A 141,145-nucleotide genomic window follows, 5' to 3' on the forward strand; every position below is an offset into this window, starting at 1 on the left:
TGAGGGTAGGCTGGGTTTGGCCCCAGCACTACAGCACCTTTGGAAGAGGCCACTCACTCACAGGGAGACAGGGAGAGGGCATAACACACCACTGCTGTGTCTGACTACCTGGTCTAGGTCACTGGGCCAGCTCCCAGCTGAGTGAAAAAAACCCTTTTGCATTCCCAGGAGAAGGATTTGCATGGGAACAAGTAGACCCTTTGGAAACTTTTGGTATGGAAGCACTCAGCCCCATTTTGCTCCCACTAAAGTCAGTATTTTATCAGAAGGCATCAATAGCTACCACACCAGGTCTCAACATGTTCCACTGTAAGAAGCAACTGCCTTGTATACAATGATGACGTTTGTTTCCTTTTTGCCTTTTAAACAGTACCTTTCTCTGCCTACTTCATGTCAGTCTTCATGTTCCGCGCTACTGATACTATGTCACCTGATCCTCCTTGAGTTCTCAGTGTTCATAGAATCACAAAGATTGGAAGGGGCCTTTAGAGATCACCTAGTCCAACCCCTGCACACGCAGGGTCACCTAGAGCATGTGGCACTGGATTGCCCCCAAGCGGGTTTTGAAGATCTCCATAGAAGGAGACTCCATAACCTCTCTGGGCAGCCTGTTCTAGTGCTCTGTCACTCTCACTGTTAATAAATTTTATCTTAAGTTCCTGTGGAACTTTTGGTGCTTCAGTTTGTGGCTATTTCCTCTTGTCCTATCACAGGCTGAAAAGAGGCTGGTCCCATCCTCCTCACTGCCTCCCTTGAGGTACTTATATACACTGATCAGATCCCCTCTCAGCCTTCTCTTCTCCAGGCTGAACAGGCCCAGCTCCCTCAGCCTCTCCTCATAGGGCAGATGTTCCAGGCCCCTGATCATCCTTGTAGCCCTGTGCTGGACTCTCTCCAGCAGCTCCACATCCCTCTTGTACTGGGAGGCCGAGAACTGGACACAATACTCCAGATGCAGCCTCACCAGGGCCGTGGGGGAGGATCACCTTCCTCAACCTGCTGGAGACTTTCTTCTTAACAAGCCCCAGGATGCCATTGGCCTTCTTGGCCACGAGGGCACACTGCTGCCTCATGATCAACTTGTTATCTACTATGACACCCAGGTCCTTCTCTGCAGAGCTGCTCTCCAGAACCTCGCTCACCAGTATGATGTTAATAATACCTTTAATTGCTCCCTGTTCCCTCCTGCTGGCATATCTAGTTAAACTGGTTCAGCTTACAAGTACAAATACGATGAACATTTTTATATTGCTTTCTAATGGCAAGCTGTACTAGTCCCTACAGCAAAAGCTATATTCTACGCTCAGTGTGTTCTACCAACACTAGTATCCTCAGTGTAAGTAAAGTCACACCATTTCATTGACTATACGGAAACTCCATGAATCATAAAAACTAAGCTAGACATATTTTACATTTAACTTACAAGCAAGAAATTATTCCCTTTTCATCAGGCTGTTCTTCACAAGAATAAACATGGCTCAGATGGGCTTTAGTAATAGTACAATATTTTGGTAAATTAGGTACAAATATCATAGAATCATAGAATGCTTAGGGTTGGAAGGGAGCTCTAGAGATCATCTAGTCCAACCCCCCTGCACACGCAGGGTCACCTAGAACATGTGGCACAGGACTGCGTCCAAGCGGGTTTGGAAGATCTCCAGAGAAGGAGACTCCACAACCTCTCTGGGCAGCCTGTTCCAGTGCTCTGTCACCCTCATATTTAACACGTTAAAAAACTCTTGTGTGACTTGGGTACAGTTTACCAAAAGTATGCTGCACTCCCAGGGTTTGAAGCCAGTATGATTCATAATTCTCTTTAAAAAATCTTCTTTTCACATATTTACTGAATGAATTCACCATAATGAAATACATTAGAAATATTTCTAGCAGAGCTTTGCTAATAATTCTAATTCTAACATTTCAATGTATAATTCCAAATTTTGCATGACTGTGTATTATGTGCATGCAGACAGTTATATATACCTTTTAAAAATTGAAGTTATCTGAAGTTATCTAAATGAGTTCCAGATTTTTACACAAACTTGTTTCTTCTAAACAAGATCTACCATACTGATACCTAATCCCAGTCTGGTCAGGGCTAACATAAATCAGGACAAAAACTAAAGCCAACAGGATGTCATGGGGTCAAATCAGTTTGAAATCTGAATGAAGACCACACACTTTTCATCCTTTAGAAACACTCACACCATTTTGTTGTTCCTTATTTTGGCAAATGAAATCAGACAAATCACTTTTACTCGCTGCTTCTAGCTAGACTTCACTCTATTGTTTTCATGACTAACACACAAACATTCATGCGTTAAACTGAAGTGAAAGAAAATTAAATTGAATAATTCTCTTCAAGGAAAATTCAGACAAGTTATAAACCTTCCGGTGCCATTTCCTTTGATGTTATGGAGGATTATCAAATAGCAGTTTTGAGGTACCCTTCAAACTACACATTGGTATCATTCCTGTTTTGGTTCTCTATTCACTGTATGGTGAACCCAGATATCTTTCTCAGTTTGATCAATGAATCAGGGGAGCACTTTTTCAGCCTGTGGACAGCAAAACAATATAGTCAACTGTCTCAATAGAAGAGGCCCCATCTGAGAACACACAGAACTCAGTGAACTAGTGATAGTTTGCATCTGGGGTGCATAGAAAAATTGAGAGTAATTCAAGCAATATCCCAGAGTCATTCGAGAAAAGGAAAAAAAAAAAAAAACTCAGGGAAAAAACTTCTCCATTCTGTATTCACTGGGATATAAGAATCATTAGACAATATTGTATCCCAAAGTCACAAGGCAGTACATACAATATTATATATCTAAATAAAACTCACGTGTTTTAATGTATATTTTGCTGCAGTGAGTTTTTTTTTAACTTTTTTTTTGACTTTTTTAGGCACCAGTCTATTTATATATTTTCCCTTTGGTGTTTAAATTTAGGTGAAAAATCCTTACAGAACACAGTCATTGTCATGAAATGTTTTTCCCTGTTTTGTTCAAACTGCTATAGAGAACTTTATTTGGATTTTCTCCTGGCAATATTTTTGAGTTTTGACTAATTAGCTTTTTTTCATTTTTTTTCCTTTTTGTTTTAAACATTAGGATTCATAATTTACTCTGTAAGTGACACTCAGATACCTTCCACAGCTTCATATGGATGTTCATCATGCCCTTCAACCGCTCACAGTCCATTTTAAATAGTTGCTTTGTCCTCTTCATCTTAAAATAAAATCTTTAAAATCAAAGGCTGATAGTTAGGAGCCAGGATATTTGAACTGCATTGAAGTCCTGAGTTTTCCTTTTATTTCTGTGGACTTTGGATTAGTTTCTACAATTGTCTTTGTTCATGTATAACTGCAAAGAAGAGATCATCTTTCATTTACCAAAACCATAACCACTCAGATAAAAAAAAAATCTTAAGTAATGTTATACATGTTATATAAAGTTATACATGTTCTATGATATTATAAGCTAAAGACTCATTATGTTTCTCCTTTTAGATCCCCGCTAAAGCTCTGAGTGGGTCTAGTCAATACACAGGAAATGTGCGGGTTTAACTAGGCTGAATCAATGCCTGCAGAAAACGCTGTCAGAGACCACTCTTGTTGGAGCGTGTTGTTACAGGCCCACAACGCCAAGCCAAGCACGAGCCTGGGGTAATTCTGCCAACGCTGGAGGGCTAAATCAGGAGGCAAATTTGGCCCCTTATGTTTTGGAATCTGAGCTGTCACTGCCACATGGAGCCTGGATTGACTTATTAAGAGTTTGACGAGAGGCACTTGGTATTCTGCAAGGAAGATGGCATTTGCGTATGTGTTGGGGATGAAGGAGTTATGGCGTTTCTATGGGTCCTGTGAGCCTTTTATTTCATTCAGATCCCCACTGCTGCACAGCATGAACTGACTGAGCCTCAGAAGAGGTTAACTAGCACAACAGCCATCATTTGTGAGGAGTGGGAAAGAGCCATGTGCTGCACCAGCTTCTTTTCAAGATGCCTGATTTTTTTTTGTCTTCGTACTGGCACAAGGGCAAGCACCCAACATAGCTTGTCTTGAGGAGCTTGGCAGCACTCTCCTGTCCTGGCAAATTTGATGAAGCCAAATAAGTAATCTGCACATTGTCTGTTCCTTCGCCTGAGTGACTTAAGTTTGAGAGGAAAACCAGAGAGGGGGAAGGGAAGGGAGAGCATAAGATTTTTGGATTTGGAGGCCTGATACCGTTTATATCATAGGCATCTTGCTTTGGACAAACAAAGTGAAATTATCTATTGAAATATCACCTATTAAGCAGAAATTATTTTTGAAATAGCTCCCTCTTCCCCCATCCTCCTCCCCTCCTTTTTGAAGTCATCATTGCATAGATTTATTCTATTCAGCACTCACATTAGCAGATGTGAATGAAGGAATCTGACTGAGCCTGTCAAGGCAAAGAAAGCCATGAAAGAAGAGAGAGAAGAAACATTACACAACTATAATGGCAGCCACAATGGAAATATGCTGGCGTGAAAACAATTAATGCAATCAGTGCTCTAAGTTCACGGCTTCCCCTTAAACCAAGCAGCTCCTGGAAGCTGATCGAAACGTAAGGAAAACCCTGAGGAAAGCACCAGTAAAAAGGCTCTGGCATGCATACAAAGCTGTTCAAGGAAGGGGCTTCAGCCACTGTTTTCCCTTCTTCACCTGCGGTTGCTGACATGTGCTCAAGGCTTGCTCAGAGACTGCCAGAGTTTGCCTCCATGATCAACCCTGGCCACTACACTGCTGTGTACAAAATCGGACAAAATTCCAAATATTGAAATGAGCAGATCTGAGGATTTAAAAACATCCTCTAGAATCTCTTTTCAGACTGGTAAATTTTTCAGAGGCAGTCCCTTCCTGAAAACAGACACTGATGGGGTTAAATACCAGCTCCCAGGAAAGAGGAAAGACCATTTGTAGAGGTTTCTAACTAGCTCAGTTGCAAGTACATCTACCTACAGCTGAATTAAAATGTCCCTCAGAGGAAACACTTGGATCTGGAGTCACACAGGAGTAGTCGGTACAACATAATATCTGCACACTTCTACTGTGCAGATATTCTACTGTGCCACTAGTGACTCGTGGTAACAATAAACAATAACTGGACCAAAAAAGTAACATAGTGCAAGCAACTCCTTACTAGCCTACATGACAACAGGTGTAAAGCAGGATTAAAATCCATGACTTAATGTAGGTATTTCTGTCTTCCAGGATTAATATAAACAAGACGAAGACAAGAGGGAAAGTGGAAGTTCTCGTCTCTGAGGTGTTGTGATGTAGAAATAAATGTAATTGACAGTTGCCTGATGGTGTAAAGCAGTAACCATTCCTTGTGCCTTGAGGGCAGAGATCAGGCCTGCCAGGGGAAGGAGTTGCTAAGCATCCCTTTTGGACACTGCTAAACATTTAGCCCATTCATCTCCTCCATTTGCAGGAACACCTTGGAGAAGGCAGGGAGTTTTACCCTTTGCAGCAACCTGATTCAAACGTCTTCTCCACAGCCTCAAATTCAGGGGATCTCTTCTGCCCGCTATGCAGTCACTACTCTCTTCTGCCTGCTGTGCAGCCGCAACAGCACTTTGATCCACTTGTCACTAAATCTCAAATTAGGTGTGTATACATGCATAGTCATTCAACTGGGCATCTATAGAACTTAGCCAGCTCCTGTTCCCTTTGTTCATCTCCAGACTTTAAAATAAATTAATAATACGAATGATAGGTTAAATAGATTTTTTAAAAGATTTTTTCATGCAATATTTTTTACAAAGGATCTCATTCTATTTTATATAATATATGTACATGCACTCTGATATGTTTCTAGCTTCTTGCATTTTAGCATTTCATCTGCATCTTGTTTCCTTTTGTTGCAGCAATAAAAGCACGATAGGAATACTGTGATTCTATTTATAACCTATCTTCTTGTACAAACAGAAATGACCCCTCAAAACGCTAGGAGATTCATCAGGACCTTATTTTTCTTTTTTTTTTTCTTTCTTTTTAAAATCACCTCATTCTTTTGAAGTTATAAATAAGGCTTCTCTTTTTCCCTTTTGTGAAGTCTAGGGTGGCTATCAGTCATTGCTGTAGGTTGCAAACTTGCTACACACTAAGGTGGTAAATCACTGTCAGAAGACAGCTACTGTATAGCAAAATGGGGCTATACATCAATGCAACAAAACATAAAGTGGACCTATAATATCCCACTTCACCCAAAAATCCAAAAATGCACAGTTGAGGGCTGGTATTTTCAAGAAGCAAGAGTCCCCAGTGCATCTTTTGTCCATTACACTTTTCCAAGGGATCTGTGTATGTCTCCATGGATTTTTATGAGAGCCCTGGGGCCCCAGGTCAGCCACCATCATAGCAATGATTGCTCAGGGTTGCTGCTTTGTCATCCCAGGTTTGGCCCAAGAAACAATCCAGAAACAGAGGGAAGGAGAAAGAAAAGGAGGGTAGTGGTTGTTGACACAGAAAATCTAGCTCTAAAAAACAAGGGCTGAACAACAGTTTTATTGTTGCAGAAAATAAAGGAGTTGCAAGTCAGCACAAACATTCAACACTACCTAAAATTCAGCTTGTTAAAAGATCTGCTGAGAGCCAAAAAGTAAATCAGGTATCAAGTGTGCACATCAGCGTTCGAATTTCAGTCCTAGCCTTAGACTTCGTATACAACGGAATTTGTTTTCAAATTTTAATTTCAAAATGAAAAAAAAGTATATACTTCATTCAGTTACTTTCCCCCTTTCCCCCCCCCACCTCTGGTTCTTTTTTGCTCTGGTTCATATGCAAACCCTAAGGAAGTACTTAAAATAGGAGCACATTTCTTTCTCCTAGTTCAAATCAGAGTAGACAACATAAACAAGATGATATAAACATGCCATGCTAATTAGGTTATTATTAGAACATGAAACTTGTAACTATTTGACAAAAAAAGCAGAGAAAATTAGGAGAGCTGCAGCAAGCTGTGGTGTTTGCCAGCTCCCTATTATGACAGGGTGTAAATAGAGGTTAGACTCATGCTTCAGTCTGCAAGGAGGTCACATCAAACTGCTCTCACCCCACAGGCAAGGTGAAAACAAGACCACACATAAAAAGAGGAATTGAGCTTCAGCTGGCATGACTGGAACCAATGCCAGTCAAAGAGTTCATTGAACAGTTCAATCATTTATCCTGACAGGATATGATTCTTTTCAGGCTCCTGCTAGCACTCAAGCACAGTCAGCTCCTTAAACACTGACACAGTATTTAATAGCTCTAATGATCCAAATGAATATTTAGTCTAGAAAATGAACTTTTGATAACAGTGGCTGATATACCCTCTTATGGCATACTGTGTTTATCAAATGTTATGTTAATTTATTACTGTGGAAAACAGAATGCTAGCTTTTATGGGAAGACTTACAGTGGTCTACCACAAGGTTGCTGGAGTATGAATTTGACAATTTTAATGACAAAATGTATACCTCTATCACTTAAGAGGAAGTAATAATGCCATTGGATCTCCCATTCAGCAGGGTGCAAATCATGTATTATGCATTCATCCTGCTTTGTTTGCATTTCAAACATTATAATACTGACATGTTTTCCCTTTATATCATACATGAGAAAAAAAAAAAAAAACTTTAGTATGGAAGATTTAGCCAAAGCTGAAATTAGAACACAGCAGGTCCCTGACTTTCATCTGGCTGAACATGTCTCCCACAGAGGAATTTTCAGGTTTCATCCTTTAAGTTTCTTATAGGATTTATTTTCAGGTCTATGCCATATTACCTTTGTGAAGTTGCTAAAACCTTGAATGCCTTTCCAAAGCTACATCACAACACTGTGCAGCTTTATGTGCTTTACCATAGATTTTAAGAAGAATGTGGTCCCCCCTAGGATATTTCTAGGCCAAATGGACAGAAATCCAATAACATATTCTTCCTTTTTACCCTATTTTTTGATAAATCTGCCCTACTCTTAAAGTTGAAAACCAACTGGCTCTTTTTCTAGCTGCTGCTAGAAGGGTTTCAGAGATGACTCATCACAGGCTTTCTCCCCTTGTTTTGAAAACATTTTGCTTATATTTAGGGACAATTTCTCTCCTATCTGCTGGCACCAAACCACTCTTCATGGCCTGCATTTGGACTCTCTGATAAATTCAGCTTTGGCATCCTTAACATGTCTCTGATAACAACCTAACTTACTTAAGTTAAATATGCCATCTTGTTCAGTCACATTTCGAACTTGCACGAAAGTCTGAGTTGCAGAATGGCTAAAGCCCCAAGTAAGACTTGGGCAGAAGAGCAGGAACTCATACAAGCCTCTCACTACATAAACAATTACAGAGATATGATTTTAAGAATCCACTTTTTTCAGCTATGAAATAACCAAATATTGAATAAATAACAAAATATGAATAAATAACCAAAGAAAACTCAAATTTCCCATTTTTTGGACGACTGCTCTAACAAGTAGGCTGTTCAGGAAAAGTTAAGTGACATGTAATAACTGCTCCACACCCAGCATGATCAAAGAAAAGTATCTACGACATATATATGCAAACCATGAATGTCCTGAATTTGGCACAGACCGTACTCAGTGACGGCTATCCCTGACTATCACAGCAGGCTGGGGAGAGTTGTCATACTCCTTGGAGGCAGACAAGAACTCCAATTCAAGGCACATCACTAGCACTACACCTTAACAACACAACACGCACACTCATACAGGCATTGCAAGCACTTCTGAGGGGCAGTGTGGTCTATTTGCCACTCCTGGTTGTTCACTCCAATTAAGTGCAACTGGTGCATCAAAAGGGGCTTTACCCCTCTCCAGGGTTAGCCCTGCTCTTACCAGGATGGTGGTGTTCCCAGGCATCCACAGCCCAAGAGAGCAAAGGGCTCCTCAGTCTTCTGGATAAAACGTCTGTACACAGAGCAACTGAGAGACCCATGCATGGATAGTGTTTCTGTGGCTTCTGTCATTCTATTACACATAGGGAGCACAGCAAAGAGGCACCCAGATCTTTCATGATCCTGGGCATTAATGTTTAAAGCTTCATGAAGTTGAGTTTTTAATTGGTATGGCAGTATGCCCAACTACTTCTGAGTACTGAGTGTTAACTCAGTAGAGAGAACAAAATCCAAATCCCTTCTGAAGTCAGCAATAACCAGAATTAGAGATTTCTGAATACTTCTACAAAGTATTCTGTCTAAGAGACAGAATAAGCTAGGTGCATCTATCACATGAAAGGCAATTACAGAAAAGCTATCTGTAGCAGTTGCTGACAAATAATATTTTAGGAAATAGAGAATAAAATACACCCTACCTGGTACCATAAACTGTAGTTTCATCAAGGGATTTTCGTGGTGCTATTAAGTTTGAGAGACAAGCTCAAGTGGTTTAAATAATAGAAAGAAGAAAATACAAATGTGTCTCAAATCACACTTTTTTGTATATAATATTGGGAGCAACCTCACTCCAAATACGTCTGAGATTTTCTATTTCACATTCTGCAGATAATGTTTGTAGCTTGGTGCAAGTATCTAATTTCCAGCCAATCTAAGACTTTACACTGGGGGCACCATGAGGTTATAGCAACAAGCCAGTCAAAAAACAAATTATTCAAAGACTGCTCAAAATAATAATGTAATTCTATCTATTGTGTGACCTTTGCTTTCAGAGGATACAGCAATAAACTGTGCACAGAACAGAGTTTATAGAGAAACACAATAAAACACATTTTCTAAAGACATACCCAACTTTAAATTTGAGTAATAAAGATTTACCATTACAAGATTGCTACTATATTTTCCGTATTTCTGCATGAGTCCCAAATGATCAAATACTTTTAATTTATTTGTAGGAAGTCATACATGAATCATTAGGAGAATGGAGAATGAAACAGAAGAAAAAATACTGTTATTTAGCCTTACAAATCTGTGATGCACAGGCATCTTGAATGCTGTAGGCAGCTTGTTCTATCCATTTCAAAAGCAGCAGAGGTAAGCTCCTGTATTTTCATATTCATTAACAGTTACATTCGGAATTCTGTCCTCACCCAGAACTTTTTCCAAGAATGCAAATTTGGGCATTTTGCCTCTAAAGACTGTGACAGGAATTAATTAAATCCAACTTTGTAACAGACATACTTCTTAAAACTTTTCCTGCTGTTCTTAGTACTATTATCCTTTGGTACAAGGCTGTCAACATCACAATCTCTTTCCTAACTTACTCTTCAGTGTTGTAGTATAACATTAACTGGTGAATCTCCCCTGAAGAATTCACACTTACTCTTCTATCATATCTTTTCTCTTTATCCACTAGCAAATCTGGAAAACCTGCTCAGTGATAGCACTGAAGCTTTCACACGGTGTATCCATCATTGGAAAAGACTGTGCTTTATTGATCTTGAATTAACAGTAGATCGAAGGACAAACTATAGTTGCTAGTCTATTTTTGTAAGATTTGTATCAAAAACAACTCAAAGGCTGAGAACATAAAAAGGCAAATCACATACAGTAAAAGCGAAAAAATAAGTTTGATAACATGCATTGCTTTGTTCCGAGAATTTCCAGAAAGAGTCGGCCTTTACAACTCAACTCTGATGCTATTTACACATCTAAACAATTATTAGGAGTTTTCAAAAGGGGCTCAGCACTCAGTGTGCTGAAATCTTTTGAAAACCTGGTCATAATAGTCACAATGGGAACTGAGCTCCTTTGAAAAACTACTCGGAGTTGAGAGCGCCAAGACAGTGAGAGCTGGATCTCAGACAGAAAACTTGCATCATAACATTTCTTGAAATACTCAACAGTATCAGATCAGGACAGACTAGAATCTAGTCTACCCTGTGATTACAGCCTGCATCAGATGAACAGCCAGTTCATCCAGCGATTTTTCCATTATATTGATTTCCCAACAGGAACCTTCAGTTCCATAAAACATTTTCTGAGAGAAAGTATTGATTTTGAGACAACAGTTTGATTTTCCCTCAGAACATCATTCCTGCTCTGCAACTCTCAGAACCTCTACACAGCCAGTGCCTCCTGGTCTGTGGATTCACAGAAGACAAACTACTTAGCAGAAAGGAAATCCATGTCTTAAAAAGTTATAGCTCTTGTAGGGCTTTGTCCAGGAGGAACTTGGAAAGGAGAGACCTATGGTCTTCGTAGGGCTCAGTAGTCTCATAAACTGTGCAGCTCCTTAGGCTTTCAGGCTTTGAGCTCATCGGGGTCCTTACCCCCACATGGTGTCTTGTATTCACCTAGGACCATTTTATAAGCTTCCCTCTGCTGCTCCAGAAGGCAAGAACGCTCATTAGTCTTGAACATCCTAAGGCACCTAAAATGGCATTAAATACTTTGCTTAGCCACCCAAATTGCACTGAGGCTTTGGTCTTCTCAGAAAATATTCAGGCTAGATCTCTGCAGAGCCGAGGAGACATTGTACCCAGCAGAAAGGGAGAAAATGAACGTTTTAATTTTCCTTTCTCTCTCCCTAAGAAGTCTGTGAAACAGTTTTCTGTCTAGATTTTTCCAGCCATATATAGTTAAGAGATATAAAGTGTTTGTACCTAGAAATGGAAAACAGAAAAAGTCACACTAGTACATAAGACTAAACATTTTTAACCTCTTATTCATCATTTTTAAGGGTAATTAGTTTCAATTCTTTCAAGCATTCTCTTATTGTAGAATTACAAAAAAAAATAAAAAAGGAAATACAAGAGCTTCCAATTTACCTTCTCTACGCATTTCATAATACCTCTAATCACTTGATTTTTTTTAAGTCTTCTATCCACTCCACATAGGCGTTTATCACTTCTTGTTTTTCTAATCATTTTCATTTTCATTCTCTGGAGCTTTCCAAATCCTGTTCCCTTCATGGGATAGATATACTGACAACATATCACACCATTACAAATTCAGGATTTCAGTCATTAAAATATTCTTCATTTACTTGTTTGGTCTTCTCAGATGCCTCATCTAAGAAGGTCAAATCAGAAGCTAACATTTAGTTCACATTAACATATTAATATTACTGAGTGGGATGAGGTCCATGAAGTTGACTCATAACATTCTTCCATCTTCCATGTTAATACAATTTCCTTAATTGATGCTAGAGCAGAAAATTTGCCCTGAAGTTTTCATGTAATTTCATATCTGCAGACCAGATTTTTTTTTTTTGAAAACTTTGCATTGGATTGTCCTACAGTGCTATTTCTATTATCTCTAATTAACTGCACAGAGCTGGTCAGTATTTGTCAGACAAATCCGCACTGCCAGAACCACAGGGCACTACCTGCCGGGGCTGCAGGAATCCCCAGATTCTGGCAGATTTTATGACCCTGGTAAAGTAGAAGGAGGATGTGATAAAGGTAATCAAAATGCAAAAGATTCTGTCTTTGCATTACTAGAATGTGGTTCATGCTAAATGACATAAAAATATATCCTGCCATCTTCTTGGGAGAGACAAAAGTTATGGCAGACCACCTGACAGGTTCGGGACAACAAATATCTGCAAAGAGAAGTAATGTTAGCAGAGTTAGCTTTGTTCCTGCTTAGAGTTTCTTATCATCACACCTTGTTTCTGTTGCTTAAAACCTTAGTGGATTTGAAGTAACCTGATTATAGCTCCTTATGTTGGGCACCTGCCTTTTATTGGTCCCATTTGCTAGGCAAATGAGCCAGTTGTTTCTGAAAATAGGATGAACTGCTTTCTCTATTTTACAAAAATGTTAACCACTAATTCCTTTAGAAGACCTAGCATGTGATTGCTTGCTGGATAGCACAGGGTCTGCCCTTGCCGTACTCAAGCCCTTTTTGGCATGTGTGTGCTAAGCCTGATCTCATCACCAGTTATGCTAACTGTCCACCTTTATTCTTGTTTAGACTTTCCAGTATTTTTAACACAAAGTGTAGCCATTTTAGTACCTTTTGTACAAAGTTATAGCTAGGGAATCAGGGGAAAGAATCCTTGCATCTTTTTATCATCACAGTAAGGTGATCAGCTTTCCAACAGGATTTAGTCTTCAACTTAAAAGATAACACAGACTCTTTTACACAGAGCTTCAGCAACAGATCCTGCATATTTGAAGTTACTTTTATTTTTCAAAGTATATTCATCTTCTGTGTGCAATACTTGCATAGGCAGTGGGAGTCTGCGAGAGGGAATCATTCCCTGGGGGCTCGGCTCTTGAAATGAGATGAATGTTTGGGTAGGTATCTGCTATCCGTCTTTCCACTCCAGCACCATGTGCGCTCACTAGAACTAAATTAACACTTGCAAACTTGGCCATCCTAGAAAACGCATGGCTTCATTTTCATATTGCTGTCATCGTTAATTTCTGTTCCTGCTCCCTGGGCACCTATATTCTTCAAAAATACCTCAGAAAAATCAGTATCATCTCCACACAAAAGTCTTTTGACTTTCAGGGCCTGGTGTGGTTCCTTCAGGGTATGAACAGCCCCAACATGCAAACACTGAGTCAAAACCCACCAAGCAGCAGAGGAGCTGCCTCCTGCACTGCAGAGCCACAGGTAACTCAGGAGCAACAGCGGGTCAGGGCGCTGCTGCTTTGGCCGCTGTTCAGTACTCTTAGATGTCAGTACAGAGCGGGGGTCCCACAGGGAAGTGGGAAGGGAAGAGGTACAGAGCACTGGAGAAAAGCTGGTACCAGACAGCAGCTCAGAAGCAGTGGAGGGTGGCTGGCAGATAACGCGCCACCAACATTTCGTTGACGTTTTATTAAAGCAGGGACGAGCAGGGGTGGAGGGGGGGCTCCCCGCTGAACTCGTCGCAAGCAGGAGCCACGCAACACTGGGGAAGGAGGGTGGCAGCCGATGGGGGGCGAGGAGAGGCCCAAGCGCCACTCGCCAACCGCCCCCGACCGCGGGTGTCCATGGCCTGGGCTCTGCTGCCCCCCGGCGGTGCCCGCCCGCGCGCGCCGCGCGCCGACCAACGGCTCCCGCGGGTACCGGCCCGCCCGGTACCGGCCCCTCGGCTGCCGTTGTCAGCCCGCTTTGTAGCCTTGGCCATGAAAGGCGCTGCAAAACGCGTGTGCTGAACGGAACGGGGGTGCTGGACGTGAGCGAAGAAAACGCGTTTTCTTGAAACACGTTTCTGAAACAGTTGGCAACAGAGCTGCATCCTAGGCGAGGGTCTCCACGGTGGAGACGCACAGGCGGCAGCAGAGGGAGGCAGCCCCCATCCCAGCAAACTCCAGTTTGAACAGCTGAGGCCAAAAGAGAGGGAGAGACGGTGAACCTAAGGCTGAAGGATGGGTGGCTTGCCCACCTCCCTACACAACAAAGCCAAAAACGCAGCATGAGCCTCCTTATTCCACGTCCAGCCCTATCCCGTAAGTTTACAGCCTTGGCTGGTGACACCACACTTGGCTATTACAAGAAGTATCAGATGTCTGTGGGCAACTTGTGGCCCATGAGCATTGGGGCAGGGATTACTGAGCAAACTGTGCTGCATGCACATACTACACTACCATGTTTTTTTTTTCCAACTCCCCCCCCCCAAAAAAAAAATTGAGATAGCTTTTCCTAGATGAGATAATTGTCTGCAATAAATTCTCTGCATCCACAAACATGCAGATTTGGATACTGTTACAATGATTGCATCTAAAAGGAAGAAATAAACTAAGCAAAGGTTGATTGTTCCACATCGTTATCTTCACTTTGGTACTATTACTAGTAAATTATTAACTATCTTAAGTTCGCTTTGTTTAAGTTCACTCTTCAAAACAAAAGCATTGCTGTGAAAACATGAAAGATACATGTAGGCCAAAACTGCAGTGAACTCTGCACTGTGAAGAGCAAGGAAGGAAGCCAGCAGGTGGTAACACCGCAGTAGTAACACGACCTCTTCTACTTCCCCAGACTGCAGTAACTCCCTTATCTTGTGGTGCCTGGGATTTTGAAGCACACCCAGCTCCACCACATCTGCTTGTTAAGATCTTAAACTCTGGTGCCACTCTCCATTCTACTATTCTACTATGCAGTTGTAGAAACTCTTGTAGTGTTACAGCACTAGAAATTCATGTTCTGCATCCCTCCAGTCACCACAAATATGAGAATCTCAGGAGTCTCCTGGTATTTTGGCCTTATGCTCTGCAACACGAACAAAACTCAAATACAAGGCACATTTACAAACAGTCCTAGTCTCCTTCCTGACTGGATATTTAAAAAGTATGAAATACATTTGCTTGATAATTACCCCCAAGATCCTTGTAAATCACCTTCTCATTTTGTGAAACCCCAATGTTTTGTCCCTAGTTTCATGCCTTGATCACATCTTAGAGCCAAAGCATCTTACATGCTGACATTGCAAGAACAGGAAGATGTTTTATCAAACTACAAATTTGTTTTGGTGCATTTATTCAATAACTCATCATTTTGGTAAGTATATGTGTTATATTTATGCTCCATTAAATACTAGCTTTAATTATTCTAAAGAGTGTTATATGGCCTGTGACAAAGAGTCCCCATGTTCAAAAAGTCAAGATTTTATAAAATATGTGTAATATTTTATGCACTTACCATGCTGTTAGGTGGCTGCGATGTGTCTGTGCATGGTCTGTTGAAAACTGGAATGCAAAAGGTGCAAACATTTTAACATAAGGATAGTTTTATTAATCTTTTATGACATCTACACTTCTAGCTGCAGCTTACTAATAGTGTCTCTCTCCACTCTCATGACCTTGCCACCCAGGATCACTGAGGCTACAGCCTGCTAAACATCCAGGCCTGGAGAGAGAATTATCTCCAGAAATCTGGGATACATTTACATGTCCTATGCCCTGACAGACCTGCCAAGCATAGGGTGTTACATTTGGCTGAGGCTGGACTTTTTCTTAAGCAACATGCCATTGTAGTATGAAAGGGTAACATGGATACCCCAGAGCATGATTTTGTGGTCATTCTCTTCAGAGTATGGTGCTGATTATAGTCCCAGCCATACAGCTCACCCACTAACACCACCCTAAAAGTTGGAGTAAATAACATTGAGTTTGTGCTGTATACACTACTTTCAACATGTCTGCCTAGCAAAGCTCTCTGTGCTATTGCCTCAGATAGAATGCCTTTTGTTTACAATTTCACCAGCTGAAAGACTCTTTTGAGAACAAAAAAAAAAGAGGGTAAAGAAAGAAAGCTGAAGAGGCCACTATGAGGATCTAATCTATGGCTAAGACCACCCCTTGACTAGCAGTCTGCATTGCCATCAGCTGTATGCATCATGCACACATTCTGGTTTAGATCAGCTGTCTGTGCCTTCTCCCTCATTAACATTGATAAAAGCGGTGGCCTCTGTCAGACGTGCAGCATTCCTCAGCATACCAGCTGCAGCTGTATCTTTAATGCATCCTATGGGCTTGGAGAATTAATTAGTTCTGATAGTCACCATGTTTCAAAATGATGGCTGTCATAATCCAACAGATAAAATTACACACCCCTAAATTTTTCCACATCACATATCCAGACTCTTCATAGGCCTACCACTGCCTGCCTTAGGTGTATGACACTGGAAAAAAAATTGAACTTGCCAAACTTTTTTTTTTTTTAATCTCTTTGTTATGTTCCAGTTATTTGTGTATTAATCTAAAGCAGTATTTCTCAAATACTCACCCTCACCTTTTCCCAGGCCTTCTTCTAGGAAGTCTGGTGATTTCTACCCCCCTTTCTTCCCACCTATGATCAATATTCTAACATTTTTCTTGGCAGAATCAAAATTTCCCTGCCCCTTCTTCCCCTGAACAAGTTTATATCTTCTTGCTGCTCTACAAAGTATGCCACCTAGTTTCAAAACAAAGAAAAAAGCGACTTCCCTAGGACATGCTGCTGAACCTGAAAACGTAATTATTAAGTCCCCAGGGACAGTTTTCCTACTGTGATCAGTTCTCAAAGAGAATCAACATACTGTAAAATCAATTATTCATTTATTTTCTGATGCTTACTTAGAAATTACTAAGAATAAGGATATTAAATTTAGTTCAAGACTGCGCTCACCTTTGAACCCTGCTGCTCAGGTAACTCCCTGAGATCTCACTGGAAAGTCTGTTCACACAAGAGAGGAGCAGAGTTGCTCAGCGGCAGAGGCCTTATTTGCAGGCACGATGTGATGTAGAAAGAAAGAAGAAAAAGGTACCAGCTTTTATTACACAGTGTGCATGAGTGATCAGGCTATAGACTGCTGTGTCAAATTGTTCATATTTCTTTTTGTTTCATTTGAAATGGTGATTTGGTCAAAAATTGTGAAGAGGCTGAGCTTTGTATGGGTTTCTCAGAGTCAATGCTGTTCAACTATCTCCAGTAGAGAAAGCTTCATATTGGGAAATTTCAGGTGAACAAGATACAATTTGAGTCATGTAGTCAATAACCAGTTAAAACTTTAAAAATGCAAGGAATTTAGTTGTTATCAAAACTGCAACTAAGGTATCTGTGATCATCATTTTCAATTTACTTTTAAACTGATCTCATGCTCCAGATGCTTGGCTCCGAGAAAGAAAAAGTACTTTGTCCTTACAGTGGAATAAGTTATAACACTAAATATTGTTTTCAAAAACACCTATATAAATTAAGAGGCTAAATGAGCTACTGACTTTCTCCAGTTGGTTGACATTTCCAGCATACAGAAATAGAAGAGCTTGGAGAGAGACCGTAGACAGATGATGAAATCAAAAAGGCAACAAGCTCATGTCTGCTTAAAGTAGTAGCATCCAGTCCAGGAACGCAACAGTAGTGGGGGAAGAAGGCTGTGATAGTCTGCCCTGCACAAATGTATGCCATAGCATACAAATGTATGATATTTGCAGTATTACAGCACACACAGTGAGTCTAACTAATCTTTTCCACGAGGCTGCTTGCAGCCTGAATGTTTTCAGAGATACAAGGGTGACCAGTAGCTGAGACAGAAAGTGCCCAAGTGGCCAGGATATCCCCAGGGATCCTTGGCTGGACCCTGTTGCATCAAGCTGATCCTAGCTTTAAGGTGTCTTTGAGCCTGCTCCATTCCCACATTTCTTGCTCTCAATTCCCTCTCCCAAGTCAGCATTATCTGAAAAAAAACTCCAAGGGGACCAAACTCACAGATACATTTGTATTTTGATATTTGCAGTTTCAGGCTTGCAAAATATTTGTCTTTCTCTAGGAACCAAAGCGATCCAAGACCACTCCACACTCCTACTAGACACAGAAAGAGGCTCAGCACAGAGCTAAAATAAACTTTCCTACTGAAGCCAGGAGAGTTTGAGAGAGGAAGTGCAAGAGCACAAAGGTTTTGGCCCAGCTCTATGATCAGCGAGAAAACAAGAACGTGATAGCTTGCCACCACGACCCTGGAGGATGACAGTCCCAGAAATAAATGGGCTGGATGCAGGACAGGATACAAGTGAGGTGAAGGCAGGAGCTGGAAGATGACCAAGGCAGCCCAGATGCAGCAACGTAGAGCAACATTCTGAGAAATGAAATTCCTGCTGCTTCTAACCAGAGCACGAACTCCTTGGCACTTTCCCAAGCAAATGTCCATTATGGCCTGCGGTCAGAAGTGGAAAAAGAACGTGGGTTCGGAAATATTTAGAAACATTATGATCACAGGTCTCCGCAGGCTGAGACCCACAACGCTAACAGGTCTAAAATGAAAAGTCGAAACGCAGGAGACAAGGCCCCTTCCCTAGGCCAACAGTGTGCACCCACCGACAGGGGCTCCAGCCCGAGGCGGCCTTGCACAGCCGCAGCGCAACCCAGGCCCTGCCAAGGCAGCCTGTCCTCTTTGCTACGTGACATGCTAGCCTGTAATTTTGCCCAGGCTGGGACAGAGGCTCACCGAGCAGAGTGATAGAGTCACCTACTAGCTTGCTAACACAGCCTGGCACAGCCTGCATGTATTCCCTGCAAATTAGGAAAATCCCCGTTACCAATAACAGGAAACAGTGCCCAGGCTCTCTTTGGAGCAGGGAAAGCAGTCGTTAGTGTTTAGCAAAGAGACCATACTCTGAAAAGACGGAGAGGAAGGAAAAAGAGTTTACTTCAGACAAATGTGTGTATGGGAGGCAGAAAAAAAAAAAAAAAAGAGCTGATGCCTGTTGCTTTTTATCTAGATCTACAGAACAGGAAGAACAGGAAAGGACCATGCTTGATTTACAGCTCCTTTCACCACTGCACTGTCTGAGCTGGCAGCAGGCAAGAAAGGAACTCTGCTGCTTTCAAGCTGCCATAGAAGCTGTTGGCTCATGACATGAGACATGCAGGCTTGGAGGCAAACATGTTTGCACGCAGGTAACATGGACCCTGCCCAGATGGCTATCCTGCCCAAACTCAAGCAAGAGGCAAGCTGCCCCAGTTGTTGCTGGTTGTACAGCAGAGGGAGGATAACTTTTACTCCCAAACTTCACATTTATTCAAATTCTGTGAGATTCCTCCTACCTTTAGTTCAAACCAGATTGTATGCAAAACTGAAGCCACGTGAGAGACCTTGACATCAGAAGACAGAAATGGTAATTCTTAAGGCCATATATACCATTAGAATTACATAGTGACCATTGGCTGCTATCCTGTCTGCATAAGCAAGAAATAATTTATTTTCCTCATCATATATCAGAAAGGAACAGGATCTGATGAGTGCACAGGAAACATCTTGCCTTGCCATCTTCTATCAGCATTTTTGCAGTATTCAGTTAATTATATTATAAAATTTGATGCATTTTTATAATACATATATGTCACAACAGAGTTCTTTAAAAAAACAATATGGAGATTATAGGTTATAACATTTCATTTATAGTATAGAATGAATGCATGTAGCTGCGGCTACAAATAGGAATTTGGGAGAAAGGAAGAGAAAGTGATAGGTTTCTAGCCACCATATTTATGTGGACTGCTTAACCAGCAATGTAACTAGCTTTAAAACAAAACTTTGTATTAACACACACTTACGGAGTGCCTTCAGTGACTGAAAAATGATAACATCAAGGGCACAAACTGAAGATGTTAAGCTGGAGGCAGCCTAATCAGCAGCTATTTAAGAAATGAGAGATGTTGCTCTTATAAACCTGGGCAGAGCAGCAGTGAAAGACTAAAAAGAAGCTGTGGAACTATGAGGGGGAACAGTTTTCAGCTACTCAGAATGTCCTTCTACTAACCCTCTTAATCATTTACACGCAACATAGCTGAGTGAATTTTCTACTGCATATTTTGAGGAAATTAATCAAAATAAGGCAACCTAAAAAAAAAAAAAAGTTAAAAAGAAAAGAATCTCCTTCTTTTTCCAGCTAGCCAAAGTCGGAAGATGTTGTTTTGTTCTCCTGAGATAAATTCAGTAGTATTTCTTCCAGAACTGACTGGGGGCACCCACCCTTACGGTAATAGAGCAAATAAGCCCACTTCCAGAGTGTCTTTACTCTACCTAATATCAGTTGAACAAATGTAATGATAACAAGAAAAGCAATTGCTCCAATCCTCAGTTCTTGACTGCTTAAAAGGAAAAAAAAAATACTTCTGTCATAACAGTTGAGTGACTTTTTGTTTTTGCACTGTCAACAGCTTCAGAGAGAAGGATAAATGAACAGAGCCCTGTCAGGATATCCTGTCATTCAGTTAGGAAGGGTTTAGCAGTGAAAATTTTCAGCAAAGACCCTGCATTTTGGAATTTCTCTTACCTAAAATTCATATGCCATATCGTTCACTCATTTGCCTTCAGGAAGAGAAGAGTAATTTTAAATTGTTTGCTTAAAAATGCAGAAAAAAGTAGTATAATGCTAAAAACATTCATTTTATGTCATAATTTTATTATTCCTGTTGCATGGCTCTGAAGAAAAACAAGTTCTTCACAATGGAGAAAAAGATGGTTGCTTTATTCCTTATGATTTCTTTGGTTGCAGTGAATTTGGTTTCAGCATTACAAGTCCCAGATCAGGTAAGAAAAAGCTCTTTATCCAAAAAAATATTTTTATATGTTTTTATTACATCATGGAGTATGTGTGGGGGGGGGTGTTTTTCAGTATTAGAGAATAGTTATCAGATAATCTATCTTATAGGTGAAAGAAAGCCCACTGAAACAGTGACTAATATTATAGAATGCTGAATCATAAACCAACAGTTGTATAATTCAGTCCTCTGAAATCAACAGAACTGCATCTATTTAGTCCAGATAAGAATCTGGCTTAAAAGTTGTGCCATGAGTATGTTGAAAAATTCTCCAAAAACTGATGAGTGTGGCAATAAGTTGTAGCAGACGTGTTCATCAGAAGCAACAACAAATAAAAGTCGTTAGATTTTCTGCTAGAACAGCTATTTTGGCAGGCAGAAAAATATGGAATTTAGCTACTGATAATAATTGTATAAAGTTATAAATTTTAAATATGAGATTCATAGATTTCAGGAGAATGTGTGCCACAAAAGCATATGCCATGTACAAATCTCTCACATCTGTGCAATTTCACAAATTGCAGTTTCACCTTAGCTGTAGTGAGGAAGAAAACACGTTGCAAGTCTGACCAAGGAATTACACATGCAGACATTTACCCATTTAAACTATTGAACAACAAGAGGCTTTAAAATACCGTTTACTGGAGAAAAAAAAAATCCTCATTCTTGGGGTTTCTTTTTAAATGGAAAAATATTTTGAAAAATCCAAGCAAGTCCTGGGAAATATGTTACCTGATTCTGTCTTTTAAAAAGGAACATTTAGAAATGACCTTTCCTCCATTTTTTCCCAATGGCAAAAAGGGAAATGACAGAATATGACAAAGTGGAAATAATCCCACTATTATTGATTTTAAATCAAACACTTTTGAATGCTGTGAGGGAGAGGAAGGTATAATCTGTTTAGATTTTGTCTTTCAATAATCTCTTTGAAATTTTCCAGAGGGGGAATATTATTGACAGGAGTGCCTTTTTGATGAATAATACTGTAATGAAGTAATTTCAGCCATCCCTAGCCAGCAGCTTTTTATTTTTCAGTATCCTACAAGTCCAGGAGTTTTTGCAGCCTCAAACTCTTAGTGATTTACCCAGTGCCAGTTTAAGTAGCATACTCAGATAAAGACTCAGGTAAAGCAGCAACCACTCTGCATTTATGATGAGCCTTTAGCATTAATCACACAGCCTGGGCTCAGTGGAAATATTCATAGGAGTGAAGGTGTCCAGACTGCGCCGCTTATGTTGTGTTGGTTCTAACTCTGGTGCCTGAGGAGCCTTATGTTAAGCATGGGTTGCCTAATCGGGCCACTAGTGCTAGGAGCAGGGTTTGGGAAGGCAATGTGCTTTAAAGGAGATATGGGCTGCAAGTGTTGAAGCTGGCTCATGCTGACACCTTGCGAGGCACTTTGGAAGAGGAAGCGAAGTGCAGTGATGCTCTGCCTGCAGCCATCCAAGACCTGAAACCCAAGGAGCTGGAGCTGCTGGATCCTGTCAAGACGGCAGGTAGGCCACGTGGCCCAGCACCACTCGCCACTGCTTTGCCAAGTGCTCTGATGAGCACTATCCACATTTTATCCAAATCTGAAAAAAGGTCTCATTTTCATTTCAAAGATCTCTGAAACACATCTGCACAACAGTAGGAAATTTTACAACCAAGATGTAACTCTGCCTCATTTGAAAGTTGCCCAGATCGGACTTCAACAATATAAAATTAAAAATGAACAAGTAAATAGACCTCAGAAAATACTTATAATTGGGTGATCGTTATCAATTGGCATCCCTCAGAACACATGCCATTTCATCTTATCACTTATCTGTGATGCACCCTCACAGTCTTTATTACTGAAATGTGCTGCTATCACAAATACTGAATTAATGACAGCTGAAAAAGGGGATAAATCCAGAATTCTTAGGCGGCTGTACACCTAGAAATCCTGCCCAAAGCATTAGTGTACCTGCCCAGGTCAACTGTGAGCTTCTGCAGTGAGGTTGCGGTACCCCACATGAGCACAGTCGTCTAGTACTGCCTGCATAGCACACTGGTTGCACGTGCACACACTTTTGTGTGGGAATCACAGGATAAAATTATTGGAACTTATCCATCTCACAACAAACAACGTAACCACTCTAGCCTCATGACAAATGATGACTCCAAACAGACCCTTGATATCAAACCAGCCAAAGATCCTGCTGTGACATTGGTTCACAAAGTGTTAATGGCTGATTTGACGACACAAGGGACAGATTTGGGATCTGCAATTCATTATGCACTGGAATTGCTCAGAGGGGCTAGTTGTGACACTTCTGGTTCAGGAAGGCTATAGGCAAAGTGGTCAGGCTCCAGAGGAGTGGTTGGGGATTGAGTCAAGAACTAGGAATTCACAGCAAGGAATTCAAGAAACTGTATTTACTTAGTTGCACAAAGAAGACGTACTTTGATCTCAGGCTGCAAGGATTCATAGGAAGTGAGAAGTAAATCTGGTAATAGAGCAGTTTCTTGTCTATCATAGAAAATATACAAGAGAAGTGGCTATAAATTGAAGTGAAGCAGCAACAGCAGACAAATTATTACACAAATAACATACCAGGCTTTGTGTGAATTCTCCATAACTGACAATTTTCAAAGCAAATAGATGCTTGGTATGAATAAATTTTATGTAAGGAACCCCAATACTCTGTGTTATTTTCAAGTATAATTGTCCTTCTGGCTTTATAATCGTTGAAACTCGTTATAATCTCCACAGACTATTATTGTCATATGTAGATATTTTTAAATGCATGCTGCCACAACTAGTTCCTGCATACATGCTCACATCTACCTATACACATACACACACACGCACACAGAGGGCCGTTAGAGGTATTAAAGATAAGCATTCAACTTTTCCTCCTCTTGGCCTGGCAATTATTCAGACATGTTTGCCAGTGTCTTAACTGACTAGTTAATTAACATCCTAGTCAGTGAATTAACTTAAATTGTATTGTATGAGGTAGGGAAGTCTGTTGTGGTCAATGTTGCCCGAGTGAATTAAGACCACCTATGTGGATCCATATTTAGAAAACAATGGGTAAATGGTTATTTTTGAACAGCATCCAACGTTTCTTCTCCAAAACTGATAATTTCATTTAGTATTTTTGTTGGATTTTTAAAATAGTATTTTGCTTTGGATCATTTCTCATCATTTCAGCATTATTAACTTATTTCTACAAATACTTAACAGGAAGACAGAAGAGGAAACCACATAAGTTGGAGTTCAGCAAAAAAACATTTTACTTCAAAATAGATTGAGTGATAGGTTGAGTAGCAGAAAGCAGAGATCATTTTTAGTATATGGACATTTTCCAAACACTCATTTTTACACCCACAAAATGCAACGCTTCCTCTGTGACAATACTCTGATTGCTTTCTCTTTTTAGTTCATTCACTACTTATTCACCCTTTAAGATACAGCCATGCCGATAATAGGAAACCCACCTTTTGAGAGGAACAAAGCATCATGGATTACTCTATGCTCAGAGAGCAAAGAGCAACTTCCTGAACCTAATGTTCAATTTTACCTTTGAATGAAGAAGCTGGCACTTGTTTTTCTCTATCCCACATCATGATCGTAAACCACTTTCAGAATTAATGCTAAATAGGCTGACGCTGTCTTTAGAACTCAGTGCTTTAAGTAGGCTGAATTTAGCATTTGCTGATAAAAGCATTCTTAGCAGAAATATAACACTTACAAAGGCTTATCCTACAGTGTTTGAAAGTATTTTGTGCTGAGAAGACAACTGAAAGCAGTCTATTTAGCCCCAGAGCAAGGGTTTGTAGTTGTTGAATAAGAGATGATGCCTGAGAGTGAGAATAAAACTGAGTTAAGCTTGGTATTTTCTTGGCAATGCCACTGGGGGCAGAGTTAGGCCAACTTTGAAAGCGTTTTCTTTCTTTCTAATTAATCTTTTCCTATTACAGATGAAGAAGCAATGTGATCAAAAGCTGCTCATTCGAATGAAAACAGAATGTCTGCCTTGTTCTTTAAACCTCGAAACCCAGTGTCCTGCTGGGTACACCAAAATTACCAATGGGACTGGTATACCAGACTGCAGGTAATTAATTTCTCATGAATTAGAAAATGTGAATTTCTATTAACATTTGTATTAAGGATCTATTCTATGCATTTTTCTTAATAAATACTTACCTTTGACTTCACCAGCTCCAGAATTCACGTTTCACTTGGAGTCTTTTATGCTCAGGTCAATCATAGAATCATAGCATCCTTAAGGTTGGAAAGGACCTTTAGAAATCATCTAGTCCAACCCCTCTGCACAAGCAGGCTCACCTAGAGCGTGTGGCACTAGATTGCCTCGAAGCAGGTTTTGAAGATCTCCAGAGAAAGAGACTCCATAACATCTCTGGGCAACCTGTTCCAGGGGACTGTCACCCTCACTGTTAAGAATTTTTTCCTTAAGTTCCTGTGGAACTTTTGGTGCTTCAGTTTGTGGCCCTTTCCTCTAGTCCTATCAGTGGCCACCACTGAAAAGAGGCCAGCTAATGATACAAAGAAGAAAATGAAAACTGGTACTATTTGCCTAGGAAATTTACTTTTTGAAGGATATTATAAAATGGTTTTCATACTTATTCTGCAGTTACTCAGTATGAATGATATAAATGTACAAATTGTAGATTGGTGGCAGAAAGGACAGGAACATAGTAAATATCAAGAATTTTTAAAATCTAAGTAAGCTCAAAATAGATAATTGCATTTACTCCAAAACACCCAACACGCAACAAGTATTTACATTAGCTCAATTTTTTGATCTGTAAATCAGACAAGATTTTAGTTTTGTTTTGAGAAATATGTTCCTGTTTTTTAAACTTTTTAAAAGTTTTAAAACTTTTTAAAATGCAATTTCAAATAAAAACATACAGAAAATTGTTGTTTATAGATTGCAGAAAATAAATAGGATAAATATATTATGTAAAGAAATGATTGCAATGATCTTTTAGACCTTGCTGTATAATTTATGTTTTAATCTAGAAAAAGTCAGATCAATAAAGTTATATTTAAAGTGCTCTTCTCTGATACTGATAGAAGAAGCAACAGTTAAAAAAATCATTTATTTTAAGCACTTTAAAGTAACTCCCAACTTCTTTCACTTAGGTATTATCTAGAAATTAAAACACATACTCTTTCTTTTCCTGGATGTCGGCATCTTTGTATGAAGGAATTTGAACAACCTGAGTGCTGCCAGGGTCACTGGGGTCCCGACTGTATGGGTAAGATCCTTTTTGACAGAGTTTGAATGAAGTGCAGTGGTGAATCAGTTTTATTTCTTTATTTTTTGACTTACCTTGGTCTTTTCATTCTCTTTCTCAAAGGAGTTTTTTCCTCCAAATTTTTTAAACATCCAGAAAACACTAAAGGCCATTTCTCAAGCAGCAAGAATCAGGAGTGCCTTTCCTCCAGTTGCCCTTTCCTCAGGAAAAGCCTTTCAATATCTCCTTATGTACTGCTGCTGAAGTGGGCTACAAAATAGTGATGAGGTTTCTCTGCCAAGGCAGAGCATTTCCTTCTTTAGTTAAAGGAGTCAAGGCCCGGGTCAGTACCTGTGGAGTCCTACCTAGAAAATAGTTAAATATAATTCTATCTTGGCCCAAACTACGATTTAACTAGCACTCATTTATTTACTAAAGCAAAATCATGGAAATCCAACTTAGCACTACTTCCGTAGTAAAAGAGCTGAGTCGGTAGTGCTCCTCCACAGACCACTGCTCTTGGGATTATTCACCATTTTCCCACCAAACTGCAGGCCTGGTGCCAGGAGTAGAGAGACAGGGCTACACCTGGTTATCCCTGCCATCTTCAGGGTGCTCCCCGAGGCCAACCGCGGCGCTCTGAATGGCTCTAGAGAGCAAAGAGTTCACCACCCAGCCAGACCCCAGCCTTGCCTGTGTCCTTGCTTAAGGCTGCGCAAACCAGGAGGCCCTCTTTTCCTCCAAATAAACTTCCTGGCCCCAAAAAACAAAGCCCCTGAGAATCAAGGTCTCAGCATTGTTCCTGCTGTCACTTAGAGGAAGATAACAGCTCTTTTCCTTATCTCAGTCTCCCTAAGAGCATACAGCACGCCTTGAAATGCTCAGAGGAAAAGCCAGTCCTTCCTGAGACTAGAGGAAAAATCCCTGACTTGGGGTGCACTTCGCTTAAGCATCTGATGGCAAGGACAGAATAAGGTCTTAAATAGCACTCCAACTTCCTTAAATGATAGCATGTGCTGAAATACGTGTGCAAAGGACAGAGGTGTCCTTCCCTTCCCTTCCCCTGCCTCCGCTCCCTGTGAGACTCCCAAGCTGCCCTCATCGCCCTGGGAGGGAGGTGCACAGCCCAGGCTGGAGCACACAGGGCATCTCCATGCGCTTCTCTTGGCCATTCCCAGAGTATGCACCCCCTCGCTCTTCCTGCACCCAGATCTGAATACACCGAGTTATAGCAAATCGTACCATTCAAAATATCTCGTTTTTAAAAAATCTGCCCACTATTTCAGACTACACCTGCCGGGAGTGAGGTGAAGATAAGTAATCTCCCCCAAAAGCTGCAGTTTGAAAAATACTTGTGGAATAAACTCTGTGAGGCAAAGAAACTGATGCACTTAAACTCTTTTATGCAAAGTATAAAGATTTGTCCTTCAAACTACAAGGACGAAGCAAAAAATCTGTTGCTTTTTTTGCTCTTTTTTTTTGTGAAAAACCTCCCAAACAAAAACAAAGAGCTTGAATCTTCTGAATACTGGTATTATGCCCTGATGATTATGCCAGCACTACTCTAGTGTCCTACTGACAGCCAGAGGCAGAGTCCCAAGCACTGCCTCCTGCAGAGTGACCAAGAGCTTTACCTGCCACCTAAGCTTGTGAAACAATATGGTAACTTGCTAAATTTCTGATAGACATAAAGCTGTCCCTCAGCAGTTCTACCAAAACAAGTAACAAGACACAGGGAAGCATGACGAACATCAAAAGCAAAAAAAAAAAATTGTCAACAATTTTTGCAGTATCTTTCTTCATATTTATACTGTCAGCTGAATTTTCTCATGTTTTCCCTGTTTTTATATATTTAGTAAAAGCATCATATCACTGAACGAACTTCTTTTCATCCATAGCAATAATTGAGTAGTTTGTGTCTTAGTCCCAAGAATGAAACAGAACTCTCATATTCTTCAGATAATAAGATTCATTGAAACCTACTGACTAAATCAGAAATACCTATTGATTACTTTATGTCATTCTTAACTATTTCATCTCAAATCTTAATAAATCTTTTTCAGCATGCATGAGGTAAACTAAAATTTTCACTGTATAAATATTTTGATATTTACAGAAGAAAATTACTCAGATCCAGCAGACCTCACAGATACATAACTAAAGGATAAATTGAGAAATATTGATAGATTGGTTTAAAGCCAAATTCTTGCTAAAGTTAGGGGTGTGTGTGTGTATATAACCATATATATATATACACATATCCACATATTTGCTCATCACTCTACCCAAATGATATTCATTTTCATGAAAACTCCTGTATCACTTAAAAACTCAGAACCTGGATTAAGTTACTCAATAGGACCATAAATCTATGCTGTTCCTCTCAAAAAGAGGAAGAATTTCCACCCACACAGTACAAATCAAGATTCTTCATAAGCAATAAATCTACTAGTAAAGTACAGTGGAGGAGCTATGAGAGCAGTAGGAATTTGCTACATTCACATACCACCTGCGTCAGGATTTTGCTACGTAGATACTTCAGTTAGACTGATAGCCTGCAGGAAGAAAGAGCTTATGTGAGAGATTTAATAATTTCCACGGAGAAGCTGCAAAGCTACAAGGAAAACCAAGGATAATTCTACAACATTTGACAGAACAATTTGTCTAATAATTACTGTAATATGCATTTTCTATACATAATCTTTTAGTAAAAAAATGAATATTGGAAAATTTCAGCCAAAAAATTAAGTTGTTTTGATTTGAAAATGTAGTCATTGCTTCTTATTCTCTCGTGCTGTTTGGGATTTGAGATCAGATGGTCTCACATGCTGGTACAACATAGCTGGTATTCAATCTCCAAGAGGATTTGAAACAGATATCAAATATTACGGTCTTATGGGGGTCACCATGGACCAAGCCAAACTTTTCCATAAAGAGAGTGTAATTTGTGAGGAAATTTTATTTAAATTCTAACTTTGCATTAGATAAAACTTTGACAGCAGATTTTCAATCAGTTATAGCCATATTCATGTACAGAATGAATGGTCAGGCAAACTCCACTTCTATCAAAAAACATATTTTTTTTAAAGCACATGCAGAAAGAAGTGGATCAATGTGGAAAATCAATACAGACTGGAAAAAGCAATTCAGAAAAAAAGAAAATGCAATCCTTTGATTATAGTAACTATGTTAAGCTGAAATACAAGAGAGGTGATTGCTTCAGCGAAGCCAATATATTGCAATGCAAAGATATTCAGGCAGTTCCAAAATAGTAGTCACCATTTGAGCTCCTTCTCTGACCCAAGTCTCTATAGCCTCTGAGATCTTCACCACTGCTGAACAAGAGCAATCTTAAGTATCAGAGTGAACTGGCTAATTGCTTAAATATTATTTCTAGAGTGTCCAGGAGGAGCTGCGTCACCATGCAACAAAAGAGGAGTCTGCTCTCAGGGTATAAATGGGGATGGAACATGCACCTGTCAGGTATGTTCTTCCTTCTTTAAGAAAAGAAAAAAACAAAACAACTCCCCCAAAAGGCAAATAATCTCTGCTAAGAAACAATAGGTGTGATTTGAAGATTTGCTAAAAATTGAAAAAAAATCTCAGAGGGAAAACATAATTCAAATACTTAATGTTTTCTGTTATTGCAGTAGTCATTTATGATTAACTAACTGATCCTTTCACATTATAAGATTTTTTTTTAGAGCAAAATATGTTGTTTTCAGGCTGCTGTCTGTGTATCTATCCATATAGGCATAGATGAAAGATTTAAGATTTGATTTCTTTTCTGTAATTCACAGAAAGGATTTAGTGGAACAGCCTGTGAAAAGTGTGCTGAAGATCATTTATTTGGCCCTCACTGTACATCTGGTAAGGTCTGAGATTTCTTTATTGAAGTGGGGGAAAACAGGGTAAATGAAAATTGTTTTGGTATACTATGAGGTTATAGTGGAATAGGTGGAGGATCTGAGTTTCCTAGTAAAAGCTGATATCTGCTTCTAGCAACGCAAAAGGAAAAATACATAGCTGCTCAATTCTTCATTCCCAAAGTGGCTGGATTAAGCTCAAAATTGTACAAACACTCTAACGGAAATATTACAAAAACATCTTGATCTTATCTTCAGTATCTTTGTTTTAGCCAACAGTCTAATAAATTAGATATTTGAATCATTTTTGCCACCTTAGGAAATTTCCAAGTATGCCTTCATCGAGCATAATTAAATTATCTCCTTAGTCTCTGAATCCAGCTCTCTTTCTAGTCTCCATAACATTTTCTGTGAGTAGTTCCATAATTCATGTGAAAAAAAAATGTCTTGGCTTAGTTGTTTTACTTAATTTTATTTAAATTTATTTATTTATTTTTGACTGGATGATTATTTCATTGGTTGCTCCTACTTCAATTGGGAGAAAGGGAATGTAGTTTGAGGAAGGGAATTGGAACTATTTGAAGCATTCAAGATAATCCAAATAGCATAATACTTAATGTCTCGTCCATTTCTTAATTTTTTTTGTATTTTACTTTCATTCCAGACTATTTCTGAGCATTAAACAGACAAATCCACATTTTTTCCCCAAAATATTAAGTATATTACCTCTTTCTTAAATGGTAATAACTCTGTGTACAAGCAAATCTCTTCATTTCCTCAAGGCCCACGGAAAGAGTTATATGTAACTCCTTAAAAGAGTTATGAAAGGCCCTACCTTAAATAATCTGTGCTGGCTTTTCAACACTAATCCTACACCACTGCTGATTCAAAGAGCCTTTTTTTTCCATCAGCTGTCCACTGGATGCCAGTGTTGATACACATAAATGCAACTGAGCCAACTGGGCTATTTTTGTTAATCAATTCAATATTGTTAATGTAATAACTTTCGGCACATTTTCTGAAGGATTCAACTGCATATTAATTTAAGGACCATTTTAGACTTCAATCCTCAGATATTTAATGTATTCCAAGTTCTTTACATATCTGTAAAGACTGTGCATTTTTAAAAAATTGTTTTTTAGCAATGCTTTTGGCATTGCCAATGCTTAAACTAGGACTACTGACATAAGTAAAATATTACTAATAATTTTAATGTAGGTGGTTTGTATGAACACAGCATATGTTTGTAAAGGTAAATGGATAAACTATATAACTGCAGTTTGAACAGGAAGTCACCAACATAACAGTGCACCCATCACAGGCTTTTCCTAGTGTAACCGTTCAGGACCTTTATAAAAAACATCATTACCTTAATTGAAATGGTTCTATTAAAAAGTTTTTAAGTATACATAAGGGCTTGAAAATCATTTATAAGAGTCTCATAGTTGCCTGAACTCTGAACACAGAGTCACAACATTTGTATGCAGAAATGAACAGAATATAGGAACTAAGAGGACCAAATAAAACCTGCTTCAGTGACTATCCTTTAATTAAATTCTGTGTTAACAAATACTTGTTAGTTTCATGTTTAAAGCATAGGTCCACATAATAAACTTGAAGATATTCAGGCCCTGAGGCTGTTATTAGCCTACAAAATCAATATCTGTTATTTATATAGATGTGTATATAGATGTGAGAATTGATCTTCATATTAATGGCAGTCATAAGTTCAGGAAATATGTCAAAGCTTGGTTTTGAAAATTGCACTTTGTAATATTTCACAAGCGTTGGCTAGGACATTATTTACCATTTGTAACCACTAAACATTTCTTTTCAAACACTGCTGTTATTTAGTAAAGCAAATCCATGTCTCCATGTAGTTTGCAACTGTGTTCATGGAGTATGCAACAGTGGAATTACAGGCGATGGAAGATGTACATGCTTGTCTGGTTACCAAGGGCTCAGCTGTGAGCAGCGTGAGTATCCTGTTTTCTATATAAGACATGTTCAGTAGCACTGACACCATTAGAACTGGTGAGGACAAACATACCATTAGTCTCACATTAGACACTCTAGAGCAACCAAACATACACCCAGCCTCAAACCCTGTATGGGATAACCATACATAACCATCTCCAGCCCTTCAGTCACCAGCATAATGACTGGAGCAATAGAACCAGCAGTCTCTACACTGGAAATTCTTTGAACTGGTAAACTGCAGAATGCAGTATATGCTTAACCTGTCACCCTCTGTCCCTCAGCAATAGCTGAATGTGAGGCCTTACAATGCCCTGCAAACTCCAGGTGCTCCACTTCTCCTGTAGATGGAACAAGGCTGGAATGTACCTGCCTGCCCAATTACCATGGGAATGGTAAACAATGTGAACGTAAGTACTTTTGATGCCCATTTTTCTCAGAATACATCTCCACTAGCATTTTTGTTCAGATCAGGAGTGCACTTTTCAAATCTCGCTGTTGTCTCGATTATCTGTTGGTTCATATCCCATAGCAGACTGAGCGTACACATGAAACTGAACTGTAGAAGGTGCTCTAAATGCTCATCAGTCCAGATGCTAACAGGCTTCAGTCCATACAACCAAAGTAACGATATTCAAATTCCCTGAAACGCATAGTGTGGATACTATGTAATTAGCACCACTTGCCCAACTGCTGTTCTTACAAAACCACTCCCATGAGGTCAATCTACTTGCCAAAGTGTGAACACCTATGTTTCAAAAAAATCAATGATAGTAACCAATGGCTTATATTTATTGAATATCTGTCATGTGATGGCTCAGCTTCACCACTAAATATAAACCCTGCAGTCAAGTAAAGTTAATTTTAGTCTTTCCTATTTTTCATGAACTACCATTAATCACCTCTCAATGTGTGATTGATCATATCCTAAACTGGACAAAAAAGCCTGAAAATGCTCCCCAAGCACTGCTGGATTCTGAACAAGGACAAAGAATGCCATTGCCTTGAAGAAAATGGTTCATTGAAATAAGTAGTGAGCTTGTAGTCTCTTCATGAAACCGTGAAGTGTGGAAGACATAGCTAAAGTACTTGCTGGCCAATTTCCTGCAGAGCTGAACAGATGACATTATATTTAATCACCGGAAAGAAAACAGTGAAGGCCTATTATATTGAGAAATATTTTCCTACTGATCTAACATGAACTTAAAACTTTCACTGACTTCATCTCACCTACCTGACCTTCTCTGTTATAATCCATTAGAAAACAGTGAAATAGTTGTGATACTTTAATAAGCACATTACATGTTTTAATTTGCTAACTCAGTTTCCCAAGTTAAGTGATCATTCCTGTATAAAAGCAAACGGTTGGTTGCTATGTTAATATAAACACATTCCTCCCTTCTGTTTTTATGCTGCCACAATACTTCGGACTTGGCTATCATGAGAAGTTTAGTCTACCCAGTTTTTGTTTGTCATTGAGATGCTCTGCTAGATGCTTGTGCTCAAATTTAGAACTTTGGGTAATAATTCATTTACTTCCTTCCCTTTTCTTTTTCTAAGCTATCAACCCATGTTCCAAAAATGTCTGTGATTCCAATGCTGACTGCATTTACCTTGGACCAAATCATCACAAATGTACCTGTAAAGAAGGTTACAGAGGTGACGGTCAAGTCTGCTTACCCATAGACCCTTGCCAAGCAGTGTATGGAAATTGCCCTCCACAGTCTACCATTTGCATATATGATGGTCCAGGAAAGGTTAGTGTTGAACTGGAGCCCAGAGCATTTTCTCTGTCAACAGCCTAATAAGATTTTCTCTCCAAAAAGGAGCCTTGCCAAAGGCACAAGAGTACTGAAACAGACCTCGGAAAGGACAAACCCTATTCCTATCTTCGGCATAAGCCCTTTGATGACCCAGAGTCCCTGCATAGACTATTCCTGCCAAAATTCATCTCTCCTAAATAGAGGCACTGAAATGAAGCTTCTCCCTCTTAAGTGGGCACCATGCAAAGGCCACATATTATTAACGCTATTGGGAAGTGTCTTTGATCTTAATGTTGTAAAAATTCTGCCACTGACAGTGTGACTTCAGAAGACTATGCCTATTTTGCCTGGCCACCCTGAAAAGTTGAAAAGGGAGCCATGGAGCGTGGTCCTGGAGTTCATAGTCACACAGTTTGCTCCACTCAGGTGTCTCCCAGTGGTCTGCATGTGGCTGGCAACCAGTTCTTGATGCATTTCAGTGGTGATGTTGTAATGCCTCTCCAGTTAATGATACATTTTCACACTTCTTTTGGGAGACAGAGGACTGTAGGGATAGAGAATAAAAAAAAAATCCGACCTATCCACACCGATCTGAAATGTTCCTAGGTCACATTGGTTCTGGCCCCAGAAGTGAATCTGCGGCTTTAATCTGAAGGAGATTTCACTGGGGAGTCAGTATTTTCTTGAGTGGGTAAAGCCTAGGAGTTGAATAAATATGGATAAGCTTTATGTTTGCATCTGAATTCACCTGGTGATAAAGTAAGCCTTTTGAAGTTTGCAGTTTTTAGGTCTTAGTTCCAAAAAAAAGAAAAAGCTGAAATCCACAATCTGAGTATATCTTTTTTTTTTTTTTTTTTTTTTTTTTCTCACCTCTCCTATCCCTCTGGTTTAGTCTCACTGTGAATGCAAAGAACATTACACAAACTTTGTACCTGGAAAAGGATGCAGCATGGAAGACATCTGTAAAACTAACAACACCTGCCATAACAAAGCTAAATGCTCAATGTCTGCACCTGGACAAATTATGTAAGTCTTTTTCCTTGTCAGTGTTCACTCAGATTCCCCCTCTTTCCTCTAGTAAACTGGCTATGAAAACAAATTCAGTGGATGAAGGCTTCCTGAAGTTTCTTCATTGGAAAATTTAATAGTTTTAGTGTCAACCAGCTAGCAGTTTTATATTTCATCAAACCGTTTGCTAATACCTATTAAATTTTATTTTTATATCTGTCAGAAATCATTTCTGCATTTGTAAATAAAAAGAGCCAAGACCTTTTTATATTCCTTAGGGCAAGCAGAACAGTCTGGCTCACAGCTGAAGTCTCTCCCTCCTTCAAAGCAGAGTAACTTCCTATTGGCAATGATCCCTGGCACACACTGTCCTTTTGGCTCTGCCTGGGCATTGTCTGGGAGAACACTAGCTGGTGGGGCCAAAAATATGCTTGGTAACATGTTAAATATTAATCAATATTAATTAATGTGGGATAGCACTCAAGCCTAGACCTTGGCCCCTTTCAGCATATTAATATAGATGTAACAAGGAATCTGACTCTCATGTTGCTGAAGGAACACTCACCTAGGCAGATGCCACAAAGCTTTGAATCAAACAGATGAGAAATAGCAAGACCTCTGGCAGAATATCTTGTCCATTACATAAATTTTCTGCATAAATCTTATAAGTCTGTTTAATGCAAAACTTAAGATTCTATTAAACCAAATATTAATATTATAACATTAATAATATTATATTAATAGTAATATTTGAAATTACATATTTCTACAGTTCAGGGATGGCTAGTACTGGATTTAAAGGGGTGCATTTCAAGTGTTAATTTTCAGGAGCTGAGGTAATGGGAATGGCAATAGAGAGCATTATTTATAATATGGAAACAAATGATTTGTCATATAGATCTATAGATAAAAAGTGTTCATTTGGGAAAGTACTGTTTTCTATTCTTGCTTCATCATGCACCTCACTTTTACAGTGGAAAAAACAATCATTTAAATCAATATGTATTGCTAACAAGTTTATCTAGAATATATCCTAGGTCATTTTTGGAGCGTGCTATAGTACTATGTCACTATGCAATTTGTGACAGCAGCATTAATAGTAGAGCCAGATGCAAAACGTTTAAGATTGATTAATATTTCTATTTGAAGTCAAGACCAAAATTCAATTTTTTTTAAGAGTTGAAAAATTAAAATACCATTCTAGATCACATCAGTCAGTACTTTTCATAATTTATCTCTTTTTCACTGTTGCAATTCAGTTTTCAACAACTGAGGATTTTTTGACAATTTCAGAATGGGAAAATTAAAACTTTATGGTTGTGGAGGGGAAAGCAATTCGAACTCCATATGTGTCATCTATTCCCTGACTTTTAAAGGGGGAATAAATAAATAAATAAATAAACACTGAAGAAAGGAGTGGGATTCTAATCAAGCTAAAAATGCCTATCTGGCAAAACTAAAACTCCAACTCTCCAATTCAGGAGAATCCCCTCATCAAAGAGGAACTTTGGAACAAGCAGCACTATTTGTTTCAGGTGGACACAGTCTTTTCAAAGCCATAGTTGCAATAGGTATGACATTGTTACTGTATTTTGGCTACATCCAAATTTTAAATGCTTTTTTTTTTTCTCCTTTTTTAACTCTTTCTGAAACAGAGAGCTATAGTAGAACCCTCAAATCTTTTTTATGTTTTTATTAAAGACACAGTTGCACTGTTAACCTTTCACATGTCATCACTTCTCCCATAATCAGATGATTTGGACAGGAATGAATCTCTTAAGTAGATGAAGAGGTTTTTAAACAGTATAATAAAGCAACCCTCCCCCCATTCTAGAAAAAATCAAGATCGTCTCTGTTTCTGTTCCTATATAGATATTTTCTGAGTGAATGCTGACACTGTCTATGACACAGTAATTACCACCACCATGGCACAGTAATTACCACCAGCCTTGCCCTGAAGCCCAAAATCTTCAGCTGGTGCAAAACTACACTGTGTATTGGACCATGTGTTCTTTGTTTTCCAAGCATAACTAGCCTTCCCTCAACTAACCTTCATTATTGCCTTTTAATATTCACTCTTACTTGTACCCTGGCTCTGCCTTCAATTTAGAAATAAACCCAACATCTTTTAAATGAGACTAAAGCAAAATAGAGACATGGAAATTTGTGATTTCTGTCTCCAGAAAGACATAATTCTCTTCCCCCTCCTAGGTAAATAGAAGTAGCAACAGTTACTTAGTCTTTTCCATTCATACATATACAATACTATATAGTTGTTAATCCCTTTAAATATTTTCATTCTGTGTGTGTTACATGTTGACAAGAATCTAGTTTAATTTTAGCCATTGAAAATGAATAAATCTCAGAGTTGACACCACCAGCCAGTCTCCCAGGCACAGCCAAGCAGCAGCAAGAAGTTCTAACAAGTGCAACATACAGAGCCACGACTGGCAAAAACAGACAGCACTGATGGCCACTCACTGCAAGACAGCTTGGAAGAGTCCAAGTTTTTAGAGAATGTTAACTGCTATTTCCTATGAATAACCAGGTTCATACAAGGTCAAGGCTCTCATAAGTTAAAGCTTTATATATATACATATATATATACCATTTGAACCAACTAACACCTAATAACATGAACAACCAATGTTTTTTTTCCACCGCTCTTGCAATACTGAGTTCTTCTAGCCATTGAATCTTAGCCATAAGATTCAACTTTTGTGAACCTTGTTTCCTCTCTCACGGGACAGAAAATGCCATATTGACACTTTAGGCTGTTCTTTCATAAATGTCTCCTGGATTTTGTCTTGGTTGTAACTAGCCACTTCAAATGCAGCCCATCTCAAGATGATGCCTGTAACTCTCACAGGCACGATGACCCAAGTAATGAGTTCAAGTGCTATGTACCCAATACAAGGCAACCAAAAAAAATCAAAGCAGCAGGGATTTAAGGACATCTTTGCTGCAGAGTGATGGAATTCCACATTAATCGCACTGCATAGTCCAGAGCAATAGAAGCCACAGAAATAGCTACATGAGCAAGGGAAATCTGCAGTTGGTCAAGAGATGAGTTAAGAGTTTTGTATCATTATTTAGTAAAGCATGGTACAACATCCATTCACCAGATGATAAAACAGATTGATAGTTCCTAAAAAATGCTTTCAGAGAAGCAACTAGTAATAGCTGGAGCAGGTACAGCAGCATACAACTGTGCTTCAGCACGCAACTGAGGTAACAGTCTCTTCACAGGTGCACTTGCCAGGGGGGCTACATTGGGAATGGCTTTATGTGCTATGGGAACATCATGGAACGACTTGGAGACTTGAATGCCGAGGTGGGCGGACGGTGGCAAGGAAAGCTGACATCTGCCTTATCTCTCATGGGTAAGTAACCAAACAGAAACAGAGTCAGTTCTTACTGAGTGGATTAATCATGCCCTGCCTGTCCCCAGCAACACTCGTAGCTGTAGGACAGTGCTGCTTAGTCCAAAGCAGATCCAAGTACTTACTGTAGTACAATTTAATACTGAAAAAAAAAAATACAACCCTTTCTTCAAGATGAAACTGCCCTTTGCAAAGCAGATGAGCTGTATAGTATTCCTGGTATTTCTGAGGTTTGGAAGCATATCATGAGAACAAGAAAAGGAAATGGCCTCTAAAGAAGTAAAGTAGAAGGAGTAGTAGAGGAAAGATGTTACAGTGGAAGGAATTGCTGATAGACAGGCAAAGACTTTGGAAATCAGGACAGACTGTGCATATGGACTACAGAACTGCTCTTGGGAAATGGAAGACAAATTATTTGTGAAAAACTTATTAGAAGGGGAAGAAGTGTGAAAAAATGGTAAAGGATTCTTTCAGTTTCCTTAAGTCGTTCTCCTGGCCAACAGTGTAAACATCAGTTTGCAATTGTACAAGGATGCCAAAAAACTGAGATGCCCAAAGAACTGAGTCCAGCTTTCAGCAGTTATTGCAGTCACTGTGTGAAGAAATCAACAGAACTGTCCCAATCAACTTCAGTTGCAATCCCACAGATCTGAGCTTTGAACAAACACCGCTAGAACTGAGTGACGTGAGTTGAGTCACTCAAACTCAACAAATTGAGTGAATTTAATTTGTAAATATAAGGGAAATTTTCATACTTAATATAATTTGCTTGCTCCTTTTTGTTAAGGCCCAGCAATTAAGTTAAATATCCTTAATTCCTGACCAGGAAAAAAAAGGGGAATTCTGCATATCTCACTGAGGACAAAATCTGACAATGACCTTAATATTTGTGGCAATCTAGGGACACAAAACAGTGAAAGCAGAAATCCGTATTTAGTGCACAATTCAGTATTGAGTACTAGGCTACACGTTCTTTATAGTCCTCCTTAAGTGTCTGAAAGTGCCTGACGTGCTGGGTGCCATATTTGCTAACAACAATCCAAATTTTCTATTGCTTCATTTTTGGACATACATGCACTGTTTGATTTATCAGTCAAAATCTACAGAGACATTAACTACAAATGTTATTTTATAATATATTCACTCTACATTAATGTCTTTCAAAAACTAAGTAGAATATATAGCAGAATAGTTCACACACTGTATTTTAAGACAGCATATTAAGCTGAATTTTAAGATATATACTCTAGTACATCATATCTACAACAACTATAAGTAATTTTAGTTCTAATTTTAAACCTGTGAAAAAGGACTGAATTTTAGAAATATTTAATGACTTCAGCTACATAATTCATTGCTGTTATACTGTTCTCTTGGAAATGGAAATATCATCTGAGTAGCAGATGAACTTTAACTATTTAGCAGTGCATCATTTTTTATTATTAGCTGTTTGCTGATCTTTGTATTACTAACAGGTTGTCATCAGCATTCCCCTCAACTGACAAAGGCTGACAATTAATTTAAAGTAGGAACCTGTTTCCTTGTAAAGACACCAATACAACTTCAAAGAAGCTGTATTTTCATTGCTATCACCCTGGTTTGCATGTTATGTAATCTGGGTTACTAAAAAAGTACACCAAATATTTTGCCTTAGTCTATAACAAGTGCAACAGCACTTAGATTATGTACCTGCCCTGCTTCTCACCTTTCACCATCAGATTTAAAAATCTTAAATTAAATTGACGTCTCCCAAAGCTTTTTAATATTCATTTGATTTTTTTTTTCTCCTTTTTAAGAAAATGCCTATGAGTGGCCACTGAGTAGTCTGGGACCATTTACTGTGCTTGTGCCAACAAACAAGGGGCTCAAAGGTACAAATGTAAGTAAGCAGAGAGAGCTGTGAATAACTGGGATTCAACTCTTTCAGCAATAAGACCTGTGTTTAAAAGGGGGTTGATTTTACAGATTCAGAAGACCCTTTTGCTCTAGCACACTTCTGGCTTACCATATACGTCCAGGAACCAGAGATTCTTTTCCTTACTTGAAAAGAAAGCAAAATTATTTTCTGAGTCAAGATAGCATGCAGTTGTGTTTCAAGTACTGTTTGAATTGTCTTACATGTGCATACACGACTTTTTTTTTTTTTTAATATAGTTGGGACAGGTTCTGAATTAAGATCTGAATTTTCATCAGGAAGGTCTATTGAATTTTTTATTGAAATTTGAATTTACTGAATTTATTGAAAATTGAATTTTTAAGTAAGGCTGTTAAAATATTTTTAGCAGAAAAAAGTCAAACATAACAATTTTAGTGATCAAACAGGGTTAAAAATGTGTTCTTATTTTGTCTCAATCTGTGCATATTCACATTCTGGGTGAGAACAACAAGGACAATCGTAGGAAAGAACACACTTTGGAAAGGGAATATTTTTCAATTATTTCACAGAGAAAAAGTAAAGTTTGCAGATGGAAATCAAAAACTTTCCAACATTTTTGCTAAGAAAAATAAAAAACAATACTTTTCCCTGCCATCTCTATTTGGGGCTTAAAAAGTGGCCTAGAGGCTGGATTTTCAGATACTACCATTCAGCATCTTCTATTGAAGTCAGGAGATATCTTGATAAACTCCCTGCTTATGCAGGGACATAAGAGTGTGATGTAACCTGAACAGAAATCAAGAGACGCCACTACTCAGTTAAAACTCTATAATGTCACTTCAGAAGAAAATTGTCATTTTGGAAAGTAACAGAGGGAGGGGGATGTCATTCACAGTGAGAGTTTTTTTTTTTTTTTTTTTTTTTTTAGATAAAACCTGTATTGAAATACATCTCTGTCCTTTCACTCTTCTAGATAATGGACTTGCTGAATAATAAGCTGAAAGCACAGTACTTTGTGAAACTCCATGTAATTGCTGGTCAGTTGAATACCAGTATTTTAAATAACACTAATGTGATATATACTTTGACTGGCAAGTCAGGGGAGATATCAAGAGGAGAAAAGGTAAGTGACCTTCCAGCCCACATTAGCAAGGTTAATTTTCCATGTTTTAAGGAAGGAGTACAAAAGTTCTTCCCACCTTTGATATTGCTTATGCAGAGAAAGCACCAGCTGCACTGCAGACTCACGTTACACTGAGTAGCCCTAGACATCCTTTGAACAGTGCAGCAAATACAAATCTTCAATATAAAAAAATACACATGCACATTATCATGAAAAAGTGGTGAGAGGTTCATTCCTGGATAGGTTTATTTAATATCAGAGAACATCAGGTCAGTTTGATCCCACAGTTTCAAAGATTTCTATGGCTATATATAGCCATATGTATGTTTTCTGTACCGTAGACTGAAATCAAGCACGCCTTATGTTTTCTACTAGATTAGCAGCATCCGAGAAAAGAGACCTATTATATGCTTTTTAAAGGATCTGCATTCCATTTATAACAGGAAAATACCATTTCAGTCCCAGGCCTGTTAGCTTCCTGCACACTTCAGTACAGTGCATAATCAGCAACATTTTGCAGTTTTAAATATACATATAATATAAGGAAATGGGTTGTAGTCCCCTAAGATAACAGGAGCTGATTGCTTTACTACAATCACATTTTAAATCATTTCCTGCAGACTTTTATTAGTAGCAATCATGAGAACCTGATTACAGATTCTTTTTTCTCTCTCTTCACCACAAGGCTAATTCTGCCTGATACCCTTGTTTCTCTTCTGCACCTTGATGTCCTGGAACAAAATAATATGGTCAAGATCCAAAGGATTTTTCTTCCATTTCCATGATAGGTGTTGGAAGCAATCCCTGGTCTTATCAGACCTAAATAGCCCAGGTGCTAGCAATGAAAATTTTTGTTAGACATTATTCAACATGCATACTCTCTGTTTTAATTCCATAAGGCAGAATTCACTATCTATTTCCTGCCTTATTTTAGGATTATCAATTAAGAATTAGGATTCAAGGAGGAAGGAGGAAAGGAAAACTTTTGCAGGGGAACATAATTGCTTCGAATGGGATTTTGCACATTATTGACAAAGCCATGGACAACATGGATCCAACATTTGAAAGCAGCAAAGAGGTGAGACTTAAGCTGTATGTATGCCAGTAAAGAAGTTAATTTTAACATGGTTTTATATGAATTTAATGTGAAGGAAGCAGCTAGACAAGCTCTACTGCCTATTTGTGCTTCAACTCAGAAAAACAGAGTTCAAAATAAAAGGTGCAGTTTCCACAGCAGACACATATCCACTCTTTTGCCAAGGTGGCTTACAGACAACTTAGTTGTACTTATAGTTTCTGAGTTGTGCCTTGGTCTTTGGAAACAGGGCAATCACAGTCAAAGCATTTCACTTGAATTCACAAGCAAATAATGACTTCTTGACAGACAGCAGGCAAGACCTGTATTCAAACCAGCAATAAAAAAAAAGAAAAAAAATGAGGCTGAATTATAAAAATTAATATTTTTAGATACCTTAGGTTTTTGGTGCTCTGCTTGATCTAATTTCTTGCGAATTCACTTCTTATATGATCTTTTTGAAAATGCTTTATTATTCTCATTCAGAATACATATATGAAAATGCTTTTCTCCCCACCTCATATTGTTAGTATGCTCTGTGACTGCATAGTATTTCAGGACAGTGTCAGGACATCGTGTCAGTCTCTACCACTGGGCAAATGGAGCCCAAGAACACAAGAAGAGGACTCAACCATCTCAGCCAGGACTTCCAGATACCAAAGCAATACAAACAATAAGGAAACCCAAATATGTTCAGATATGTAGTAACTGAGACTCACATATTAATTCAACAAATGTTTCCTAAGAATTGATATTCATTCCATCCTCCCAACTAAAATGCATCTTATATTCATCCCATTTCAGGAAACAATAATGTCAGTGCTTCAGAATAATGGAAGATACAGCCAATTTACATCCTTGATAGAGGTAAGGATCCAGAAATGCAATTCCATTAAACTATTTTTAGATGCTTTGCAAACCAACATATAATTTTATTTTTGTTTTTAAATCAAAATAGAAAACTGGCCTAGGAATGTTTTTACAACAGGAGGATAGACCTTACACAGTCTTTGTTCCAAGTAATGATGCTCTGAACAGCATGAAAGCCAGGGATCTGGACTACCTGCTTTCCACAGAGGTATAGTCTTCCTATAATTCAAACCATTCTTAATCAGTAGATAGTTTTCCAGTTTTAATGTTCATTTAAACTAATCTGCTATGACCTAAGCTTAAGGCATCTGCAACAATTTAAAGATCAGTAAGAAACCTAATGCAGAATATAGTTTATTCTGCATCTGCCAAATATGATACTTTTTACAGATTTTTCTGAAGCTTCTGTTACTGGCCATTATCTGAAGCATGGTATTGAACTAGCTGTACCTCTGCTCTGCTACCTGTTACATATTACTATACTATTGATGTCTCTAAAATGGTTTTTTTTTTAGAGTTTTTTCCTTATTTCTCAGCATAATATTTTACATAGTTAATTTGTCTAACTAACATTTTTTGGCTACAGAGATATTTTTCCTTTCAGCTGTTTTCCATTTGCCTTTGAAATCAAGAAAAAGAAAGTTCATAAAGTTCTGTCTTATAGACAAGACAGCATTATGAAATTAGTCCATTGTTCTGAATGTGTCAGAACAACTTCCATATCTCCTGAAGTCCTCCATCCGAGGAGCAGGATTTGAGATGATCTGTCTTATGAAGCAATGTCAAACCTAAACACTGGGTCTCCACTCCCCTTCTTTTCCCCTGATAGCACAGTCCATCAGCCACATGGAAAAGCCCAAACCCATTCCTGGGAGGTGTCACTGCTCAGAGGGGACGGTCACAGGGGACAGATGCCACAGGCTTCCCCATCAGTCTGGACAAGCCACTGGCAGTGCCCTGGGAGGCGTATGATGTCATCCCGACCTGTTGATGTCTTCCAAAACATAAAGGTCAAAGGGGAGACAAGAGACTGGGAACAACTGTGTTGAAATAAGATACAATTCATAGCACAGGAAGGGCCGGTGCCAAAATAGAAGGATGCATACAACAGAGATTAACACTGTTAACCCAAACCCAAACCCTGTTAACCTGTTAACCCTGTTAACCACTGTTAACCCAAAAATTTCTAGTGCTGAAATGAATGACATCATTGTCCTTATCGATACGTTCTCTCATTAGCCTGTTGGTTTCATGTTTTTCATGCTTGGCTAAAACGACATCGTTTATATTGTTGCAGGGTTCCTGGAAGCTTCTGGAGCTCATCCGATACCACATTGTTTCCAACGTTCAGGTGACCATGGATTTTTTACTCTCCTAGAGGTGTAAAAGTATTTCCAGACTTTTTGCAACTCTGAAGACAAAGGTTTCCTAACAGTGACTTTTACTCAGTGCTACACAGCACGGCTGCAAAGAAGGGCAGCTATCTCTTTGCCTTTATTAATAGTCATACCTATAGGTGACTGAAAGAGAAGTCATACTATCTACCTCAGTGTTACCACTCAGTAGAAAAACCTAAGAGGAGGCACAGAGTAGTCTCCGAACCACTGCAAATAAAAACTACCTGTGTCATGTCAAATTAATGTTACATGCAAGTAAGTAACTATTTCCACTTTAAAATACACCAAAAAAAAAAAAGAAAAATAAATACAACCCAAACCCAAAGCCACATCCAAGGTACAAAAAAGAAAAAAACATAAAAAAGCAAAAAATGCACACACACACATCAAAAAATCCTGAACCTGGTACTTGCTAAATTTAGTCTGCTGTGGAATAAGAAGTCCCATCATGGGGCACTGTCAGCTTTGCAGATCTACAGGAATAAGCAAAAGGAAGAGAAAAGCAATTGTTTTTCCTGAAATAAAGATTTATCAGCTAATTCTGCTAAAATTAACATCTGTCTTCTGTTTCTCAGGCTGGTTTTACATCAGCTAACCAACTTCCCTACTTTTCACTCCTTTTCCTATTGGGGGAAATAAAAAAAAAAAAGAGAGAGAGAGAGAGAGAAAAATTCAGCAACATCAGCAGCAACTAAGGCTACAAGAACCTTAAGTTTTATCATTGCCCCAGTCCCTGCTTCTAGCAAAGACAGATGAGAGTTTGTGTCATGGAATCATTATGATTGATTGGAACAGACCTTCAAGATCATTGAGTCCAACCGTAAACTCTTCAACACGATGCCTGACAAACCACATCCCTAAGTGCCTCATCTACACGTTTCTTGAACACTGCCAGGGATGGTGACTCCACATCCCTGGGCAGCCTGTTCCAGTGCTTCACCACTCTTTCCATGTAGAAATTCTTCCTCATGTCTAACCTGAACCTCCTCTGGCATATCCTTAGTAAAAGACCCCATATGCAGTGCCAGAAATTGAGGTCACTGGCAGATATCTGGATCACAGGCAGCAGGGGCATGAAATCCATTTATCCACTCACATGACATCAGCTGTGCTGTTTCCAAAATGTTCTAAGGATGTAAACAGGCCAGTTTCCAGGGAGATGTGATAACTTTACTTAGACTAGATCATATAGTTAGGGGAAATAAAATCTTCAGAAATGGCAACCTGCTAGTTCAAAGTTTAAAAAAATCACTCCAACTTCATTGTGCTAACAGGTTCATCATTGTAAGACTGCCCCTGTAGCTGGAAGAATGATGATTGAACTATTCACCGCACATAGGAGAAGTGTTGGTTTACTTGTGAAATCCATCTGGATTTTAAAACAACTACTGATATCTGACTTTTTTACTAATCAATTTGCATTCATTTCAGCTGGAGATTGCCAGTCTCATCTCAATGAAGCATGTGAGAAGCATGGCTAAGCAGTTCATCTACTTTAACAGGACCAGCACTGTAAGTCAAAGTCAATTTTGACCTGTGAATAACTCTGATCCAGGCAACCATCTGCAAGCCAGGGCGGAGAGACAGGGGAGGGACGAGGACACTCCTGGATCTTACAGAAGCACCATGATTTCTTCCTGTAAGAAGGGGGAAAATATAAAACAATTATTTTAGTCATTTTTAACACTCCTCAGTGCATTGGAAAGTGTTCTTACAATCCCTTTAATGGTGTTTTCTCTGATTCTGATGAATTCAGAGAATACTTAAAAAAAAAAAAAAAGTCATACCTTGTCATTCAATGTGGAATTCCTCTTTCATAGCTTTAGCCATCAGGGAAGTATTGTCCAAGACAGATGTAACAACTTCTGGAGCCACCTGTCTCCTCCCATTGACTATAGAAAAAAATCTGGATAATTAGAGCTAGTAAGACATCTAATGTATGGGCTACTAAAATGAGATGAGATGATTCCCAGGCTCTGTTTAGATGAAGTCAGTTGCATCATCTCTTTCCTTAGTCTAGCAGTGTGCATAGTATCAATTTAATTTTTAACTAGCCAGATACCTAGTCATCTTGAGTAGATATTTGCATGAGTAAGAAACAACTAAAAACTTGATAAGGATTTCACAGTTCAGCATATTAACAACAAGCATTTGGGAAACAGGATTGCTTTTCTTGCAACACTAAGTTATAGTTCTCTAATAAGGAAGCCATTTCAGTGGAAAGGAAAGAAAAAAGAAAGTCAACATAAATTCTAAAAATCTTTAATATGTTCAAAAAATCCTTTAATATGCCCAAACGATGTTAATTCAAGTTGCACCCTTTTAATAAGCAAGCTATAAATTAGCCAATTAGCCTGTAGAAAAACTCTTTTTTTTGTATGAAGGGTGTTTTCCTAGATTTTTGCTAAACCAGACTTGTATGATGCATTGAACTTCCCTATGTTCTGTTTATACTTTAGACAAATATGAATGTTCCAGAGCAAAAAAAAAGCATCCATGAAAATTATTTGTAAAGGCAGAGTTATTGCATGAGTAATTCAGAAGAGAATACTTTTTTTTTTAATGTGAACTTGATAGCTCACAGATTCTCTCTCAGTTTTCCTCCCACATCTGTCAAATAGAGTGGGACCACCAAAGAACCTAAGCCTATGACCACTGAAACCAGTAGGAAGACAACTGATGACTTCAGGACATTTTGATCAGATCAGTAATAATCAGTTCCACAGTGCAGATTAGAAAATGGTGGATACTTGTGTTACAGATGAATATCAAGAAAGAGGTGCAACATATGCATGCATCTTGCATAAAATAAACACAATAAAATATGGGTAGCTGATTAAAAATGAGAAATATGACTAAAATTTTTTGAATTGAAATGTTTAGAGGTTGCAAAAATATGACAGCTTTTTTTTCACAGGGACAAGTCTTGGTGAATGGAGAAGAAATGGAAGAAACAGATATTGTTGCAAAAAATGGTCGCATTTATACTCTTGCAGGAGTTCTTATCCCACCCACAATTGTTCCAATTCTACCGCATCGGTGCGATGAGACAAGAACTCAAGTTGCAGCGGTAAGAGAATTACTAAAAGTCAGTGGTAATATAAATCAACAGCTTTACACTTGGTAACATTCAGGTACTATTTCTGGCAAGGAGAATGTCATACAGAGCATTTAGCTTGCAGTGTTGCTCCAATGAGCTATTATTCTGTTGGATTCATGATCATATCTGGGCCGGTGACAATTCTAGCACAATAACGCAAAACAACTACCATTATAACTTACAACAGTCCAGAACCACAGCCTTGAAACAGATCCGCAGCTGAGCTGGACAGCACAAAAATTAAATGAAGAACACACAGGAGCTGGCAGTAAAGAACTATTAACTCTAGCATCAACTACAAAGAGCCAAATGTGCCTGTAAACCAGGCGGAAATCCAAGTAGAAATCCCTGATACAAAAATTGTCAATACCTAAAACACTCCAACAATTCTCATTCCTAGGCAGAAAGCTATCTAAAATCTACTTCTGGCAGTGAACAATATTTAAGATACACTGGGGAAAGTGTTTTCAAGACAAACTAAACAGCACCCTTTACAAAAAAAAAAAAAAAAAAAAATTGGTGGAACTAAAGTTTGATGCTTTTTGATTTGAAACCTTCCAGAATGTGTTTAAAATACAGTTTGTCATCACCCTCATAACAAGAGAACAATGTCAAAGATAATATTTACAAGCAAGTCTCAGTAAGAAGTGACCAATCTTGTAGAAACTGACAGGTCTGCACAGATACAAACACTGTACCTCCCCCTAATGACAAAACTATTATGCTAACACATAGATATCAGTGTTCCTGAATGCTGATTTAAAAAAAAAAAAAAGGACTCAAAATATTCAAAAATCTCATAGGGATTGAAACAGTACAGAAATGTCACTAACCAGCATTTCTGAGCATGCGGGCATGCAGGACTGTCCACAGTGTCTGCTTGATGTGGGGGCTTTAGCCACTTTTGATGACTTCTGAGACAACTGAAGGGACAACTGACTCTGACAACTGAACTGGTAGTCTCCCCCAGCAGTCTGCTTTACATCCTCCCAGAGGTCATCTCTTCCACAGCACAGCTGACAAAAGGGTATATATGTCTACACTTCAGACATTTACTTTAGATATTTCTCTGCAAATATTGTATCATACTTACTACTGAAAATGGACAGAGCTCAGAAACTAGGTACTGCACAGAAGTGCAGAGTGGGAACAGGAAAACTGGCCTGCAGTGTGGCAGAAGGGGAGAAATGGGACTCCCATCTTCAGGAAGAGGAGGTAGCAGGTACATGTTAATAATGTTAAGGCAGTCCCACATGGAGAAAGGGAGCGAAAAGGTGACACTACATGACACTGGAGGGTGGGGAGAGCAATGCCAATAGAGAGAAATGCATTCTAAAGATCTTGGCCTGATTTTAAGCTCTAAAATACTAAATAAATTCTTATAAGGATTTCCAGAAACCCAGAGAAAAGTAACCAACCTTGGCCATGATTACACAACTTAAAGAGCTTTTATAATGCCTAAACATATTTGTCAGAATGTGTCTGACCCACAAACCCTTAAAACATAGATTGATACTGGCACCTCCACTATTCAATGCCCAAATGCTTTTGTAATGCTTCTTTATTCCTTTAAGTGCTTTGCAACACAAAGGATGACTGAATCCAAATCATGTATCACTGTAGTATTGGATTCTTTCCCCATCAGCTCCAGCAATAAATATGCAGGGAAAAAGCTCTAATTCAGGTTCTTAGGCATTTGCCCAATGATTATGAAAAACACGGAAATAATATACTGGATGTCTGCTCTAATATTTATTCTAATTTAGTTAGGTCATTAAAAGCCATGAGCAACACAGCTTTGGCAAACTCCATAGCCACACACTGAAAGGCACAATCTGTCTGAAGTTATTGTATTGTATAGGTAACTTGTTGGAAGACTCACCTTTTTGACTGCCCCTGGGGCTTGTATCTCCTCAGGGCTGTAATTGCCAGTCTCTGTCACCACCACACGGTGATAAATTAGCTATTGTTGGAGGGCAATCAAAAGGGGAGGACATGAAAATTGCTATATACAATATCATAGTGAAGTACTGGACCTGCAACATGGAAGGACAATTTTTTTTTGCTTTACCACCCATAGACAGCTTTCTGTTTACACTACCTATAGCTTAATCTGTTGCATAGGAAGCAACAGGTTCTCAAAGAACCTTAAGCATACAGACTGCACCAGACTCTCAGACAACATAAATTAACATACCATATTGGCCTACCCTATTCTGTTATTTCTATGTTTGTCTTCTGCTTTGGGAGTTGCTGTTCATTAAAAGGAGGGAGTGGAGGAATGACAAATAAAAACAGAAAGGTGAATGTGGAAACAAACAGTGACCTGAGGGAAGCTGGAGCCTGGACGTACAACCCTGCCTGCTGATGATGATCCGAGATCAGCTTCCACAATCCATATTATAACAATTAAAAGTCATAGATCAGATAATGCTCAGAATTTGCAGTGGATATTACCAATAAGTTTGCTTCTCAGTAGTTCGTATATAACTTTTGAAATGACAGTCCTTCTTGTCTCCATCTAGGGTACCTGTGCAAGTTGTTTTGGGGGCACGTTGCCACCCTGTCCACCGGATTCAAAGCCCATAGTAAGTGACAGTCTCTGACAGATTCCCTGACAGTGCTGATTACTGCTTTCCCAGTACAGTGAGCAAAAGAGCTGAATATGAATATAGAAAACTGAATAAATACAAATATAGACAACAGTTAAATCTCTTTTCGGCAATGGCTGAAATATCTGGTCATTTCAGCATTATTTTGTCTGCTGTAGCAAAATTCCTTACAGATCTCGTAACAGCTCAGACTCTTTTGTCAGGTAACAAAAATCTACTTGGAACAGGTTTTGGCAGGAGACAAGACAGGCGAGAAATGAGAACTGCTATAGTTATGTTTTTAAGAGTTAGTATATGAAAAATAGAGAAGGGAGAAGTTTAAATTGGATCCAAACCTGTTCAAAATTTATTTGATCAAACCTCCTCCCAGAAGCAAAGCCGTGAAGAAGTAGCTTCAGGCTGGACCAAAAACCTCCCATTTGCTTTGTATCTAAGGGATCAGTTCTGGTTGCACATTTCTCCACATATGAAATTCAAGGCCGGCTAATGTAGGAATTTTATTTTCCATATTAAATTAATTCACTGCTAGTTAGTTCTATATGGCATTTTCAGTAATTCTAACAATGGCCTAGCCACATGTAAAAAGCAAGTAAATTCATATTAGGCAAAAAGGTATAATTTAATAAATTTTAAAATATGTAATACTATGGCAAAGTACTTTCTGTCCTTCAGTTAAATTATATTATCATAATTGTTATAATTATATTTCTTGTTTTTATATATTATATTTGTATAGATATTATAATTATAATACTGTACCACAGTGTTCTACATTATTTAGGAATACTAATGCATACATTTTATGCATGTTCTAGCCTTCCATAAGACGGAAATGCATTATTGAAGGCGCAACTTTTCCAAAAACTGGCTGTGCTAGATTCTGCAGTATAAAAATAAAGGTACAGAGTTACAGTTCTTTACATAAAATTTTTCCAGAGTATTGTCTTTTGCGTTGTGAACATTATGCTTAGACTTGAGATGCGCCTGGAGATCTCCAGGTAGTTTCTATACTGTTCTACAGAGAGTTGAGAGGAATCAAGTAATTCTTACTCGAAAGTAGCAGACACCTAGTGCCTGAAATAATTCCTCTCCACAATGCATGCACACCTCTCCCTCACCCTCTTTCTTCTTTTAACAAGACTGTTGCAGAGACAGTTCTTATTTAACACATGCTTTTCAGGTGGCAGTTACTCTTACAGGTTTTTGCCAGAGGCCAAAGCTTGATGGAGAGTTGTCTTTTGTATGCTGTCTCCACACCAAAGCTCTGGAAAAGAGGATGCTTTTCATGCATTGTATGGCAACCACTAAAGGCAGAGTTATCCCAAAATAGCAAAATCTGGCACAGACGTGTAGTCCAGACCCATTCTCAGAGATGCCACAACCAGACAGTCCAGAAATGCAATTTCCTTAATGTGATGTCTCCCTGTTTATGTTGAAGAACCCTTACTTTTTGGCATTCTTAAAAAGTTGCTGCTGTTCCCATGCCCAAGACAATAACCAGTATAATGGGCTGGTACAGAGCCCTGCGTCTTCCTTTGTGAACCACCTGGTCTCTGAATATATTGAATAACTTTGATTCGGTCTGCCGCCATAAGGAATAAGAGTTATTTCAGATGACAGGCATCAATATTTGTTTTATTCATAGGAACCAAAATGTTGCAAAGGCTTCTTTGGCCCTGACTGCAGTCCATGTCCAGGAGGTTTCTCCAAACCCTGCTCAGGAAATGGACAGGTAAGCGAAGTATCCAACAGTATCCTGTGTTCTCCTGTGGGGAAAAAAAGGACTGTTTCCCCAAAATCCACTGATACTCCTCTAATGCAGAAGTATTTAAGTTCTACAGGAGCTAAACACTCCATGTCCAAAGATGACCATGAAAATCAGATCAATTTTATAGAAGAGGGCAAATGAATCAGTCTCCTCTCAGACATCTAAACTGTAGATTCTTGTGACTCCAAAACACAGTACATAGACAAGGCTGGCATTAAAGGACTCACTCTGATATCCTATAGCATGCAAAGTAAATATAATAACCCAGTTCACTATTCTCATTTTAAAATAGCTAACAAAGGTAGAATGCACAGCAATAGAGTGCACTACAAGCACAAGGAAAGCTTTTGCTATGAAAAAATGTTTTCATTAAAGTGGAAATTATTCTCTATAGTCTATGTCACAGTCATAATACCGACAGGTCTACAGTCTCTCCTCAGAGGGGAAAGACAAAGATTTTATTTCATCCTACACATGAAAGACATCTCTCTTCTGTATTCCAGTGTGTGGATGGCATGAATGGAAATGGAACTTGTATTTGTGCTGACGCATTTCAAGGCTCACAGTGTCAGTTCTGCTCAGATCCTGGCAGATATGGAGCTCAGTGTGACAAAAGTAAGTACAGAAGTATTTCCTCAACTCAAGAGTAGGTGATTTTTCTTTTAGAACCTAGTAAAATTAAAGCAGGAGCTAACTGATAGCTATACACTGTCTGTGAAGGATGAGTAACATGTCTCTGGGGTAGGTTTTCTTATTTCATAGGGCTACATCATAAGCCCAGAGTCAGTGAAAATATTCGCTTGGACTTAACTGGGCTTTCCATCGGGTTCATAGCTTGCCTTATATTAAAATACTGTTCATTTCATTTCTATCTCCCTCACACAAGTAATTGAAAAGGAAGGGATTACTATTCATTTCTTTTCTGGTATTGCTCACAAAACTGCCTACAATCAAACACGCAATTGAAGAACAACAAAGATTATAAACTGACTGCATTTAGGATACTTAATTAACTTAAAGAGCAGTTTTTCTGTATTGTATAGTTTATACTCATAACAACTGTCATCTATATATTGAAAGATTTAATCTTGCTATGTTAAATAGTACTGTATTTGAGAAACTGCAGAATAGGCAAAAAATATATACATATTCTCCATCTACATAAGCATTTTAGTCGTTTACCAATGAAACAGCCTTTCAGTCATGAAGCACAGCTCACTCTAAGGTTCAGAGATACATGGAGAAAAGCTGAAAGACAGATTCTGTAAGAAAATGTAGCATTGTCTAAGCTCCAGTTCTGTCAGTGAAATATATGCTGGCTTAACTTGTTGACACTTCCTAGGGCTTATTATATCTTTGTGCATACTGCAGTCCTTTCCAGCAATGCTGATGAGTCCAAGCATAATAAAATGCTGATAAGTCTGTGCTGCTTTGTGTACTGGCCCAGAAATTTCTGCAGTACGCAATCTGTAAAACTGGGGTCTCGATGTTAAAGGCCTTCCCATTACACTGCACAATTTGTTTGATGTATTTTCAATGTGATAACAGCCTTTATAGCCTGATATATAGTATTTTGTTCCTTTAAAGAACTTTTCTGAAGTTCTGTAAAGTTCATTGACAGACAGGTGCACTATCTGTGTCTACAGTAGATCTTATTTATCCATAAAAAGCAGCTGAAAAGATACAGCGCTCCTAATTAAGTGAAAATTTTAAAATATACAAGGTTAGATTCTAGAATAAATAGGAAACCACTTGATAAGAAATGCCACATAATGCCGCCTTTTACCATAATGAAACATCACATAGTATTTTATCTCTGGTAGAATGCCTCTGTGTTTATGGAAAATGTGACAACCGAATAGACAGTGATGGGATCTGTCTTCCTGGCTCATGTAGAAGTGGATATACGGGGAAATTCTGTGATAAGCAAATAGTTCCATGTGAGCCCTTGTTACAATTCTGTCACACACATGCAGACTGCCAGCTTAGCAATGGTGCAGTGAGGTAAGTCAGTAACTTTTATTTAATTAGTAACTGCTGTGACACAGCATTTCACCACTTTCTTGATTAAAACAGCACCTTGAAATACTACAGGAATATCAACCACTGAAATACTGCTATACAGCAAATAAATATAAACATGCAGTATATGCACCTTATTAGAGTTCTCAGTGTTCTATCCTCAGCATTATATTTCACACTAATAAATTTAATACATATGAATTTGACCCTTATCAGAAAGCTGACTTCTTACTGCCAACTTCAAGTCTCTTAGGAACCTAACTTCTCATTTCTAACTCTCCCTAAGTGAATTAAGAATTTAAATATTACTGAAAGACAATGAAACTCCCATGCAGTCATGGGTGGAAAGCTTAATTTGGTCATCTCACAGAAGATTTGCATGTCACAGTCCTATGGGATTCTGCACAGGCTATTTAATCTTGACATCACCTACCATAAAACTCCAAAACTTCACATTTCTACATCAGCCTTGCCCCATCTTGCTCACCTTCATCTTCACCTGCAGCAAGCTTGCCTTTTACTACAGTATGTTCAAAGCGAGTCACCACAGAAAGCAAAATGTGGAATGCTACATAATGTGAGCGCTTAAGAAAATTCTCTCCAGCCTGGGTTATTCTGGGGGTAGGGGAAGAAGGGAGCTCTACTCCTGCAAGCATGTGAGGGAGAGTGGTACTTTCCGTGTCACATTAAAAAGAACTACCTCAATTCATAACTAAGTCAGCATTATCAATTTACCTTTGCAAAAGTCAAACCAGGGCAGAATTAATTTCACTCCCCATCTCATATACAGAGAACAAATTACACATTTGAAAGAAATAGCCTAATCTCAATATTTGGGGGGGAGGGGAAGGGGGAAGTACACACATGCTATTTACATCATGAATAAAATGTTACCAATTTTAATCTGCCCAAACATAGAGTGTTACAGGGGAAGAAAATAGTTTAATTTTATAGCTGTCCTGTTATGCACAGTAATTCAGCCACCTCTCATTCCTACAGCTGTGTTTGCAAACCTGGCTATGAGGGAGATGGAATAACCTGCAGCAAAGTTGATCCCTGTGCTAGCTTAAATCCAGGTGGCTGCAGTACCAATGTAAGTAAGTGCTTTTACCCCACAGCCTGACTCCATTGAAAATTAAAGGAATAATGATGGCTAGACAAGAAATATTTATAGAAGAAAGATTCAGAATTTTCAACTGTGGTTGAAGTTCTTTTCCCAGCAGTCTCATTCCTATTGCTTAGATAATTCTTATACCTAAAGGTGAATGCCATCTAAAACTGTCTTAAACAATGCTAGGGCATTCCCAAGTTAAGCTGTGAGGCAACAACACTGTTTTGCTTCATCCCACAGTGAAAATAAAGCTGTGACATAAGGAATTTTGCATCTTTTCAGAGGTGGCTATAAGAAAGACTAAGTACCGCATATCCATATTAGGAAATAAAAAATCTTTAGTTGTTAGCAGAGTTTCAAGTCAGGACTTTGGATACCTGAAGTTACTTGTTTCTTACGGGAACTATGCAGAACCCTAAGTGAATGTGTACACTTGCAGACTCATATGCTAACACCTGTTTCAAATGAGATGATTTTGTCTGACCTCTGCATTGTCTCCTCCCAGGCTGAGTGTATTCAGACAGACCCTGGCGTTTACGTATGTGCTTGCCAGGCAGGATGGACTGGTGATGGGAGAGACTGCTCAGCCATCAACAACTGCTTGCTGCCTGCCTTGGGAGGGTGCCATGAAAATGCAGCCTGCATATATGTAGGGCCTGGTCAGGTAAGTTCTCTCACATTTGTTCTCCTTTTCTACATTAGTAGAAAAGTAGGAAAACATTCTGTTTTTTCCACAAATTCTCCTTTCATTTTTAGCCAGAGGCTTATTTCTGCACATCTCTCTCCACCTAAAACAGCCCCTTTCAGTTCCCAGTGTTTGCTTCCATGCAGTCTTTTTTTTTCTCAGCAGCAAATATTCCTTAGCAAGCACATTAGCACTTTTAAAGTATGAAGGTCCTCTGGAGATACAAATCAGTGTCAGTGGAGCTACACAGATTAACACTGACTGAGACTCTAATCGACCACATCTAGAATGCATGCACTATTTTAATCATTTTAATGCATTGTATTTTTTTTTTTTGAAAAACAGAATGACTGCAAATGTAAAGATGGATTTCAAGGGAATGGAATTGAATGCACGCCAATAAACTCATGCTTAGAACAAAGTGGAAAATGTCATCATCTGGTGAGCAATTAATCATTGCCTGAACAATGTGTTCAGATTCATATCACACCTCATCTGGTCTCCTATACACACCATAGAATTTCCTTGCCATTTCAAGCCTGCAGTTTCTGTTTGAGAAGGAACAATGTTTTCCAAGCAGTAACACAACTACCTGAAATGCTGTGTGAACAGTATCAGCATGTTTCATGCACTGTACCAGGGAAGCTTCCAGTTAGCCTCCATGAAAAGGCTATCTTGAGTCTGGATTAAGTGATGCTTCTCTATTAGAAGTTTCCATTTGGATGGAATAGTCTGTGTAGTGATGTTTTCCTAAGCCATATGTCTCTATGCAGACATACATCAGCTTTATCAGTAGTCACTCTGCTGATCTCCAGGGTGCCTGCAAGAGCACTCAGACCTCTGTGCCTCAGCTGGGATACTAAGGCAGGCAATGCAGAGGATTAGCAACACTGATCTGCCTTAGGTGGGTGAAGGAACAGGACTCAGCTCCCAGTTCACGTAGGGATGAGGTAAGAAAGGGTGAAGCAAGGGTTAGACTTCTAGAGTTAGTGCATGGAGAGCAGGTGATGGAATTAGTACCCCTAGTTTGTGGAGCTGGAATGCACTACAGAGAGCCAAGCAGGTCCATGGAAGAAGGTAAGGACATTCCTTGTTAAAGGAAGGGTGTACCTGTATCTATCTACATATATATCAGGAAGAGGGTTTACAAGCCATCTACTTCTAGAGCATACACATGGTTCTAAAATATACATGATGCCACTACAAATAGCTAATTATTTATGAAGCAAAGCATTCAGATTAGCCTTGCATCTATTCCCAGTACAAATTATACCAGCTTTGACGTCTTGCAGAGCTGCATCATTGAATCTACTGCTTTAACTACTGGTAGCCATACCCAACCCAATTTAGTTGGAAACTTTTAAGTAAAAACATTCCTCCCATGTTTCAAAACAGCATTTTGTATGTATATATATATATATATATCTGTATATATGAAACTGTGTACTTATTTGACCCAAACTATTTCACTATAACTAAAGAAGATGCTTTAATGTACTACGAAGTTGTCTACATTTCTGAATTAAGACATTTTCATTTATTTAATTTAATTTTGCTAAGTTATACCAACACATGTATTTCACTGATAACAACTCTTGAGTAGTCTCCTGAGTATGTGACAATTTTTCTCTCTTTCTTTCTGGCTCAAAGGCAACTTGTCAGTTTGACTCTTCACATGGCTGGCAGTGTGTGTGTCCAAAGGGCTACGAAGGAGATGGTAGACTGTGCTATGGAAGTGCAGCAGAAGTAAGTAAGATAATCATCATTTCTGTGTATAGGGACCTACTGCACAGTTCATATACTAGATCTTAAGCAGAGGGATACCAAAGCCATTATAAACAATTAGAAAAATATGCTGCCCAACTGTGCTCTCTATAGACAGTGTACTTGCTGGAGACTCTTTAACCTATCCAGAAATGATCTGTTGTGTTTAAAAACATAGTTTGGAAAAAGACCTAACATCTACCTTTAATAAAATATGAAAAATGCTGGCTCTAGAGGCCTGAATTGCACAAGTGTGAAGTATGCACCTCCCAGCTTGGGAGCTGCAAGCACCTTGATTTTTTGAAATTCCGCCTCAAGCTATATCTTTGTCAAAACAGTCAATTTATCATATTAAAACAAACTGGTGCACAGACAAAACCAAAACAAGTTATTTAATGAAATAAATATGTATTTTATAGGGTAGGAAAAAATGAATATGTCAAGTGCTTTGACATTGCTAGTAATTATACAAGGCTCTTAGCACAGTCTCTCATCCCCTTTCATACTATCATTTATCTCCATTCTAAGTACAGTGACAGAATCAAGGCTTTTAAACAGGATTCTATTAGGATCCTATTTAGGATGCTGTACAAATATCAGTCAAAATATTATATGCTCTTTCAAGCAATTTTGCATTTAGTTAAGAAAAGATTACCAGAAAATAACAGCTTAGCCTAGGGTCAGGTAAATAATATGCCTAGTGAACAGGTAGTCTGATTTTCAAAATACCTGGTCACTGCCCATTAACTTTGCCAATATTGGACTAAATCAAAGCTACTATCTTTCTTCTTGGTGCATACTGAAAACCTGTTCCTCCTCCATGTCGCATCAGCCAGGCCAGACGCAGTAGGTTACCGCAGGCTACCACAGCAAAAGCACTTTGATAACAAACATCTATAGCTTCTGTATTCATTCCTCTCTCTTTCTAATCAGGAGTTATCTGCTCTGTCAGAAGCAGCTGCATTTAACCAATGGGTTAATGTAAGTATACTTCATGCTTGATTTTTAAGTATGTTCAAGTCTGCAGAAAAAAAAAAAAGAAGCATTTAGCCTTTAGAAATGGGAATATCAAAGGAATATTCCCACTACATGCTGGAGTCCCAATTTCTGAACAGATATCTAAGTGCACCTCCCTCCAGTCACAGCAGGGGCTGATCATATGATCCTTAATTTCTTCCTGGAAACCAATTTCTGATGTCAAATTCAAACAGGCAAGGAAGCAACACAAGCAGCTGAACTAGTTACAAGTCCACACAAGCAAAATAGGAAGGTATACCCATCTGTGTGGTATTCAACTTCATACTTGAGCAGGAATGTGATGTTTACCACTTTTCATAACCAAATATTTTTCTTGTCAGTTGGAAAGGGTGGGGACGGGATGTCTGTTGCTATTTCTGTTTTAAAATATTTGGAAGGTATAGTGATGATGTCTAGAGAGAAAGATAATATTAGCAGCTAAAATAAAATAAAATTCCCAGCTATTTAAGGGACCTGATTCCTTTCTTGACTTAAAAAGCAGTATGGGTGTTGAAAGACTATCCAAAATAAGCCAGCTTCCAGGCAGTATACCAGCTAGAGTAAGGTAGGACCGAGCTCATATTACTTCCAGAAGTTTTGCAGTATCAAAAGTGGCCAGTTGTGGAACCTGTGAAAAGTTTGGAGGAACACGTATTAAAATCTTAAGCATTCCCTTTTTTTTCCCCCACAAAAACCCACTGAACTGAAAAAAAATTCTCTCAAGTGAAGAATCTCCATAGCCTTAAGGCAGATGCATGGAGTGTGAATCAGTCCACACACACTGCAGAGCCGACATCCCCACACTAAAATTAGAGCTGTTGACAGCTAGGAAATGAGACCTCACAAACCCCCCTGCAGTTTTATCCCTTGCTAGTGGGCTCAGGTATCCCATAAACTTTTTGAAAAACCACAGGTATGTTATTTAGTTTTATTCCAAATGAGCCCCTTGTGTTTTGTGGGTTTCTTATTTCATTAATCATAATCTTTCAATCTGTTAAATAATCTGGAGTGCTCTATATGAGCAATTTAATTGCTATCTTCAAGTAAAGATTTGAATGTGACTTCAGGAAGTAGTGATTATCATGCTTTTTTAATATTCAGATATTTAAACTAGATCCTAATTGACATACTAGCACTCATGAGAGGTGACATCTCTTGTATGTTGTGTGACCAAAAAAAAAAAAAAAAGAGCCAAAGAGCCAAATGTTGCTTACAGAATCACAGAATGTTTGACGTTGCAAGTGACCTGGAGAAATATCTAGTTCAAGCTCCCTGCTCAAGCAGGATTACCTAGAGCATGTCCAGAATCCTGTCCAGCCAGCATTTGAATATCTCCAAAGATGGAGACTCTATATCCTCTCTGGGTAATTTTTTCCAGTGCTTAGTCATCCTAACAGTAGAGTTTTTTTTTCTTATGCCTATAAAATGCAGACAATCTGTTCTTTAAAATACACTTATTTACAAGTTTCATAAGGACCTAAGTGTAGTGTACTGAGCAATATTCTTCCTCCCCAGGCCAGTCACAAAACACATCTTGCTAAAAAGTCATCAGCTGCTCTTTAGATTAGTCCTTAGTTCAACCATTTTACGCTTTTCTCTTTCATGCAGGAGGCAGAGATAAACTCAGTGTTGTCCACCACCTCAAATCTAACTGTCCTCGTACCTTCACTTCAAGCGATTGAAAACATGGATGAAGATGAGAAAGCTTTTTGGATGTCAAAGAGTAACATCCCAATACTACTGAAGTACGTTAATGGTTTTTCTTTTTTTTTTTTTTATGTACTGGTTTTCAGTACAAACAGAACCTTGTTTTGAAGAGCAAGACAGCTCTTACATTTTTAAGGGAGGAACATAGGGTTCTCCTTTTAGTTACAGTGACATAAATCTCTGTAGCAACTCCTCTGAAATGAAGATATTTGTATATTTGGATTATGCTAGTGATGTTTAAAGAGCAAGCTGTGATGAGAGCAGAGCTGAAATAGGCACTGTACAAACAATTTCTGCTTTAAATTCCAATTTTAGAATGGTGCACCAAGCAAATTGAGAAAATACAAAACCTTCAAATCCAATTAATTTCCTTTAGGTATCACGTATTGACAGGAACTTACAGCTTTGCTGATTTCCAGAATTTATCATCCTCTGATATGCTGCCAACATCTCTACAGAGCAACTTCCTACACTTGTTTGAAGAAAATGGGGTAAGATGACTTGCTGTGGTATCATATACCAAATTCTGTCACTGCTGCCAGTGCTCTCATATTACAAAACCATGCAGATATTACATGCATATGTTTAAAAAGTAAAAGATCATATCATAAAAATTAAAGGCACTGATAACTATATTGGGCCCTCTTGTACCTTCTGCACCACTTTACCTAGCTGAGGTTTGTTAACAGCATTATTTATTGCTAATCTCATAGTACTGGCTGCAAACTGTAGCAATCAAAAGTGTCGTCCCTGCCTGGAATGGCCTATGGGCTAAAAAGCATGTCAAGGAAATCTAGTGATTTATTTTAGGGAACTGGAAAGTATGGAGGAAGTAGTGATGCTGTGCACATATCTGCATGTGCAACTTGATAGTCCCAAGCCACACAAACATATTTATAAATCTAAATAACTACTGCTAACTGACAGCCCCCTCCCTTCAGTCTTTTTAGTTAGTACTCCACATGCTGAGGAAGATTTTGTGGAAATACATAGGGCACATTTAAGCACCTCAGTCACTTTAAGGGAGAGGGAAAAATCTCTCTCTCCCCACAGGGAAAAAGCAGAAGCACAGGCACGCTTGAGTCAGGGCACGTGGAAATCAGAGCTCAGCCGCCCTGAGAGAGGCCGAGGATGAACCCCCCTACCCCCAAGTAACTGCCCTCACCCCAGCAGTCCCAGCATGACCAGACAGCTTTGCCAGCCTGCACGCAAGGAGCAGAGCCCCAGAGTGGCCTCTTCTGTATGCAGAAGACATCCCCAGCCTGCAACACAGCCTGCCATTAACACAAGTTGTGATGGAATCATAAGCAAGCTTTTGGGAAGGTGTGGAAATTCACAGCCCAAATGGCTGAGCAAACACTACCATTGCAATGATGAAGTAAATTATTTCTCTCGTCCTCCTTGTAGAACATCACGGTTGAAGGAGCTCACATCCTAGTTGGTGACGTCGCATCCACAAATGGGATCATACATGTTATTGATAAGGTACATGACCACACAGAGGGGATTCATTCCTCTGCGCCACAAGCAGTGGAAAATCCCAAAAGTTCCTGAAATAATTATTTATGTGGAACAGCGTTTTCTCCTACATCTGATCCTTGTAACCATGCACAGCGCAGTTGTGCACACATACTAACATGGGATATTGGCTCTGTTTTCAGGTTCTGACGCCTCCCCGAAGCACCGCAATGCCAAAGCTGCTGGCTCGCCTAGAGCAAATGCCTGATTACTCCATTTTCAGGGGCTACATTATTGTAAGCTTTCATATTCTTCTAAGAGTAGAAGCAGTTCTCCAGTTTACTTGCATTAGGAGCAGTATCAGAATATCAATGGTCTTTCTGGCTTGTTTTTGTGTTTTTTCGCAACAGCAATACAGCCTCGCAGAAGAAATAGAAGCTGCAAACACATACACGGTGTTTGCCCCAAATAATAATGCCATAGAAAATTACTTAAGGGACAAAAAGACTATTCTGGTATGTACCACTCACATAGCAAGACTTAACAAATCAATGTTTCATTTCAGTGTAAAGTGCATTGAGTAAAAGGTGACAAAAATAGACAGAGGGGTTAGTTTTCCAGAAATCGAGCAAATTTGGGTTTGTTTTTAATGTCAAAAAGTAAGGAACAGTGGATCCACCTATATTTTCCTGGCTAACTATTTGTTCTGGGTTTTGTCCTTCTCCTCCTTAAAACAATGCTAATAATATCTAAGACATTTCATCTGTAGACTTTTTTTTTTTTTAAGAAGGAAATCAGTATGGGAATAAGATTTAAACAAATTTTTTCAGTGAACAAGTCCAGTCCACTGTCACCCTGGCAACCACATCATTAATAATCTTACAAAATATTCAGACTCTTTCTTAAGACTTTCCAGATGTTTGCCCCCACCAATCCTGGCCACTGTCCCCAAGCCACTTTGCACCAAGGTTTCTAATTCCAGTGTAAAGGCACTGCTGGCCAGTTAGGAGACTGTGCTGGAGATGGCTCAGCCAGGTTTGGTAGAAAAGCAATCTCAAACAAACCCAATGCTGTTGTCCCTCTCCCACAGGGCCCCATCTCCTCCTCTTGCCTCAGCCACAGACATGGCCACAGCTACTCCCCCTTCTTGCCACAGGCTTAATTCCCAGAACCAGTTTATATTAAATTGACAACATGCTTCTGGCCAGTTTAATATCCTTTATTCTTATGCCAGCACTGTGCTTTGGCTGAAATAACTTCTCTCTTTCTCTGGCATTTATGCTTTGAAACAGTTACAAGGCCAAGGAGCCTTTTCAAGCCTGACAGTCACTTCTCAAGATAGTGTAGTCATTTCCTGAGTCATCCCAATAACTTTCTTCCAATTTGCTCCAGTCTGAAACATCTTTATTGAATGCAAATATCTAGAATCACACCCAGCAGATGAAGCTTCATCAGTAACTTGTATGATGACATATTTTCTTCCCTATCTCTTCGTATTTACCCTGCTGCACTCTGTCCTGTATCTATAAATTAGCAGGCCGTCTGAGTTTGGCTTATGGCATACAAGACTGACAGGGAATTGCTATTCATGCTTTTTGTTAGAATGTAACTCTGAATTTAATCACATGTTTGTAGGATGAGGACCAAATACTCTATCATGTTGTGCTGGATGAGAAGCTCCTGAAGAATGACCTGCACAATGGCATGCACAGGGAAACTATGCTGGGGTTCTCCTATCAAGTTGGATTCTTCCTCCACAACAGCGAGGTGCCACCGTCTGTGCTTACTCAGAAAAATGTTTCCTGCTATTTACTGATCCAAACTTCAATTTTAAACTGACACAGAGCCCCATAAAAGCTGTGCACCCCATATTAATCTCTGGACTGAAGTCACACAAAACTTGCTGAGACCTGCTTAATTCAAAGTCAGTCTGGAAGGGAGAGCCGATTTGATTTGATTTCAGTTATGCTGTTCAGATCTAGCATCACGTTTTAGAAGATATTGTGGACTTGCATATCTAGCAGCTACAAGCCTGCATTGCAAAGCAGTCATTAATCTGACTTCCAAGAGCCATTAGAAACCTGCCTTCAATTATAAAATGCTAGCTCTGTTTTCTGTGGATTTACTCTGCTTTCAATACCAAGAGCTCAGAGCGCTTGGCAAGATACATAAATTGCTCTTCAAAACCACTCATTAGAAAAAAAAGTCAAGGCATAGAAAGATTAGGTGACCCTCCCAATTCAGAGTTACAGTCAGGAAGGCAACTTAGCCCTCCTTCATCACAGAGTTCCCTCAAGGTGTAGTCAAAGGAGGACAGAAAGCTCCTCACCCAAAGGGTTTTAGCTCTGTTGCTTGCTGTGTCCTTGGCAGAGTCCTGGAAACCCATCCGCTCCAGGGGCCACCACTGAGGAGGGTACAAGGGCAGCATGAGGGGGCAGCCCTTGGTGTTAGATGACAAAGCCCTCCTTGAAGCAGCACCTGCCAGGAGGTCTCCCCTGAAGCCCTCATACACCCCACAAGAAGCACACCCTCCCCCCACTACTGGATTTCTTCAGATTCTCAGATTCTTTCTCCAATCCCTTCACCTTTACACCTCATAGTGGAAAAAGCTGCTCCTGCTGCCCCTTGACATTCCAGTTGCTAAGAAAGCTAAACTGGTTGCTTCTCATCTCATACCCTCCATCACTTCTACACCCCATCTGGGATGTAAGCTCTTAATTTTTTTATCAAGCAAGACTTGCACATTGCTCTTTCCTTGACCCATTACTGCTCTAGTAGAACTACTAAGAGCTCTGCTACTTTTTCTAACTGGTTGTCTTTCCCTTTGCAGCTGTTCATAAATGATGCACCGATAACCTATGCAAATGTTGCAACAGACAAAGGAATTATTCATGGATTGGAGAAGGTCCTGGAAATACAGAAGAATAGGTGTGATATTAATGATACTGAGATCATTGTAAGTTGGTCCTCTTTGTATAGATGCTCTAAGGAACATTGTAGATGCCTATAGCATAATATATCTAAAATATAGAGGATACAGTGTTTGCCAGTAAGAGATGCATGCATTTTCTATAAAGTCATTCCTACCAGGGTTCTGACATCCTATTAAAACTGCCTTGATCCTGCAGTTGGGATACTGACAATCTGGATAAAATATAATTAGAACAGCACAGAAATAAGCTAAGTGCTGAGGTTTTATTTTCAGAAAATAATAGCAATGCAGTATTTTAATATATCATTTTAGCCAAGCCACCTGTTTATAAAGTAAGCAAGTGAAAAAATAACTGGAAAAAAAAAACATTATTCCTTACTAAGAATATCGTCTTTTCATTCCAGGTAGATATTACTTCTGAACATACATATCAATTCCTCTTGCCCTCTGAATAAAGTATTCTCCCTCTTTCATGCCTTTTTCATATTAGAAACAAGCTATTTTTACCTTCCCCCAAAGAATAGGATGTGATTTCCTCAGAATGGCAGGGAAAGGTTGCCTTTTTTATCTTTTTTTTTTTTTTTTAAATGAGTGGGTGAAATAAGACAACAAACAGTGCACTTCCCTACCTATGGAAAATGGTAACATGTACAAGTTAGACAAAGACAATACAAGATTTGTGGTCAGTCTAAAGCAAATTTAAACAGGCAGGAACTTTTAGACTCTCATTCTTTTCTTTGAGATAGAATCCCATAATTGAATATATTTCATTCCGGAAATTTTCTCTAATTTTGCTCAGTCAGGTACTAGGCTTCTCATATAGTTTTCCAGAGGCATCATTTTCTAGGGGAAAACAAACATCTGTGTTCAGAATCAGACATAAAAATACATTTCTCCCTTGGGAGAAAACCTTTTTGGGAGGTCCCTGAAGACCTACTAGTGGGGTGTTCTTCCTTGCTAAGCAATCCAGCTACCCTGACCATCTTTACCAAATGGGTTATCTATGATATCCCATATAGATAGATAGATATCATATCTTATAGTAGTAACCACATAGTAGACTATGATAGATAGATAGATATCATATCTCCCACTGGGGGAAAAATTACAAATATACTTTGATTATTTTTTAATAGAAAACAGACAAAATCTGTCTGTAGCTCTGTACAAACTTTATTAACTACATTCCATTTGTTTTCCTAAAGGAAAAGTGCAGGCCTTGTTTGCAGCCAACAAGCTGTCCCCCAGGAACAAAAGAACTGGTAAGCATTTTGTCATTAATACTAAATTTTGGTCAAAACTAAGCAGAAAGAGACATTTAATCCTCTTAGAATACATTTTAGAATAGAATCAGAATGAAGTTTTAATTTAGAATTAGAATAAAGTTTTAGTAATAGTTATACTAGTTACTTTGGGCTGCTACATAAATTATTTACAATCAACAGAGCCAGTCCACCCTTGTTTTAAGCCACACTGAAAGCAAGGAAGCGGACCCAAGAGCAGCTCAAATACAGTTTTATCTTTGAATTCTAGTCACTAGTATGCATTGAGGACCTGAAGGTTTCTCAAACCTCTACTGTACAAAACCATAAGGGTCCTCGAGCATAGTCTGTAATATGTTTGCTACAGCTGGAATTACAGAAGAGTTTTTGTTTGTTTGTTTGTTTTTTCCCTATATGCCACAAATGTACAGAGGGGCAAACTCAGCCTGGCTCCAGCAGTGCTGTCGGTTGGAATCACAAGGCAACTTGGATACTAAGGCTTTAGATGCCCAGGTCCAACATACAAGAGCTATGGATGTTTAGTGAGTCCCTGTTAACCCTGATGAGACATAAAATCTCTGCTGTCTAAATTCCTCTAAGAAAGCCCCTCCAATGAGGCCATACATCATATTTTCCTTTTTAACTCTCTTTTAATTAGATTAATTATATCAGCAATTGGATTCCAAAGGCGATCAAGTTTCTGCCACTCCATTAAAATAATTAGTTGGCAAAGCAGTAATAAAGTGCTTGTAAGAAAAACTCAAAAACATTAACATTTTGTTTATGATGAGCAGCTGGATGCCTTATCTGAATCTCCTGACAGGTGTACAGTGAGGCTGGATATCTTCGAAATGCAGACTTTCAGAGTTGTGCCCAGACTTCAAATAAAGTGTATCAACAGCTCTTTTTGCACTATGATGGCACTCAGTTTTCCAGGTACCATTAGGTAGAATAAGACGTGTCAGAAATAAAAAAGAAACGAATTATATTCAAAAATGTAGAGAAGTTTCTGTTCAGTTCTGAGTGAAGGCAATATCAGAGGCATCTTTCAAATGCTATAAGGCACTGAGTTGAATAGACTATATATTCTTTAGTGAAAATCATTTTAACTAGTGCTTTTTTATTTCTAAGACTACCCTTAGATTTCTTTGTGAACATATGACCTGGACAAAGCATGCCAGGCATAAAGTTAACATAAAATTGTAAAACAACTTTTAGAAGAAGCTGATAGATATTACACAAAAGTGTAGCTGTTTGGGGTTTTTTTTTGTTTCTGTTCAGGCTGTGCCGCAAAAATACTGTATCCTCTCTGTAAGCAGCAGGCCATACACCGTCCAGACTGGATGCAAGCCAAAATGTGCAAAAACTACCATCGTGAGTATTTAACAACACTACTACTATTTGCATTGCAGTTAAATCCAGGGATCCCAGGACCCACCCTCTTTATACTAAGTCACTATACATGCAATAGATATAAGCCAGTACCTGACAAATATATTTATAGCCTTTTTATTGGGCCGGTTTCAGCATACACTGCAGATTAAGGCCCGCTGATCAGTGCAATAGAGGAACAGCAGGGAGCCTTGACAGTCCTGAGGGAGCAGGAGTTAAAGGAGGGCAACGCTGCCCTTCACTGTAGCACTCCCTCCACCTTTCACTGGGTCAGTGGAGGGCACCTGAGTCACTCCAAGGACTCAGCCTGGCTGTCACAGCTGCCCACAGCGACCAGTGAGACCAGGGGGAGTAGACACTGTTCTTGAAGGCCTGCAAAAAGGCAGACCCCTGGTTCCTCTGTGCTCAAGAGACCACATCTCATGCTCAAGGAATTGTTCAAGGACTTTCTGGCACACTTGGATAGACAGGGGCCTCCGCTCCTCTGATTATGACCTTCGGGATGGTGTTTCTTTGCTTTCAGACAAGGGAGTGCTGTGCGGGTTTCTTTGGGCAGCAGTGCCAGCCCTGTCCTGGGAAAGCAGGGAATGCCTGCTTCGGGAATGGCGTCTGCGTGGATGGCATCAATGGCACAGGCACGTGCGAATGCGGAGAGGGATTTGTTGGCACAGCCTGTGAAAGCTGCGTCGAAGGCAAATACGGCCGCAACTGCGATCAAGGTACGGAGCGCCGCCGAGCCACACAAACACCTGGCTAGTCTCGTCACTAGGGGTAGCTGAGGCTTTAAGGAAAATGCCCAGTATTGCAAGAGGTAAAATTAAGTTAGCATGGTTAGCAAAAGTTCTGGTTTAAAAATAAAATGATTTCCCTCAACTTTCCAGGTGACTTGGGGAAATTACTTTTTTAATACTCTGGGGGAGAAGCATAAACTTTTCCTTTAGTTCTTCTAAATTTGTCCATTCTACACCCTAGATAGCTACACCTTTCTCAGAGTAACAGGCTAGTCATTAATTCTCCACCCCAGTATGGTGTTTTCTCTAAAATCCCTTGTTCAGAGAACATCTTGTTTACATCTTGCTATTCTTGTGTATTACAGCCTTGGAACAGTATTTGATGTGAGTAGTCCTCTTTAATACTGCTCTTTTCACTAATATTTTCATATTAAAATACAGGTGTCAGTTCTTTTATTTGGAAAGAGAAGCAAGATAAGTTTTTGAATTTAGATTTGTTCTGTAAGAAGACAACAAGAGGCACAAGCACAATTTTTTTTTCAACCAGTTTAGAGCACATCTAGCAGAATACCCTTGGGCCATTTTATATCACCATGACTTGCTGTGCACACACTTATCCTGTGTAGTGCGAGTGATTTCCTCCCCTCCTCTCCTCAGTGTGCGCTTGTGTCCATGGAAAATGTAACAGCGGGATTGATGGGGATGGCACCTGCGAATGTGACGTCGGTTGGAGAGGAGTGACCTGTGAAAGCGGTGAGTGTCCCGTCTCCTTTCTCTAGGGAAGGAAAGGAGCATTCCAGGAAATACTGGAACTGCAGCCATGACCAGATCCTAATGCAGAAGGTCCACAAGGACTACCAGCTATCCAGCAGATGTATTTGTGTGCCTCCACACAAAGAAATAAGGGCAAAACATTTGTATACTCAAGGAATTGACCATCATACTAATAGGAAGCCAACAAGCTTTAAATGCTTATTACTTAGCTAATTATCTAGATGTGCCACATCCTGCCCCCAAGAATATCTCATTTGTTAAGAGTGTATATTTTACAGAGCAGGGTTGCCTCGTATATTTTGATCAAAAGCCTCTCAAGTGTTTCAGTAAGTTGGTTTAGCTATACAACATTGGGTATTCATTTATATTCTCATTAATACAATAAAAAATGCCAAGTAAATCAGTTAGTGTTGATTTTATATGGTTGCTATAACTGATTAAATTATGTTATCATATAAAATACACTTAAAACATATTTCAAAACCAATTATTTTGTATAAATAGTATTAATATCATACATTAATGATAAACTTTAATTTTATAGACACGCTAACAGTAATATTTGATATCTTCTTTTAATTTGCTCAGAGAAAAACAGTACTGAAAAGAACTTTGTCATTTCCATGGTTGGAACTTCAATGGGATCTGAGCAGCATTCAGTTTTTAAAAATCTAAGTTTATATAATTAATCCGCACACGCAAAATTCTACCAGAATAAAGATGAATAACAAAAGTTGAAATGCTTTCCTGGTACTACGTTGGCATGCTTCTTCCTCACAACAGAATTTAAATGGTACCCAATGATTTGTATTCACAGAGTCATTTAGCCAAAGGGAGGGCTGTCTTCCTCTGGAGAGTGAGATTCTCTAATTGGAGAGCAAGAAGCTCTAGTGCTGCATGATGGTAGAAAGAAAGTGGAAAACTAGAAGTATGTTGACCCAAAAGGCTCTGATCCTTGCATTGTTTTGTTTTTGTGTTGCAGAAATCAAAGATGATGCGTGTAACACTTCATGCCACACCAGTGCTAAGTATGTATGAAATCCACTCGTTTGGAGGAACGGGAAGGGAAAGGGGATCCTTTGCAAGGGAAAGAGCGGTTTTACTCTTCAGCAAGATTCTCCACAGCACAGATAACACTGAAATATTTTGCCCCAAGCATAAGGGCAGTGAAAGTATCTGGACATTCCTGCATTAGGAACAGGGCAGTAGGAGCCAGGTAGAGACAGAAACACCAGGAGACAGAAACACAATCCCTTAGAGAACAGGGATTGCTGCTCCTGCCGCCGTAGCGAGGAACGGTGCAGTCTGTGCCTTGCACCATTGAAGCTGTCTCCCCAAGCCCTGCTGCCACCATGCACACCCTGGTTTGCCCCTAGTACCAGCAGGCCAGTCTTTCCAGGGCTCAGGCATGGGCAAAGCCAGTGCAAGACCACAGCCCGCTGGGGCAGCTGGCGCCTTCAGCTTTGCCTGAGTGTGCAGGGCTAAAAGGAATGAACGGACAGGGCAAGGCTGGTCACAGAGGTGGGTTCCCAAAGTGGGTTTTATCTGCCCTGCTTCCCCCACCGTCATCCCAAACATAACTAGAAAAAAAAAAGTCAGGAGAAGGGAGTACACCAAAAGCAGAAACATCCCTCCTTCCTCTCTTCACATCAAAGTGTACGAAAACAAGAACAAAAAAAACTCTGCTGTCCAGAACAGATACAGTGAGACTGAAGCCAATTTTCAAGTTACCCCCAATTCAGCCATTTACTGCAGTGCAATAGTGACAGTGAAAGCAGGTTGTTACTCATTCACGCTGTATTCCTGTACATACAGGGACTGGGCACGGGCATGACAGGCAGGGGAAGAATGGGACTGTATTTGATATTTTGTGGCATTGCCATAATAGCAGGGAGCAGTCCCTGCATTGACCAGTGTTAATGAGGCAGTAAATCCACAGCTGCATGAAGAGAGCCCAGCTTTCCAGAAACCAGCTTTTTACCTGGGGCACCCAAAAGTCTGGCCACTATTTCTGGACTTCTGTTCTGTGTTCCTCACCAAATTACACATGTGCACAAAGAGTGTTCTCTGCACAGCTTTTGTTGAAGCAGGCACACAGTTTCTCATGTTCTATGAGAAGATAAGACACTTTGATGCCCGAAGCATATTTTTTATACTTAAACCATGTAAAATGCATTCTGAAAGTTCAATTTATGTTCATTTTAATAGTTACAACTGCATCACACCACAAGATTAAATACCTCCCTATTTCTATGCCGCATTGCCTTCAGAACAATGCACAATGAGGACTGTACCAGAGACATGATACTTTTTGTCCCTTACACAATTTCCCTCCTTTCGCCTCTCCAGCTGCCTTCTTCTACCGAATGGCACCGCCTCCTGCAAGTGTGCGGCTGGGTTCAAGGGCAACGGGACGTTCTGTACAGGCAAGAGGACTTTGTTTCCTACCTTGGGAAAGAATGTGCTTGAAGTACTCTGCAGTCACAGGGAGGGGGAAGAGAGATGAGCACTTCCCCATACAGGAGTTAAACAGGAATTGCTGCCAGATTGCTCAAAATAAAGAGTGCAACAGGTGCAGGTTCATAGCAAACAAAGTACTCAATCTCCAGGCTGCAAAGAATTCTGTATGCTAAGGGAGATCAGAGAATAGGGAAGAAAGCATACACAGCCTAGACCCCATTTTCTGTAGAGCAGTGATGCTTGGATTTTGTATTTTTCTGTTTCCAGCAAAGACAGGGTCCAAGAGCACTTCTGGCTATTGGAATCTATATAGTCCTATTATAGTGTCAGCTTTCTGAACTTGCACAGATTTCTGGGATGAGAAGATCAACTTCTTTAGACCACAAACCTCAGAAAGGGGCAGTAGCAGCTTATCCTAGGTGTTCTTCTGAGAGTACAAGGTATCCAGATTTACAAAGTAAACTCCCTGCTGCAGTGAGTAATTAATTTTTATAGTCACTTTGCCTAATCCTTAGCTGATTAAAATACTAATGCTCTTCGGAATAGAAGCATATTTGTCTAATAACAACGGCTAGCTAATACAAGATCTAAACACTCCTTATCCTGACTGCCTTGTTTTTCCCTTTTGGTACAAATTAAGCTAAGAAACAGTTTAATCTACTGGTGGGAAAAGCCCACGTGCAGAAAGTCCTGGGTGACATAGACTTCTTATGGTGCCTCTGCATTCACACTTATTCCACTGTACCAAATGACTCTTGTGCAAGAAAGATTACAGGACAAGTAATCTCCTCAGTCTAGATGTTCCAGCTGCTGAAACAGGACTGTGAGGTCATTTGAAGAGGGAAAAAAAAAAAAAAAAAAAAAAAAAAAAAGGAAAGAAAGAAAGAAAAGCTGTGTTTGATCTGGTTTAATTAATGCAGGTCAGACAAGGCTCCTATCCTGTTCTCTGGGTAATTGAGCAAGGTCAATTTGCAAGCCTCTGACTCATCTGGAATTGTATAAATGGCAGAATGTGTTTGAGAACGCAAGGACTGCAGAACCAGTATTTCAGAGACCCGTATGGCTTTGCTTCTCTCTTTTGTTTCATTCCTCATCCAAATGGGATGTTTTGTCACAGGAGAGCTGAGTGGGATTAGATTTCAGACCTCTTGCAAGTGAAGGCCATTTGATCTGTTTGCAGAAAGGGGCAAACTAAGGGAAAGCTCCAGACACTCCTCTCACCTCATGAAGAACGTGAAGGACTCTATTGCTCCAGTTAGAATGTGGGGAATGGGAAGATGGGAGATTGCTGATAGCCAGTCCTGAATGAATTCTTATTTTCCACACTTGTGTCTTCTAATCAGCAAGAAATAAATATGTAGCACTAATGACATCTACAGGTTCTTAAATCAGAAAGGCTCTTTGTTCAGCAAATGTCGGCACATCCCTTTAAAAGGCAGAGAGACTCAATCTGAAAAGAAAGCCAATAAAGCTCACTGGTTTAATTCAAATTTTTGTCACTATTCAGCTATTGATGCTTGTGAGACCAACAATGGTGGCTGTTCTGCCAAAGCAGATTGTAGAAAAACAACACCTGGAAACAGAGTCTGCGTTTGCAAGGCTGGGTACACCGGAGATGGCATAGTCTGCATCGGTGAGCATTCATACCCTCTTGTACGTCACAAGGAGGGGAGTCACAGCAGTGTTGTAGATAGAAGATCCATCCAAGACCCAGGCTTGTGGTTTCCCCCGATGCCAAAGGCCTAACAGCCCTCTTGCCTACAACACTATGTGGTAGATAAGGCCTGACAAACTGCACCTCTAGCAGTACAGCCTAACACCAAAGCTAATAAGGCAGACCTGCCTCGCAGCAGACACAGTTCAATCAGTAAGTGCAAAACACCCATTTTCTTCTGACCACCACAGAATGAGAGGGTCTGGTACCATACCTTGAACATCCCCATTGTCTGGTACATCCCCATGTATCCTTCTAAAAACGCTGACTACAGTGTTTTAGTCTTTACCAAGGCAACTACAAGACCTAGACTGAGGTATCAAGTAGCTAAAACAGTTTCACTGATTCATAGTTCTCATGATCTGCATGCCTGGTACACCTGACTTCTCAAAAGTCAGGAAGGGAGATTCATAAGTCACTCTTTTTGCTACTGTTTCTATTTTATAAAGAAATCAACCCTTGTCTAGAGAACAATGGTGGCTGTGATAGAAATGCGGAATGCACCCAAATTGGACCCAATCAAGTGAGTACTCCATCAATGCAAATGAATAGAATTGGACTGATCATTTCCAGTTGGGTAAAAGAATTTCTTTATCTGATTTTTCTTCTAAATAGAAAACTGGGTTTTGCAACAACAAAAATTCTGAAATGGAAAAAAAGGAGTGGGAGGGAGAGGGAGTGGGAAGGAGATCTGAGGAGGAAACAGGGACACAGACCTGGGAAGGAGAAAAAAAGTGTATTGATAGAAAAAATCTGAAAATGTAGAGTCAAACCATGTTCTGATGTTTCAAACCAAATCAAAAAGTGCTTTTCTCCTGCTAGAGACTTTCATGTGAAAACCTGACAGTTTAAAATATTACCAAATTAGGTTTCCTTTATTGTTATAGACACTGTTTGCAGAAAAATCCCATTTTCAACCAGCCCTTTTTCCAGCATTTCTCAAATGTAAACACAAAGAGAGAAAATAGGCTGAATCTTAATTCTCATAGTCATTCACTCCTTCAACATTCTGTGACTATTGTGAAGAAACTCCATATACTCTCCAAAGAAACAGAGATAAAAACAGACTTCAGGGGAAGAAGAGAAAAATTGGCCCAGGCAATCACATTGCACAGATTACTGTTTCTATTTTTATAACAGTTCCTAGAGAAGCCAAACTCCTTGATTGCAGCACTTATTTTCAGCCCTCTAGTTTCATATTGACTATTGTCAAGACTGTAATCCTGTAGTTTCATTTTGGCAGGGGACAAGTCCTCGGGGACTGCACACCAACATTTCTACAGGAGCAATGCAAAAAACAGAGCAGGAGTCCAAAAGCAATTCCTGCCTTTCCCCTGTTGCCCAGGGGAAAGAGAGGGGAAGGCATAATCCTTGTCCCCTCTTGCTGCTCACACTGATTTATTATCCCTGTGATGTGACAGCACATTTCTGGTGGGAGTGCAGAGCTGCTTACTCCTTTCTTGTCCATATGGACCAGATGAGCCATGGTTATTCACTCCCCAACATGGTTATTGATGATAGAAATAGTAGCTACGGCATCATTATGTATACTTCCCTTACCATGGGAAAACAGCTAACGTGAGAGCAGTAATAACCTCCCTCATAAAATCCCAGCACTGTATTGCCTAGAAACACTTGTGCTTTCTCAAGGAGTTTGAGTCATCCAAATTTATGAAACATCACTGTTGTACTGCCTGGCAGTTTTTGTTTCTGCTGCTGAAATCTCCTCCAAAAATTTCATCTTCTACATATTAAATGTGAATTTAAATCTGAGCCCCATTAAGCAGTGAATTGAAGAGGAGGAAAAGTTCAAAAATGTCTTTGTAGCTGTGTGTTTTTCATAGCGTGATAACTGGCAGGTACAAAAAAAGAGTAATCATAACATAAGCATTGAGCTTATTGCCACTGAATGGGAAGCTGAATAGCAACATCAGGACCCAGCTGTGTTTTATAGAGGAGTTTATAGAGATATTTCAACATTAAAAAAAAAAAACGTGGGGGAGAGTAATATGAACCAATGAGAATGAAGCCAGGGAAACAATTTAGGCTTTTAGACAGTTATACAAGAAGAGTAACAGGTGGAAGGGATAATTTCAAATAACCAGAACAGCTGGGGCGGAGGAGGGAGAGAGTGACATGGGGAGGCAGGGGAAGAGCGGACAGAGCCTGTTGGAAACTGTTGCCTTTTCATGTATAAACATTTCTTATTTTCACTTTACAGGCAACCTGTAATTGCTTGAAGGGATATTCTGGAGATGGCAAAAAATGCACATATATCAGTCTGTGTTCACAGGTAAGAATCATTTTAAGGAAAGCATTTAAACTCTTAATATAACCATTACATTTTGGGGTTTGGCATGCATTCAGAACACATGTATGAAGATTATACCCTCTACATGCAGAATGAAAAAATTAGCTAGGCCCACTTTTAGTTCAGTATATACTTTAGTGCTGTCACTACTCTAGAAACCGAGCATGCAATCAGGGCTTTTCCTAGTCACAGCCTGGATGCAATACAAGCCAGGACTCTGACTCATCACTTAGTCAGAAAATCAACAACTTCAGATCAAATCTAGAGAGAAATACACTTGTCTGTAGTAGTTAAATTTAAGTCATGTCTTGTCAGATTTTTTTGTCGTTGCTAGAATTCATATAAAATGCTATTATCTACATTTGAGTTTAGGACCTAGGGGGCTTACCAGCATTTTAGTTAATATGAGAAGAAATGCAGAGGGTTTTGATAAGACAGGGTTTTGACAGGATGCAATTACAGAGCCTGATTCAAAGGATAAAGCAGATGAGAAGTGTTATCTATTACACATTGTAGTAATGCAAAAAAAAAAGTTTCAGGTTATTGACTCTCAGGGGCCGGTTCCAGCTGTTATAGAAGTCAGGAGTTTGATAACCAAGAGAAAACTCAATGTAATGACAGTATTAGATGTGGGGCAGGGGGTTAGTCCATGCTTGTGATTTGGCATCCCAAAAGAAATACACGATCAGCTGTCAGCATATACATCCCCTCTCTGTCTGAACTACTTATGGTCAAATCACAGTATCAAGTCCTAACATTGCCAGGTCGTTACTAATGAAACTCATTCCCTGGGCAACGAATTCCCATGGGGCCTTAGCGCTTCTAGAATCCCTGGAGTACATGTTTTTGCCAGCGGCCCCAGCCTACATGCTCATCTGGGGCAACGCTCCCACTAAGCAAATGAAGACAGGAATCTCATGGCCCCTACGGCTGCGCACAGGCTGCTCTCTGGGGAGTTTGCCAACGTATCCTTGTGCACATATACAGGATAGCTTCAGACTCACAGGACGGTTGAGGCTGGAAGGGACCTCTAGAGATCACCTAGTCCCCCTCGATCACCCCTAATGCTCAAGCAGGGACACCTAGAGCACGCAGCACCTAGAGCTGCATTGCAAGCTGAGGCACAGAGGAAGGTTACCCACAGCAAAGAACACAGAGCTGGACAGGGAGAAAGAAATGAAAACCTTTCTTGAGGAGAAAAAATAAATCATTTTAATATAATAATACTCACCTTTGTGTGTTCTCTGAGCACAGAAACAGTAACTTTCACCCTACCAGCCTGGGCTGCCAATAGACTTTCTCTAACCTTAAAAGGTGGCAGAGAAGGAAGAGCAAGAGCACTAAAGACAGAAGGTGGAGGCAAGAAAGCTCAAAATTATGAGCTGCTGCTTTCTGTTCCAGCCTCTCCACCTGGCTGCTTACACCATTAAAAAAGGTGGTTTTGAAAGTGCCACTGAGAGATCAGAAGCTCAAAATTGCCAGCAATCCACATAGACCTAGGTGCATAAATAGCCAGTAAATGCAAACCCACTACTTATGGCTAGGACTGATTATAGCCTGTCAAGCCAGACCCCACTGGTAACTCCAAAAGGAGCTTTTGTTCTCACCTGTTGCCTGTGATAAAGGATCCCAGCAATCACTGGTTGCTGAAGGGACACCAGGAAACAAGCATATACAGAGAAAATGATGGTTTCTCATTTTTTCTTGGTTTCCCATGGTTTCTCATTTTGATCTTACAAGAATAATGGAGGCTGCAGTGAATTTGCCATCTGTAATGACACTGAGCTGACAGAAAGGACCTGCACCTGCAGACGTAACTACGTTGGAGATGGATTTAAGTGCCGAGGCAATATTTTCCAGGTAAAACATTACATGTGTTTACTGTCCGTGATTGTTATTCAGATAGTTATTTAATACAGTAGTGTTTTGTTGAAACATGCCAATTCTGTCTTTGAGAAATCAGCATATCTATCCCACAATTTGCAGTAATATCTATCCAAGATTACAGGAAATTGCAAAATGCCCCTAACCATCGGGAAATAATTTATTTAGAGGGGACTCCTGGAGGTAGTTTATCCAACATCCTGCTCAAGGTAAAGCCATCTTCACAGTTAGATAATGTTGCTCAGGGTCATGTTCAAGAAAAGCTAGTTTATACTAGATACTGCATTCACAGAGGTATACTGATCCAAGTATAAAAGGAAAGAATGTGCATATGGTCTTTCATACAACACCAACTGGCACTATACAACAAAACTATGAAACAGAAACAACACTGGAAAGTGTAGTACTGGATGATTTACAGTGACAACAAAATTAGCAACTTAAAGTTGAAACATATTCAAAATTTGATTTTCACATTATCCTTGTATTTTGCTTCAAAAATCAGACCCTTTAAAAGTACTTGGCATCCAGATTTTTAAAAATACTTTCCTAATATGATTTTCCATTACAATATCTTTGGTATACAAAAATAGAAAAATGCATTTTCCTGTAACAGCTTCAAACTTCCAGTACTGACAGTCCAGTTATGGGTTTGTTTCATGGTATCTTCTTAACAAAAACATATCTTCAAGAGGAAAATAAAAACTAAAGTGATGGATAATTGTTATGAAAGCAATACTATAGAGTTAAAACTGATATTTTTAGACTTCAAAGCAGGCTGAACTTTGATAGAGCAAGGTAAGGAAAGAACAATAGGAACAGTGCAGATGAATAGCTTTTAGATGGATAGCTTTTGTTCTAGGCAAAAAATCCCCATCATGAAACTTCCCCCTTTTCCAAGCGCTGCGTTTTTATTCCACATTCATTACTCTGGATTTGCAGCACTGTTACAAAGTCTTGTTCTTGATTGCAGGAACTTCTCAGGGACTTCAAAACATCTAGGTTTTATTTTCACCTAGAGGTAAGAAAACCTTAAGGAAGGGGTTTTGGGGTGTTGGTTGTTTTATTTTCTCATTAGGGCATGATGGCAAATGGGCAGAGATTCAGCATCCTTCAACTTAATGCCCATGAGGGAATAGCCCTCTTCACCTTTCCTGTGCTTATTACTGACCAAGAACTTTCTTCTCTTGCTTATTATTGTACAGAAAATGAAGATTTGTCTTCTAAGTTGAAAGAACAAATAGAAAAATCTTCTATCTGCATAGAGTAGTGATAGATAAGCTTAAGAAAGAAAGTCCACCCAGAAGGAGAGTGTTTCTCTCACTCTCACATTTCAGGGAAATAAATTGATCGTGCAGCAGTATTAGGGCTGCAAACACAACTTCAAGTCCTTTAGGGTCATTTGACAGGCTACCCCAGGCTTGGTCTGTTCACTGGGTGATATTTGTATTAGTAACTAATCATTGCTTTCTTTCTTGAATTTTCCAGGCCTTGTCTATCAGGGATATTGCAGGCCCTGGCCCTTTCACTCTATTTGTACCTCGCACAGATATATTAAACACTGACCCCCGGGTAAGTAAGGAAGTGGCCGCAGGCTTTCTACGAGCCATCCACAAGCGTTTGGATTGAGATGCCTTGCTTGTGTGCTTTGCAACTCCTCCACTTTGTGTTGCAGGTTAAAGACTGGCTTGCCCGGGGAACAATGGCTCAAGTCCTTCGGTACCACGTGGTGGCTTGTGCCAGTCTGTTGTATAATGACCTGACAACAATTTCAAATGTCACTTCTCTCCAGGGGGACCCTATACAGATCAGCTATTCTCAGGTAACAGAGAAATGAAGAGGTGGCAATCAGAATAACGCTGTCTGCTGTCTTTTAGCTTTTTTAAAATCAGCTTTTTTTAAATAATCCCCTTCTCTTGATAAAAAAAAAAAAAAGAAAAAAGTACAATAGAATTTTAAAAAGGATTGCTTATTCAGCTGAATAATTCAGCACTTCATATCTTCTATGCTAAGACTGTAGTTGCATGAGCCCTGCTTACATATGAGTTATTTTATCCTCTGACTGCAGCTTTATAAGCATGACCAGAGTTTGAACGGACAGAGGGTAATTTATTAAAACTGAGGCTACAACCTGTTGCAAAGAGCAGTGAGTTTATCATGTCAAAGAAATTTGGTATCAGTTTCACTCACAAAAAATAATTTTGTTACCTTTCAGAATTCTGTGTATTTGAACAATAAAGCTAAAATTATATCCAGTGATGCCGTTGGCACAAATGGCGTGATCCATATCATAAATGAAATTCTGGTCCCAACACAGATCCAGGAATTTCCCCCAGGCACTAAGAAGGTAAGTACAGCTTTCTTTCTTTTACACATGCTTTCTGAAAGCCACATTTCAGGAAGTAGTGCAGGCTGCACCACTCTTGTCTTGGGTGCTTTTCCACGTTTACTGATACAGGTAGATACATGTAGCACATATATATAACAGACAGAGCAGTGTTGCTATAAAACATAATAGCAATCATAATTAGATATTGCTGAATAAATGCCAGTATATTTAAAATTCAAGAATTCATTCAATAATTATATTTATACTAAGAACAGTATAAGAGGACTTCCACACAGGGCTTTTACAGTGGCTTTGATTTCATAGCAGCGACTTGGAAAAGCAAGCTAATACGTTGTTTTTTAAATGCCCATATAATGTATTTGGATAAATCTACTGCATATTTATTTCTTTGCAGGAAAGCCTCAAAATGGTTGCAGCCAAACATGGATACATCCTGTTCAGCAACTTGCTAGAGGTAAGAACAATAAATCGGCAACCACTGGACACAGGGTTTAAACACATTTTAGATGAAAGCTCAGACTTGGCACACAGCATCACTGACTCAATAGTTTCAGAGGGCTTGCAACAAGGTATGTGACAAACCTGGTCTTCATGCAGTCCCTGTCCCACTAGAATGGACATGAAGCAGATCTGCCATTAACTCTTCTCTCCTGGCTCAGCTCTGACCTACTGGATGCCAAGACTATGTGGCCAAGATCTGACCCAACCACAACTTCTCAAGCCCAAAGCTAGGCCTGCAGCATGATTTTTAGTGGCCAGTCCTGTGTACCAAAACACTTTTGAGAAGTGGGCCATGTAACTGAACTTTGGCAGCTCAACTCAAGCATCTGGTTTTTAAAAACAGCACTTGGACACCATTGACCAAGGAAGCCATCAGGGCGTTTGTCACTATAACATCCCAGCCACTGAACCCCCATTAAAATAGGCATCGATCCCTTAGGATCAGCATCATTTTAGAGGGACAGTTAGTTCCACCCCTCCTTTTTTACTCCCCTCTCCCCCTCTTTTTTTCCTTTGCCTGTGCTACAGAACAACAACTTGCTCGGTCTGATCAGCGATCCCCTTCACACACCCGTCACGCTCTTCTGGCCCACAGATGCAGCTATCAGAGGCCTCCCACAGGAGCAACAGGACTTCCTGTTCAAAAAGTCCAATACAGACAAACTGGTGCAGTACCTCAAATTCCACATCGTCCGAGATGCCAAGGTAAAGCTTTTGAATTTTTGTAGATGCATCACCAAGGCTAAGACAAGACCAAATGCACATCTCCTGTTCTCTTCCCAGGTGTTAGCCTACCAGCTCCCTCTCTACAGCGTACTGAAAACCGTGCAGGGCTCCAACCTCAGCATCAGCTGTGGAGATAACAGGGATAGTGTAAGTGTTTGCCATGTCATCATATTTAACCCTAGCCCCTTCAAGAGTATCTACTCAGACAGACTCCACAGCGCATATGCAGAAGATGCCAATGCCCCCAGAATTATTTGGTCTTTGCAAGTCCATGCTAACATTTCCCAAATCCAGGTCAGTCACCCAAAAGAATTCAGCAGGCTAAGTGGACAAATAAGACTTTTTGGAGACATCATTTTCTCTCCTGTGAGATTTGTTCAAAGTAACTCTCAGGAGTTACTGCAAAAGACAAAGACCAGCACTTTCGAACTTTTCTTTCAATGAAATACACAATGCAAAGCCATAAGATGAATTTGGTTGAGAAACCTCAGGAATGCAGTATTTGCACATGAGCTCTCATTTGGAAGTACTTGCACGCTAGCATGTAGGTGTGCATGCAATCTGTTAAGCCAAAACAGCAGCGTGTTTTTCTGTGTGGATCATAACCCTCACATTCTCTGACTGGCATCCACCTCTGAAAATGAGCCCAAACTAAAATACACATAATAATACAGACATACCTACAGACAAAGCACAAGTGTGCTCTACATTCATTAGGAGAAGAAAGGAATTGGCTATCTATGATGTTATAGGACCCTGAGCTGCAGGGCAAAAAAAAGGTCTCTAAATTGATTTTCAGCCCCTGCAGCCACCAAAGTTATCTATCTTATCAAAGTTATTTTGCATTGGGAGCTTACACACAGAGGGAGAATTGTTCCTAATTCCCATCCAAGATCTAGATTTGGTCTGACCTCAGGGAAAACTGACTCTTGATTTGTTACACCTTGCCTCTCTTGTCCCATCTTCCAGGGTGACCTTTTCCTGAATGACAGGAAGTGCAAGATAGTGCAGCGGCAGCTGGAATTCGATGGGGGTATCGCATACGGCATCGACTGCCTGCTGATGGACCCCAGCCTGGGGGGCCGCTGCGACAGCTTTATCACTGTGGATGTGCTGGTCAGTCTAGATTTGTTTCCCCTGGTGAAGCCACAACCTGTGGGCCAAGCCCTGTCCTTACAAAAATCAGAGACAAGACCCACAACAGCTTCGGGACTACAGAGATCAAGTCCTGTCACCTCAGGCTGCCTTCAATTGCTGTTTCATATTTGCCTGATTGGCTAAAGCACAGGTTAAAAATAAATGCATGCCTGAAAGATGCACAGGGATAACCCGAGGAACATAGCGGGAAAGTAATCTCCTTCTACGAGCAACTTAGCTAGTTCTGACCAGATTTCAACATTTTTTCCCCAGGCCAGAACAGTACTTTACAATGTAAGCATGAGTTTTTCCAGTCTGCTTTTGAATAATGCATATTGGCCTCATATGTTTGGTCATAAAGACTAAAAGGAAGAGCATTACTATCCCAGCTATACAAAGCATTTAGGACACCAAACAGCAACTGCCTAGATCTTCAGCCAGGTGTTTGATGTTTCGCATATGTGCTTTTACAGAAATATGTTTTAAAGCACCTGAATATGCATTTTCAGTATGGAGGAAATTTCCTATGTGTCTCCTGTAAATAGGAAGATTTGAAAACACTCACAATACACACAAGGCATCCACGCAGTATCAGCATAGTGGTACCCAGAATAAGGAGGAAGCTTTCTGCAATTCATTTTGTCTCATGGTTTGTTAAATAAAGTGAAATAGCTATTATTTCTAAACATCTGGTCAACTTTTCCTGAGAATTAACTCTTTTCCAGTTTTCCAAATTAGACTTTCAAATCCAATTTGGCATATGTCAATACTTGTTTGCAGACTGTTCACCATCCCCTTTCCCTAATTGTTAAACTGGCAGCAAATTTCTTCTAAGAGAGCTTTTATTCTCATGCTATTTTCATTTCCTACATTTCACTTCTTTAAATCAATGCAACTATTTGTCATTTACTCATTCTTCAAAGTTCTTATAATCTGTATTAGGAGTACTAAGTCCACCTTCTTTTCTGCTTATATTTACCCACGTAAAACACACGCTCTTGGCCATTTCAAATAACCTTTTGTTACCATTAATACAAGTTTATTTGTCTTTTCTCCATTTTCTACAACAGGGGTATTGCGTTAGCTGTTTCAGTAATTCTAAGTGCCCTCCAGGGACAAAAGCAAAGGTAATTTGTTAAAATCTTTCATTTAAGGTGTCTGTACTTCACATACTCATAAACTAGAAAAAGTTTCTTTCACAGAGAAAAAGAAACTCTGAACAACGAAACCACACAGTTAAAAGTAACCATAAAACCTCTGTGCCAAAGCTTTCCCTTGGTGAGCGCACACATCCTGGTGCTGGGGGAGTCTTGTCAGATGCTCTGGCCGCATCCACTGCAGCCGGTGCTCCAGCTGACTTTGGAGCAGCCCCTCCATCTTCATTAACGGTGCTCATGAAGAAGCACTAAAGAAGGTGGCGATGGTCTCATATCTGCACTTTTCACACATCAGAGAAATTCTGACCACTCACAGCATCTGTCGATGCCTCAAGCAATTTTTCACTGACATTAGATCATAGGCATGCTTGAGATATCCTAGGATCCTTGAGATAAAAGCCTTGGGCAGCTCCAGGTATTGCCAGTATCCATACTCATTCCAACAATAAAATTAGCTTTGAAATTAGTTGTTGTAATTCTACAGACTGGTCCGCAAGCAGAGAAAGTAACAAGTCCTAGTCACACTGGGATTTGGGTCTCCTGTTCCCCAACCACAGTGATCACAGCTCCTCATCAGGAGCCCCTCGGCTGTTCAGTTGCTGCTTTTGGAAGTAGTTTTTTGGCTTTCCCTTAGCACAAGAAGCAGCACCACTTTTTTTGCTCAATCCTCATCATTACCAACCAAAAGTCAATACAGAGTGAAGTTGCTCAAGTCTTGTTCCATTGGAACAGGAGGCTAGAAGAGTTTAAATTTTCTCCATTTACCAGTTAGCCTTACAGAAAGATATCCATAGCCTTACAGAAAGATAGCCACAGTCAGGCTTAAATGTTTGTCAGCTGCTCACTGTCTCACCTCAAGAAATAGTTTACTTCTTTGTATACTTCCCCCATACCCAGAAGTGCTTTCCTCAATATTCCCACTACTGGCCTTCATACTGTGTATGAAGTAGATGCTGAAAGGCCCACAAATTACTCTAATATTAAAAAAAACAGTATTGGCTTTCCTCGAAGAACAAGCAGCTCATCAGATGCTAAGTAAGCACCTGGGACTTTCTAGCTACAATTGTTTGATTCAGTCTAAATCAGTATTAACACAGCAAGTATATATATATATATAGTATAAGTATATATAGTATAAGTATATATATATATATTTATATATACATATATATATATATATATATATATATATAAAAGACTCCACAGGGCATTTATCTTACTGTGTTTTTCTCCCTTTCCATGCTGGAACATGCAATACCCAGGGAGGGATTTACAGATGTACATATGAATCCTTCGGGCTCCGAAGAAGTGGCTGCCACAGGAATTGTTCCGTGGTGGTCCAAACTGCAAAGTGCTGCAAAGGTTACTTTGGGCGAGACTGCCAAGGTAGGACTTCTCTGCTACAAGCTGGTGTCCTCTTAATACTCAGCTAACAGAAATGCTAACGGGAAGGCTACTGCTCTTTAAGTGTTGATAGTTCAAAGAGGGGATGAGGAGTAGCTGGGGGAAATGAATCTTTGCAGTAATCACTGATTTTGTATCCAGAATTGCATGATCTACACAGGAAGAGTGGGTCTTTATGATATGGAAAGTTGAACTATATGATCTGCAAAAAGAGACATGAATAGAGACTATCTGCAAAATACAGATTCTGTTGCAAGAACTGAAATACACAAAAAGTATTAGTGCTTTTTGACTCTAAATAATCTTTTTCACATGGTTACAGCAAGTTTTAAACTTCATGCTAATAATGAACTGCATAAATATTATAAAAAGTAAAGATTGTTGTAGAACATTAATCAGTCAGCCCTAGAAATCCTTTGAAAGAAAAAAAACACCACACACATCAGGCCAGAGGCAGCAACACAAGAGCACGCTAAAGCACATGCTGTAGCATTCTCACCCATACGTGTGAACATCTGCAAGTGTACATGCCACTGGTAAGATCAGAAATTGCCCAATGTAGTTAAAACCAGATGTGAGAGAACAAGGTGGCTTTACCTCCAGCTGTTTGTTAGCACACACTAATGAACTGTGGGCTACCGAGTCACTGGTCACTGTTGTGGTTCTATGAGGAGATGCAGCAGTTCCTCCCGGGTTGCTTCTAATTTAAATGAGTATCAACTTCAAATGCCAGCACCACAGAGGAACAGTACAGATCTAAAGTAGCACAGCATCTAAAGGTATTAGGAGCATAAACTTGCACTCTGAAGTGTCACAAGTGCTTTTACAAACCCTAACAGGGATGCATTCACAAGGCTTTTACAGAATAATGAATGGTGACAACAAAACAAGCACTTAAGCTCACAAGTCACTTTTTCTAACTTTCAGCTTGCCCAGGAGGGCCAGAGACCCCTTGCAACAACCACGGCTCCTGTGACGATGGGTACACAGGGACAGGAGAGTGCAGCTGTGACAACGGCTTCAATGGGACCTCATGTGAGCTGTGTTTACCAGGCAGATATGGCTCTGACTGCAAACGTACGTTGAAGTTTCATTTCTGTACTGTTTCCTATTGCAAACCCAAACATTTTTGTCCATGGTAGGTTTTTAAGTAGACCAAGAAAAGCACCTCCATTTTATCGTTAACATTTCTCCTGAGCTCTTCCTCACACTGAGAGATGGCACAAGGTCTCAGAAAAGAGATCCACAAAAGGGAGGAGGGGAAGGTAGCGAGGACAAGAAGCTTTAGTTAACCTCCAGTGCAAGGCTCCTCCTGTTATTTAAACACAACACATAAATATCAAACACAGAGGTCAGCAAGTCTTTTCAACTACAGCACAGCCTTTTACCCCATCCCAGGAAAGAGCAAGACAGTATCTTACCAGTGTGGTTTATAGAGGAATGCAGGAGATAACCAGTGTAGGAAAGAAAAGATGATGGTAGTCTGTGAAGAGAGACAACAGCCTGTAAGTTGCTCATGTAATGCCCTTCACTGGGGTTGTAAGCATAACCTATGTGGAACAAGCCTCACATTTCCTCAAAGCGGTTAATATCACCCTTTCATTTAAATATTTTCCCAGTGTAAAGCTTTCTGACGGCCAGCTACAGTCTTATCTCTTCCATCTTAACACTGCATACAGCAGTAGCACCCATGAGCACATTCAGTTGTGGGTTAGAGGCTGGCTAGCCTTAGAGCAGAGGCAGGGCACCAACACTTAAAATTACATTTACCTTCAGTTATCAATTTTGTGGCACACCATACCATAAACTCCACATGAGCTGTTAGTCTGTAACCAAGATTATGGTATTTAACAGAGGAAAGTCTTACAGGCCCTTCTTTTTAATGCATGCTTCTGCTAGCCGTAAGCTAAGTAATTGGACTACGTGAATGGAAGTCAGATAGAAATACATTTCAGCATCACAAGGTTGTCACAAACACAGAAATTCTCCAAATCCCACATTATTTTCCTCCATAAATAACAATATTGAGGAGAAAAAGGATGCTATTTTGTTATGCTACAACACAGAGCTAACAACTCTCAGGAGGGACCCAATACACAAGTTACTACAAGGCTCAAACAGTGTTGGGAGTGTAAATCACCTACTGAGTACAGCAGCCTCTCATGCTTGAGCTTGCAGGACACAAGCTCACCCCACATAGAAAAAGAACTCAGAAGACTTCAATCATAAAAGTATACAAAACTTGAAAAATATACTACATGTGACTTGCCCATATCTTAAAACAAAACTCACTGACCTTGTCCTTGATCTCCTTAACCAGGCAAATCTCCTACTCAGGAAATAAGCATATTGTTTCCATATATCTTTATTTCTACGCTTGTAGTCTTAATTCACTTGCCTAGAGAACTTCCCACAGCTCGCAGCTGCTGCTCATTAGGGTAAGCATCGGGCCCACCCGTTAACTTTTTCGTACCATAGTTCTGCCTGAAGTTTGCTCCTCCTAGCACAGGGTAGATCAAGGTTTTCAAAGGTGTGCTGAACTAATGCACATGATAAATCATAGCGTCACAGAATAAGTCACCCTGGAAAACGCCATAGGTTCTCTCGAGTCCAGCCTTCTGCTCAGTTCAGGATCAACTTTGAGATCAGAACAGGATGCTCAGGGCTTTACCCAGTAGGATAAACCTCCAAGGATGGGAATTGCCCGGCCTCTCTGGACAGCCTGTTCCACTGCTTGACCATCACAGTGGTGAAAAGGGACTAACCTAAATTCTTGCTAGAATCATAGAATCATAGAATGCTTAAGGTTGGAAGGGACCTCTAGAGGTCATCTAGTCCAACCCCCCTGCACACGCAGGGTCACCTAGAGCACGTGGCACAGGACTGCGTCCAAGCGGGTTTTGAAGATCTCCAGAGAAGGAGACTCCACAACCTCTCTGGGCAGCCTGTTCCAGTGCTCTGTCACCCTCACTGTCAAGAATTTTTTCCTTAAGTTCCTGTGGAACTTTTGGTGCCTCAGTTTGTGGCCATTACCTATAGTTCTGTTGGTGGTCACCAGTGAAAAGAGGCCAGCACCATCCTCCTCGCTCCCTCCCTTGAGGTACTTATAGACACTGATTAGATCCCCTCTCAGCCTTCTCTTCTCCAGGCTGAACAGGCCCAGCTCCCTCAGCCTCTCCTCGTAGGGCAGATGTTCCAGGCCCCTGATCATCCTTGTAGCCCTGCGCTGGACTCTCTCCAGCAGCTCCACATCCCTCTTGTACTGTGGAGCCCAGAACTGGACACAATACTCCAGATGTGGCCTCAGCAGGGCTGAGTAGAGGGGCAGGATCCCCTCCCTCGACCTGCTGGAGACCGTCTTCTTAATGCTAGATAATGCTATACCTCAGTTGACAAGCTAGGTGGTGCTTATCAAAGAAAAGATTTTCCCCTTTCCCCATGACAGCTCTGTAGGTGACTGATCTGTGTTTTTTTTTTCAGCCTGTGAATGCAAGGTCCATGGGCAATGTGACGAAGGATACTCTGGAACAGGACAATGTTTCTGTGAAACAGGATGGACTGGTCGGCTGTGTGAAACCGAACTAGGTCTCTGTCTAATCTCAAGTCACAGAGGACTTGCATATGGGAGAGAAAGAAGGGATTAATATCAGAAACCCTCACCTGGAGCTAAGGGAGCATTGACTGGGAGATAAGAGTCTGGGAGATGAGAGTGTCCCTGATTCTGCTGCTGACTGAACAAATGCCTTCATCTTCCTGTCTCTTTATGTGTGAAGTGGGAATACGAATGCTTATCTTCCTTGGAAAAGCGCTTTAGGCTGCATGAGGGAAGATACTGCCTGAGAGCTGAACACTCAGAAAAATATTCATACTGGTTTTTCAGTTAGCAAGAATGGTGTAACAGCTTTCCTTCCTGCACTAAGCAAGGCCTTTCAATGTAAACAGCACAGCATTTTCATACCATCTTTTTTTCATTCCTCACAGCTCTTCTGCCAGTGTGCACTCCAAGCTGTTCCACCAATGCTGTCTGTATGGAAAACAACACGTGTCAGTGCAAGCCACTTTACAATGGAGATGGGATCACATGCACAGGTGAATCCCCTTTTGATTCAGAGCATGCTAAAAGAAGGCAGGCTATTCTGCCCACATGTATCTGCATACAGTTACTGTTGAGTGTGAAATGTTGGTTATCAAACCTAAAGTCTTGCAGCAAGCAGACACTAAAACAAATTCAGACCACATGGACTATTTATTCCTAAAGCAGGTGGGTGGCTTCACCAGGCTTTTACAAGCAGGAGAATCAGCAGCAGGTGAACTCGTGGGGGTCACATGCTGGAGGATGGCAGGGTTTCCAGCAGTATTCGCTGGGATGGTGTCATGTTTTTAGACCTCGAAAGTCCTGACAATGGCTTCAGTGCTACATGGGCTAGCTATTGCACAAGGTCAGGAATATCTCAGGAAACTCTAACAGTATTTTTCCCAAAAAGTATTCTAGTGTCTTTAGTGTACAACCAGAAAAACTGGAGCTGCTTTACCCTTTTGAAAAACATCCCCTTTTGAGGCACACACAACTCAGGCATTTTCTTTTCCCTTTGCAGCTGCAGACCTTTGCGTACAAAACAACGGCGGGTGTCACAAGGCAGCAGAGTGCACACAAATTGGAGTGAAAATCTTTTGTACTTGTCAGAAAGGATACAAAGGAGATGGTTTTACATGCCTTCCAATAAATCCTTGTGCCGATGGGTTCAATGGAGGCTGCCATGAACATGCCATTTGTACAGTCATAGGACCTGTAAGTTGAATGATTTTGGTCACCCTGAGGAAGTCTAAGACAATTCTTACTTGTGTCAATAGAAGTCTTTTAATTGCTCTTGCCAACAACTCAATCACAATCTGTACCTCTAAAAGTCACTTGTTTTCCAAAACAATGTTTACTCATGTCCAGCCTATTTTCCACATTAATTGGGCACTCCCTCAACTGAGGGATGAGAAACAGCTTGTTTTGAAATCTTTGCTTTAAAGAAAGCGGTACCAAAGCAGATGAGATATTTTCTGTGTAAAATTCCTGTTACTTTTTTCTGTTGCTATCCCTTTGATAGCAAAATACTTCTACTTGCCGTGACAGTTTTGGCATATACTTTGGTAGCTAAACCTAGGGACAGGTGAAAGAACAGGTCACTTGTTGATTGCCTAGGACTCAATTTAAAAAGCTTTGCAGCCACATGATGCACATTCCTGGGCTTGCAAAGTCAAAGTTGTACAGGATAATTTGTGGTGGTGACTTTTATCCTGTATTTGTTTTGGTGCTTTTGAGATCATCTGCCAGGTCCATTTTAGTGGTTTGCCTGGTTTCTCTTCCAGGAACTATGTAGAATACCCTTGGTGCTATTCTATTCCAGCTGGTAACAATCATGATCCCTAGGTATAACCATCTCCTGTTTTCTTTATATTTTTCAGTTTATTACAATTAGTGGCCCGCTAAATTCTTTTCATGCTTCCACACACTGTCATTTAAACATCATTTTAATCCGTTTGCCATCCTATATTTGTTAATTACAGGTCATATAATTTTCCAGTGCATATTATTGTTCGTAGATGAAAATATGCTTTGGTTTTAATTCAGCAGAGCTCCTAAACACATACATAAATGTTTTGCTTAAAAGAATAAATGTCAGAATGAGAGTAAGCAGACTGATGAATCACAGTTGCAAGCAGGAGCTTTTATGTTTGCCTACTCCTGGCTACATCAAAGGAAATGTTTCCAGCAGTTCAAAATGTTGCTTGAAATACCATTTTAATGTTTATTTAATACTTGATGCGGCCTTTCTATTCTCTCTCCAACCAGGATAAACGCAAGTGTGAATGTAAAAATAACTATATTGGTGACGGGCTGAATTGCTCTGTGATGCAGCTTCCTATTAATCGCTGTTTACAGGACAACGGGCAGTGTCATCCTGATGCTGACTGTGCTGATCTCCACTTCCAAGGTCAGGACAGCAACTCCTGAACGAGGCACACACGCATAATGCAGTGGCCCTTAAGGCTTGGTTGTTCAGCTTGATCAGTCCATGTAACCTTCCTTGTCCCTCTGACACCACGCCAAAGTCAGTGGGTCTGGTCTGGATCTGTGCAGCTATAAGCTCACTCAGTCTTCTACCTAAATCCTCCTGAAGCAATGAGATTTAAGTACAACTGAAGTTAGAACATGTGCTTAAATACTTTGCAGTACTGGCTTTATGAAGCAACAAATTAAGGCATTCCAGGTAGAAATATTACTCCCATGGGGCCACTTTGTGCTAACTAAATTTAATAAAATTCACCGGTAATTCTTCAGCAAAGTTCACTCTGCACTCAGGAAAAAAAAATCTAATCAAGAAGAGCTGGTTCTTCTCTTTCGTTGCAGATACGACGGTTGGAGTTTTCCATTTACGGTCCCCAAAAGGGCAGTACAAAATGACTTATGAGAAGGCAAAAGAGGCCTGCGCCAATGAATCAGCCACCATAGCTACATATAATCAGCTGCTGTACGCTCAGAAGGTGATGTAGTAGGAGGAAATCCCCTGGAGTAGGTACAGCCACAGTGTAAATAGCAAGGGAGGAGAGAGGGGCAGGCTGTGTGTTAACAACTTCATTTTAACTCCCTTCTTATCCCCTCTGCCCAGGATAAGTTTGGCTGGGAGCCCAGTTTTTAAACTGTTTATCAGCAGTGCAGTAGTTGAAAGATCAGTGATGTGTAGCTCATTCTGGAAACTAATTGCTGTTAAGATACACAGTGAGAATGAAAGGCCTGAGTGAAATCCTCAGGTAGGACAGATAGCTCTGAGAGAAGCTCAAAGTGGTTCCAGATAATTAAAACAGAAACGCAGCACTAGGTATCATTTGTGGTTTCCTATTTTTCACCACAAACAAAGCACAGAGTAAATCAGAGAGAATCCTCTACGTGCAGTAACACTGCTTGGACTATTCCTGCTGAGAGAATGCCTGCAACCATCTCGCTTGCCTTGATTTCTCCCTTCACAATTGTATTTCTGTGGTAAGAATTCCAAAGGCTTAATTTGTTAGCCTTAAGCAGTGGCCCAAAAACTAGAAAAAAAAATGCTGACTATATTTCTTGCCTGCTTACAATGCCCTGAAAGCAGGTACCAAATTCTTTTTTTTAGTCATAGAATGTAAGATGGTAAGTGTTAAAGAGTGTTTTCACAGGGGTTTTATTGAAAATGATTCTTAAAGAAATGTACACTTCAGAATTAGGCTTACATTTTTCTTTTTCCTTTACATAAGGTTCCCAAAATTAACTTAACACAGTTATTTCCACGTTCTTTTTTTTCTAAGTGTGTTGTAGACAATACATGGTTGATGTCAGTGAGCTCAACACGGCACCTTGGGTTTGTAAAACTTGCTTGTAAAAAAGGTCAGACATTCCCATCTCCAGAGGGAAGAAAGAAGCTCACAGTTTAGAGAGACACTTTAAGCAAAAGGAGAGGCTGAGGAAAAGCCTACATACAAACCTCCTTGTGAACCAAACCCAGTAGCTCCTCTGCTTCTTGGCAGAATTCAATTCCCACCTGGAGCCACATCTCTCTAGCACCTTGTAGCGTAAAAATATCCCTCAAAGCAACAAAATCAGTAGTAGGGGTTGGCTCTGGTATTCTTGGGTATTTCACTTCTATGTTTAAGTGGTTTGCCAGCAATTTCCATGTTGACAAAAGAAGGTATTTCACATTCCCCTTTGGCTTCCACAAACATACGTTATGCTTAGCTCTGATCCCACTGTGGCTTTAAGCTCTGGGAAGCTTTTCCTGGGAAAGGCTCCCTTTGCCTTTATGGGGAGCCCATGACTTTTGGAGGGGCCTCATCCCTGTCCTCAGCCCCTCAACACACAGCAGGCTGCAGGATGGCCGGCCAGAGAGCCAGCACAAACCTGCTGACCTCCTACACCCTCAGGAATAAGCCTAGTGAGGCTGGGTGCTGCACAAGGATGGTGGGATGAGCTGCTGTCTCTACAGCTTAGGCACCGAGCTCCTTCCTCTGATCTTTAACCTTGTATTGGTTTCAGGCAAGATACCACCTTTGTGCTGCTGGCTGGTTAGACAATGAAAGAGTTGGCTATCCCACTGCCTTCTCCTCCCCAAACTGTGGAGCTGGATACGTTGGAATAGTCGACTATGGAAAAAGAGTCAATCTGAGCGAAACCTGGGATGTTTTCTGCTACAGAGAGAAAGGTAACAGAGCCCTTCAGTAGTGTTGCTCTGGTCAACAGACAGCAGCAATCTCTTTTTCAACGTCTTTGGTCAGTCTCAGAGACTGCCAGCTGGCATTGTAAAAGATTCTCTATCTTTTTAACTTAAAAAATACATATTTCTGTTGACTGGCAAGTCATTTTTCAGAGCGGTCTAAAACAGTCCCTCCTCCATTTGCCAACTTGGTTATCTCTGCTTGTGCCTTCCAGAAGTGAACTGCACCTGCAAGACAGGCTACGTGGGGGACGGCTTCTCCTGCAGTGGGAATTTGCTGCAAGTGCTGATGTCTTCCCCAGCGCTGACAAACTTCTTGTCGGTACGGCCTATAAATCACACATGCTGTTTGGAAGGATTAACAGAGGGAAGCAAGTGCTGTAATGTTATCACCTGGTTATAAGCCCACCTCTGCCTTGCTAGCACAGCACGTATCTATTTGTTACTGCTCTTCTCAAACTGTAAAGAAAATACAAATTAAAAAGATACACCGGTAAAGAAAGGTGAAATGGTCTAACTCGGGACCATCTAAATCATAACCTAATCACTACTGTTCCAAAGGGGTTTAAGGTTTGTAAGACTCTTGGAAATTAAATGTTACTACGCATTCAGAGCAAAATGGATTCTGTGCTCAGCTGTCACTGGGATGTTGCTGGCTTTTCAAATGTCACTGCGGCTTTTGTTTTATCATATTGCTACTGGGGGAAGACAGAGCATTAAAATGCTCCCTTTCTTGCTGATACTCAGAAGGACACATATACATGCTCATGTAAGTCACCTCACAGACATCAAGAGCCCAATTCCTATAATTCCAGTTTTAGCTGCTGATCTAACAATTCTTTGTCTCAAAGTTGCTTCACAGCTAACAACATAAAGTTTCTTTGTCATTATTTTTATGATATTCTTTCAGCTGCCATTACAGCTCACAAATACCCTCTGTTAAAGCTGAATTTTGTTTCTGCCTAGGAAATCCTGGCCTACTCTAACCGCTCCAGGAAAGGGAGAGAGTTCCTGCAGTACCTCACAGACCTGTCAGTTCGTGCCACTCTCTTTGCCCCAAATGATAGTGGGCTAATGGAAAACAAGGTGAGACAGACTTGTTTTGGTGGTTTTTTGAAAAGATCTTTTTATTCCGTATGTTAGGAACACTTTTTTTAAAGCCATTCAGAGTTTCTATACTCCTGGTGAAATTTTAATTAAAAAAAAATACCTATATTAACATGGCTTCTGTGGATAGCCATATGGTTTAAACTGTGCTCCTGAAAGAGCACGTTTGTTTCATCCTTTTCTCTTCTGCAATCAGGAATATAAAATTAGAGCATTTGTGTCCCTACAGTGAATTTTCCATGCAGAGGTTTTAGTTGCCAGATAAAGGTGTCTGAGATGAAGTCTGCTCTGAGTTATTGTTTCCAGAAAGCTCTGCATGACATTGGCATTTCTTTTAAATACATTAAAGGAGTCTGTTCCTGGCTTCATTTCATGCTCATCCTTTTCTTCCCTTGAATCAAAGGCTGGGTTGCAGCTCCAGTGGGAAACAAGGCGAGCATTTTTCCTCAGGAACCAGCTATCCCAGAGCAGTGAACATGTCAGATAGAATGTGGGGCTTTTAACAGAAGTGACCTGCAAGTGATTTCTCCTCACATAGGTTTATGCCCTGGTTTGCATCTTTAAGCTGTTTTGAGTGTATCTGAGACTCATCACTTCAGATCTCACCCTCCAGGAGAGCAAAATTCTTTATCCAGCCTGAATAAAGGAATAAAGGTATTCCTGCTGCGCAGTACTCGGAAACAGAGGAGCCCAGTATTAGTAAACAGATAGCCAAAGAGCCTCTAACTCATATCTCATTTGCTGCAGCATCAATAGCAGAAAAGGTCACAGGCATTTATTTAGTAGCAAGTGTGGTAGCTTAATGAAACTGGTTAATGCTCCTTCTATTTCGTTTTTATTTTTAGACACTTTCCGGGAGAGATATCGAGTATCATTTATCTAATGCAAGCTTAATGTTTTATGAAGACTTGACCAATGGGACCACTCTTCTAACACGATTAGGGGAAAAGCTCTTAATAACAGACAGCAAAGGCCAAGAATACCAAACTGTCACAAGTGAACAGGTACTTTTTCGGAAATAAATCTGAGTTCACAGGTTAATGTTTCTTGAGGCAGATAAGGGGAGCTGGTGTTTCTGATGCTGGTGACAAGCAGCTAAGTGCAAAGCTCCGACCTGCAGAATCTGGAGGAGACCGTGCAGGTGGCATGCAGGAATTGCAGGGTGGTAGGAGAAAGGCTTAAAGAAAGTTGTTGGTATTTTTGCAGAGTTTCTTGAACTTGGGCTCATGTCTGCTGAGACAGTGATATAACCTCACAACAGATTTTCCCTCTATCAATCAATAGCGGTCAGGGAGAAACCAAGCTTAAGTTATGTTCCACCCTCAAAGGCCAGAGGGTCAAAGCTGTGTTCTCACTCTTCTTTCTCCTGGTAGAACCTGATCAGATTTGTGGATGGAAGTGCTATTGTCGGATGGGATATAATTGCTTCCAACGGGATAATCCATGTCATTTCAGAGCCTCTTAAGGCTCCACCAGCACCGGTAAGTATATATTCACCGGGGGCGGGGAAGGGGGATTATATCATCTCGAAGGCACTGCTAACTTTGGCAAATTCCCAGTTTTGCTGCCCTATGTACAGTCTCAGATTAACAGATTCCTTTCTAGAAGAAACGTAGAAGTTGAGAACAAGGTACTGGTGAAGGTTGTTCAAAATGTTTCTGTCTGAACAAGTTGTTCCCATCATTTCTTTTTTCCAGTGGAATCACTTAAGCTATTTGGACTTGATGATCTTGAAGGTCTTTTACAACCATAACGATTCTATGATCTTCCCACTTAGAGCTTTGTAAAACTCTATTTTGGTTCTTCCAAAATCTTTCCATGTGCTGGGGGAGTTTTGGTCCCATTGCTGGCCTATCTCAGCTCTGATTTAGGAAGTTACTTGACTTGCCACTTCCTTGGTCCAAAGGATTAATTCTGTAAGTAATATATTGCTCACTTCCATTTTGGTCTGCACAACCATTCTCCTTTACAAACCAATCTGTTAGTTCCTAGAAGCTCAGTAATATCCCCACACAAATCTGGTTCACAAAAATCCCCTACATCTTACAAGCCGGAGAAGCAGAAAATGGTACACACAGGGTAAATTATGGCCTGAAAAGGGGGTTCAAAATTACAAGCAATTTCTGTCACTGTCTAGCAGCTTACAAGCAATTTCTGTCACTGTCTAGCAGCATGGTACTACACCTTTTTTTTTAATACTTTTCAAACACTAGAGGGCAACTAAATCTTTTTCAGTATTTAGCTGTCAAGCTGCATCTTGTAAATTACTTTGTTCTCTGAGAAAGACAAATGCAGAAGGCACATTATCAGTTAGGACAATAATGAGGTTATTTTTACCAGGGTGAATTTACTCATTAGTTTTAATAAGCAGTAGGCCCTGGAGCTAAGACTTTACGTGGAAAAGCAAACGTAATTGCGTATGAAGGCCTTCCCTGTCGCAATACCCCTCTTTACTTCCAGAACTATTCTCCTAAAGCAGTAATTCGGGTAGGCCGCATCCATTTACCTTCCCCTGCTAGACTGCAGAATGATTTTGAGGTAAAGACGTGGGACATGAGGGGACAACATGGTCCTGGAGCCCTTGGGCTGGCAGTCAGTCTAACGAGTGGGGTGACAGGCCGCGTTTCGGAGGCAGTTCGATCTAAGCCCTGCTAGGCCGGGCTCTGAGGGATCGTGTGTCTTCCAATAAGGGTCAATAACACAAAAACCTGCCCAGCATGTAGAGTGGTGGGTAATAAGCTTGGACCCATGAGGAGACTTTGGTATTTGTCACACAGGTTTTTAAAGCTGCTCAAATGAATTTGGTGTGGGCTTTTCCTCTGCAGGCCAGTGAGATTTCAGTTTCATCTTAGTCTCTAGAGTTTCTTTGAGAATCTTACCAGAAAAGATCACTTGGGCACAGTTTATGAATAAGGTGAAACTATGACAAATAAATGTCCAACAGCTTAAAACAAAACAAAAAGTCCAGTTTGTAGTTCTTAAAAGGCTATATTCAGCTGCCTGTAAGGATGAGGTTCCAGGGAACCCAAACAGAAGAGCAGTTCAGGACTAAGGCGGTATCTCAAAGAGACTCGTCATGGGCTCAGGTGCTGAAAGGTGACCCATGCTCATCACCCCATAACTCACCCGCTCTCTCTGCTTCCAGGCTTCTCTTCATGCTGCCTCTGGGACAGGAATATTCTTCGGCATCTTTCTGGTCATTGGAATTGTGGCTTTTGTTGGATATTGTTACTTCAGATTCAAGAGGAAAGATAGAGACTTCCAGCATTTCAAGGTAGGAGGCTGACCAGAACACAAAGCAGAAGGTCACTTCACAAACACACTGCGCTTCACCAGTTCACAGAAACTCACAGGTTCCAGTTTCCCAGGCTCTCGGTATTTTATTAAGTCAGCAAATACTCCTAATTGCTTCATGCTTGAAATGTTCAACCTAAAACATGGAGAAAAGGGGATGACACCCAAAGAAGGGCGCACACACTTCTCTTGGACATGGGCTTTTAATTGCCTACTACAAGCAAAGACCTCCCCATCCAGCGTGCCCTCACTCCTCCTCACAGATGCACTTCCAACACACCTAGGGCTGTCCAAAAGCTAACAGCCAAACAGCACCAACATGGAAGTCTGTCTCACCAGGAAGATCAGCTTCAGGGAAGCTGGTAATTTCACCCCCTTAAAGAGAACCTGTTATCTTTTCCCTCACCACTGCTTCTCTGGAGAAGACATTTGATAGAAAGCAGATGAGTTTCAAAGTCTAGCAAACAGACTGTTAGGGCTCAACTGTGCACCTTTTTATAGTGCTACACTTTCACACTTGTTTTCTTTCTCTGTGCTTACATCAGCTATCAGTAGAGCCAGCTAACCTTACTAGCCTCACACAGCACCTTTGCTATGGGAAACAAGCCCCCAGCAACTCAGCCCCAAGACAAAGAGGGACAACAGAAATAACATTATAAAAACACAATCCATCCAAAAGAAAGCCTGCCTAGAACCAAGCAGAAATCCCTCCCTCTTCTAGCCCCTAACTTAGGTGTTGTCTTCCAAAAAATGACAGCAGAGCTGTGAGCCAAGTGGAAATGCTTGTATTTTCATATAGTAGCAATGCGGGAGCTCAGGAGCAACCAGCCACCTTCTATAGCAGGCACAACTCTTCCTCTCCCCTTCTTAGCTGGGGCTTAAAAACAGTGAAAGAGAAAAAAGGTACCATTGCTAAATGATTTGGTTAAGATAATACAACACCGAACCCCAGTTCAAACCTGGAAACTGTGATTTAGGTGATGAAGCCAGTTCATTCCCAACGTTGCATGCAGTAATCAGTCATAAAGCTTAAATGCACTTAATGCTGGAGGATGGATTTTAAGCAGGTTTGTGTGATTTTATGTAGTCAAAAGATGACACTGATGTCACATCACTGGACAAGTCACGGCCTTCAAATATCACCAACCCCTCATACGAAAGTTCTTCTACACTGACTCCACCAGAACCTACTTATGAACTTTTCTCAGTAAGTGTTTGTTTTGATTTGAAATTGAGACACATGAGGGTAAAATCAGGGTAAGCAGGAATTACTTTATAAAATGAAAGTGTCTGGTTGAAAGCTGGGAAGACATTTATGTTCTGTTTTCCTATCTCACTGCTGCTAGGAATGGCGTAGTCCTACCTGTACAAAAATAAGGCTAGAGGCTACAGCTCTATCTCAAGTTATATATTTATATATATATACACACACACACACTTTATAATATATTTATATATATATATAGTGTGTGTGTATATATATATACACACACATATATATAAAATGAGGCTGTAGCCTACCTGCAAATCTCTTTTTCAGTCCTTTAAAGAGTTATGAATGAAATGGCACTTCAAATGCTGCTGAGTGCCAGTGACTTGTCTATGCAAGGGAGCGAAAATGAGGGGAAGTGTCCAAGTAAAATGAGAATATCTGGACAGCTTTGATGCTGTCATTTAGCAAGAACTGTGTAGAGTCTAAAGAACATAACAAGCCTTCTGAATACACTTTTTCTTGAACAATACTTTGAACTCTGATTCTTTTCTTCTTTTATTTTGTAGGATTCAGATGACCAGCAGCTTGTGATGAGTGGTCCTTATGATCAGAATTAAAGTTTGAATTTAGGATTAGTCAATTATAAAACACATTTTATTTAGATTTACTGTGAGCAAATAGCACCTACATATTTTATGGAATAAGATCTCTTGTTACAAATTTTAAAAAAGCAAAAGAGCCTGACTTGGTTATATATGCAGTCTGTAGATTTCTCAGCATTACCAACATCAGAAGAGTTGGCTGTATGTAAGAAACACCCACTGTGAGTACCAATGCACAATTAAGTCCCAGCTAACACCCCAAGAAGCGAGGAGAAACTTATTTCACTGGCAAAAGCATAAGACTTGCCTTAGCAGGTATTTTATGTCATTTCTGGGCAAAATTTAAGATGGCCTCAAACACACAGGAGTGCTAATTTTGCAAATACTGTGAAGTTAAGTAGTGCTCTGGCTCTGTACCTTCATTTTGGCTTGCTTACAACTACAGCTGGAGAGCATGAAACAGACCGTGCTAACTGGCACCAGTGACCTGTATTTTTAAGTTGTGCGTGCGGTTTTGTTAGTGCACATTTTTGGGTGAGAGTTGCAGCATCAGGAAATGAGAACACCCTGTTTGTTTTACTTGCTTGCCCTGGCTTTTCAGTCCTTCCTCCAACTTTGCTGTGTTTTGTTTACATCTCAAGTGACTGTACAATGGGAAACGGCTACAACATCAGCAAGAAAAAAAGTCACATGTATGAAAAAAAATCTCATTGGAGGCATTTTTGGTAGAAGTGGACAGTGAAGAAGAAAGTACCTCGCCACTTCAGGTTCCACATTCAGTTTTTTAGGCTGGGAAGAGCAAAAGCTACGGATCTGTTTAAGCACCACATTCCTGCCAAGCACATCGGTGCTGCCCTCCAGCCAACACGCAGCACTGGCTGCTGCTGTTTTCGCCCTGCTATTACTGAATCAGACTTGCATTTGATTCTCTTTCATTCCCTCCCCTCAAAGCTTTAACATCACATCAAATTGTGAGAATACCATAGGGACCACAAAACAGCAAGAAGGGGAAGATTTTATAGCCAGCAGCAGTAACCTGGTGTTTACGACGGGAGATGGAGGGAGAGGGGCTTTCATGGTAAAAAAGCCTGAAGTCCGTATGTCTCCATATGTCCCCAGGTGCCTCACATCAGAATAAGGTCCCTGCAGATCACACAAAGCCATTTTATCAGGCACAAGCAAGGCATTTTAACGCGAAAACATCCCTAAAGAAACAGGCTGATGGCATTTCCCTAAGACCTCCCCTTCCCCTCCACGAAAATGCCTTTTTTAGTTTTTCTTGAAGATAGTAGAATTCAGCAAGCGAACACAGGCACGTATTTAGGGCACACGTATTTAGGGCAGTTTTTGCCCACAGAATTTTGCAGTTAATGCAACTCTTGTTCTCCCCCCTCTCCCAAATCACCCACAGAAATTAAGGCTCATAAGAACCACGGGATGAAGTCCAAGCATTTATTTTTGTAATAATCATTAAATATTTTTTATCACAAAAAGTTTCAATAGTTCATTAAACTCTTCTTTTACTGACAAACTATTGTCTTCTGAGTTTCCTTACTCTGGTGTTCAAATGAAATATACCCCCGAAATTAATATGAAGAGGCACTGCCCTTTAAATATGCTGAAAAATCCATCTGAAGCCAGTAAGACAGCATTACAGTACTTAATGCAGACAGCAGAGGTGTACAGCTCAACTCCAACATTACAAAGAAAGCCCAAACATTTTAAAATGTTAGAGTAAGAGGAGCAATCTATCACTGAAAAATAAATAAGAATACACTTTAAAATTCTCACTTACATTCATATTGTACATAATTTTTCCTAAGCAACAATCTTCCAATAACTGATTTTTTCATGCAATGTTATTTACTTCAAGAAGTCATGCAATACAAGCAGGGTTGTACTTGAGCTAGCTGTTCTCGCACAGCTTTGTACAGCGGTCGGCGATAAATTCTGGCTGATTTATCAGTTAAAAAGCAGAGAGGGCAGGACAGAAGGAAATCATCCGGACTCCCACAGCACGTGGATAGCATCATCCAACCCAGTTAGACCGTTCCTGCTTAACGCAGGACGAGCAGGCAGGGTTGGAGAGCAGGGACGTCGCAGAGCCCGAATCCACGAAACGCTGCCGCGTGCAGCAGCGCAGCCCGGGGCCGCCGAGCGCCGGCACGAGGACAAAGAGCAAACGGGGACTTGTTTGCTCCGTTTCTGAGCAGTGCATGGAGAGCTCTGGAGCAGAAAGGTGCTACCCTCGGTAACACCAAGTTCTGGCCTGGCTGAGCACTACGATGAGGAACTGAAGGCAAACCAGGGGTACTTCCACCCCCAAATTTCAGCTCAGGCCTTAGCAAGTTACGCTAAATACTTTGTACAGTCCCACCAAGCGCTCCCCTGATAAAGCCCTACCAACTTCTTGCAAGTTTTAATCCCCCCAGCAGCCCAGCAGGGCTGTCACATGAACTTACTCCTTTCAAGTATGTTCATCTGCCTGATCACCCGCACACACCCCGGAGAGCTGCATGTCAGGTTTGAACTCCAACTGCAAGAAAACTACACACAAAAAATTGCAATAACCTTGGAGGACTTCAGACTGATTTCAAGCATACAGGAAAACTGCTTATGAAATTGTGCAGATTAAAGTACATTCTTTATCTTGCAAGCATGCTTTTAAAAATACGAAAGATATTGCCTATGAAATTCAATACAGATCTGTGCACACAAATACCGACAGGTTAAAAAATGCAAACAAAGAAGAAAACTTTTGGTCAGCAAAAGTTTGTTTACCTGACAGTCACTGTAGGAAGCAAGTTATGCCCTAAAAGGAAATGAAGAATAGCACGTGCTATTTTGTTAATTATAGGCTTTCGAAAATAGAGCCTTTAATAACTAGAATTTGAAAACGATTAATCAAATCATGTATTCTAAAATGGCCGGGGTGGAAAGCACCAGTTTAAAAAGAAAACCTCTGCTTCCTTTCGACACTGAGAAAGGAAAGCATCTTTGTTTAAAAATAACTATATAGCAGTTCCATAAAGTGCCTGTTGGAGGAAACACAACAAGTGTTTTCCTTGTGCAAAAAAGACAATTATCAGCTCAACTCTTTGGAACGTTATCAGGCTGCACAAAACTTGTGTTCCTGCATTTCCTATAATCAGAGAAATTCAATAAAGCCTCTAATCTGCACAGACAAAACTGTTTTGCTTGATGCAAAACATCTACCACTCCAATTCAGCTATGAGGGTTTGAGCAAGAAAAATCAGAGTGAGAAATTGCAGAATCCCAGTTTGCATCTTCTCAGGTGTTTTTTTCAACTCGTTTGTCCATTGTGCGTGTTCATTTTAAAATGTAAAAAAATTCCTGAAGGCTGTATGAAAAAACCATCTACCCCAGGGAATGGCAAAGCTGCATTGCATACCATTCTAAGACACCGTTTGAAAAACAAAAATTAAAGCAGCGTTTAGGATAATTGTCCTAACTAAAGCCTGACAGATTTCAGCCTCAGCTTCCAAACGCACAGTGCGAGACCTCTTGAAATGGCTTCATTCTCAGAGAGTAGGTACTTTAAAGAGTCTTGGAAACTAAAAAGAAAGGTGTCTAAAGGTCAACACGAGGAAGCGGAAGCATCCCAGCTTTCTAGCCACGCTTTCAGAATTAAGCTCACGTCCATCTAAAGCCGAGCAGAGACAGCAAAGGTGCAGAAGGGAACACAGCTCGAGCCTGCCTGTGCTGCCGGCACCGCAGCGCAGCGGGGATGCCCTCAAATCTGGGCCCACCCAGGCCGGGAACCAGCGACACCCTCGCCGGAGCAGCGCCCGCACCAGCGCTCTCCGTGCCACCGTGCCAGTAGCTGCATCTCTCTGCTTAAGACTAGCGCTGCCTTTGAGTCTCGTAATGCAGAGCTCTGTCTGAGCGGGGCCGGGAGGGAGCACATCCGTGTTTTTTGTAAGCCACAAGGCTTTTTGTAGGACGGAGTCTCCAACGAACAAGCGAGCAAGAACAAACGCGTAACACACGGCCGGCCTTCCCTCCCAGGCCGCTGCTGTTTTGGCAGTCTGGCATCTCTTCTGTTTGTAAGAAGAGCTCGTGGGAAAGGCAAAACCAGCTCTGAGAACAAGTATGAGGTGCATCTACGTCAAGATAATAGATTTAAGTGACTTAAGGAAAATACAGCCAGATTCAGGAAAAAAAGGAAAAATGCCTATGCGTATCTTTGCCCATTTTGGAGCAAATCAGCCAAGTGCTCATTTGATCTGAACTGTCTCTTGGAGGAAGGGAACTCTGAACGCGCCAGCGCACGGCTGGTCGGACCAGGCTGGCAGTTCGTGCTGCAGAGGAGTCCGTCGGGGGTAAAACGTGTAATCCAGCTCATAGTTCAAGAGGCAACTCAGCGATGCCATGTAGATGTCAGCAAATCTAGACAGGCGTCGTAGGAAGTAAGTTGGATTCTCATCGGTTCTGAATAAGCTTCCAAACTGTGCGTTGAAGAAATTCTTGTTCATTTCCCTGTCCCCCAAAAGAAAAAACAGAAGGAGAATGAAGGGAACAGATCTGTACACATCTCTACCAGAATCCAAAGCAGATTCTGAAGTACCAGAATCTGAAGTTCCTTTAATCAATTCATTATTTTATCTGTGAGTTATTCTCTTGCCATTGAACTCCACCTAAACACATCATTTAAGTTTTCTACATGTAGCCCAGTCTATTTATTGCAGTGAACAGAGAAGCTTCCCATTTCTCCCACTGAAAATAGTGGCAAGCTGCTTCCGACTTTGGAATCATGGTATCTCAGGCTTTCATTTCTAAAGACTGTGAAAAAAAGCTTCCTTCTCCATTTTAATCCAAATTATTATCCATTTGTCCCAGACATATAAGGCTAAAAACATGCAAAGATTTGTCTTAACATACACAAAAAGTTTACACACACCTTGGAATTAACTTTTTTTACTAGTCACTGCCAAGTATCATTCTCATTTTATTTGTTTCTACCTGCTCTCCATGGAGAAGGTTGGTGTTGGCACTGTTGCCATCTTTTCCAACAGTGGCCTTCAGACACTCTGTATTTAGGGAGTGCTCCCTCAATATTCTATGAGTTTTAGTCCTGCCACCTATTCTGTGAGAAACCCACTGCTAAACTCAGTCCCAGTTTTCTATTACTTGTAATAACAGGAAAAAGTCACAAAAAAAAGCAGGGGGTAAAGAAGTGATTTAAGTGATATTTCCTTCATGTAGAAATTAAGCTGTGTAATCAATGGTGACAGCTGAACAAAACAGAGGACGGGAGAACTGAACAGAGAAGGAGTATCATTAGGCCTGACGTTACCCTTTCATGCAGAAAATTAACATCTGCTCTGCAGAAAGAGAACAGGGAGAGGGGGATCATATGCACGAAGGATCAGAGGGACAAGAGCTGTGCAAGCCATAGGTAGAATATTGCTTTATATAATTAATTTTGCAAGGGTGGTAACTACTGAGGAATATAGATCAGGGACAGAGAGAAATTCTAAAGGAAGCTGTGAAAAACATGGGCGAAGACTTGGTTAACCACAATGCACATTGCAAATACTCGATCTCCCATTTCTTACCTCATATCCTTTCTTTCCTTCTTCCATTCTTCTAAAATCATTTGTGAATCAGGATCACGATGAACCTGGAACATAAAATGCAGATGACAAGTAACTAAGGATGCCCTGGCAAGTGAACTTTTCCATTAACAAACCTTCATCAACTGACAGGACAAGAACAACACTTCAAAAATCGTTATATGGGAGTTACCCAGATGTATTTTAAAAAAGCAAAGGCCATAATCAATCCAGGGTGATCATCATTTGTGTTTGTTTATCTACAGTCAAACTGGGGAGGCCTAAACAGGGCCAACGTCCAGGATTTGGAAACTTTGCTGTATCCCTTCTGCTACACAGAACCGATCACACACACGCAGGACAAACCTGCATGTGTTCCAGTAATCCAGTCAGGGTTTGTAGCCAGGTCATGGTTTGAATGTACCTCTCTGTGTTCATGATTTTAATCTCTGATCGCAGCTCGGGAATTATCGCACCAGTGCGCCAGCCGTGCTTCAGGGTCAAATCCTGTTTACCAAGAATTACAAAACACAAGTATTAGTCCTCAAAGACATAGGCAGAGTTTGAACACCCTTTATCCCACAGGGTATTAAACTGATTGCTTCTTATGTATGAGCAGAAATATTAAGCAGTGGGACGTGAACGGAGCCAACATGCAGTGGATTTGAGAATAAGCTCCAAATCCCCCACTTTGGGACCGAGAGAACAAAGAACATCCAAACCCTTGCAAGTGAGCCCTCACTCACTAGGTTTAAAAGAGAGAGCAGGAAGTCAGAAGTATCTGCAGGAAACCACACGTTGGGATGCCGCTCTTGCACCCTTACCCTGGGTCTGTCTAGATCAGGAGCTAGGGAAGCTTCTCCTCCCAGGAAAACTGAGGCAGCTGCTACCTGTGCTCTTCGCTCCGTCAGCCCAAGGAGGACAGAACTGCCACCCTCCTCCTCAGCTCTCAGTCAGCTGAAGCGCCCACACTTCTTTTTTTTTTTTTTTTTTTTTTTTTTAATTCCACTGCATATGCTTAATTACTTTCTTAGCAAGGGAAAGATGTTGACATTTTCCTCCGTTGAAACATGATACCACAGCTTGGAAAAGGCTGATGATCACTCGTGTAAAAGGAAAATCTTGCCAGGCTTTCACAGGCAGTCAATTACAAAAGACTTGAGCAGTGGCAACTTATTTCGAGGTAATAATTAACAGTACTTTTTTTTTTCTGTAAAGTAGTATGAAAAAACTTGGATAGCTGGGCTAAGAATTATAGTAAGATCTTGGGAAGAAAGTTTATCATTAGTGACAGGAAGATCACCTCCTGTCATTCAAAACAGAAGATGATTCAGCTCTTACTACAGCTGGTAGTAAGTGTCATCCATTTCTGCCACATCCTGTTTGTTAGGATATCCATGTTTGTGCTCCGTTACATCTGGCACAGCCAGTATCTGCTGGAACAAGAACTTGGGCTCGGTGTGTAAACAAGTTAAGCGCTACAAGTAAGGTGGAAAATATGGTCAGCCTTTAGTGGGATCAATTGCTTTAGCTGCGAGAAAAGCACGCTGGCTTAATGACCAACTCAAGCTCTGTCACACTCAGAAATCTCAAATGAGAGAGTATTATATTGAATGGGGGAGGGAGAGGGGAAAAAGAATAAAAATATTTTTATGTTATTTAATGAAAGGTAAACTACTTACTGCCAAGTCACTGTAAATGTGGTCCCCAAAGTACAGAACCTTAGAACCTCTCCAGCCAGTAAGCTTGAGAAACTCATACAAGTTACCCTGCAGAAAGAGCATTTTGCACACTGTAGTAGCATGTAACTGCCCATTCACAGACATGAAAAAGCAGTCAATACACATTTAAAAATATTTTAAGAATATCGCTCTTAATTTAAGTATTACTGAAATTGCCTTAGAACCTGTGATTTGTAACATGATTGTGTGTCAATGTGCACTTTAAGAGGCAAGTAAACCACACACGTACGTTACCAGCAATGAATCTGCACTATTATTTAATTGTGAAAATAATCCTCTTAAGTAATATCTCTACTCTTAAAACCTTTATGACAGCTAAAGAAGCTTTAGGTTTTAGGGAATAAGTATTAGATTTGTACTGAAATAAAAGCTTAGCGAAGTCATACCTGTTTGTAAATCTGGCCTTTCTGCAATTTGTGAATTTTGTCCCAAAGCAACACTCCTCTTTCATTTACCTTCCGAAAGGGTCTACAACAGAATTGAATAGAATTGTCACATACCTGTAGAAATCCTGTCACTTCTTAGGAGGAGACTGGAATTCTACTATCAAAACTATTCAACTTCTAAATGAAAAACATGCCCTATAACATGTGAACATTTTGTAGAAGCCTGAAAAAGCAAAGCTCCATCAGCTTCAGCCAGGTAAAAAAGCATTTCTATCCAGTATATTGATGGCACCTCTAACAGAGTTTGAGAACAACCGTGGAGAACTAAGACAGAAAGAACAGTGCTGATGGTCTGTTGTTAAGAAAGAAGAGAACATGACAAGAACAAAAGGATATTTTGCTCAGGACCTCATTTTATAGGCACAAAGCAGAAGGATTTTACACATCTGAGGAAGGGGAGAAAAAACAGCCATAAATTCTTTCTCAAAAATATAGGGTAATGAAAAAAAAAATCTCACCTCTATCCCACCTTATGCACCATATGTCATACATATGCATAAAGGTGTCTTTTCAAATGTCAAAGTAGAGCACACACATCATAAATGTGTTTAATTGAACTGAAGAGATAGTAGAAAGACTCCAGCCTAGTAGCCAGTCTATTCTTATATAACACTTATAACTAATCCAAAAGAGAAGTAGTAAATAATGTTTCCAGAAATGGGGACCGATTCTGAAAGGTACCAAAATTTCTCCAAGTAGGAAAGGAATTAACTTCACCAAAATTCAGGCTAACCATGTTAGAAGAGTTCTTTGGCAATAACTCAATCGAGTAGGCCTGTAATAGCTACTGCCCCTTCCTCAAAAAAGAAATGATAATATTTGGACTTCAAAACTGGGTGTGTCTGTGTTCTATCACAACCCTAAAAGGAATTTCATCAAATACAATTTAATTTTAGATTGCATCCAATTAAAGTATTTCATAACATGCTCTATAGCCTTGTATGGAATAAATTGCTTGAATCGTTCTTACTCAACACCCACCTTCGTTTATCATTGAAAAAGTTTGGCTTATCAGCTTGAACAATGACAACATCGAAGAGATCTCTCCAGTCCTTGCCTACTATGAACCTCATGCCTTTGTCCCTAAAAAGAATAGAGGGATATTAACCGTGGGGCATAACAGCAGGGCAGTATCTATACAATATAACGAATCACATCAATATCTCATCCTCCTCCTCCTCCTTTACAGTCTTTAGCTGAACAGCAACTGTTCACTCACACAAAGCTGCTGGGACTGTTTGTGATGAGAAACATCTTCTTGCCGTGATCAGCCAGCTTTGCCAACACTGCCCGAGTCTGTTCCGCATAGCAGATGTATTTCTCTGTGGGGGTTGGGAAAAGAGAATATTAACAGCAGCAGCAGCTATTCAAGAGAATATTTTCCTGTGTACAGTCAACAGTTCAGAGCACTAGCTTATAACTTTAAAAGCGCACCTTAAACACAAAGAAATACCTCTTTCAAGGTTTAAAATTTAGAATTTGCAATCTTATATAAAGAAGCCATAGAGATCACTATACTACTGTGCAGAAAACAAACAAAAAACACCAATAAAAAAGCTGAGAGGTGATCTCATCAGTACTTACCAATATCTGCTTCAATTGCTCTGTACATTATTCCCTTGATGTGGACATCTCGGATTGAATCCTGTAAAGAAAGCAACAGAGCAGGAAAGAAATTTTTTAAAAAGCCAAACAAACAATCAAAAACTTTTCAATTATATAAACCATGCCCACCACATAATTATAGCAGTTTGCTTTTATAACAATTACTTTCTCTGGATTACACCTCTGGATTTAAAGAAACATAATACGCTATTAATTATGTAGACGTCACGACTAGACAAAGAGCAAGCTTATCCCCCAGGAAAATAACTTCAGGCTTTGGGGAGTACAGAACTCCATAGCACAGGGAATGCCTTATGCAATGACTGCAAAAGAGCACAGAGGGGTGAAGTGGGGTGAAAGCCCTCAGCAAAAGCAGAGTCGTCACCGATTTCTCATGACCTTTGGAGCAAAACACCTTCTCTTCCTCTAGCAAAAGGGAAAAAAAAGTTTCCAGATTACGATCACTCCTAAATAACCTGACGCTTAAACAAGAAAGATTTATGAACAGATTAAAGAAGCTAAATGCTTAAGCAAAAGAACCACAGGACCTCTCATTTGGCAGCTCTGCTAAGCTGGCTCTGCACCAGGCTCCTTTGTTTAAGACAGTCGTGCTGCCATTTTGGCACTTAAATAGGTTCAAGTCCTATGAATTCTCACCAAATCCCACCATGGGGCTTCCAAAACAGAGGTAATGCTGAGCAATTAGAAACACAGAAGCTTCTACAGAACTTCAGCAGAAACCACAAAAGCTAAAAGCTAAAGCTTTGAGAAGCCTTCTGACACTACACAAGTAGGCATGGAAAGAGCATTCAAGAGTTTATTGAGGCCTGACCTATTTGGGAAAGGGAGAAATTCAACCTTCAAGAGTATCACATAGACATAAAAAACATACACGTTTAAGAGATGTTAATAAGACACTGTGAAATGTGTTTTGAACAGAAAGTAGTGCAGACAGATACACCATTAAGGTACCTGGGCATGACCTATCTGTACTTAAATAACCATGACAATTTTATCCCCTCTGTAGGCTACATCCTTAGGAATCAAGAGGACAAAAATCCTCTCGTCACTATCATTTAACTTTTGAGGGAAGGAAGTGAGGGAAGCAGATGGAAGAGATACCAGAAGCAAAAGACAGTAAATGATTATATATTAGTGAAAATACACAGGTAGCAGGAGAAATGTTCATATTAGAACTCCCCACAGCCCCCTATATTTCCTGCTAGTAAGAAAAGTAGACCTAAAAATATCAAACAAGAGATGCTCCATCAACATGACAGCCTCTTCACTTTCCTCCCATTCCCTTCAAGTCTACAAAAAGCACAGTATCCCAGAACACATCAACTTTAAAGCAAATTTCCAAAGTACTCTGCCTTTTTTTCAAGGCGTGCCATTATTTTGTTTATGTTCCTATGGTTCAACAGGAATAATTCTATACAAAAACTAATGCTCAGATATCTGACTGAAGCTGACACAGCAGGTGGAGGCTTCCTAAAGTGCTCGTAGAGAAGATTCACAAATGTTTACCCAAACTTCCAAGTTAATACCTTGACATCTTTGTACAGATGAACAGGTTCATAGTCTATGTTGTTTTTCAGAAAATGTTCGTTTACACATGAGAGTAGTGTCATCTCTGGCAAGGAGAAGATATCCATGAATTGCTTCATTGTGTTTCCCTGGGAGCTCTACAGAGGGACAGGAAAGAAAGGGGGAAAAAGAGAAAAAGCTCAGGATTACAATACCCTTCTGTTTATTTAGTGAACTTAAATGAATGTTTGTTTATTTAATATTCGAACTTCTGCTAGTTTGCAGATATTCTGCTTCTGCCAACACTATTTTCATTGGCTCTGGACTCTGTTTGAACTAAACAGGCTTTCAATACAATAATGCCAAAAATACTTACCTTTATTTTAATATTTATCATTAAGATTTTTTAAAGCATATTAATTCATAAACAATGTAAAATCTAGCATTCGGCTAAAAGTCAATAAAAAGCTTGGGAGACCTCTTCATTGGGTATTAAAATGGTCAAGATGAGGAGTATTTTTTGTTTGCTTTCTGAGTAAGTGAAATAATGACAAGGGCTGCAGAATATCTTGCCTCCTTGAACAAGAGATAAAAAAAAGTAAGATTTTACAAAGAAAAATGAAGCAGGAATGAAAGAAAAGATTTACAGTCTGACAAAGGTGTAGCTACAGTTAATTTTCACAAAAATAAGGCTGAGCTCACTGTACAGGAATAAACATAAACCAAGTGCTTGAAGAAGAGGGGGACTACATACACAGAGAACAACTAGACATCTTTCCTCAAGACTGTATACTGGTTAAGATCAAGGAAAGAATAGCTCCTTGGAGACCAAAGCACCCCATGACAATTGCCAGACACGTCCTGGACAACTTCAGCTGCTAGAGAGACCAGATTTGGGAATTCTCATTTTATTTCTTTAGAGTAAGAGCAAGGACATGCACAACAGAATGAAGGATCTCTCCCTGCATAGTAAAAAGGAATAAAAGGGAGAAGGATCAAACACTACCTAACACCATAAGTCAATCGCATACTGACAAAATATACCCGTTAGTAGGAGCAAGATTAAAATGTGAGTCAAAAAATAAAAATCAAGCCTTCTCTGCAGTTTTTTAAAGAGTAGTTTGTGTTTTTACCTTTCCATAAAAGTCACTCATTTGTTCCAAGGGGACGTGGGAACCATCATACATCGCAATGACTTCTTCATCTGGGACAACGCTGAGGCCTCTGGCAAGCAACATTAGCTTTAGTTCAAAAGTCATATCAAAATTTCCAAGTAATTATTGAACAGAAGCCTGACTGCATAACACTTGAATTTGTGCTTCTTAAAATACCAATAATATCTTAGAACACTTTGGTGTGTAAGTTAAGACAGTGCCTTTACTTACAAGACAACACTTTAACAAGCTGACGCACAGGGAACACATTCCGATTTTAAATTCTTTTTCCTTTCTTAAGGAAAAAAAAAAAAAAAAACTAATTAGTCTCCATTGAAACTCTGCCTCAAGGGTTTATAAGCAGTTAGAGCTTCCAGCTTCTTAACACAAAGTAATTCCCCACTCTGCCTTTGTTTCATAAAGCATAGATGATGTGATAGTGTTTAAACCAGATTATTCTGCAGCATGACCTTGAAAAGCTAAGGGGAAAAAAAAAAACGAAAACACACACGGCCTCTATGTAAACAAGAATTTCTTCTAAAACCTATCAACAGCTCAACTCCCCAAAATTTTAGATTATGTGAAGGATTGCTGACAAACACTTAAAATATAAAAGTTTAACAACTGATGGAGTACAAGGAGAGACATCATCTGTCCACAGATATTCTGTTATTAACTATTCTTATATTAGCTAATATGAGAATAATGTCTTTCGTTTCAGGACTTCTTTTTTAATCATTATTTACAGTATCAGGCATCTTGTACTGAAGCATCTAAAATACTGCAGACAGTAACCCTCATCAGAGGACCCAGAAGTAGGGTGGAGGGGGCGATGCTTTGCTTAAAAATTAAGAACATGAATGAAGAACAGATATCCAATTCCCTTTCCCAAGGCTGCTTGACATTTTTTGCAGTCCTTTCTTGCGTAAAGACGATGCATTTTAAAAGAGAAATGAATAAACCCAGTTCTTAAAGTGATAAGAGCTTATGCTCTCTTTGCAGCGCAAGGGCATAATACACAACCTTCCCCAGAACTGCTAGAATAGCAGAGTTGCTATTTTACTCTTTTTATCTCAGCGCTATATTGACTTGTACATAGCTCTGTGCTACTGTACATAGGACACCCCATCCACAAGTCTTGCAAACAAAATATCTCTATATATTAAAAAAAAATCAGCAACAACACACACAACTATTCAATGTCACCCACTTTGCAGCAGGAAACAAAGAGAAATGTTACCAAAACATTAAATGTATACCAAGAAATACAGACAGAATAGAGGAGGCCTGACTCATGTTCTAACCCGCAGACGGCTTGGCCAAGTGGAATTTGAATATTAACAGAGAAAACTCTTGTAGATGAGGAGTTGTTCAAGCACAAATCAGCAGAGGACAACAGACAATTGTGAAAGACAGAGAACAAGGAAGACTGTGTATACAAAGCTGAAGATGAGCTTTGCCAAAAGACCCAATGTCTTTTTTACAGTTCACAGTCCAGCTGTATCAACACAAACCTTATTTTATCCCATTCAAAGCATCGATAGATGTCGTTAGGCAAGTTTTTCTTGCTACTTTCAGTACAATCAACATACACAGCAGGTGCAAGGTTAAAACTGAGAACTAGAGATATGCTCCAACTAATGTAGCTAAGCTCAGTATTAGGTTCAGAGGGAAAGGGGATCTGCTTTAAGCCAGATGGAGAAAGTATACGAATGAAATGGTGGTTTCTCTCTCTTTCTCTCTCACGCTGCCAAGCACCAAGACGCCTGAGCAAGCAGCCTGTCCAGAATCACTTTGGGAGACATCAAGGACAAGCGGCAACAACTACCCAGCGAGTTTCAGCACCTCTTCCAAAGCCTTCTTGACTGCTTGCCACGTGCTGGCTTTGGATGGGCCTGCACCACGCGCTGACAGTGACTGGCACCTTTTGCCTCTTCACCTTGCCCCACTCTGCCAGTCCCAAGCCAACAGCACCGCTCACCTACTGCCCGTCCACGGGGCTGTGCTCCAGCTCCATTCCCACCAGTGCTGCACCTGCCATCTCCTCCCAAGGCATTCCTCCTGCTCCCCCTCCAGGGCTATCTGGACAAGCAGTGGGTAGATGTGCTCGTATCTTGATGCCCCAGGTGCTGCCTTCAGCTGCCAATCTTTTATTCCTTTTTCTATCATTTCTTCCTGTGCTTTCACACCTACACCTCTCCATTCACTCTTTACTCATACTATCATAGCATTTCCATTACAAACCTCTACTCATAAACACATCTCTGGTTACTTTGGTTAACCTTTATTCTAACAATTTGACATTTTTCCAATACGCCAGACTGACCTAGTTGCCTCTTAAGTTGCTCATCTCCAAAGATAGTTATGGGACTATACCATTCACCCTACACACCCAGGAACATCCTGATTTGAAAATTTGCTCAGTAAAGTGCTAGCACAGAGCCTGCTCCAGACTTACACTTTTAAAATAAAGACTATCCTGTAAGAGTTAATTTTTTTATATCCTCATAGACACGTTTTCATGGGCAATTACTTTGTATTCATTACTCTAGTTGGGAAGAGTCCTTTAGGGACTGAGGACGGGAGGTATCTGTGCAAGAACAGTAGTTACGCTAACGGGAGCCCTGTGACAATTGTTTACTTAGAAAACAAGAGCAGAGAAGTCATCAGGGTATTTTTAGATGTCTTCCAGCACAATTTAACATCCAGAAACAAAACAAGTCAGCACTATGTGACCTCCAGCTTGCCATCTTCGCCAGCTCTGGCCTGGGGCACCAGCTCTCCTGTATCTGTCACTAGATGTGTGAGTGTGCAGGTACACAGCAGTGCAAAGACACCCCTTCCAGTAAGACCGCAATGTTCACTCCTGTCTATGCTTCTCAGTCTGGTTTCTAATGCAAACCTAAAATGTACAGTAATAAAAGCAACTAGGAGACAAAAAAAAAAAAGACTGTGTAAGGGTGTACGTTTGCATTATAAATAGGCAATAATTTTACCTACCTGTAGACTGTTCCCAGCTGAATATAATGAAAAGCATCAATTTTCATTAATAAAGCCTGGGAGGAGAGAGGGAAGAAGAAAAAAAAAAAGACAGCTTTCATGTCAGCTATTTGACATTAAATAATTCAAAAACATATGTTTCTGGATCCAGATTGGCTGATCATCTTTAACTCCACTTCTTTCACAGCTTTCACAGTTATTTTATTAATAGCTTTTATCCAGGGCTTACTAATCACTAAGAAAATGCACTGTCCAATGATCTGAGATTAGCCATGAAGAAATATCCTTTTCTAATAACAGTGGCCTGCTTAGATTTATTCTTTTGCACTCTAAAGTTGCATTATTCGTGGGGGGAGGAAAAAGACAACTTATTTCTTTGGCTAAGTTTTCAGCACTACAGAACTCATCACAAAGTTATTTATACATACCCGGTGTACATCATAATGAAGTCCTCTTATTGCAAAACTGGGATCATAATCATATTTTCTTATTTCTGCAGGATACTAAGGAAAAAAAAGGCAATGGTCTTAGTCTAAAATCTTAACATACAAGCAAATCAAGAATTTGATTCTGAAGGACTTGAAAGGCTTGAGTTTTAGAATTAGAGAAAACAGCTGTTTCTCCCAGCTTCTCAGCATTCTTCCTCACTACTCATTCCAGAAAACACAGAAGCTGCTACTAAATTTGATTGAAGAACTGCATCAAAAGCCTAAAACTGAGGGGAAGATGTGTAGACTGGACCGGTGTCTTGAAGCAGGAAAGGGACACAACAAAAAAAATATAAAGGAAGGCCACAGCACGTGATCAATTAAAGACTACGCTGTACCACATATGCCTAATAAGGCCATATTAAGTATGAACACGGAAATTTAGTTGACTCCTCCAAATTTCTGCAGGCTTGGCATTCTCACTTTATTTTGATTGAAGGCTACCTTCTTGAATGCAGGCCAATACGTGCAAGAAAAGAAGACTCTCTTGGCTCATAAACCAAACAAAATAATGATGAAATTTGCACTCTGTTTACCCTCCCCTGTTCTTAGTAGGAATGCATGTACCTGGTCTGAAACAGCAGCCCAGATAAGGCAGCAAAAGGCTCATACATAAGAAAAGGGCAATCTCGAGTTCAAAAGAACTTGGATTGAATAGTTGCTGCCACCTCTGAGACTATCATTAAATTATGTTTATTATCTTAGAGACTTCAAAATTCCTTGCTTCCTACACTGCATTTTGCAATCCAGATGAATCGGATTACACTGCCATGACCAAAATCGGTCACCTTCAGACTGACTCTAACAGTCATAACAGGCTATCGATACCATCTAAAGACATTTCCTAATGCTAAAGGCAAGAAAAACATGAATATCATAAGCAGTTAGAGAGGCTAGCTTCAATGAAAAATACAGCCTCTGTATCAGTTCCAGTAGGAAATGACCATCTCATGCTGTCTCAAAAAGTAACCATAGTTTCGTTCACTAGCAAACAAGAGATTCTAATTGAGACAAAAATTTTGAGGGGTATTATTGCCTGCATTCATTCAAATAGTAAAGACTGAGCACTGTTTTAATGGTTATCTCCAATACTCAAACTTGACTGTTTCTGTTACCATAATGTCTGATTTTACAAGAACCAAATAGTATTAATAAAGTTTATTTACATGTTCTATGAAAATTGCTACCCAGATATGACAAAATTTCAGGGTGGGGTCTAGTGGTGTGTGCTTGCAGAGTCCATGAGGTTTTGTTTGCTGCTCCAGAGATATTTATAGATGTTTATATATAGCTCAACCTTTGGATTGAAACATGAAAGTAGAATAGCACCACTCATTCACATGTAGGTTGTACAGAAGTAATTTAACTAGATAAACTAACCTACAGATTTTTGCCTTTTAACTTTCTACAATTCCTATGGTGCATCAACCTCCACATTTTCTTCAGTCTCTCTCTCTGTAATACCTTCAGTTTTCTTCACATCCCATCTCCCTCCCTGCTTCCTGCCACGCAGTAACCTCCCATATCCCTAAACCATGCAGTAACCAGTTCCAAGCTATTTGGACGTCAACCGGTCACCGATGCAAACACGCAGCTCGGCCAGGCAGCAGATCAGTGCTCCCCTTTAGAGGCCTGTGGAGCTAAACCATCACTTAGGGGTTTGTACCCAACCACGAAGGCAGCATCCTTCCAACCTCTGCCCCTCTAGGTACCTTAGCTGAAATGCCCAAATCATACAGAGCACCTGACAAGCACACAGCACAATCAAATGTCTCTCTTCCCCTTAAGAAGTCAGGCTAAAAAGATTCCATGTGGAAATTAATCATTGCACTCTCAGGAATAGATAAGACACGGTACCATCAACCTTGAAGCTTCCTGTATTAGGGTGACCGCAATAACAGGCAGTCAGGTTAAAGAAATACTATTGGTTAACAAATGCCAAACCGGTCTGCCCAAAACTGTAGCTTGAATTAACCACGTTGCTGTTGGGAGGGCAGGGACTAAGGCATGAAGAGATGAGCTAAGCCTCTGCCAGGTAGAAATTATTCATTATACGCCTTATTCATAAAGACCTATTGCTATTCATTTGTTTCACTCACCCGGTGCTCGTTAACAAGAAGATCTCGTGCAGCACTGAAGATCAGCGTGTGTAGATGTTTAGAATAAAAGACCAAGGTGTAGTCGTAATCAAAGCCGTAAATTTCAATGTCCGACAGGCTCATTTCATTGTTTGAAAAAATTGCATCAGGATTCAGCATGTTACCCATAATTGAAGGAACTAACTCTGGGAACAGGAAAGAAAATGAAAAAAGTGTTATGCCAGCCTGATAGTTTAAGTAAATAAAGAAAAAAACATTAGCCACTTCTAAACACAGACAAATATTGATGGGAGACTATCAGACTGATTCACACTAACCACACCAGCTAACCTTTAACAATCTGATGCTACTGAAAGTGCTGTCCCTTGTTTAACTTGGTGACCCACAGCTTTTATCTAAAGCACACTTCTGTTTGAAAAGTTAGAGGGTGGGCATTTCAGAATCATGCTCAGCAAAGAGCCCCAGATCAAATACATGCATTTTTGCCATCTCCATTAATACTTTTTTATTTTATGCCTTCATTTTGACAATGAATTTTCTCCTCTCGTTATTTAGGCCAGCTTCTGTGTCAGAAGCAGAACTGATAGAAGGGAGCTTTTGGTTTTAATTTCCTTTGCTCAATCACTTCAAAGTTATCATGTTATTCAGTTTCAACTCAAGTAAGATTTAAGTGATTATTCTATTTTTCAAAAAACCTACATGCATGCTACTATGCTGCCTATCAGCCACCCCCCCAAAAAAAAGAACTAAAAATATTCTGGAAATTGAAAATATTCCACTTACTGCCTACACATGTACCTAATGTGACTAAATTACTTCCAAGTATATTTCTCCTGGCATTTCTGCTTGAAATGATTATCAAGAAATTAAGAATAATCACATATAACCACAATTTATTAAATAATTTTAAGACCAAAGTAACATTGTTTAGATAACTTGCAAGAGTGGTATCAGAGAGCCAACGGTTACTTCCCTGGAATCATAAAACATGAGGAAGTGCTCCTTTCCTTCCTTCCCATATACTATCTTTCTCTGATTTAGTTACGTTCTTCCAAGCAAGCCTTCTTTGGGAGTGAGAAAAAGAAGAGTTTTCATCTTAAATCTGCAGTTGGAAGGGAAAAATCTGAAGAGAATATGCTTTGCTTTGTTACCTTCTACAAATAAGCTTAGAAGGAAGCGATCAGGTGCATCTGAACACCGTTGGCTCTAAGGACAAACAGACTGCATGCTCCACCATGGGAAGAAACAAGCTCAACAGGCAGGAAGGTCTGAGTACTCGAGATTTGCTAAAAAGATAATTTTCCACATTCTGGCCTATTCATAGAAAGGGAAAGAACATTTCTTCTGTAAAAGCAGTATCTTAATTCCATTGCTGCAGTGTTGACAATGAGATACAATACTAAGACACTTGCAGAGAAAGTTGATTTCAGAAAGAGAGCTGATGTCTCTGAAAGAGATCCCAGATACCTATTACACTGAATGTAATATGAAAAGTTATATCAAACGACTATTTCAGAGGATTTAATAAAATAAGCTCAGTCGAACCAAAAGCTTCTACTTTTGTCAGGCACTGATTATGGCAAAACAATAGACCAACATTCTGTTCACTTGGGTATCATCATGAAAAACATTAAAATGCAATCTGATGCACCACTACTGTGGAAAAGTTTCTTATTCTATAAAAAAAGGCCATTAAGAATTTAATTGAATACAAGAAGTCTTAACATTAGTTTTTATGAACTACCAAAGTCATGTCACAACATTCATTTTAAATTGCATTTTAAGCATTTTTTCCAGTGTCAGTTGTGCAGCCTGTTGAATCAACAACTATTTTAGAAATCAAGACATCTCATATAAATACAATGACTTAATAGCTGCCTGCAAACAGGGACAGTATAAGCAAATTGTAGCTATTAAACATTTTGGCTGGCGGACAGCATTCCAAGTGCTATAATCCTTGGGTCAAAATCAGGACACATTTGTCATCTTAACACTGTAACAAAATGAAAGGTCGGATTGTCAAACCCGCTCTGGTAGTTAGGTGGTAACAGACAAAAATACTCTGAGTTATGTTAGAAACACTCTTTTTTCTCTAACCCACACCCACTCACAGCCTTGATTCCTCTTGCTATTACTACTCTGTGCTCTAGCCTCTGTCTGAAGTACTATTTGAGCAGGGTTTGGAAAAAGTTACTCCCCAAAACAGGAAAGGAAACAAAAACTGAAAATAAAAGGTATCCCTTCTCCTCTTCCTTTTACTTTATCTCACCCTCCAAAGCCTCAGAGAACTCTTTGGCAGTCTTTGACATGGTGACAGTTTTATCTATTTTATTTATTTCTGAAATGCCCTTGCCATTTCATTCTTGCAAACGACCAGCTCAGCAAAGCCCCGGTTCATGCCCAAGCCCCTTCAGACACGGCATGATAAGGACATGATATAATGTATGTTTTTAGAAGACGCTCAGACACGCGAGATGAACATATTCCCCAAGATGTCACGGGACACACGACGCTTCCTTGGAGAAGCCGCTCTTGGGGCTCTCCAAGGAGGGCAAGTATTCCCACAATTTGCCCAATCCCATTTTTGGGTGGCAATTTCCATGGCCTTCGGGTGACAACCAGCTGGCCCCTGCTTCCCGCCTCGGTGTCCCTAGGACGCGCTACTCCGGACAGCTCTTTGGGCGCGAGCGCTGCCTGACCCCAAACTTCCCGCCGTGCCGGGCTGCAGGACGGGGCCTCCCCATCACTGCTGCACCTCGGGGAGCCCGTCCCAGCCCTGGTCCGTCCTGCCGCTCGTGGCCTGGCGCACGGCGGGCCACAGAGCACCCGCCACGCTGCCGCGCTCCGGGCAGCGCCGGGGCAAGGGGCACTGCCGGCCACCGCCGGCCACGGCCCGCAGGGAGGCGAAGCGGCCGCGCGGGGCCCTCTGTCCCCGGCGCCGCGCTCACCTTTGCTCGCCCTCTTGGCCTCGCGGTAGCGCGACCACAGGTAGCTCTTCATGTCGGGCGGCGGCGGCTGCCGCCGCTGCTGCGGCGCCGCGCTGCAGAAGGCGGCGGCGCCCGCCCGCGCCCGCCGCGCCGCCGCCCGCGCCGCCGTTGCCGCCGCCGCTGCCATGCTGCGCTGCGCCCGCTCCCGCCGCCGCCGCCGCCTGAAGTCACTTCCTCGCGCTCCGCCCCGCCGGGGCGGGACGGGGACGGGGCGGCCACGGCGCTCCCGGGCAGGGCCGCGGCGGAGGGCGCCGGGCGGCAGGTGCTGGCGGCGCCCCCGGCCCTGAGCGCGGCTCGCGGTGCCGCGGAGCAGGGGGAGCCGCTGTCGCCGCCGGCCTCCATCGGGCTCGTTCCCCCTTTGGACCCCCTGAGGGGATGGGGGCTCATCCGAAAGCGGCTTCCTGAGGAAGAGCCCTGTGTTACTTCAGCGACCGCGGGTGGAGGCCACCTTGTCCAGCCTGTCCCCTGCAGAATGCCAGTCCCAGGAAGCAACTTGCCATCCAGCCATCACCCTGGGCTCTGTTTTATCACCAGCTGCCTCAGGTGCATCAGAGCAGAGGGAGCTGAACACCCACATCACACTTCCACCCTGGCCCAGTGCTGCCGGGAGCCAGCAGGGAGTCCTTCCTCATGGACACCAGCCCCAGCAGAAACACAGTTCCACAAGCTGTGTTAGGAGCCCAAGAAGTGCCTCAGACCCCTGCCTCTGCCGATCAGGGACCAAACTAAGTTCACCCTACAAGCTCAATGTGAAATATCATTGCAGAGTATAAATAATGCCCTTAAAACCACAGCAGTCGAAGTGCTGTTTTGAGGCCCCCCTGTCCCTGTGAAGGCCCTCAACAGAAGCAGCAGCCTTCTGAGAAGTCAGTAAGCATAAGCAAGTATGGTAAAAAGGATGCTAGACAATATGCAAACAAAAACCAAGACCAGACCCACTTTCTCCATGGAGAGATTACAGCTTCGTAGGCAGAATTCTACAGCACTCAGAACCTTCACAAAAATAAAAAGCAAAATACTCATTTCCATTACAGAAACATAACTTGTTCTATACTAGAGACTTGTTCTTGTACTAGGGAGTTCCTCCACATGCCAGGTTGTCACTTATGTTTGAAAGTTACTCAGCGATTCTTCCCTTATATATCTCGAACCTTCAGTAGTCCTATGCAAATCTAAAGGGGATCAGACAAAAATATTACTCTGAGTATTCTCGTTTTTATGACGAATACCCACCTTTTATAGGAAAAAACATAAACACAAGAAACTAAAAGAAAAACATCTTGTCAGTGGATAACTGCATGCTCTATCCTTCCCATTTCAGTCTAGTTTCTGATGGACATTGAAATTGTGATTGCTGAAAATTTGATACCCTATGGACTTACCAGACTCTGAATTACTGCGAACAGCAACAACTTCCACAGCACCTGACCCCCACTCCTATGTTATTGCAGTATACAATTCTGGTTTGTTTTACAGATCTATGCAGATAAATTGTGGGAGCAAAGGGAAATTAAGATGGTTGACATTTACAGAAAAGACACAAGGCAAGAGGAAAGAAGGCTTCACAGAATTTCAAGTAACAGTCACGTGCTTTCTCTGACCATCCCAGTGAGAGAAAGCTATTCCAAAAGTATCTTGCTACAAATCTGAGGCAGAAAAAAATTGAGACTCCCTTGTACCTTTTACTATCAAGGTTTTCAATGTAAAACAATGTGTGTGTGTGTGTGTGTGTGTGTGTGTGTGTGTGTGTGTGTGTGTGTGTGTGTGTACACATTCCCTGGGAAATTAGGGACTCAGTGAAAACTCATTCTGGATTCATGGCATACTTGTAGGGTACTGTAGACTCCTAATTAATCACCTTTAACAAAATAAAAATGCATTAGAACTGGACAATTACTTTACTCTAGACTATTGGGCTAATTAATCCCAGGTGCAATTCAATGGAAATCAATGCTAAAAGGCTCATTGTTCTCTGAACACAGTAAGGGAGTCCAGACTGGTCTCCAAGTACCAATAATACAAATATTGTGAACAACCATGTTTGTAGGTGAGCCATTCCCAAGGAAGGTTTGTGGGAAATGCTCTCAAAAAAAGAGCAGTAACAGAAGTTGTTTCCATCAGTCAATGGAGCTGTTGCTGTTCTGTCTTAAGCAAAAGCAAATATCCATGGATTTATGCATATGGATAAATCCATGAATAAAAGTTCCTTTACTGCAATACCAGCATTAAGCATTAATTAATACCAGCATTAATTAACTTGTTTTAAACAGAAACAGTGCTCTATAGCCTGATGTGCCACTCAGTGAGTAAAGGCCTCGAGCTTCCATGCTCAGTTATGTTTCTGTACAATGTTAGTCTAGAGTGATAGTACCTTTGCTTCACCTGCATGCATGTGCAAAAGTGGAGGTCCTGAATATGAAAACTGTTACTGGTCTAAGTAAAAAGCCTCGGTTTTGCTGCAGAAAGGCTGCAGTTTGCTCCCCACGTAGCCAAGACTAATCTTGTGTATAAAGGTACATGTGTGCGCAAATGTTTAATCCCAGAGTTCTCAAAGATCATTCTCTCTGCACTTGAGGCAACCTGCTTTTGCAAGGCTGGTATTTACTTGATGTATTTTATGTGATGTAAATTTTTTTAGAAAATGCTTTATGTAATGCTGCTAGCTAAAGCAACCTTCTTAGTATGTTTGCTTCTGCACAAAGATACACTAAGGCCAATGGATTATTCACAAAAAAAAAAAAAAGTAACCCCAAAGGAAATAAAACATGAGGTGATGGGGTTCACAAATATTTTTTAAATCACTTTAGACTCTTTCCTTTGTCTACTGGACCCTAATTGCTCAAATATTAAAAAAAATGTAGCAATGTAAACTGGCGTGCATGGAAATTCCTTCTGTCCAGAGGAGACAGTGAGGACACAGTCCCTCTTAAATATATACATATATAAACAGAATGCAATATATAGAAGTAAGAGGAATTCAAACTACATTTCTTCTAAAATTGCACTTAAAATGAAATACCTTGATCCTGCAGACCTAGATATTTTTAAATGTTCCTTCTTAATCAGATCAGGCCAAGCGACCCTAACTGTAGGGTGACAACACACAGAAATCCCCTACTTTACACAGCAAACAAATAGATTCCCCTCAGATATTTGCAGAATTTAGCACACCTCTGACTCTTGTATTGTACAAATTGAAAGAGAAAGGTGTTTAGATATAGCTGGTAATAAAATACACATATAAAGACATATATATACAAAAGAAGATATATAAAAATTAAAAATAAAATAAGTTCTGGAGAGATTTGTCCTTAGAGGATAGTCCTCCAAGAATCTAAAAGGGTTGGCTTACTGCATGAAGAGAGCAAGAGACAGCAGGCAACTTGTAAAGTAAAAAGTCATGCAGTAGTGTTACGTATATACCATCTACCCTGATTTATATCTGCCATTCTCCTGGTCAGGGCCTGTGGGGTTATACTGGGTGTAAAGCAGGGGTAAAATACAGAACTTCCTTTGAAAGAAACAAAATTTTACAATAAACAAATAAACGTTTTAATTTTGACTGAATTTTGTGACTGGGAATTATTCAAACAGAGACCACAGACTCTCCTCAGCTGACAAACATCAATTCTATTAACACTGTCAAAGGTTCAGGACATAGATACCATGTGATCTCCATATGTTCATGCATAAGACACCTCTGAGAGCTTGTTAGATGTTTCACATGTAGCATGCATTACAAATCAGATCTATAATTACACCACGAGGTAATTTCTTTGCTTTTCATAGTTTTGTTTACATAGGGGAAACATGCACATCCCCCTGCAGCCTGCTCAGCACTGTCAGCTCCTACTCACTGCTGTGATTGAGAGCGCTCAACACCTCAAAAACTGCTACCTTAGTAAAGGTGCACCTATATTCAGACAAATGCAGGAGGGATTTTTAATCAGCTGGTAGAGTATTTAAGTTAAAAGTAGGACTAGGCTAACAGATTCTGCAATTCATTAAGATCCAAACACATTCAAATTAAATGCAATGATAGGAAAGCTGACAGTGTCTTATTTAGGCTTCCATGGTACAATATTCCAAGTAGAACCACTTTGTAAGCAATAAAAGCAGCTGACAGATTGTATCAGAGAGTGATTTATTACAGGGATGAACAATCTTGGACTGAGCAGAGACCGAGCAAAAAATTACACAGAAAATCTCTTGTAAAAGAATCAAAATTCCTTCTTATTGCCTTAAAAAGGTTCTGAGAGATGTTATTTTCTCCATCTTGATGTTATGTCAGTTTGCATAAATCTCCCTAAGTGTGTTTATCAAAATTATTTTGCTTAAGACACTACAGAACCATCAGACACTCATAATGACTCTCAGCCATCACACTCCCCTTTGGAAGGGCATCCTCTTAGTGTCTCTCCAGTTTTCCAGTACCTGTACCTTACACAGCTCTCCTCCTCCTCCCCAGGCCTGAATCTATTCTGAACCCTGTGCCTTCCCGTGTACTTCACTTCTGTGAACATTATTTTCCTTCTGTTACTGTTGAATGGCAAGAGCTTTGTGAAACTGATAACTCATCAACACAGCAATTTAATTTCAGAGTTTGGTGGCCTTCTAAACCACATGTTCTTCGAATATTTCAGTTTAAGGAAACTTAGTATTCATATCTATACAAAGTATTGTTTTCATTAAGAATGAAGGAAAACTATATATAAACCTCTGTCATGTCTGATTTCAGTCCTTTATGTCCATTCGTAGCACTACAAACAAGCAAAGAACTGAGATTATCACAATAATTCTCACAGTACCTATTTCAACAATAAGCTTAATGATTTTTCCTTTTTTTTTTTTTTTCCCCTTTTTGATTTTGCCATTTGATTATACACTCATCTATTTAACTATTTGGATAATCCTGCAAGGCAATGTACTGAAGAGCACGTTGCTGCTTTGAAAGAAATGCTATTGTAGAGTCTTTCTGGAAATGACGAGTAAGCTACCAGTGCTAAATATAACTTCTTTTAATTAGGTAATTTAAATAAGATACAGCTCAGGATGTCACCCTGTTGATTTCTAACTTTAGTAGGAGAGCATTAGTATGGCCTGCATTTTAATCATTTGTATGCAGTAGAGAACTTATGTTTTAAGAACAAAAACAGAGATTATTACAAATTGGTATTTTTCCATTAGGAAAAAAAAAAAGATACATTTTTTTCAAGTTCTTTTTCATTCTTCATGACATACACAGCTAAACTGAAAAAGAAATGACTGAGTAAAGGAGATTCTGACCATTTGGTTCTGCCTGGTATTTCCCAAACACCCCAAACAAGAAATTTAATCCCGACAAGCTATGAGATTTCCTGGTAGTGAGAGTGGAGGAGAGTTACCATGCAGTGACCTCACCATCTGAGTTCTGGTGCAATATTCCAGCCATTACATCAGGTGTAATAACAACTTGCCAGGACTGTAAACATGTTTCCATAGGATTCAAAGTGGCACAGGAAATCTGTGGTTTGGGGAACACCCTGTCAAGAAGAAGAAAAAAAAATAAGTAAGCCTAAAGACATACGCTTGATAACTACTTGCTGACTTTCTAGCTTTCAGTCTGATTTTGTACTCATGATAACATGTAAAATGGAAGGTTCACTTTAATCACTGTCACTTAATGAAAATAATGTCATTGCAAAGTGTGTATCTACTTAGGAGTGATCTTACCGGAGACATCAGTGAGCCCATGGTTGGTCTTTGCTAGTGCTGTTCAGCGCAGTGTCCACTGCCTGTTACTTGATGGGGATAGGCCTGGCCAGCATCTGGTCCAAGGGAAATGTGATCCTGCAAAGTAAATATAAGCAGTCTGGAAGTATTTTTGTACCAGACCTCAAAATAATACTTTTTTTTTTCCATTTGAATTCTAGACACTCAACTTCATAACGCACGCCACAAGAAGCACAGCCTGTATACATCTAGCAAAAACATTGGTTGCCCTCGTCACCAGGACACGGACTGCCTCCAAGTCATCTGAAAACTAATTCAGCCGCAGCAGCCACGGGCTAATTTATCCTGCTTCTGGCTGTTAGTTCAGACTACCTGCCTCTGGGCACAAGCCATTAGCCCAGACAGAACTTCGTCCTGTTACTCCAAACTGCTGCTGGTACAGAGGTTCTGGTGCAGAGGGATTTAGCGGGAAGCCGGCTCACACGTCTCTGTGTTGCAGCAACCCGGACTGGAGCAGCTCAGAGAGAGCACAGTATTTCTGCACTGCAAAGACAAAGCGAGCATGGGCCAAATTGGCCTCCCCTTCACTTAAAACACTTCTGAGACTTCTTTTCCATTCACAAAAGGTGCTCACCAAAGAACTACAAGGACAGCAAGGAGCTAGGGAAGTATTTCCCAAGGTGTGCCTCATCTTGGGGCCACAGAATCCAACAAGGGAGCAACGCTCATCCTATAACCCTCACAAACTCAATGAGTTTGTGGAAAACGTTAGAAGAGTCTAGAACATCAGATCCACTTAATAACGAAGGCATCAGACATGCAGGTCTTCATTGACACATCTGTATAGAGGTAACATCAACTATAAATTTGCAGAGCTTAGGAAAAATATGAAAATCTGTCAATTATTAAAAAGAGTACTTATTAAAAAGACTATGAGATTTAAATAAGGTTTCAGAAGTCTTTAGGTAGGTATTAAAAAAAAGTAATTTATAGACAATTTAGATGAGACACTTAATTACATTTCACTTCTTGCTTGACACTTTATATATAACCCTGACGTTTTGCTGTTCTTAAGATGACTTAAAATCCCTGCTAGCTATGCTTGACCTCCAACTAAAAGATTAATGTTGACATGCAAAGTGTAACTCATGCACAAGCAAGCAGGGAAAGCTTTCACTCTCCCCAAATCTCTGGAAATAAAAAGGAGAAATAGAAGTGAATTATTAGACTATTTCTTGAACATTGAATTACTAGAATATTTCCTAAATGCAGGAAAGTAAATGGAAAGTTCAGCTCTAGAAGTGTTATTTTTGATATTTTGTCTGCCTGAACCAATCTAACTGAGCAAATGAAATTATATTGAAAGATTATGTGAAAGTAAAGCTTTCTATGAATATGTTCACATTGTCCATTGGGCTTGTAAAGGCTAAAGAATGCTTGGCACACTGCAGTCTTCAGGGAGTTTGGACCAAATTCCTGTTGAATATATGTAAATTGTAATTGTAATTTGACTTACCAAAACTCAAGCAACATTATATAGGCACCTCTTTGTAACACAAAGGATACATATATATGTGCATATTTCAAGTTGGTATTCTAATCCAGAATATTTTAATTAACAATCTATACTTTTTTCCTATGCCTAAAGTCAGGCTGGATATTAAAAAATAAATAAAAAAATCTACTGTTACAATCTTCAAGAGTCCATACTAAAGCTTTGTCAAAGTTAAAAACAACTAAAAAGCAACCTTATTAAAACTGTGTGATATTTCCTGTTTTAAGAGGCAGAGTCTATAATTTAAAGAAACCTTAAAGAAAAGGTATTCTTACCTTCTTTTAAAGAATACCAACATCTCAAAGTCAAGAGATGTATGATAAAAACAGATCCTCTCTTTATAGAGGATTTCCTCAAAAATAGCTACTTTATTCTGAGAAAAATTTTGCATACATTTACTCTAGTGCCAGACATACTTGATTTGTCTCTTAGCCGTTAAGTCCTGTTATTTTGTCCATTCTTGTGCATCTGCAAGCTGTGAGACTGAATCAGAAGAGACTAGTGAATGTTTCAGTCTCCACTGTCCTTCCAAGAATGGAAGCAAGCACGACAAAGACCTTTGAAGACTTAAGTCACATATTTTACCGCAAATTGAGTCAGAAGCCTCAATCTTGCAACAAAACCACATGGAGGACTCCTTCTCTCCTCATGAAGTCTCAATAAAGTGAACTAAGCTTTGAGCAGATACGGAACGTGTTCACGGAGCACAATACATTGGCAGGTCCAGACACACACGCCATCCAACTGTTGCTTCTGTACCAGAAATATTTCTGAGCTCCATCAGTTTAATAAACTGCTAGGTCAAATTTTCTTCTTTTCCCAGGAATATCCTGTTACCACAAACAATATTAGTGCAAATTAAGATGTAAAAAATATATTGCACAAACTCCAGTCAGCTCTACCTGCCTGTACAGGATTGTCCTAACCTGTGTGGTTTAAAAGGCAGCTAGATAAAAGTTCATGTTCCTGTGATACCTTTCATCAAGGGATCTCAAGGCAGCTTGCGAAAATGTCACTACTTATGTTGCAAAAATAATATGAAAAAAAAATATGTCTGTTTTAAAGAGCTGCACAACTATCACCTAATACATAGTAAAAATGGATATTTTTAGGTATTTCACCGAGGTATTTCACCTATCCATAGCGAAAAAGCAAACTAGTGCAATATTTCACCTATCTGTAGTAAAAAACAAATTAGTGGCAGAACTGACAGTACAATTCAAGTGATCTTGATTGTCAATCCTTTTTGTACATAGGATATCAAAAAATCTAAAATATGTCTTCAGGTTGTCTCTGGAGGCTTTGGAAAAAAACCTTATCTTATAAATCATATCAATTAATTTTGAATTTCTGGTAGCTTCCTCCAGCAACCATTGTTCTTGATTTGAAAATTCATATATCATCTTCAAATTATATAACAGTTTACCTGAAAATAATGAATACCCTCAAGCCATAAAGTATTACAGCTAATCAGGCAGGAAAAGTATAGCTAATGTTATTAGCAGAAACAAGATCTGAATAATTAACAAAGAGGAAAAGGGCATTGGGGGGGCGGGGGGCAGTGTAAAAGGGCGTTTAAAGTATAAATCATATTTTGCCATCTTCACTTATTCCCTGACAGAAAAGTGTTTGGTGATCGCAAATTTCATTTAGCTGGAGAAGTTGCACTGGTTAAACTTCACTCAGTTTTCAGATGCTATAATTAAAATCGTATATATTGGCTTAAGAATGTTTTATTTCAATTTATCCTGTAATGTAGAGGATATTTGCTCTGTCCTAGAGCTTGTACCAAAGAAAGTGTCCACACTGCTTGGCTACACCTGTGCTATTTTTTTCATAACCTTAGCATTGCTGCAAATTAAAAAAAAAAAAAAAATCATCCATAGCACTTTTGATTCTTACCTGAGCCTTGTAATCCCGTTTCATTATAATAATTTTGTTTAGTTGATTCCCAATTAAATTACTTCCTTTTTTTAATAAAAAGCTTCTGCGTTAAATTTACAGGCACTTTATACTGTCATTTCAGTGATCTTTCAGATAAAACTAGAACAGCTTCAATCCGCAATCAAAGTAGTTTTCTGAACCCTATAATCTGAATTATTGGACAGAGCATTTAGACTACTTTATATCATAAAGAGTAAATAATTTATAGCATTTTTGGTACACTGTGTATTTTCTAATATAAAATTAAATGTGTTAGCCTTTGTTCTCTGTTTTCTGGCTGCATTAATCATCAGACACGCAGCCAAGAAATCTCAGTATCCCAAGGCCCCGAGCGGCGTGTTGTAGGCCTCACTGCACAGCCGCTGGCGCAACGGCAGCTTTCCCACAGGAGCGCAGCGCAAACGCCATTCCCGATGACAGTCCCTGCCAGGCCATTCCGTCATCCGGGAGAACGTGGCCTTGGCAAACGGTGCGGTGTCCAAATCCGTCTGCTGGCCAAACACGGCGAGGTGAGTTATACGCTGTAATTAGTGTGCAACAAGAGCAGCACAAAGCCAATCAGCCTGTTTATTCTGGGATCTTCTTACTGATAAGACCTGTACGCAGAGGAGATGGCATTAGAGTTATCCAGGGTGTCGTGTGCCATCTGGCAAGCTCAGGGGGTTTCTTCTTTGAAATAAAGACTATGAACATCTCCGCAAAATGCCTGCCAGCAAAGAACACTGTCACTGCTTAAAAACAGGGACAACTCGCAGCACCTGGAGGGCCTCTCCCTGTACTTTAGGGTCTCTACAGGTCAAGAGTTGACCTGTATTCCAATGCATTCTTTGCAAGTAACGTCAGATCTCTAGATTTATCTTACACAAACTGGAAGAGATAGAAAAGTTCCTGTGCATTTTGAAGGTTTAGGAATATTGAGTACCAAGGTAACAAAGAACAGCAAATTAAAGTATGAGAGAAATCTGGCATTACAGAGCAACATACATGTAAAGTGAATTGTATAGGAAATAAAACCTTGTAGACTCGATCATGCGCAATTGATATCAACAGTCATTTTGTTTGTATTTCAGCGCACACAGGCCATGAACTAACTATTACAGACCATGTTTTCAGAACTGTTCGATGCTTAACGGCTCTCACTCAAAAATATAAATAAATAAAGGAACTGCAGGATGCATACTGAATTTAAAGTCTGATTTAATCTGCTTCTAAATATCCAATGGACCAGTGCTTTCTCTTGAAAAACTCGATGCCTGTTAATGTAGCTAAATGAACATAATGGGTTATTTCGCAATCTTGTTCCAAGAAGAATATTAATATTTTGGAATATTAAATTGAATAATGAACAGTATAACCTATTAGCACATCAGTCTTAAAAAACAAATTGTCAGAGAATATTCTTGAACAAAAGAAACAAGAAAAAAGAACAAAATCTCGACTCATTGATAGGATTGCTAAAGGCAGCATATTAGCCACAGTATTCTCTTGGTCTGTTTTCAGCTTAAAACAACTGTGTATTGATAATTGCTTTTAATAAGAACTCACAGCAAAAAAAGTGCCCTGTAGCTGCAGAACCTCCCAATCATTTGGTACAAGACTGTTCCAAAAGAAAAGAATAGTCAAATGAGATAAAGTTACTGAAATTGGTTGTACAACACACATGCAGGAGGCTCACTTTTTCTTTTCTTCCCCTCAACTTTAAATGAGTCCAACTCAGGGCTGGCAGCATTTTATCTTATGTGGCACTTAGTCAGATCTAAGGGCTTGTTTTTCCTCTAACCTGAACTTTATACCTGTCTGCTGTTTTTAATATCATCATTTCTAGAGGTATTCACAGAATCTGTTTTCTGTTGATTTCTAGCAGAATAAGTAGGAAAAAAAAAATAGTGGCTCCATGAAATTGTTGCAACTATTTCTTTAAATTCAACCCTCCAAGTCCACATCATAGCTCTGAATAAATAACAGAGGTGTAGTAGCTTTGTCATAACATCCATTAGTATCAGATGTCTGACAATTATGTGGAACAGAGAGGAAAGTGGACAATTTTTTCATGTCTCATTGTAATACTTCCACACAGAGAGTAACAACTAAATGCCAACTTGCCAAGCAGTTTCTAAAATGAAGCCTTGCAAGGGAACATCTTTCAGTCTTGCCACCAAAGAAAATAAGGACATTTCTCACAGGCTGAAAAGATCCCAATAGATGGGGATAGTGAGGCACCAAGGATAAAAGACTTAGAAACCAAGAGATGCAGCAAACAGGCAACTGAGTTAGCACTTAGAAACATCTGGAAGCGCCTGACTAAGCACCTAAGAAAAAGCGCTGGGCACAGAATTGTGAGGATTCAGCTGACAGGTACTTGCACTCACCCATATTAAAGCCATTCTAGTTCATGCAATAATTAAATAGTCAGACCAGAGATAGGAAGGATGGCTTAATGTGATAAAAGAGATGAAAAGATGCAACATGGCCAATATATTTAGAAAGAAAAATCAAACTAATCAAAAAAAAGCAGCCTGAAAAAATTACCTTGACGCATAAGACATTTCTTTTTCTTTGTGTTAACCTGTATCACACAGGTTACCAACCCACCTACAATTTTTGTAGTGAAAAAGCACAAGGACCCACTGCACTTTCCTAAACTCACATCATAGCACCTATAAGACAGATATTTCATATTTGCCTGCATACTTCAAATACTCTAAAGATAGAGCATCCCTTAACCAACTAACTCAAAGCAGGAAATACTTTTCCAGAGGCAGGGCCTTCCACATGCTAACAAGAACTACCCTTCTGTACAACCCTTCTCTATAACCTTCTTGCTCCTCCAGCCCTGCAGCTTTAGCTGCCTGTGTTCACGATATGCGCTGATAAGGCACGGCTGTGCAGCCTGAATCAGATTGCTGCAAAAACAACTGACCTGTGAGAAATCACTGGGAGAAACCTGATCCAGAAGCCTCCACCCATCCACCCTCCACGTCTTGGCATTTAATCTCAGGCTCGTCTCTACTCTTTATTCCTATCTGGTTTATCCAGGCCTGGCCAGTGCAACTTCCCAACCTGATTCAGCTCTGCCTGGTCATTACAGACTTATGTAGTAGCCATTGGTCTGCTAGTCAATTTTTTTTTTCCCTCCCTGTTTGCACTTTTTGCACTTTTCCTTCTCTCATTGCACTAATAATGTGGGATTGTTCATGTTTCCCTCACGTTGTGATATAGCCTTTTAAAATAGTCTACTCACTGTATTCTGCATTAGTCCCTATGTATTTTTTTTAAAATGTCAAGGAAAAATGGATGTTTCATCCTTAAAATATATTTCAGAGTCCTAGCAAGAATAGCTTCCTTTTTTAAGTATATTTGAATATTTAATTGGCATACAAATTGTTATAGACTGAATTTCACAATGTAAATCTTCAAAGAACATGTTTTGCCTTGAGAAAGTACAAAGATTTTTAACTGACATGCTTTTCCATCTATTTTCCAGCTACTATCTTTGATCTAATGTGCAAGAAGCAAGAGCCAGAGCTCACAAATAAATTGTGCCCCCAGCTGAGATCTTAGCACTCATTTGTTTACATACAACAGGTCTAGAGTTCATGGGCTATTGCAGTTCACTTATGATGTCTCTAACTGGTGGAATAAAGACTGTTTTTCTTGGCATAAATAAAGAGATGCTTCTGAAACACGTCTCAACCTTCACTGACAGTAGTGCAAAGACTCTTTGGGTCAGAGAGAAATCATAATAAATTTGCAAGGAAGTGGCAACTGTCAGTATAACCATAGAAAATCATTTCTCTAATAAAAAGACATAAAGAAATACCTGTTTTAAATATATGTACACATACATCTATATGTAAAGAATAATTGAAAAAATATATACCTGAGAAATGGCTCTTTCCTGTTTCGACATATCTTATGAATGTATAAAGCATTCAGCTTATATGTTCAATTCTCAGTTATTTAGCCCTTCTATAATCAACATCCTACTTACATTGTTAACAGAAATCCACAGAAAATATCCCAATAAATTATTTCTTAAAAGTGTCAGGAACAACCAATTTAAAATTATTTGCTATTTGAATGCACAGACAGTATCTGTGATTTATTAAAAGAAAACTCCACTAGGGTGAGCTATTGCCCAACAAATATAGCAGAAGTCATTGCTGCTCTGGATACTTCTCAAGGGACTTTTGGTCATACTCTCCTTCATTTTCCACAGAAAAAAAAATATATATATATATACACACATACATATGTATTATTTAAACATTAATGCCTTCTATTCAGAGCTTCTTCTATCTTCCTGGTTCAGCTCTTGAACAAAGCACAACACCAGCCTGCAGAAATAGGGTTTCCTAGGGCAGGTTGCCCAAGGTCTGGATGGTAACTAGACCCTTCTGGATAAGGACTGTGCTCCAAAGGCTTTTGAAGCTCCCCGAGTGATAAGAAAGCTGCCTATGCTTGCATGAACAAGCCGTAAGCTGCACTGACAGGTCTCTGTGACACTACTGTGCTAACGCGAGCGAGGAGATCCCCAGCTGCTGTAAGCTAGTGTAGTTTTACTGACTAGTCATGCAGATTTATACCAGCTGAAGGTTTTTTGACACCTCTTTATAAAAAGCATTTCCATTGATGAGGACTGCAGTTGCCATTCTGAGTGGCAGAAGTGATGTTATTTATAGCAGGGGTTCTTTGAGCCAACTTTTCCACAGGTGCAGACAAGTTCCACTTGAGCTAGTGGAGATGTACTGTGTTCCATAAACAGAGGATTTGGCTGTTTTATCCTTTCTCCCATTTTCTAAACTAAAGCCTCAATCCGGCAGAACAGCTAAGCATATGCTTAATTTCAAAAAATAGTCACTGATTTTTAATTTAAGCACAAGCCCTGCTGGAGTTGACCCCTTGAAGCTGTTGTGAAACAAGAGAGCTTGCAGCAAATGCTACAGCTTGTGTCCCTGTTGGGCCTGATCACTTCAAACTACAGCTTTCTTCATCTGCAGAGAGGAGTAATGCATAGGAGAAGAATGCTGCACTCTTGAGAAAAGAAACATTTCTTGTCACACATTTTTTATTCTTAGCTACAGCTGTCTGCTTAGGAACATATCACTGCAGGTGCACATTTCCAGTGATACTGAAACTTAGAGAGTTTTTAGCACCTGAAAAATGAGGGAGGTTTTCAGAATGATCAAAACATGGTCATCTTAGCTGCATAACACATCTGTACAGTGTTCTTCTAGTTACAATTCTTCACAAAAGAAGGTGAGGCTCTTTGAAACCCATTCCCTTCTGTCAGTGCATCTATTGAGAGAATACACAACAGGAAATTTTAAGGGATACCTTGAAGACATAATTTAAACAAAGAAAGAAAAAAAAACTCAGAGATTACTGAGTTTTCACTAACAATGTGATCATCAGTCTCGAGAGGAATGGAAGACAGAAGACTACAAGGTAAATAATAAATGAAGAACAAACACTTTCGACTGAACTTAGGGAAAAGCAAAAATAAAAATTGTGAAGGATACTGATTTTTGAGTCAGTTTTATTTAAATCTGAGTCAAGTTTTATTTATATAAGCTAAAAAATATGAGAGAAAGGCAAAACATATGTTTGTAGATTTCTTCCTGCTGCTATTTTGATGGTGTTATGGACGAGAGTGTTAATGTTTAAATAAACATTTACACCAAAAGTGCTTGCTGAAGGAAAATCTTAAACCCCGGTCCTTCAAACACCAACTTGGATCATGTTAAGTAAACTGCCTAATATCAGTGCATCAGACTCATGAGACATACCTATTTTTATGAGGGCAATTTTTCCTGTGTGCAGTGTATGAAGAGCTAAGTATTTCAGACCAAGTTCCTACAAGGTACTTTGGACTTTCTAGAAATTCCTGAAGCTTAAATCCACTAGAAGTTTTAAAAACCACCTAGTCCCCACTTCAGACATGTCCACATGTCACATGGGTCCAAAATTGCTGCCTCTAGAATGCTGCCCCAGCAGCTGTGTAGGCCATAAATCACATAAGCTCTCCCAGTACCCTGAGTTTTGTTTTTATTTAAAAGTTCCCCAAGCACTGAAAGTCTCCTCTCTAGTACTGCAAAAAATGATAAGCAAACATGTTCTACCAAACATGATACAATAAGCAGTAAGCCTAAATAATGGAGATTCCTAACTTAAAAAAAAAAAAACAGTTTTCACCTGTCATCTGTCGTGCCTAAGAGATTTCAATCCCGAAAGCAAGCTAAGAGCACACCTCTCCAGGTTTGAAATAAATTGAACTTTCAACATGTTTCATTGCAGTTAGTTAACATTTTTTTGTGATGCAGAGGGAAAGATTAATTTAACTGAACATTGTGGTGCGTTTTACACTCACTGAATTTAGGCTCCCTAGGTATTCAAGTTATTCAAACTGATGAAGCTTGTATATAACATATGCATTACCTAATAATGGCCACACTGGATCAGTTTAGTATCTTCTCTCCAACAGCAGCCAACTGTGGATGCCCTGGCAAGAACATAAGACAAGAGAAGCACAGATCAATAAAAGCCCAGATAATTCCTGTTTTTGTTATTTAGCTCACTAGCCCTCTGCTGACTTAACTGGCTTTTTCATCAGTAAACAAAGAGGGTTTGCTACAAAATTAATATTGAGACTAACAAAGATAGTAAAAATAACTCAAAACCAGTCTCCCAAGTCTTTAGATAAAAGGAATGATGCTATGTCAAATTAGGACTCCTCTTACCTTAACCCTAAGTATACCAAAGCTCTTCTATTTACTTTGTTATTTTTCTCCCTATTGTTCCTCAGGAAACTAGAACTAAAATAGGCAAACTAAGAGCAGTGATATTACTGTAACAATTAAAAAGCAACATGCAAATTTAGCATCATTATTAAGAATAATTTGAGTATTCATAAGCATTTTGCTGGTTGCAGAATACTCTGTCATGCTCAGAAGTTACCTAAAATATTCTGTATGACACAATATAAAGTCACTTTACAGATACTACATGACAATTGCTACAATTGCTACAATGGCCTGTAATAAGACAAAAATGCCTGGTAGTTTCTACGTAAAGGATTTCACCTAGTTGGCAATCAAAGCTGAATTCCTGCTACTATGCTCTCCAGAGAGTCACACAATAAACTCACTTTTGCCAGTCTTTAAAATCAATACGATAAAGAACCCATCACAGCAGGAAATACCTATTTCTGTGCAAGTGGGTATTTTCAGAGTTTCTCTTATCTTGTAGTCCTGTTGTACCTGATAATATCCTTCCTTCCACTTTTGTACCACATTCAAAGGCATCTATCATATCTATGGCACCTATTTTAGCTGAAGTCAAAAAGTCCAGGAGGGATCTGGTGCATGGGAGCTGAAAAGAGTTTTTACAGATTCACTGACATCATCACATCAACAAGTGATCATAGAATCATAGAATCATAGAATGCTTAGGGTTGGAAGGGACCTCTAGAGATCATCTAGTCCAACCCCCCTGCATACGCAGGGACACCTAGAGCACGTGGCACAGGACTGCGTCCAAACGGGTTTTGAAGATCTCCAGAGAAGGAGACTCCACAACCTCTCTGGGCAGCCTGTTCCAGTGCTTCTGCCAAGTGATAGAGCTGACGTGGGATGTCTAGATTTTCCATACTACTGATCTGCTGTTGGAACTCGTAGTGCTGTAGTTGATCTTCAGCAGACTGAGCTTCACAGACTCAGCCGCGCAAACCATGAAATTTCAGAAACTGAGGAAAAGGAGAGCAAAAGTAGGTGAGACTACCGCTACTAACAGAAATCTACTTAACAGCCCTATCAGGGAAGATGACAGGGTTGCATTTATTGTGAAAAAGGTGAAGAAGTCACCTTCGATGTGAGCATCAAGGTCAGACACAAACACTCTGTGCTCACTGTCTGCTTTTACACGTACATAGTTCAAAGAACTGCAAGTTCTACACTGCACTTCATCTACCTTTCCTTATTGCACTCAAGAGAGTTCTGAATACACAAAATGTACTATTACACAATAAGCTACAGAAACAATGGGAAAGAAGCAACCTAGTAGACATAAAACTAACCATATGGTTGTTTCTTTGGGAAAATTGAAAAAAACAGGGCTTAAGAATCAACGGGTTATGTTTATACATAAAGCTGTAGAGTGCTTGAGTAGCCTTTCACACTCTGTACAGGAAAGCAGCAGCCCAATTCTTTTACTTAGAATATGAAGAATCCCTCTTTGGCAGAGATTAATAGTTCTGAGACACAGTAAATGGGGAGTGGGTGGAAGATGTCTTTCTACTAAAAGACCAAAGTCAAAACATGCTGTTTTGTTCAGTAGTTGCTCTTGATAAAAAGAGCACAGGTAAGAATAATACATAGCTCATACATTTAGAAAGTTACAGTTAATATTTTCAAAGATTTGAATAATCACCTTAAAAAGCCAGTTGAGAGCAGCATTCATTTTATAGTCACAAATACTCAATCCCAAATATTGCCAAGCATCTTAAAGAAGTAGACATGTCTCCACTTTGTATTTACACCATTTAGTCCCCAAAGCAGAGGTTGTAGAAGAAAAGAAATGCTATCTCTTGATGCATTGTGTTAATAAAGATAGAAATGAAGCTCAAATTATGGAGAATTTGGATAAGTAATTTACAGTGCATGGTAATGCAATAAAGCCAGAGCTTAACTTGGTAGTACAAACTTCAGGCTGCGTTAAATTTTATAAAATAAAAATCACTCAAATCTCTTTAGCAAAACCAGTTCAGCAGTACATGCCTTGTTAGCGGTGACACAAACTTAAGCATTTTTATCATCCATGAATAAAATGGAACTTGCATTAGTTACAAATTTCGGCTTGTCAGTGTATTAAAAGAGGAAATATTCTGCCCAGTGAAACTCCTTATTCAGTTTTATGCTTTCCTTCTATTTACACTCATGCATGATGTCTTTGCTTTAAGTTATATCCAGGATTCCAGCATTGGCAGCTCAACCCACTGCCATTAAAAGGAAAATATTGCGTTCTCCTAGTTATTCCTGCTTTTTGCCTTTTTTCAGTTGCAATATGCACACCAGACACAATACACACTGATTTAACTATGGAGTATTCTGCTAGGCTAAAGAGTTAAATCATCTCAGGGAAGAGTCTGGCACATGTTACAGCCAGCACAAGGGAAAAAGGACTGTCTATTGCAGATGGAGTCTAGCGAGATTAATTGGCTAATTGAGACAGTAAAGTCAAATATCTAAAGTTGGATCATGTGAGCACCTCTCAGTTGATCTCTACAGCTATTTCTGGCAGGCAAATACTTCTTGTTAGCTGTAACTCATAGCTGGAATTGTGCAGCATGCTTCAGACTTCCATGAGGACAGCTGGATGAGCTGATAAAGTTGCAGTGAGAGCATGGAAGAAAGACTCGCTCTACTACTTGCATGGGGAAAATGAAAATGCAACCTGTGCTTTGTTTCTCTTTTAACTAAAATTGCTGGGGGAGTTGTGATAATAGCAAATACACCACTGAAATACATGCTTTCCATCATTATGCACACAATCATCAGAAGAATATATCTCTGCTTTAAAGAATTCCTAAAATGTAGCCAAATTCCCCCAAAGAGTTGTTATTTGTTAACAGTTACACCTTTGCTTCAGTAGTAAATCCTGAAAGTGATACCCAGACTTACTGTGAATGGCAGTGCTGGCCAGTGTACTTACGATACAAAAGCTCCCTGAAGCAGGACAAGCAGAGAAGAAAGGCTTTCCAGCGTGAAATTCATAGAATGGTTGCAGTTGTAAGGGACCTCTAGAGATCATCTAGTCCAACCCCCCTGCTCCAGCAGGGACACCCAGAGCACAGGGTGGCATCCAGGTGGGTTTGGAAGATCTCCAGAGAAGGAGACTCCACAACCTTTCTGGGCAGCCTGTTCCAGTGCTCTGTCACCCTCACAGGAAAATTCTTCCTCACATAGAGAAGGAACTGCCTGTGTTTTAATTTGTACCCATTACCCCTGTCCTGTCAGTGGCCACCACCGAGAAGAATTTGGCCCCATCCTCTTTACATTCTCCCCTGAGATATTTGTACACATTGATCAGGTCTCATCTCAATCTTCTCCAGATGAACAGACCCAGCTCACTTAGTCTTTCCTCACACGATAGATGCTCCAGTCCCTTAATCATCTTTGTTGCTCTATGCCGGACCCTCTCTAGAAGGTCTCCTCTCAGTTTTGGGGAGCCCAGAACTGTCCGCAATACTCCAGGTTCAGCTTCTATCAGAACTATTCCTGAGCACCTTCTTTTCTCTTGACATACCTAGAGACGGTCTTTAAGATGAGCTTCTCTATCACCTTTCCAGGGACAGAGGTGAGGCTGACTGGCCTGTAGTTTCCCAGCTCCTCCTTCTTGCCCCTTTTTGATGACTGAAGTGAAATCAATTCCTAGTAAAATCATTGCTTGATAGTTTAGTTTAAAAGAATTTCTCATTTCAGAGTATATTTTAAAAGAAGAAAAAAAGGATGAAGTGGGGGGAAAAAAAAAAAGCTTTAGAAGTTCAATAGTCAGTATACTGACAATACTTCAACTATCAAACTCTGAAAAGAGACCAAGTTGTGAGATGCTTGCCACAGGTAAAGGCACCCCAACAGACTCCTGGGCAGGGAGCTCTCAAGAGCCTTTGGAGAACAGCACCTCTGCTCCTCCCCACCCGGTAGACTCAACAGTTGAGAGACCGACTCAGCTGCCTGCTCCTCTCCCTAGCAAGGACAGCCCATGCCCTGCAGGTGGCCAATCACCCTACATTAGGCCCACCCTAATCACAAATTCCATCCCCTGCACAGCTGAAGGGATTGAAAGGGTTGCACTTCCCAGGTGCTAACAAGTCTCTTCTCTTAAAAACCCTTCACTTTTTAGGAGCATGATCATTCTTTTATGGTGGTCTAGGCAAGATAGTTCTGCTGAATCAACACATTGCTCTATTGTCAGAGGTACCACATTCTTTGCTTTATCTTTTGGTAGTACTAAAGCCCTAGGCCTATTCACTTCTCAAAATAAAGTATGCCTTGGGCTGTAAAGCTCTGACAAGTTGCCCAGAGACTCATACGTATAGCATTGCTGAAACAGCTGTGCAGCTCCCACAGTCCTGCGCGATGGCAGCCTGCGCTATGCCTCAAGCTTCGACAAGCTCCTAGAATTTTGTCCAGATGAGCATCCCCAAACTTGTTTCCGTAACCTCAGTGTCTCTTAAAAGGAAAGTGCTTGGCCCTCCAGCCATGCCCAGGGCAGTGAGGTGCCTCCTCAGGCTCTCCCACAGTGAGGAGGCAAACGCTACTGTTGTGCTGAGCCCACGGGACTTCCAGGGCAGACCAGGCTCCCTGCGTCCCCAGCAGCCACAGACGTTTCTCCTCAAGGCACATATGCAGCAACACTTGGAAATGGGAGAAGGAACAACAGGGTCCAATCTGTTTACAGGTGGCTCTGTGGCTCATGTCATCACCCAAACTTTGGATTCTTTGGCAGCAGAAAGCATAGCTGCCTTCCCACAGGCATGCTGGCATCAGATGGGAATCATCTTCCCCAAAGGTGGAAGAGGGTCCTTGGTCACGATCTAGCAGCGCTCATTGATAGGGCTTTAAACTAGATTCGGCGGGGAAGGGGGCATCATCAGGGAAGCTGGTGATAAGGTAGGGGATGGCCTGCCATGCCACTCACAGCAGCCCAACTCCAGAGCCAGCAAAGGATGCCCGACGCCTGGAGCAAACAGGAGAGCTGCTGAAGGCCCCCAGAGTCGAGTTACAGCTGCCCCGGCTAGAAAGAGAGGCACGTTGGGAGCCTAGCTCCAATGCCTCTGTGGAAACACACGCAGCATGGGGAGTAAGCAAGGGGAATGGGAGACACGTGTGCGGTCTGTGCTCTGCTGCATCGCCGACCAGCACAGGTCCAGAGGACAGAGCCCCTCATAAAGAGCAGCCGCTGCACGGATGTGTCAGAACTCATTTGTAATACTGCACAGAGGACTCTGAACCAGTCAGCTTCAGAGCACACCCAAAAACAGACTCTCAGGGCTTGAGCAGAAGAGGAGGAATGAGTTTTAAGCACTTTCAGAGATTATTTTTTGCTTGTCCTTTATGATGACACCTGTTTGACTAAAACAGAAACAGTAAAGCCATGCCTAGATAAGTTACTGTTTAGATGTCAAGTCTCTCTCAAAAACTAGACATATAGTTGTGTATATTCTGCCCTCCAAAATGTACTCTGAATGCCCTCCAAAGTACTGTGATTGGGAAGTCACAGGCAAAGGATTTTGCCCAGTCAGCCAGTGAACAATGTCAGATCTTGGAGGCCTGGATGGTGACCATCCAAGTAACATTTCTCCTGGGGGTAG

General features: G+C 40.1%; 2 protein-coding genes across 3 annotated transcripts; one reads left to right on the plus strand and one right to left on the minus strand.

Annotated features, from left to right (window-relative positions):
• Nucleotides 1-20,747: 20,747 nt before the first annotated feature.
• STAB2 (stabilin 2) lies at nucleotides 20,748-98,967 on the plus strand. Its single transcript, XM_088521586.1, has 69 exons — nucleotides 20,748-20,929; nucleotides 24,893-25,026; nucleotides 26,082-26,197; nucleotides 29,574-29,659; nucleotides 29,977-30,046; nucleotides 31,923-32,018; nucleotides 32,304-32,429; nucleotides 33,580-33,776; nucleotides 34,675-34,808; nucleotides 38,040-38,173; nucleotides 39,970-40,052; nucleotides 41,023-41,172; nucleotides 42,107-42,250; nucleotides 43,052-43,114; nucleotides 43,206-43,325; nucleotides 44,415-44,468; nucleotides 45,946-46,026; nucleotides 47,432-47,584; nucleotides 50,140-50,202; nucleotides 51,042-51,125; nucleotides 51,872-51,958; nucleotides 52,498-52,609; nucleotides 53,818-53,998; nucleotides 55,016-55,109; nucleotides 55,633-55,791; nucleotides 56,158-56,253; nucleotides 57,463-57,558; nucleotides 58,510-58,557; nucleotides 60,202-60,338; nucleotides 60,677-60,791; nucleotides 61,708-61,785; nucleotides 61,962-62,054; nucleotides 62,169-62,273; nucleotides 63,394-63,525; nucleotides 64,589-64,714; nucleotides 65,896-65,952; nucleotides 67,234-67,326; nucleotides 67,868-68,063; nucleotides 68,733-68,828; nucleotides 69,832-69,877; nucleotides 71,199-71,275; nucleotides 72,817-72,942; nucleotides 73,473-73,546; nucleotides 75,245-75,316; nucleotides 77,075-77,194; nucleotides 78,192-78,239; nucleotides 78,707-78,790; nucleotides 78,894-79,040; nucleotides 79,434-79,565; nucleotides 79,963-80,022; nucleotides 80,598-80,774; nucleotides 80,853-80,942; nucleotides 81,765-81,911; nucleotides 83,003-83,059; nucleotides 84,352-84,475; nucleotides 85,421-85,570; nucleotides 87,974-88,078; nucleotides 88,475-88,582; nucleotides 89,089-89,282; nucleotides 90,336-90,477; nucleotides 90,894-91,027; nucleotides 92,547-92,712; nucleotides 92,940-93,046; nucleotides 93,691-93,810; nucleotides 94,677-94,835; nucleotides 95,205-95,312; nucleotides 96,977-97,105; nucleotides 98,213-98,332; nucleotides 98,905-98,967. The coding sequence occupies exons 1-69, from the start codon at nucleotides 20,816-20,818 to the stop codon at nucleotides 98,953-98,955; spliced, it is 7,677 nt and encodes a 2,558-aa protein (XP_088377712.1). The 5' UTR covers nucleotides 20,748-20,815; the 3' UTR covers nucleotides 98,956-98,967.
• A 4,164-nt stretch (nucleotides 98,968-103,131) lies between these two features.
• Nucleotides 103,132-119,691, minus strand: NT5DC3 (5'-nucleotidase domain containing 3). Of its 2 annotated transcripts, none has more exons than XM_088521588.1 (14): nucleotides 119,526-119,691; nucleotides 116,578-116,762; nucleotides 114,419-114,493; nucleotides 113,991-114,046; nucleotides 110,970-111,060; nucleotides 109,857-109,994; nucleotides 108,289-108,379; nucleotides 107,924-108,026; nucleotides 107,686-107,787; nucleotides 106,645-106,726; nucleotides 106,199-106,285; nucleotides 104,883-105,023; nucleotides 104,520-104,584; nucleotides 103,132-103,440 (listed from the first exon to the last, which is right to left on the minus strand). In XM_088521588.1, exons 1-14 carry the CDS (start codon nucleotides 119,689-119,691, stop codon nucleotides 103,179-103,181), a joined length of 1,644 nt encoding a protein of 547 aa, XP_088377714.1. In that variant the 3' UTR covers nucleotides 103,132-103,178. The 2 variants fall into 2 exon arrangements, with proteins under 2 accessions (XP_088377714.1, XP_088377713.1); XM_088521587.1 differs by having other exon boundaries at nucleotides 103,134-103,440; nucleotides 108,289-108,349.
• Nucleotides 119,692-141,145: the final 21,454 nt, after the last annotated feature.

The sequence above is a fragment of the Tinamus guttatus genome, unplaced genomic scaffold (assembly GCF_059628265.1).
Source record: "Tinamus guttatus ecotype Peru unplaced genomic scaffold, ASM5962826v1 Tinamus_guttatus_pri_ptg000125l, whole genome shotgun sequence".
In the NCBI taxonomy this organism is placed as follows: domain Eukaryota; kingdom Metazoa; phylum Chordata; class Aves; order Tinamiformes; family Tinamidae; genus Tinamus; species Tinamus guttatus.

Excerpts from the sequence above, each read along its gene's own strand:
- NT5DC3 (XM_088521588.1), bottom strand. The coding sequence starts at position 119,691 with ATGGCAGCGGCGGCGGCAACGGCGGCGCGGGCGGCGGCGCGGCGGGCG. Across the intron at positions 108,027-108,288 it reads AGCAATTGAAGCAGATATTG|AGAAATACATCTGCTATGCG; the intron begins GTAAGTACTGAT and ends CAACCCCCACAG. Across the intron at positions 106,727-107,685 it reads TTTTTCAATGATAAACGAAG|ACCCTTTCGGAAGGTAAATG; the intron begins GTGGGTGTTGAG and ends ATTCTGTTGTAG.
- STAB2 (XM_088521586.1), top strand. The coding sequence starts at position 20,816 with ATGGCTCTGAAGAAAAACAAGTTCTTCACAATGGAGAAAAAGATGGTT. Across the intron at positions 29,660-29,976 it reads ATGGAACATGCACCTGTCAG|AAAGGATTTAGTGGAACAGC; the intron begins GTATGTTCTTCC and ends TGTAATTCACAG. Across the intron at positions 92,713-92,939 it reads TTTCTGCTACAGAGAGAAAG|AAGTGAACTGCACCTGCAAG; the intron begins GTAACAGAGCCC and ends TGTGCCTTCCAG.